A 144,179-nucleotide genomic window follows, 5' to 3' on the forward strand; every position below is an offset into this window, starting at 1 on the left:
ATGGCAGCTGGACACCTTTTCCTCTCAATTCCACAAGATCTGAAGGTAGAGGTGGACTGGTTAGGGAAAGATACACAAACAAAGAAAATACCATTTCCAGATCAATGTGATATAGTGTTTTGGCCAATGTTTTATGCACAACCCAACAACAACGACTGACCCTCCATTGTCAATTCTGAGCTCTGCCTCAGGACAAATCATACCTAGGCAAAGTGTACAGATAGGAAAATGTCTTCATTTTGCAGAGGAAGTTTTAAATCTGAGCTCCTTCCTTGCTCCTTTGAAATCAAACCTTCAGCTTTGCCTTACTTCTGGACAGATTCATTGAAGGGTTTATCTACACTGCAGAGGTGAAGATCTAAATTGCTTCAACAATCATTCCTTCTCCCCAGAGGACTCTGTGAATTGTAGTTCTGCGAGAAAGGCTACGGATCTCCGGCAGAGAATAATCAGCACCCTCACTGAGTGATGATTTCCCAGGATTCTTGAAATGAATCCAAAAAGGCTGATCTGATATAGGCTTGTAATGTAGATATACTTAAGGCAGGGTATTACAACTCCCTTCATTTTCAGTCACAATGACCTTTGGCCATTGTGGTCTGGGACGATGAGAGCTGTAGTCCAATAACATCTAGGAATCCAAGTTTGAGAACCCCTGCCTTATGTATTAACAAAATTTGTTATTTCTTCATTGGGCCACTTCAGACTGAAATGGAATTGTCTTATACAGCTCATCAATGATCAATAAGTGTAAGAAAGGTTGATACAAGCTTTTAGCAAAAGGCTTCTAATGGAGAGTGTCAGGCACGCCAGTATGCAGTTGTTGTTCAAGCCAAGAATGTGAGATGTCCAGCCCAGAGACAGTGAATACAAAAGGATGCCTATAAGAACCAGACAGTACCTCAGTGAGTTGGCACCTTAAGAATACACTGTTTATTCACCCTGACCAATAAGAAGTAAGCCAAAGAAAAAAACAACAGTATGTGCCAAGGTTGGCTGGTAATGTGTGAATGCATCTGTTTTTATTACAAAGATATGTATGTAGAGCCTGTCTGATTTATTTTTGATTTGCCTGCTTGCTTATTTTTAACCTATATAAACTAAGGAGCAAGAAAACTTGGCCACACAGTGTGCACCAGATTCTTATTTTATTATTATTATTTATTTAACATATTTTTATACCGCCCCAAACTTACATCTCTGTGTGGTTTACAACAAAAACGAAAAGTTAAAACATTTTAAGAATTTAAAACCTTAAAACAATATTTTAAAATGAAATTAAAACTATTAAACGGTATTTAATTAAAAGCCTGGGTGAACAAATGTGCTGTTAAAGATTTTTTAAAAAATTGTCAGAGATGGGGAAGCTCTCAGGAAACACGTTCCAAAGCATCGGGGCAGCAACTGAGAAGGCCCATCCCCGAGTAGTCACCAGATGAGCTGGTGGCAGATGCAGATGGACCTCGATGGTCTCAATAGGTGGTGGGGTTCATGACGAAGAAGACATTCTCTTAAATACCGAGGGCCGAAGCTGTTTAGCATCTTGTACCAGCCTGGAAACGTATCGGCAGCCAGTGTAGCTCTTTCAATATAGGAGTAATATGGTCTCTCTGAGATGACCCGGAGACCAACCTGGCTGCTGCTTTCTGAACCAGCTGTAGTTTCCGGACTACATAAAAAGGCAGCCCCACATAGAGTGCATTGCAGCAGTATAGTCTGGAGGTTACCAGCATATGTACCACTGTCCTGAGGTCGTTCATCTCAAGAAATGGACATAGCTAGTGTATCAGCCGAAGCTGATAAAAGGCACCTCTGGCTACTGCCTCAACCTGGGAAACCAGGGAGAGGCCTGGATCCAGAAGCCTGGATCCAGACTGCGTACCTGTTCCTTCTGGGGAAGTGTGACCCCTATCCAGAACAGGCAGATCAAACTCATCTCCTGAGTTTCGACCACACACAATAAGTACTTCCGTCTTATCTTGATTCAATATCAGTTTGTTATCCCTCATCCAGCCCATTACTGCCTCCAGGCAGGCATTTAGGGAGGTTATGCCTTCTCCAGATGAGGTTCACTTGGAGAAACAGATTTGGGTGTCATCTGCATACTGATAGCACCCTGCACCAAACCTCCTCATGATCTCTCCTGATTCTTTACTGTGACTTCATGGTCCATGAATAAAGACTTATGTTAAACACACACACCCTTGTTGTTTAACTTAAGCTTTGTTGGACAGCAAGCCTTTTTGCGGGAACCTGTCCAATCCTTTTGGGTCAGTACTGGATCAGGAAGGGAGGACAAAGTTCCAGAGGAATTCCCGCTACAGTTGATACTTTCAGCATGTGATTAGATTCCTCTACCTATGTACAGGTCTATCAATGGCTACAAGTCTGGTGGCTATAGGCCACTCCCAGCCTCAGAGGCAATATGCCTCTCAATACCAGTTGTAGGGGAGCAACAGCTGCTACTGGTAAAGTGTATCCTTCCAATCATGTGTTTAGAATCCTACTGTACCTTCCTGTCACAGATGCATGCCTATCACTCCCTTCCCTCTATGGTCACCAGTCTTTCTTTGTTGTATTTCCTGCTTCAAACACAGCATCTTCCCATAGATATAAATACATAAAATGATAGAGTCATGCACAGTGATCAGATGTTGAGATGCAATTCTTTCCCAAGGTAGAACTGAGAGCTTTAGCTTCTTTGTTTTCTATGAAAACATGCTGACATGGTATTAAATAAATGTGAAAAGCTGTTTTTGTGTGCCTGTGTGTTTGAGTTTAAAACATGGTTGTTATTTTTTACCCACCAAGTCTTAAGGGTCACCCATGATCCCTTGTCTTCACCTCATACCTTCCAGAACCCCTCTTACAGTCTCTTCTGTCACTTACCTCCTCTCGCTTTTCTCCCTGCTGGGATCTGACAGAACATTTTGCCCAGGAAGATCTCAGCCAGGTTGTGGGTGAAGGATTGACACAGAGAAGTTGCAAGAGGAGAGAGCCTAAGGTCGGGTGAGGGAAGCCAGACCACCAGGCAGGTCCCTTAAGGCATAGGGGTCACCTTTGGTCCCTTGCCTTCTCTTCCTCACCTTCCAGAACCCCACTTACAGCTGTAAAACTGTGTCTCTTGTTCTTTCTGCAGCAGAAATCCTGGGTTGTGGGCTTGAAAACTGTGAGGATTCTTCCCTATAAAAGGAATTTTCCCAGTCTGGCATTCACTATATTGCTCGCTATTGTATATAGACAGACTATTGTCTATCTGTCTGTCTAAAGCTGCCTGGGCTTCACTCTTCTGCTCTACTCCTGGTTCTACTCTGTCCCCTTCTGGTTTATCTGAAACGTTTGCATCCTCGTGCCTTAGAGGATTTTGCTTGCAGAACCAGATACCACCCAGTTCCTGGGTGGAACCTCTCAGGCGTCATTTTAAAAGCTGTTCTGCAATCTTTTTTATTTTAAGCACCAGCCGTCTGATTCCATCTTGGTTTAAGTGGAGCCTGTCCCTTTTGTACAGGCTTTGCTTGCCCCAAAATGTATCCCAATCCCTAACAAATCTAAATCCTTCCTCCCAGCACCATCATCTCATCCACTCATTGAGACCCCTCAGCTCTGCCTGTCTCTCTGGCTCTGTGCATGGAACACGTAGCACTTCAGAGAACACTACCTTGGGGGTCCAGGATTTCAATATGCTACCTAGCAGCCTAATTTGGGCTTCCAGGACCTCTCAACTGCATTTCCCAAAATTGTTGAAGCTGATGTTCACCACAACAGCTGACTTCTGCCCAGCATTCTCTAACAGTCTATCTGGATGTTTTGTGACATCCTCAACCTCTGCACCAGGCAGGCAAGTGCAGCCATGTGGTCTGCACGCAGGTCACAAACCCATCTCTCTATGTCCCTTACGACAGAATCACCCACTACTAGGAGGCCCCCAACCCCCAGAGGAGTGTACTCTGTGCGAGAGGATATGGGTGCATTACCCCAAAGGGGTCCCTTCTAAGGGAACATGCCCCTCTTCCTCAGACTGATGTCCTCCTTTCCTGAGACCTTCATTCTCCATGACAGCAGAGGAGCTGTCAGCCTGAGAGTGGGATCCCTCTATCACATCCCTTAGGGTCTCACCCACATACCTCTCTGCCTCCCTGAGCTCTCCATGTCAGCTGCTTTGGCTTTGAGGGAACAAAGTTATTCCCTGAGAGCCAGGAGCTCTTTGCACTCAGCGCACATCAACAACTTCTTCCCCTCAGGCAGATAGTCATACATGCGACACTTTGTGCAATGCACTGGGAAGCACTCCCTCTCCTGCTGGAATTCTACCTTCGCAACTGGTTTTATTGACTATTTATAAATGGATAAAGCTTGTTTACTTGAAAGCTAGGTCTTAGCTGCAGTTGTCAACTAAGTAAAGGTTTTAAACTCTGTCTTCCAAGAAATTTACAAAAGTGGGATAGGACTCAACTTCTCCTTTTGCTGAGTATTTCCTTTGTGATAAACGGGGTGTGGGGACCATTTCTGTGGTCCCCACACACTTCCTTGCTAATCTCTATACAAAACCCCTTCAATATCTTTTTGAAAACTCCTGTTCGCAAAGCTCCAGGAAGCAAACGTCCTCTGGTCTAAGCCTTGTCTCTTCTAAAGCTTCTCTAAACCGAGCCATCTCAAGAATGTGGCCCCTCACACAAGCTGTTTGACTCACCTGGAGCTAATTCCCCCACCCAAACAAAAAGCCCTGTCAAAATGACAAATTAGATTGTAGCTCTAATTTAGAATTGACTAGCAAAGTAAAATAACACAGTGTTGGGTTTGAGTGTAATATTGCTTAATGCATTTGCTTTTGGCAAACATTTAGGAATATAATATGAAAAATGACACATTAGAAGACAAATTAGAATTCTGAAAATTCTTTTTGCTAGCATTCTCCTATGACACTTGTAATTGCTGACCCAATTAAGCTGAGTGGTGTTTACCCAACACTAATTAAGATGTTTACCCTGCTTTTCTTGTCTTTTCTTAACTTTCATCACAGGTCACTTCACTGGGAAAGGAAGTGGAGGCTTCAAGGTTAAGAGAGAGGAGGCTACATTCCCTCCTGCAGATTCTCCAAAGACAGCATGTATAAACACATACTCAGTATTACTATGACCTGAGATGCTGTCTGATGTAGTCTGTCACCCTTGACTCCAATCAATCATCCACTGGAGCCTGTGATGGGTATGCAAAAGAGCTTGCCAATATGCAAATTACAAGTAAGAAAAATGTTGTTCTTATCCAAAGCAAAGCAACTTGATGCAAATATCAGAGAAGCTTAAAAATACTGATAACACAATTTGCACAGGATCAGATGGAGCTCCCCATCCTAGGCAATCCTCAGTGGAGAAATAAAATATGACTAGCTGAACCTGCACAGAGCATCTGTGGGGCAGTACACTCCCCCCACCTTCTGCCCACCTCCCCTGGCCCCTTCTACCCCAGTCTCCTCTCTCCCCCACCCCCTTCTGTGTCTTCTGTGCTTTCTCGCCAATGCTGCCATTATTTATCTCCTGCTCGCGCCACTCCCAAAGCAGCTGTACTTCCCATCAGGCAGCTTGAGAGCAGATGCCCGGTGTCTTGCTGCCTTTGATGCCGTTCCCTCCCAAGGAAATGTGTCCGGTTTCCTCCTTTCTTCCTCCTCCTTTCCCCTGACTCTGCTGATTTCCGTTCAATTCTGCTTCTTTCTCCTCTCTCCCGCCTGCCTCCCTGGCTGCAGTTTCCTCCCAAGGCAATGGTTGGAACTTGTCGAGTTCCAGCAGGCATCCAAATGTATCCCCACATCCCGACACAGTTCCCTACTCAGTCGGCCGTAAGATAATTAAATATTTTATTCAGTATATTTTATGGTTCAGAAGTTTGCCCCAGTGGGGATCCTATAGAGAGTGTGGGGGGGTAGATTCAGAAAGAAAAAGGGAGGGAAAGGAGAAGGAGAAAATTGAGTTCTTTCTGAATAAATACTTAATTAAATCTATATAAGATTACCTTGTATTTGTAGAGAAGCAGCTTTGGCCATGACATTTTGAAGCAGCTAAGCATGTGAGCCTGCAAAGTATATGAATGATCCTGTAACTTCATTTCATTGCATTACTGGGCCTACGTTCCTGAATTGCTCTCTACTATTGCTGCTGCTGCTTGTTTCTCCAGCTTCTTGACTTGCATAACCCCTGAAAGTACTTTTTCTTTACCAATCCTAGACTCTGTTGTTCACTGCAGCATGGCTGCATCTTTTTTCTTGTCTACTCCAGGAGAAACTACTCTACTCAGAGAGGAGAGCTGGTCTCGAGGTAGCAAAAATGACTTGTCCCCTTAGCTAAGCAGGGTCTACCCTGGTTGCATTTGAATGCGAGGCCACATGTGAACACTGTAAGATATACCCCTCAGGGGATGGAGCCGCTCTGGGAAGAGCGGAAGGTTGCAAGTTCCCTCTCTGGCTTCTCCAAGATAGGGCTGAGAGAGATTCCTGCCTGGAACCTTGGAGAAACCGCTGCCAGTCTGTGTAGACAATACTGAGCTATATAGACCAATGTTCTGAATATAGCTTCCTATGTTCCTATGTTCTCTGGAAACAATGGAAGTCCTGTTTCTGCAATTACCTCCCCATTATACAGTACCCTGATTTTACTCCAGGGAAGCAGAAGACTATGGAGCTATTCCCACAATCAGGCAAAATCGGGCTAGGGGAGCCTAGCCCTATTTTGCCTGATCGTGGGAGCCACAGGGCTTGCAGGCGAGCCCAGTGGCTCCCAGGCGGTTAACCCACCTAAGTATCCCTCCCCTAAAACCGGGTTTGCAGAGCAAGTGCTCCGCAAACCCGGTTTTCAAGATCGTGAGTAGCCGTAGCGCTGCTCTGCAGCGCGGCTAATCACGAGGAGACCCCTGGAGGGGAAGTGAAAAGCTGCCTCCTGGCTCTGGGGGTCTCGCCAGTGTGCCCTGCGCACTCACCCTAGAGCTTCTGGGGACTGATCCCCCTGGAGCTTCTGGGGGCTGATTGGCCCCCACTTCCCCCAGCCCCCGGCCGGCTCCATCACTGAGCCAGCAATCGTGTGGGCGGCCACTCAGGCTGCCCAGGGCTCCCTCCCTGATCGTCTGCGGGGAGAGCGGGCTTAACCCGCTTTCCCCACTCTGCTGCACAAACCGGGTCTCACTGATTGTGAGACCTGGCTCTATATTTCTTCACTGCCTGGGCCCTGAAGGCCAGAGAATATCTAATAAGTTACTCTTTCCTGCCATCTTCGAAGTAGATGACAATTCTTATGAAGCTGCTCTTCAAGCCTTAGATGCTCATTTCAGCCCAACTTTGAATGTGATTGCTGAATATTACAAGTTCTATTCTAGATCCCAACTGCTTGGTGAATCTATTGATCAGTATATCACAGCACTGCATGCCTTACATTGCATTGTAACCTATGAGTTTGCTAACTTTATTGATCAACTGATCAGGGAGCAGATTGTAGTGAAAACAAACTGCTCCAAATGGCATGAAAAACTGCTATTGGAGTGGAATCTTACCTTGGATAAAATTATAGAGATGGCTAGGAGTGTGGCAAATGCTCTTCACTGTGCTAAATCACTCTCTTTTGGTACCCCAAAATCAACTACCTCAAATCCAGGCTGTTAAGTCCAAATCCTTCCAAACCCAATCTTCTCATAGGGCACTGCCCCAGAAAGTGCCGGCACAAAAAAGGAGGAGAGACCACTCCTACCTATGTGGAGGCTCTGCCCACAAAGCCAATTTTGCTCACTATCCTGCACACAAGTTCACTTGCAACAGCTTCAAGAAAAGAGGACATTTTGCTAACATTTGCAAGTCTCCTGACAATTCCATTGCTGATTCACTATATGATAAGCATGAGGCAGATGAAAGACGTTCTGACAGTGTTTGGGGTGTGGCAGAATCAGAGCCTGCTTTTCCACATTGTCAAGTAAAACTTAATGGCCAAGACGTGCATATGATGGCTGATTCTGGTTCTCCGTACACTATCATTTCCCATCTACTTTACAAGAAACTCCTTACTACATCAGATCTGCACCTGCTGCCCTCAGACATCAACCCATGGGGATATGGAGGCTCCTCTATTGCCATAAATTGATACTTCACTGCTATTCTGGAATACAAAGGTTGTACTGCAGAAGGAAAAGTGCATGAGTCACAAAGAGGAGTCTCAATATTGGTCTAGAAACATCAGAAGGATCAATGGATAGTGTTAGTCCCAAATAGCACAGAACCAATATTACAAATGATGGAGCATCCATATGCTGATATGTTTGCTGATTTCTTGGATGTTTTTACTGATACTTTGCCATACATTTCAAACATAAATGCAATACCTGTACAATACAAAGTAAGGAATGCAATGTATGCACAGAATTGCACCAAACACATAAAGAGGAGTTCTTAAGACTGCAGCATGCTGGCATCATAGAGTCTATTGATTCATCAGAATGGGTCTCTCCCATTGTTCTTATGAGGAAATCAAATGGTACACTTCAAATGTGCAAAGATTTAAGAGATGTTAACTCCAACATGGTATTGGATTGACATCCATTACCCAATATCAATAAAATTCTGCTTACCCTGAAAAAGGCCTCAGTGTTCACAGATTTAGACTTGTCTTCAGACTATCATCATACACTAGGAAGTAGCTAGGGATAAGAGAGTGCTCACTCCCTTAACCTTGGCTAACAGCTGGGGTGAAGAGTGGGGCTAGGTGGCACTGCCCAGCAGGGATTAGGTCAGATCCCAACAGTTTTAATGTGCAGCCTAACCAGGGCTGGGCATCCCTCACCTGAGTTAGGCTGCACATGAAAACTGTTGGAGATGAACTTCCAGTGCATTGACCTTTTGCACCAACTGTCCTAATGACCACTAGGGGCACTGGGAGTAGAGACAGCAAGTCAGGGTCTCCCTATCTGTCCCTACCCTATGACCCCTGGACTGACTCTGCAGCACTTCCTGTGCTGAGTCACAATCCTTCCTTTCCTCCTAGAGAGCAGATGGAAACATCTCTCTCTCTCTCTCCTTACCTATCCATTATGTAGTCCTTTAGATTAGATATAGGTCTTTCCTATCTAAGTGTATTTAACCAATAAATATTTAGTGTTTAGTCATACAAGGATCTCCATGTTTTTTTCTCTAAATAGCTGCAGTATCCAAACCATCCTCTGCTACCTACTCTGTAACTGGAGTATGTGCTCATTCCTTAGTGCTCTGCTTTTTTACCTATTGTGGGTAAAAATCAACAACCTCTAACAAAAACAGCCTCTGTGAGTAATACACTAAATTTGTCAGACAGTTTGCCTCAAATGTTGCTCAACTGCATCTTATTTTTTAAAAGAATGTAGCATTTAACTGGAATGCATCCTGCTAGGCTAGTTTTCAGACTATCAAATCGGCCATTGCTGAAAGCCCTTCTCTCACTTCTTTTGACACCACAGGCACACTGTTGTAACTATTGATGCTTCTGAATATGATTTGGCTGCTTTCTTGACTTAGCAAAAAGCGAGCAGGGAAGTTACAGTTGCCTTTGCTTCCAGAGTGCTTACTACATCAGATAAGTATTCTGTCTTTGAATAAGAAGGTCTTGTATGTTTCTGGGCAGTGAGGCACTTCAGGACTTACTTGTGGGGCAGAAAATTCATATTACAGTCAGGCCATACAATTCATTGTATGGTCAGACCATTATTTGCTTTATATACTACTCAGGAATCAAATCGAGCCACCCCAAGAACAGGCAAATGTATCACCAGACTTCATTTCCAGGTAGAATATCACCCAGTCCTTCAGTATACAACTGCAGATTGTTTATCTTGATTTCCAGGCCAAGAGGAGATCCCAAAAGATGAGACTGAAGGAGTAATAATTGCACAAATAGCTTCATCCACTCATGGAGTGATTGCATCTTCTGTATGGAAAGTGGCCCTTAGTGCTGATGAAGTGCTTAATGAACTTAAACCTTACATAACCAATGGATCACCACATACAAACAAGGCACCTGAACATCTTCAACCGTACATGCATGTAGCAAATGTGCTATCTCTTCTCAATGATCTGGTGCTGAGGACTGATTGTTCGGCAGTGCCAACTTCCTTACAAGCAAAAGTGACCAAAATTGCCAACGAAGATCACCTGGGCATGGGTTTGACTAAAAGACATACCAGAGACAGTTTTTGGTAGCCAGGTATGGACAAATTGAAGATGTGATCAGGCACTGTATAGCTTGTGCTGTATGTGACAAGTCACAGAGGACTTTTGCCACCCCATTGACTCCAGTAGAGTATCCCAATGGTCCCTAGGAAAAGGTTGCTCTGGATATAATGAGGCCTTTTGATAACTAGCCCACAAACTAAAGATTTGTTGTAGTGATAGTGGATTACTAATCCAAGTGGCCAGAAGTTTCATTTGCTGACAACATTTCTACAGACAAGGTGATCTAATTCAAAGCTGCCGAAGGTCTTCCTTAAGAACTAATGACTGACAATGGGACACAGTTTACCTCATTTGAAATGGAGCACTATTTGCATAACCATGGGATAAAACACAAGACTATTTCCTTGTACCATCCTTGAAAGAATGACTTAGTGGAAGGAATGAATGGATTGGTGAAATAAAGTTCACAACTGGCTACTACACAAAAACAATCCTGGAAAGAGGCAAGCCATTAAACCCTATTTGCTCATAAAACTACTCCTCATTCCACTACAGGAATATCACCTTTTGAACTGCTGAGAGAATGCAAAGCTACCACCAAACTTACACAATGGAAACAACTGATAGGGCTTTCCATGCCATCTCACTCTGTGGATGCAAGTCTGAGGGTCCAAGTACAGATGCCCCAGGGATCTGAACTTGGACCAGGGCTTTTTAATTCATTCATACATGATCTAGAAGTTGGGGTAAGCAGCGAAGTGCTTATTCCCTACTACCAACCCAATTTGGTCTCCCTAGGAGTACCCATGGAGAACAATGGGGTTTTTCAAGTTCCTCATTCTTCCCTATAGCTGAAAAACTCAAAATGTTTCAAGTTGTACCATTGAAACAGCCGGCTCAAACACAGTTTTGACAGAATGTTACAGCTATTTTGCATTTCGAGCACGAAACAGAATGCAAAATCCATTCCATGCACATCCCTAATGCAAGAACAATGATTGCTGGGGGCTTCGCCACCTCATTTACAAAACCAACACTGAACTACCATCAGTAGTATAGTCAATCCAGGCTAACTCCACACAGAATGAATGGGTTTTGCAGGGAGGAAGACAGGCTTGCTGGGATAGGCCTTTTATCCTTAAAAGAGAGAGTGAGAGCACTCCATTACTGGGAACAGGCCTTCAAAAGTAAAGAAAGAAAACCAAGGATTCACAAAAAACAATTTATTAACACAAAATGAAATGAAACTAACATTTGGAAAAGGTCACAAAGTGGTATGGGAAAGGGACTTGTCTTGGGGGTGGAGCTGTAAAAGCAGAACATCGCCTTTGCATGCAGAAGGTCCTAGGTTAGTCATGACAAGTTAGTTATGACCAACTTGTCCTATTCATTTCAATGGGATTTCTGTCAAGTGATTTAGTCCGGATGTCAGCCATTGTATTTGAGTGCTGGAAAAATGTGACATCCACTGTCAGGGGAGATGGTTGCATTTATTTATTTTATTTTATTTTATTTATTTTTACATTTATATCCCCTTCCTTCCACCGCCCAGAGCGGTGTACTACATACTTGATTTTCTCCTCACAACAACTCTGTGAAGTAGGTTAGGCTGAGAGAGAAGTGACTGGCCCAGAGTCACCCAGCTAGTCTCATGGCTGAATAAGGATTTGAACTCTGGTCTCCCCGGTCCTAGTCCAGCACTCTAACCACTACACCACGCTGGCTCTCTGTTGGCATCCCCTGCAATAAATTAGCAACGAAGGAACAAGTATTGCAAGAACATATGGTGAGGTCCTTGATCAATTTAGTCTCATGGAGATGAACCTTGATTTTAGCCCTAGGCAACCTAGGCAACTAATATGAAAAAGACTACATTAAATTAAATTTGGAGCTGATATTTCTTGAAACTGGGGTGAAATTGTTCACTTTGGCCACACAGTGGTGCTAGTGATACAGATTAGAACAAATTGAAGACAGCATTCCTAGCAGGTATTTCTGTGTGCATGTATGTGTGTCTTCATTTTTAATTACAAAGAAGCCATTTTCAATGAAGGTTTTAAATTAAAGATTAGAATTGGTTCCATTTGTTACTATGGAAACATCCTATAGAACAAGAAAGCCGACTTAGTATTATTGATATTGATGAAGTTTCCTCAAGGACCTCCCCTGCACTGGATTCCTATCATTACTATAGATAAGGAGAAGGTGCAATCAGTGTGAAGAAAATGTGAGGTTCAATTCATACTTTGGTTGTACAGTTAGGCTTTTGTTGGGTCTTTTAGGTAAGTCTTACTGGTGGGCCTTGCAGCTTTTGCGGCATGGTAAACCATCTTATCAACACAGTGGCTGACCTCCACAGCAGCCTACCAGTAGCTCTCCTGGAATTTGTACCTGCATGGCAGAGAGCTTCTCCACTGTGTCTGCCTCAGGTGCTCAGCAGGGAGGAGAGACAATTCACTCTAGAAGTGGCCTGTGTCACCTGAAAATATGTCCCTAAGAGCCAGTGGCAGGCCCGCCATCACAGGCAGCATTCCTATATAAGCTCAGAGTTGGGTAGTCTGGGCAGTGGTACCCCATAGCACACTGTGGTATATTCTGCCTGGTAGATTCTGTATGGGCTTTTGCAGGCATGAATTCATGAGTTGCTTTTTAAAGGTCCCACAGTAGTTAGTTATGGGCCCTCATGCACAGGCCAGACACTTACACAGATGTTTGTAGATCCTCATGCTCTCTCCTGGTGATTTTTGGCACTCTGACCACACACTGAGCACAGCCCTCCAGTATTTTTACAGTGCTACCTGCTGGCCAGCACTCACAAACACTACTTTTAAGTAGGAATGAAAAGGAATGAATTAGCAAGCATTGTCCAGCAGGTGGTGCTGTTAAAATAGTGCAAGGGCTGTACTCAGCATGTGGGCAGGGCAACTTGCTAGGAGGGAGCACAAGAATCTACAAAATTCTACACAAGTGTCTGGCCTGTGTGCGAAGACCACAGTAACTACTGTGGAAGCGTTAAAAAGCTCACAATAAAGACACATCTGCAAAAGCCTTATGTATGTGTAAGCAAATATATGTGTGGATAGGGGGCACTGGCAGGAGGAGCGGGCTCATTCAGTGCTAAAATAGGATATAGGAGTGACTCCCAATTTCAGGAAGTCTCAATTTTTATTTATTGTTAGATTTTTATACCACCTTTCATTAAAACAATCTCACAGCGGTTAAACAATCTCAAAATCTACTACTACAACTACTAATTTTATTTATTTATTTATTTATTTATTTATTTATTTATTTATTTATTTATTTATTGTTACATTTCTATACCGCCTTTCGTTAAAAACAGCCCCAAGGCAGTTTACAAAAATTAAAACATACAATTAAAAAGCAGTAAAAACATCAAGCTAAAAACATATAAAAACAGGCATAAAATTGGACCCGGAAACGAACCGGCAGCCAGTGCAGCTCTTTCAAAATGGGGGTGATATGTTCCCAATGGGCAGCTCCGGAGAAAACCCTCGCTGCCACGTTTTGCACTAGCTGCAGTTTCCGGATATTCTTCAAGGGCAGCCCCACGTAGAGCGCGTTACAGTAATCCAGCCGCAACGTGACTAAGGAGTGGGTAACCGTGGCCAGATCTGCCTTCTCGAGAAAGGGACGCAGCTGGCGCACTAGCCGAAGCCGTGCAAAGGCACCCCTGGCCACCGCCTCCACCTGAGCTTCCAAAAGCAGAGCCGGGTCCAGTAGTACCCCCAAGCTGCGTACTTGCTCCTTCAAGGGGAGTGCAACCCCATCCAGAACCGGTAAAATCTCCTCATCCCGATTGGCTCTCCTACTGACCAACAGCACCTCCGTCTTATCCAGATTCAATTTCAGTTTGTTAGCCTACATCCAACCCATCCAGGCCTCCAGCCCCCAATTCAGGACATCCACCGCCTCCCTAGGATCAGATGACAAGGAGAGATAGAGCTGAGTGCCATCCGCATATTGCTGACAACTCAGTCCAAATCCCCAGATGACCTCTCCCAGCGGCTTCATGTAGATGTTAAACAGCATGGGGGACAAGACTGATCCCTGCGGGACCCAACAGGCCAACAGCCACGGGGCCGAGAAGTAGTCCCCCAGCACCACCTTCTGGACCCTCCCCACAAGAAAGGACCGGAACCACCGCAACGCAGTGCCTCCAATTCCCATACTCGAGAGGCGGCCCAGAAGGATACCATGGTCGATGGTATCGAACGCCGCCGAGAGGTCCAGCAGAACCAAAAGGGACGCACTCCCCCTGTCTAGTTCCTGGCATAGGTCATCCACTAGAGCGACCAAGGCAGTCTCAGTCCCATACCCGGGGCGGAAGCCAGATTGAAAAGGGTCCAGATAATCCGTATCATCCAAGACCCTCTGCAGCTGGGATGCCACCACACGCTCCATCACCTTGCCCAGAAAGAGAAGGTTAGACACAGGTATATAGTTGTCCAGGTTGGAGGGATCAAGGGAGGGCTTTTTAAATAGTGGTCTTACCACCGCCTCCTTGAGGCACGATGGCATCCTGCCCTCCCTTAATGAAGCATTAATGATCACCTCCAGCCATCTGCCTGTCCCCTCCCTGGCAGCTTTTATTAGCCATGAAGGGCAAGGGTCAAGAGCGCACGAAGTCGCCCGCACACTGCCCAGGATCTTGTCCACATCCTCAGGCCGCACCAATCGAAAAGAATCCAACACAACGGGACCAGATGGTACCAGAGGCACGTCTGCCGGAACTGCCAAAACTCTGGAGTCCAGGTCAGCTCGGATGCAAGTGACTTTATCTGCAAAGCGACAGGCAAACCGATCACAAAGAGCTGTAGATTCACTTACATAACTCCTTCCAATGAAAAGTTCTCAAACAAGTTTATTACCACTAATAATATGCAACCAAGGAAAGCACTAGATGATGATGATAAAAGTACTAGACTATGAGCAAGAAAGCACCATGAAGAATTCTAAAATGACAATGGAATCCATAGATTTGCAGCAGCAACAACAAAGAAGTGAAAGAACTGAAAGAGTTCACAAATCACTGAAAGAACTGAAAGAACTGACAAATCACAAGCTGCAGCCAGAGATGCAGCAGTGAAGAAAGGCAAGATGATTGTTTTTCTTCGTCACTGTATTAGGATTCCCCAACTCAGGCACAGCATGAAGCCTATCGGTGGATCTGTTAGGAAAGCAGAGGTCATGACTGCAGCCCTTGAAACTTCATTGCCTGGGCCTGAGGACATTGTTCACACTGTAATGAAAGAAAACAAGCAAATTGCCTTCTCAATTGGATAAGCAGGATACCAGACAGCATACACAGAATCTGTGGTTACACAGAATCCCAGAGGGAGTGGGAAGAGGGGACAGGAAGCTTTTCTTTGCTGCTGCTCTGATTATTAAATGCTGCTTTCAAGGGAATCTTCTGTGGAGAAAATGCTCCTCATTTGCTTTGGCCTCCCCTGCAATCATTATGGAAATGAGCCTCTTGTGTCACATCCTGGTTTTTGTTCTGATTTTGAAGGAATGCTTGCGGGGGTGGGGGTGGAGGGGATATTCAAAGTGGCTAAAAGTAAGAGGGGTTTTGGATGAGGGAGTAGAAAGCAGGCGCGTAACAACGATCGGGCAAGGGGAGACAGTTGTCTGGGGGCCCCACTGCCTGGAGGGGCCCCCCAGAGGCACCTCACATGACTCCCCATTGCCCCCTGCCCAGCCCCAAGGCCCCTCAGCCACTTGCCCTGTTCGCCGTCTCTCCAGCTTGTTCTCTTGGCCGGCAATCCAGCAGCAGACAGGCTGCAAAGAGCTCCTTTTCTCCCGCCTCTCAGCTGATCGGCGGGTGGGCGGGGCTTCCACGGAGTCCTCTGTGTAGGCCACAGTGAAGCCTGAACTCCAGTAGGGCCCAAGCAAGCCAGGAAGGAGGAGGCAGCCAGAGTGGCCACCACTGTTCTCTGCAGCAGAAGACCCCCTGCTGCCAGGTAGAGTGTGAACTCCTTTTTGTGGTTACCTTCCCCACCCACCCCACCCGGATATATAGGGATCTGCTTGCCATAGGGCCTTGATATGGGGGGGGGAGGGACTGAGAAGTCTCTGAATATTTATTTTTAAACAGCTTGGAAAATTTGCTGGCTTAAAAAAAACTATGTAAAAAGTCCTAGAAGTAGCTTGTTTCATGGCAGAAAATTACAAAAACTTCTGGAAGAAACAGTATTATATTTATTTTATTCATTCATTTATAAATGCACTTATGTTCAAGTTGTTTTGCAACCCAGAAGGTCTGAGTGAGAACTGTGAAGCATGTCTTCTGCTTTTATTTTATTTTATTTTTCTTGTGTGTGAACTGCTCCCCAATAACTTGCAGGGACTTCAGGGTAAATCTGGCCAACATGTGAATGCAGCACCTCTATTCCAGAGGAGATGTGTGTTAAAGGGCTTTAAAAGCCTCCTGTGAAAAATCTCCTGGAATCAAACTTGACTGAATTTGTTCAGAATTCTGAGAAAACAAACATAGGCTCACCCTGCATGGTTGAAAGTCTCCTTGGCTAATCTGCAGCGAGGGGCCCATTTTAATCATTCATCTTTCTAGTGTGTTCTAGGCATTAAAAGTAAAACAAATGTATAGTACTCAATGTATATCACTATATATTGTGACGTGTGCGTGTGTGTATTCAGTGAAATGTATTTCCAGGCAGCATACTTATTTTGGAATATCAGACTTAAATCCTTGGGGGCCTGGGGTGTGCGGAGGCCCTGGACTTTGAGTGGGGGGGCCCCATTTTAAAATCTCGTCTCTGGGCCCACTCCAACCTTGCTACGCCCCTGGTAGAAAGATATGTTTTTAATTTACCTCAACAAATTGCAATTTGGTATTGTGTTAGCTGGTTAAACCCCACCTCTGGTGCCTTATTTTTCTGAGACAGAATCAAAGGTTTTCCAGAATCTCTGCATGGATTTCACACACAAATTATGAAACTGAGTCATTCATTGAATTAATTTCTCTGTAACATGTTTTGGCTTTCTATACTTCATCTGAAAATAGAACTGAATACAAAGGAGAATAATGTCAAACCCCGTGAGCATGTCCTCACAGTCACAACAATTTGAGGAACTTCTAAGTGTTTTTGTTTCAAAATAAACCAATTGCAACAGAGGTGATATTAAGCACTGGGTAATGCCCCTAGAGCAGGGCTGCTCAACCTTGGCCCTGCTGCAGAGGTTGACCTACAGAAACCATAATTCCTGACTATTGGCCACTGTGGGCCCGAGGATTATGGGAGTTGGCGTCCAAAAACAGCTGGAGGGCCAAAGTTGAGCACTCCTGCCCTAGAGCTTAATTAAAATGAAGACAATATTTTGGTGGGGCCTGTGTCTGATGGGAGACCATGACAGGAAGATTCCCAGAAGCCCTGCTACTTGTGTGGGAACATGCTGGGGGGAAAGCACTCTGCTCTTTCCAAGGGGTGCTTTTCTGTATTATTACTTAACATGTAGCTCTGATATTGAAAGCAGCTTCTGGGTCTGAGTCCCCAGTGAGTCCTGGCTCAGATTATGTCTTGGTTTCTTGCTTCTCAGATGAGGAAGAAATAAGGTCAGGGTGGCTTTGGGTGTTACATAAAAGTGACCAATTTACCTCAAATTTACCTCAATTTACCAAAAATGAGAAAGGCCTCTTGCTCTTCTTTTTGCACTTCCTGTGTAAAATATGAAGCAAAATCTTTTGCTTCTCCCCCCACAATATGTCAGATGTGCATGGAGCTTTCACTGTAAGCAAAGTTTTGTAAGTCCTTGCTTTGCACATTACATCCTGTGTTGCCTTTTTATGAAGTCCAGAGCTGCCCATAGAGGCTACACCCAAACTGAACTGAACAAGTAGTTCTGGTAAGAACTAACCAGGCTACTTTCTTTCACTATCCCTATAACTGGACTAAATTTGGTCCAGATTGATTAGGCAGTTCACAAGTTAGCCCACTTGTGCCTCAAATGTTCATGTGTCCACCATCTTGAATTTGGGTGGATGACATCATCACAAACTGGTAACCCTATGTGTCCTGTTGCCAGTCAGCTTGATTTTGGGGTAGCATGGAGAGCACCCCCTGTGTGATTTTGGATTGCTCTGTAGGGCTACAGAATCATAGTCCCCATTCTGAACTTTTCACTCTCCTCAGGGTTAGCAAAGATTCACAGCTGGTTGGTTGCATGAATGAGTGTTGGGCAATGTGCCTCGGATCAATCCATCATAGACCAAGTTAGGATATTCCTGACCCTTTCTTTACAGAGAGGCACTAGCCTGCAAGCAGACCTCCCTTTTCAAAGGGAAACCATTCAGGGAAGTGATCCTCCCTTTAGATAAACAACTCAAAGCACTCTTCAGGAGTGGCATAGATAACGGTGCATTTCCCATCTCATTATTAAGTAATAAATGGCTGACAAGGACCCAGGGCAGAGACCAGCTCATTAGAAACTATGGGTGTATATCTTTTGCACTGGAAGACATCTCAGCTCTAAGATAAGCACTCAAGTGCAGCTATTCAGCACACACACACACATCTGCATAGCTTACTCTTGCCCCTTTGTTCAGCAAGTTACACCCAAAGGTGACTAAGTCCTCACAGCAATTAAGTCCTTTATTTTGCACAGGTTTCTCCGCCTCCAGGGAGGGAGAATGGCTTAGAAATTGCTTCCAGGCATGTTGTGGGGTATATTTACCCCCAACCAAAGGACATGGCCTCAGAGTCCTGTACCCATAATCTCGGAATTGGCTTGGATCCTAACATCATACAGGTTCTCAGACACTAGTTGTAGCCCATCGCTCTTGCTCTTCTTCATCCCTGTTTTCCCTGCTTGCTATTCATGAGGAGGCCCAGCTATCTGGAGTACAATGAACACACCAACATACTGGGAAGGATAGGTGAACTAACATCTTTTCCTTCTAAGTCTCCTTGCTGCTTTTCTCCCTTCTCTGCCTCCCTCCTCAGTTTCCCGGCACCTTTTAAAGGAAACCTCTAGCCAGGCCCTGATTTAGAACCTTAGCCAAAGTTATTGCAACTAAGACTACTGTTCAAAATATTAGATAAGATTTATTGCATCCGCCTAACCAACCCTATTCTTCCTTCTGTATCCCCGATTGTACCCTTAATAAAGCTTCTAAACTATATTCTTGCTTCCTCGTTCTTTCCAGTACAGCAAAACCTGCTCAAATTGATACTGGAACTGAATTGCTCTCCAAGCCAAGTTAACTCCCCCAATTCAAACCAAAAGCATAGCTGAGGTGTCTAGCCAACACCTTGAGGCAGTTCTGGTAACAACTGTACCAAATTTGGTCCAAATTTGTTTCCACTTGCACCTCAAATGTATATGCATCTGTCATATTGAATTGGGGTGGATTACATCAACACAGTCTACACTGTTGAGGTGTCCCTATATATCCCTACAGCTGTAGCAATTTTGGTTCAAATTGGTTAGGTGGTTCACATGTTAGCCCTCTTACACTACAAATGTTTACGTATCTGCCATCTTGAATCGGGGTGGATGACAGCATTACAAACTACACCATTTTGGTGTCCCTTTGTGTCACTCACTACAACTGTACCCAGTTTGGTTCATATTGGGTACAGGCATTGTGAAGTTGATGGGACACTCTCACACACACAATGCCAGGTGATCTCATAAGCTTACTTTCCTTAAGGAAAAGTAGGCTAAAAATGTAATTTTCCACTACCCTCTTTTCAAAACATAAGTCCGAGCAGGTGCAGAAGTTCTTTCTTTAATGGAAGCTCTCAGTGGAACACTTTTTGAAACCCACTGAGCACTGTGAAATAATATAGCCAGACCACTTGCCCCAGCAGCCTTTTGGTCAATGGCTGATGTCTAAACTAGCACTGTATTGCCACAATATTTCCCAAAACGGGGGTGGGTGGGGTTTGATGTTCAGCAATCTCCCCCTTTCTCTTGCAGTCACCCATATAACCTGAAAATAAGTCTCTGGGGGTTCAGCAATCCTCAGGGATATTTTGAGGTGGCTCAGAGGGCTGCAAAGGGAAGGGAGCCCACCAAATATTGCCCCCTTCCTTGTGCAATGGAATGTGCTGTTGGCCAGTATCTTCTCTATTTCGTTTGGTTCTCTCTGATGTTTCTTGCTATCCCTAATCCATCCCTAAAACTCATTCTTGTTCATATATATGTTGCTTTCGGAGGCCTTTTGTGTTGAATGCTACAGTCCCCAGAGAGTAATATGATAAGGCACATGGGTGTGGCTCCATCAGCATTCACGTACCAACATTATGAAATGGAAGGAAACTCTTGGGAAAATACGATATTCCTCCTCTCCCCCCTGCCCAAAGTTCAACATATGAGTTCCCCACCCCCAAGAAATATCATAGAAAGTTCATAATAATCAAGCTGATGTTGAACTGAGCCAAGCGGGGTTCACCCATTACTAAAAGGCCCAGTTCATCCATAACGCCAGATTGGAGGTAGACAAACCCGCAGTTTTAATTTGAAATCCCAAATCGTGCCACAGACGTCCATCTGCCAGTGTGGGGAATCGTGGGGTGTGTGTGTGCATTTTAGAGCAAACTCAGGACAACAGGGTCACTATTTCAGGAACTGGGCAAGGGTGTACCGTCACTCCCATGAGGAGTGATTGGTGGGAGAAGGGGATGAATTTGCTGTCAGGCATCATGACTGAATTTGCTCAGCAGCTCTCTCTCCTACCCTCTGATGGTTCTTCTAATGAGATGAAAGGGGGTGTCCCCATGGCTTTTCACACTCATTATCACTCTCAAAACAGTGGTGCATCAGCTGATAACCTCCAGGCTTGACTATTGCAATGCACTCTACATGGGGTTTCCTTTGTACATAGTTTGGAAACCAGATAATTCATAATGTGGCGGCCAGGCTGGTCTCTGGGGGTAACCCAGAGAGATCGTATTATGCCTGTTTTAAAACATTTGCATTGTTGGCCTTCAAGAGAACCCTGGAAATGTATTTGTTTGAGCTGGCCTTGCAAGGTTTTTAAATTGTTCTTAAATATATTTTAACTGGTTTTACACCGTTTTTAAATTTGATTTTATATTGTTTCAAGCTGATTGGTTTAAATGGTTGTTTGTTTTTGTGATTGGTTGCGGTACACCACCCAGAGCCTTTGGATGGATAGGGTGGTATAGAAATGCAATAAATAAATAAATAAATTATTGAGCAGTGTCCCCCTGGTTGGGTGGCCCTATCATCTCAGCAGTAGTGCACTTCCCAATTATGGGAGCACTACTAACCCTGGCGACCAGCCCTGCACGAATAAGCCTAGGGAGCACAAACCCCAAAAGGGAAAGGGAAAGGGCCCCCCTTCCCTAACCTTTTGATGTTCAAGTATACCTTGAACCAACCTTTACACTTGGCCATGAGCACCCACCCCCAAAGTAGTTGCACTGACAGGGGAGACACTGGGTTCAGGGACAGACCTTTAAGTCCATCCAAAATCCCTGGGTTCAGTCCACATAGCATTGTAAGCAGATCTGTGGGTACATGGATTTGTGGGAGATGGGAGTCCTAGTTTCCAGCTGCCCTAGGACAGCTGGGTCATCTTTTGGGGGCTCGGGCAAGCATGCACATGTCCACATGGGTTGGCTGGCTGGCAGGAGCTGCCAAAACAAGGAAAGCAGTCTTTGGGGTACCCCACCCCGTGACTTCCCTCCACACAGCAACCTGGCTCTATTTAGAGCCCCAGTGGCCTGACAGTCTCATGAGGGAGCTGTCTGTGGAAGAAGGGGATGTTTTGTCATTACATGTAATTATAGATTTTGCTGAGCAATTCTTTCCCCTCCCCTCTGATGGTCTTTCTCGTGAGTTGTGTGTGGGTGTCCCCATGGCCTGGCACTCTCTTGAGGAGCACAGTCCACCCTAGGTTGGCATCTGTCCTCATAACATAGGAGGAATCACTCCTTTCACTGGAGTAATGCAGATCCTGCTGCCTGGCCCTGATCATGAGTAAGCCTAGGGACCAAACATCCCCCCACAGGGGGAAGGAGCTGAGGGCCCCCTTCCCCAACATTTATATGAAAAAATTAGAACTTGGCAGCTCCACAATCTCTACTTCTGGCAGCCTCTGGAACCCGGTCAGGAGTGCCCCCCCAAAAAAAAAACACTCCCCATTTGCTCCACACTGCCCTGCTCCTATTGGCAATTGCTGTCATGAGGGGGCCATGTGTCAAGGCGTGCCCATGTAGGTGGACAGTGGAGACACCTGGTTCCTTGATGTTCCTTTACACCCATTCAAAATTCCAGATCTCCCAGTGTGGAGATTAGCAAGAGCCAGTGTTCTCTCTAATTTTCTGATTTCTCTCTAATCTGTGTGCGGAATGAGTTTTGTTCTGGGTGGCAGTATCAAGGCAGTGTGTGTGTGTGTGTGCGTGCATGTGCATTCAGAGTGGGACCTTCCTGCTTCAACCTGAGCAGGACCTAAAATTAACTGAGTGGACATCAAAAAATGTGTGAGCATGCATGCATGCACACACCTTAGAAGGAACACTTGTGGGAGCCCTGGCTGCCAGTGGCCCCAGTACAGTGGGGTCACCGTTTAGGGCCAAGGGCAAGGATGAGAATCTCAGTGTGGGTGCATGGGGTGGCAGGGCTCACACAGTTTGACAGCTACTTGGTGGCAGTCACCAAGACGTCACAGCAGTTGCCCAAGTACCCCTTCCCATGGCTTTCCTGCATAGAGCATCCAGGCTCCATGTCGAGTCCCCGAGGCCTGCCACTCTCATGAGAGAGTGGTCCATGGGAGTAGGGTACTTCAGAGTAACTTTTCCTTTTTCTTCCCAGATGTCTCTTCTCATGAGTGAGCCTATGGACCAATAACCCCCAAGGGGAAGGGGCTGGGGCCCCTTCCACAACCTTACTGTAAATTTATTTATTTATTTGAATAAAATAGAACTTGGTTGCTCAAGAATCCCTTCCAGCTTCTGCCTTTTGGAGCTGGCCCCAGACATCCCTCCTGCCCTATGCTTCCCTCCCAGTGCTGAGATGGGGTGCCCTGCTTATTTTACCACCTGGAGTGGTTGTGCTTATATACATATACCACTGTCACTTCCTTATTGGGAGCAAAGAACCTAGTACCCATCTTGTCATCCCATCCCTTTTCCCTTCTGCTTGTCAGCTGGGGAGAGCAAGGGATGGAGTTGGTACAGGGAATGCCCACTGAGAGGATGGCAAGGCTGCAGCTGGGCATCACAGTATCCCTACTGCGTGGCAACTCCATAGCTGCATAGCTGAAAGAAGAGGTGGGACTGGTTCTCCGAAAGGTGTGCAGCACAGTCATGGCGGCATCTGGAGTTGGACATAATGCCTCTGCAGCCAAACCTCAGGACTTGGTGATGAACCTTTGTGCAAACCAAAAGTTCAAATTGGAGTTTGGTGAGGCAAATTGGAGGTCGCTTTCGGCCCAAAACCACAGGTTCACGCATTCGGACATACCTCAGTTCCAACCTCTGCCCCATTTAACTCTGGTTTGGTATTATGTATGAACCCGGCCATAATCAAATCTTATACCATGAGGATACTTTTAAGATAAATATTGACCACACAAATGTCCCATGGTAAAATCACTTGGTGGTGGCCATTACATAAAAAGTATTGGCTCTGTGACTCAGCTCATGGAGTATAGTATCAAACCTCGCTGATTTTCAGCATATGACAGTCTAATGTATTTTTGTACAAAGATGACTGACAATCATTTATCCTCAGCAAATCCTATCTTGTAGCTGAAAGTGAAACATAGCAAAGAAATACAGAACAACAAATCCTTTAAAAGAGATAGCTTGCTTTAATTGTTTTTAATCCAAATTGCTCTTGTAGCCTAAAGAGCCAGCAGTTTTGCCTGACTTCATTTCAACTGTTGCTGCTGTTGTTTTTAATTTGGGATGATTTTCTAGTTTTTGAATAGATGAGCAATGCAAAATAGGTCAGCAGGGGACAATAGAGTTTTTTCGTTGTTGCAACCTGTTCCAATACAATTCCTTTGCCTCTCCTTTAAAGACCATGTAATTGGTTTGAATTCTCCAGGTTTTTGCGTCCTTAAATGATTGCAGTTTGAGTTTTAAATATGAATTTTCTCACATAGCTTCCTCTCGTTTAGAATTATTTTAGTGTGAAGTGGGTCTGATCTTGTTAAATTCCAAGCAGAGCTGCAACTTATGAGTGGGAAATGATACAAACAATCCAAAAGACAGCAGCATGGCTTACCTCTCTCAACAAATACATTACCTTTTGCTTTCTAATCTTTGCCCTGTTCAGTCTACACCCACCCCATGTCTGTAGTCAATTTGTCCACATGAACAGGTCTAATAACCACTGGTCAAGGCTGACAACATTGGTTTAGCGAGATCTTCGGTCTGGCTCAGTGGGCAGCTTCACACAATCCACCACAATTCCGGTTCCCGGGAACCTCTGGAAACCTCTCAAGGGTCGTGTGCTCCCAGTGGGCATGTCATCTGAACTTGCCAACATTTGGCTCCTGAGCTGAGCTGCTGACATTCTCTGTCCAGCATCAAATAGAAGCTAAAAATGTTGGGTGAACATTGGCAGCCTATCTCAGGAGTTGAACTTCGGGACATTCAAACAATGCATCCACTGGGAACTCATTATCCTGGAGCTGGACTTATGGTGGATCATGTGAAGCCACCCAGTAGAAGACTGCTCTTTATAATCTTCATCCCACAAAGGGTTTTTTTGTAAGGGATTGATGCACTCATTGGCAGGGATACTTGGAATATTAACTTGATCCCCTGTAGAAAAAGCGAAGATGTACCCAGTTTCTTCTATTTGTGGGTAGAAGTATACTGTTTAGATTTTTACCATGTCTCTTGAAAGCCTACAACAAAATAAGCAAACGTTGGCTTCTGTCTCCAGACATCCATGTGGGGCACAACATACAAATAGGTTATATGCACATGAAATTCAGTGTACATCTAAAATATAGAATAAAGACAGAGCTGAGAGTCAAACCACCAGACCACAGTCCACAGTGCTATGAGGACAAACACATGGAGCTAACCCCACAGCCAAAAATAAAAATATTAGACAGAAACTTCGCCAAAAGAGCACCATCTTGCAGATCGACAAGTCTCAGGAAGCAAGGGCAGGCAAGAGAACCAAGTTCTTCTGCATTTGTCCATCTGAGATCCAGCAAAAGCAAGAATATTGAATTGTGTGTGTGCGCGCACACACAGAGATTGAAAAAAGAAAACCACGTACTTGGTGAGAAGTCTTCTTTCTTCTCTTTGTGTCTGCAGTAAGATGATCTCAGTTTGAGCTGTGCGCTAGCTGACATCCTGCAGACAGACACATGTCAAGGAACCAGTCTGTACTCATCATTGACCAATGTGTGTGTGTGCATGCGCACACACACACACACACACACACACACATGTGCATGCATGCACATATCTGGCTCTGCTGAAGCAAACAAAGCAACCAACAACAGGGTGAGATGGTGTTATATGGGTGACCATGAGTTACTCACCCTCCACATCCAGCTCAGGATAGCCCAGCAGTGGGAGTTTGGCCTTCAGGAAGATGAGTGGTTTCTCCAAGCAAGCATCCAAGCATGAGCAATGGGGTATCATCACGTCCCCAGCCATGGATAATTCTCTCTCGCTCTGGACACTGGTCAGGGGGCAAGAGAGGAGCTATCAGCAACTGTTGCCAAGTCTGGTCAGACTTGGCGATGCTTTGCCCAAAATGAGATCCATCTCAGGGTCTGCCACCACTGGCTCCTGCAGGTCCTGCATAACACTCTGCTTGCCACCTCCCGTACCCCTGGCAAGGCAACAAGGCACCCCCATTTGATCTTCAGGGTAGAATAAATAGGTGGAAGTGCCAGCTGCACTGGTGCTGCCAAGGACACAACGCTGCTGGACTGGGAAGCATTGGTGCTGGTGCTGGTGCTGCTTGGCATGGACAGTGCACTAGAAGTAGGCGCCCCAGCACTTTGCCAGGAGTGATGGCTTTTCACTTCGTGGTTGGGTCACAGAGGCCGGCCAAAACATACTCTGCCAATTGAACCAACCTGGTACTGAGCTGATCCACAACTCCGGTCCTCAACTGACCTGCCAGGCCCTGTGCCTCTCCAGTGGTTGAAGTGGTCTGAAGCTCATGCATGATCTTCTCCAGGAAAAGAGTGGTGGGCAAAGCCTGCCTCAAAGCTGCTGATTTGCACACATGCTGGCTCAGAGTTTCTGCTTTGGCACACAAGGAGGAATGGCTTGAGTGACAGGGACAGCTCCCATTGGACAGATTGCACACTCCCAAGCCACAGTTCCTTGCCAGGGTGTGAATGGCTATCTATTGCTCTTGCAGGTACTGAAACAAGACAAAGGTGGAGTTCCACTGCACCCCAACATCCCTAGGGATGGTGTTTCCAGGTAGGCCGAGCTCATGCTGCCTCTCCCAGAGTATTCACCTACCCTTCTCACTGTGGTGGAAATAGGCTGCTATCTTATGAGACTTCTCCACAAGAGTGTCCATGGAAGCAGCAACCCCTGAAGGGGGGAGTGCCCTATGTCCCCTCACTCTAACCTCTTGGATGCCAGGTGCATCTGTCACAACCAGCTGCAGTGTGTTAAACTGCAGCTGGTGTGCTGCCATCAGATGGTTGGCACCATCGTCTCTGACCATGAAGCCCCTGCAAAGATTTGGCAGCCCAGACAAACAACAGCTCATCTGCTGTGCAGCTCAACATGCAGCAGAGTCCACCTGGGCTTTGCTGCCTGGTATGTGCTGGTCATGCCAACAGCAACAGATGTCATCCCCTCTCTCTTCTGCTCCCACCAGTGTGCAGCAAGGGACAGGAAAGGAGCCTGCACTCCACTAAAGCTGGTCTACACATCTGTAGTGAAGTGCAAACTAGTGTTGGGCCATGCTGACTCCAGCAGCCCCGGCACAACCTCCCTGCATGCCCAATAGGATGGCACTACCCTCCTACTGAATGTGGTGAGTGAGGGGATCTGGTACTAGGGGGCAAACTGCTGGAGCAGCTGGTGGTAGCCAGCATTCACCATCTGAAACGTCTGGTCATCAAGATCCATAGTATCTCCAATGGCCGGGGTTATGAGATGTGCCTCTGGGTGACCAGACCACTTGCCCATTGGACACTGCATGACAGGTAAAGTGCCCTGCTTGAGACAGGAGCATGTCCCTTGCCACCACTAATCGAGGGCACAGCAGGCAGCCTAGGACTACCAGCAGGAGTGAGGATGCCCAGATTATGCTGTTCGATGTGCCTCCTCATCAATGACGTCCCAAGATGCTTGGCGTTCTTTCCCCTGCTGACCTGTGCCCTGCAGTGGGTGCTGACAGCACATGTAGGCTCACTTGGGGAGCGCTCAAAGTGGTCCCACACAGTGCTGGACTGATTGGGTGTTGGCGGCACTACTGGACCCACTGGTTGGCCACCACAAGCAGCAGCACAGCCAGAGCTCTTCCTCAGAAGGCTGTGGAAGAGTAAAGCAAGACAGGCACTGCCTGGCTTTAAATACATTTTGAAACTCCTTCCTTTTTGCTCCCTCATCCCTTCCCCCACCACTGGCCAATGGGGGCAGAGTTGCCCAGACAACAGAAAGATCTGATAACAAGAAACCAGCCATGAGAAAGGAGATAGCTAGCCAATCAGGATGCAGTGGCCAAAACCCAATGAGGAGCTTTCCCACACGTAGTTTCCAGGTCTCAGGGTAAATGTTGAGCGAAGCCACTTCGAATTATACTTGTGGCATGAGGGAAGCAGCCCCTCCACTCTGCTCTCGGGTTTTCTTTTGGTGCAGGGTCATATTGCATGCATCCATGTTTTTGTTCTAGCCAATGTTGGGGGGGAGAGAGAGAGAGCTCTTTGGGTAGGAACACAACGTTGCTTTCAAAACCTCATGGCCTAGACTGGGAACATTTGTATACACAAACATATTTCTTCCTTTCCCCCACAACACATGCATGGTGTTTTAACCAGTGAAAACCTTAAGCAAGAAGACTAATATTGTTCAAAAATGTCAGCTTGAGCAAACACAGAGGTTTTACTTTTGAAACAAGAACTTAAACAGTTGGCTTCCTGAAAACTGGTTTTTCCACTCTTAGCAGCTAGGCAAGCCAGTTCAATTTGCATTTCTAAAGAGCGATATCTGCATTCCTAAAGAGTGTTTCCTTCTTATCATGTTAATGATTCTACATCAGTGCCTCTCCCTATTTGCTCCAACATTTTCAGAAAAAATCACTTAAAACCAGCATTTTTAAAAGCTGGAAATACATTGGGACCAGCTAGAAATAGGAAGAGAAAGCCTGATTTGTGTGGGGATCTCGAATGGGCTTCAGGGTAAGTATGGCCGTTGTGTGAACACACACACACTCTTCTGGAGGAGATTTGTGGTAAAAGCCCTGTCTGTAAAGGCTCCAGGAGGTGAGAAAGTTTGTCAACAAACCTCTGTAATGGAAGCCACCATGTCTGAACCGTCAAACTGGTTCGAACCAGTTCGGCTACCTCTTTTCAGAAGCCAATCTGGTTCAGTCTTGAACTGGTCAAACTGCACTGGTTTGAGTCAAACTCTGTTTGAACCACATGTGTTCTACACATGTTGTCCAGTCCAGTCTAGTTGTCCAGTCCTAGGCTGGACAACTTCGTCCCACCAGCTTTTGCTGGGCTACAATCAGTGTTCGCTCTATTTCTTTTTTCATCTGTGCGCAGAATGGATTTTGTTCTGGGCAGCAATATCAAGGCAGTGTTGTGCACATGTATTCAGAATGGTGTGTGCACATGTATTCCTGATTTAACCTGAGCAGGATCTAAAATTATATGAGAGGACATCACCCCCAGCCATAGAGGCCAATAGTCAGGCATGATAAGTCATAGTCCCACAATAGCTGGATGGCCAAAGTTGTGCAACTCTGTTTTAGACTATACCTTTTCCCCATCTTCCATGCTCCTTATCTTCTTATCAATGTGCACTGCCTAACAACCATTGTTCTTTTCAAGTATCCTTGCAAATCCACTCCCCCCCACCCCAGGTTGAGGGGTTTGGAGGAAAAGTAGGATTCCTCCACACACACAAAACCAAGACCTTCCTGTCCCTTTTGTCTGCAGGGATCTGCTCCTGTTTCCATCTCTTTCTCCACCTACCACATTCACATGCCGCATAGCCACTTTACTGCTATCATGTATATTGAAAATATAACCACCCCTTTTATCCTTTGATTCAAATCTGGCCTAGAATCAGATGGCATTCTTACCTTTTTAAGTGGAAAACTCATGTCTGTGTTTTTCAGGATATTTGTCTGATACAGTAGGTATCTAAGCTGTTCTCTGATCTTCATATTACAAGAATATGGATTAGTGACGGGATTTATATATACATGGATATAAAGGATTAGTGAAAGGATCTACAGGAAAGAGGTTGATTATATATCAGAGTTGGAGTATCAATCGATCAAAAAGGAGGAACAAGTTAGAACTGCCAGCTAGTATTGTATTGGGAGAGATTGGAATGCTAACATATTTGTCTTATTTTCTGTACAAGCATGAAAATTTGCAGAATAAAAAGGGTAAATTCAGATAAATATCAGGTTGCTTTCCAGGACCTCACCTGATTCTTTACAGCTTGAGCACAGATGTAGTAAGATACTGAATTAAGAACTAAGCTTATTGAAATTAACTTTCTATGATTTGTTTAGGTATGAGGAAATTGCCAGCTCAAAATTTCTCAGCTGAAGAAGAAGAAAATGTAATATCTCTTTGGTAAAATCTTAGGAGGCAGTTTATTTTATGAAGAGAGGGACAGTTTTATAATCTCATGTGCCTCAAATCTCCAATAAGAAAGGCAAATTGAAATAAAGGAGTTGAAGGCAGTAATCAGGCCAGCTTCTTAACCACACAAGCTCCAGAACCAATTATTTGATGCTATGGCCTCTCACACAACACTAAAACCAGGGGTCACTCCATGAAATTGATTGCCAGGAGGTCTGGGACCAACAAACGGAAGTACTTTTTCACACAACGTGTGATCCACTTGTGTAACTCTCTGGCACAGGATGTGGTGACAGCCAACAACCTGGATGGCTTTAAGAGGGGTTTGGATTACTTCATGGAGGAGAGGTCTATCAATGGCTACTAGTCGGAGGGCTGTGGGCCACCTCCAGCCTCAAAGAGAGGATGCCTCTGAGTATCAGTTGCAGGGGTGTAATGGCAGGTGAGAGGGCACGCCCTCAGCTCCTGTCTGTGGCTTCCTGCGGCATCTGGTGGGCCACTGTGTGAAACAGTATGATGGACTACATGGGCCTTGGGCCTGATCCAGCAGGGCTGTTCTTATCCTCTCTAATAAAACGCTTGGTGTCCGTCCGTGGACGGACACCAAGCGTGTGTCCGTGCCTCCATGCCCTGTTCTGCGCCTGCGCGAAGCGCAGGCGCAGAACAGGGCAAGGGAGACACGCTCGCCGCCACCCAGCAGCCATCTTGGGCGGCCAGAAGCGGCCGCCCCGAAGAAGCTGGAGAGGAGGCGGCGGGAAAGTGACGCCGCCGCCTCGGCCAAAATAGATGGAGGCCGGGGGCGGAGCGGAGGCCATGTAACCTTAAAAAAAAATTTACTCCCGCGGCCGCCGCCGCCGACCGGCCACCCTCCCTCCCAGCTGCTGAGTCCCCCTTACCCTGGCCGACTGCTGTCGGCCGAAGACAGCCCTTAATTTAAGAGGCAGAGAGGAGCTCACAAGCAGAGCTCCTCTCTGTGCAAAGCCTCTTGCCGAACTGCCGCTTTGGGCTCTTGCGTCCCTTGCGCCCAAAGCGGCAGTTCGGCAAGAGGCTTTGCACAGAGAGGAGCTCTGCTTGCGAGCTCCTCTCTGCCTCTTAAATTATGGGCTGTCTTCGGCCGACAGCAGTCGGCCAGGGTAAGGGGGACTCGGCAGCTGGGAGGGAGGGTGGGCGGTCGGCGGCGGCGGCGGCCGCGGGAGTAAATTTTTTTTTAAAAGTTACATGGCCTCCGCTCCGCCCCCGGTCTCCGTCTCCCCGGCCTGGCGGGGGCAAGTGCCTGGGCCGATTTGGCCCTTAAAGGTAGGGGGGGAACGGCGGAGGGAGGGGGAATGGCAGCGGGGGGCCAGGAGCGCCGTTACTAGCGCCCGTTATTCAACGGGCCAAAATTCACTTGTGTTCTTATAATCCTCTAGTTCCTGGCCCCAGGCACTGACTCAATACCAGGACTGAGATTTAAGTGAAAAGTAGAGATGGAGTGACAACCAAATTACACCACACCCTTGATCTCCAGATCTTCCCCAAGGGCTTCACACAGATTTTAAAGCAGGTTCACAAGGTCCACTGCAAGTAAAAAAGGTGGTGAAGTGTTGGGAACTGACAGCATGTACTGCCAGCGGGCATGTTGTACAAACCCATCCAAGTCCAGTTACTGAGTTCTCTGCCTGATATTCTCCTGATTTCTGCCCAACTTCCATGACCAAGATATGAAGTCAGGCAGAGAATCTTGGCAAAATGTTGGGTGGGGGACTCAGGAACTGGACTTATGACACTCCCAACAGGAGTGCACGCTGCAGGTTCCAGACATTTCACTAACATTTCCCTGCCTTCCTTACTTGTGGCGGATTGTGTGAATCCACCCGGAGTCATGGGTAGGCAACAGGTCTACCCATGACTTAGGCTGATTTCTGTACTCTCAGAGGCTGCTCTGTTTTTTATACCATGGTCTAGAGGCAAGTAGCATATTTGCTACACAATCTTACTTCTTTGTGGGTGATCAGTCCCCATAAAATAGGTACTGTCTATCTGTCAGGTCTTAACAATTATGGAGCACATATACTAGTTATAGTGATGGGAGCATTATCTGTACAAAATCAGTGTGGAATGTTTTTCTCACAAATTTTGAAAGCAATGTTTGTTCTATACAGATAAAATAGTATGCAAAATCTGTTGCCATATCCTGATAAACATTAGTGTTATCGAGGGCCAGAGCCGGGAGTTCATTATTTAGCCTTGGATGCCAGTAGATCATCTTATGTTAAACAAAACTGGAGATAAGTTGGGTTAGTGTGGCACTAAGTTCTCATGAAACCGAAGGAAAAAGAAATCACACATCCTATAAAGGAGTGTTTGCAAGGTTGGGATAGGATAAATTCATGGGGATGTGGAGCCTATTCATGGGAATATCAGCATGAAGGATGAGGATTCAACAGCTGAAAGTTTTCCTTTTTGTAGATTGTAATACGTCATAATAAGTATTTAGAGGCCTGTTTAAGAACTATTAAAACCATTTAAGAACTATTCCCTCTTAACGTTTTGTAGGTATTAGTAAATTTGGAACTACATTTTGTTAGTGGCTGACAGGAAAAGCAAGGATTCACCAGTGCAGTCAGAAAGCAATCTAACAGAACATCCCAACTAGCTGTACCAATGCAGCGAGAAAGCGGCTGTATTTGATGCCCTCCCCTTCCCCAGGCAGCCCTTTGTGCCACTCAGAAAATATGTTCCCAAGGGTTGCACAGCTCTTTGAGACATACTTTTGCAAGGCACTGCACGCTTCCTGGGGAATGGGAAGATGCCCAAACTTGCTGCTTCCCTGCTGCACTGGTGCTGTTTGGACATTTTACTGGGCTGCTTTCTCGCTGCACAAGTCCTTCTTTGCTCTGTATGTCCATTAAGTAATGATAATTAAAATGGTAATTATATGTGTTCTGTTGTGATAGTTGTGTATAATTAAGAAAATGATTTTTTAAATGACATGACCCCACTTTCTATGACAGGCTGAAGAGGAAGTATCTTGGAACCACCTAAGCCAGCACTCTTGTATCCCATTGAATCTGAAAGCTGGTTTAAGAGTATCTGGTAGCCAGTGGTGCCAAAAGGCTAAAAGAACAAACTGAGTTGTAAAGAGTTGTACTTGTCGTCTCACACACCATCCAGAAGGGCTGCCAAATCAGCCTCAATCTTAAAACTATGCCTACAGCCTGGCTGAAATGGGAAGTAAGGGAGAAACTATAGTTCCTATTGGAGAAACCAGCAACATGAAGAATTAAGGAAGCAATATGATGTTTTTACGGGGTGTGTGTGTGTGTGTGTGTGTGTGTGAAGTCTGTTGAAAATTTCATGTTTAAAATAGATGATTAACAAACACACATGTGCTGCTGCTGCTGCTGCTGCTGCTGCTGCTGCTGCTTTAAGATGCTCCTGTAACAAACTAATAACTAATAACAAACTCAAAACTAAAGCACAGTTATGTTTGCTGGATAAAATTTCATCATTTCCTCTACCAACCCAATTTGCATCCACTACTAAAAATGGGCTTCTCCATAGCATGAAAAATACAGGAGGATTCTGTTGTGAATATGTAAATTTCTTTTAAAAGACAATGCTAATGCCTATCAGCAACAATAAACATAATAACAAAGTCTTCATAGTAATGGTTATTACTTACGTTTGTGCTCCAATGTGCTACTTCCCTCTGTAACAAATTTAACCCAGGCTTTGTCTCAAAGCAAGCCTACGTGGGGGAAAGAAAAATGCTGCATCATTCCCTCCATGTTCGCTCAACAAAGGCTGTTCCTTTAAACTTAAACTGTTTCCTCAGTAGCACTGCCACCACACCCTAATTTGTACAGAGTTCCCCCTGCCCCCCCCCCCAGATTTGGGTGAATGTCCAAGGAGACTCCTTCTTGACAATTGGAAAAGTACACGAAAACCTCCATGTGCAAGCCTACATGTGATGAGAACACTAGGTAGTGTTACTGAGCAATTAAATTTGAGACGTGTTGCACCAGAATAAAACCCCTTTTCCTGAGTTGAAAATCCACTCAGAGGCAGGTAAAATACAAAGAACAAAAAGATAAAAGCTTTATTCAAAATACTGTAGACTGCTTCCGTCTGAGGCTTTCTCAGCTTTTAGTTACAGGTAAAAGAAATATTCAGTAGTTGCAAGAATACTTCAAAAAGCACCCCAGTTGCATGAAATGGGGATATAGGAACCTTTAAAAGCCCCTTTAGGTTACAGAGACTTTTGCATCACATTGGATGGACTTGGGCACAGGTTTAGCATTTCTTATGTTACAGATAAACAAACAAAGAACAATTGTAAGGATTTGCAAAGCACACAAAAAGCAAGTAATCTAACACAAGCTAACTAACAAACTGTTTCCTGGCTAAACCTTTCCAAAGCCAAAAGCCCTGGCTTCTCCCTTTGAACTCACCCCAAACTCCAGGAGAGAATTCAAGCTTCCTACAATCCTGTCTCTCAAGGATCTGCAGATGTCCTCCCATGAGAGAATTCTCCAGGCTAGTTGTTGACCACGAGGCAGCAAGATTCCATCGCTCCTCACTAAGCCTTCCACTCATCCTCTCTCATCTTTTGCCTAGCTCCTTCTGAACAAAGACATGCTTCTCTTTCTGCCTCATAGCCCTCAAGGTCCCACCCACTGTGTGCTGAGTGGCTGACCCGAAGAAGTCATGGCCTGTCAGTCAAGACATGGTTCACTTCCATTTCACTCTTTACAGGAAAGAGAAGTCTGTTACTGCCTGATCATTACACTTTCTGACACATTTGCATTTTTTATGCAGATAGGAACCAATTCGCTCATTTGGTAGATTTTTCAACCCTCAGACTTTAACACCTGACTCTAGAACATTCCTTGTATACCACTTCCATTTTTATAGAACTATTTTGGTATGGTTGGTGTGGTGTTTTTGGTGAATCCATTCCTTGATCCAGGCCAGCTGTAGAATGGGGGCTTTATTTACTTTTATTCCACACCTACAGTAGAGGCGGGGCTAACAAACAGCCAGCAGCAAGAGCACTAAAGGCAGATTGCACTTGCCTCTCTGTACCTATCTATTTCATTAAACTGTTAATAGTCCTGATTCCACTCCACTGCCTTGTCCTTGTATACCACAACTCTTTCCCTTGGATTCTACAGTAGGGACTAAAGGTGTTGGAAGGACTAGGGATGTGCACAAAACTGGTTTGCCCAGTTCAGTTCGAATCTGAACCGGGTTCGAACCAGGAGGGGGTGGTTCGGTTTTGGTTTTGCTCTGAAAACACCACCCCCCCCCCCCCGTTCAGTTCAAATTTGAACTGTTTTGAACCGGTTCAAACCAGTTTGAACCAGTTTGAAGCTCCAAAAGTTCACCACACTCTGCTCTAGGCCACCCCTTTGCCTCCAACATGAAGCTATACATTTGCTAACACCTCCATGCTTCTTTATGGAGAAAAACCTTAAAGACGCGTAAACTTCAAAAATCACTTAAAAAGCAGCCCTTTGCCCAATTCCTTTCAAATAATTCTGACAGTTTCCTTGTCCCCCTCGGGCACTACCACCCACCACACTCCACTCTAGGACATCCCTTTCCCCCCAATGTGAAGCTATACATTTGCTGCCATCCTCATTATTCCCTATGAGGAATTCAAAAATAATTTTAAAATTCACCAATAATCGAAGGAGTGTTCGATTGCCTTGGAGTTTTGTGGGTGGTAGTCACTCCTGGATGCCTACCAGCCACCCCACTTTTGTTCCCCTAGGTGCTCCACAATAGGGGATAATGGGCTGGTTCAGGTCCCATTATACCCTATGATAAAAATAATTAAAAATATTTCAAATATTCATATAAAATCGTTGGGGTGTCCAATTGCTTTGGGGTTTGGGTGGTTGTTGGCACCCATGGGTGCTCCACAATAGGGAATAATGGCCTGGTTTGAATCCCATTATACCCTATGAGAGAAAAATAAAAATAAATTTTAAAAATTCACAAAAATTTTTACGAGTGTCCGATTGCTTTGGGGTTTGGGTGGTAGGTACCCATGGGTGTCAGATACCACCCCACCCACTTTTGGAGGTTTGAACCAGTTCAAATCAAACCACCTCCAGTTTGGTTCAAATTCAAACCTGCAGCTTGAACCTGATGGCTGGTTTGGTTCAAATTTGAACCATTGAACCACCCCAGTTTAAATTTGAACTGGTTCAAGTTCAAACCAGTTTGCACATCCCTAGGAAGGGCCCAGTCATTCTGCATTAGGAACAGAATGCTCTATGTATGCACAAACAGGACAGAACGGGGTGCTGGAAATAAGAGGAACCTTGCCCATGGGTGGCACCTATCTTTGCCTGTGGGTGTTCACCTGTTTATCTGTGTCTGTCCATATTTTATGGGGGCATCACTGAGTGTGAGCAAATGGGAAGCAATTCGTGAGGGATCAAAGTCTGTGGAGCGTGGTTCATCACAAGGTTCTTTCCACCTTTTAATCTAACCCTGGCTTCAATTCACCATGGTTCTTTTCTATCTCTCCTCCCACCTCTCCATCTTTGAGTGGGTACGTAATGGTAGTTTACAACTGAGAAAGAAAAAACACAGGGGACAATGAGGGAGAGACCATTTTTGCTAATTTATCCCTTCTTCTGCTGCCCCCTGTGCCTTCTAAAAATATGTCCTTGAGCCCCACACTCCTACAGGAGATATTTTTAGGAGGAACAATGGGCTTCATGCAACATCCAACATTAGTCTGTATGTCAGCCACTGTTTGGGACTTAGATAAATTTTATATTAATTATTAGTCTGCAGTCTGGACATTTGAGGAACATTTAGACAAAAGTATCAAGGGGAATAACAAAAACTTCTTTAAAATTCTCTCATCAGAAGCAGGAAACCTGCCAGGGAGGCGGTTGGGCCATTAGACAATGAGGGAGTGAAAGGGATTATTAAGGAGGATATGGAGGTTGCAAAGAAGCTGAATGAGTTATTTGCGTCTGTCTTCACGGCAGAGGATACCGAGCATATGCCTGTTCCTGAACCAGGCTTTTTAGGGATGGAGGCTAGAGAGCTGAGTCTGATAGAAGTGACAAGGGGTGATGTTCTAAACTGTCTGGAAAAACTGAAAGCTAACAAATCACCAGGGCCGGATGGCATCCATCCAAGAGTCCTTAAAGAACTCAAATGTGAAATTGCCGACCTCCTTGCTAAAATATTTAACTTATCCCTGAAATCGGGCTCTGTACCAGAGGACTGGAGAGTAGCAAATGTAACACCGATTTTCAAAAAGCGATCCAGGGGTGATCCGGGAAATTACAGGCCGGTTAGCCTAACGTCCGTTCCGGGCAAATTGATGGAAAGCATCCTCAAGGATAAAATTGTAAAGCACCTAGAAGAGCAAGCCCCGCTGGGAGTGAGCCAGCTTGGCTTCCGCAAAGGTAAATCTTGCCTCACCAACCTTTTGGAATTCTTTGAGAGTGTCAACGAGTGTGTGGATCAAGGTGATCCAGTTGACATAGTCTACCTGGACTTCCAAAATCTTTTGACAAAGTTCCTCATCAAAGACTCCTGAGGAAAATTAGCGGTCATGGGATAAGGGGACAAGTACATGTGTGGATTGCTAACTGGTTGAAAGACAGGAAACAGAGGGTAGGTATAAATGGAGAGTTTTCACAATGGAGGGAAGTAAGAAGTGGGGTCCCCCAGGGATCTTTACTGGGACTGGTGCTTTTTAATTTATTCATAAATGATCTAGAAGCAGGGGTAAGCAGCAATGTGGCCAAATTTGCAGATGATACCAAACTCTTCCGGGTAGTGAAATCCAAAATGGATTGTGAGCAGCTCCAAAAGGATCTCTCCAAACTGGGGGAGTGGGCGACAAAATGGCAAATGCGGTTCAATATTAGCAAGTGTAAAGTGATGCACATTGGGACAAAAAAACCCAACTTCAAGTATACACTGATGGGATCCGAGCTGTCGGTGACGGACCCGGAGAGGGATCTTGGGGTCGTGGTGGACAGCTCGTTGAAAGTGTCGACTCAATGTGCGGCAGCTGTGAAAAAGGCAAATTCCATGCTAGGGATGGTTAGAAAGGGGATTGAAAATAAAACGGCTAACATCATAATGCCCTTATACAAAACTATGGTGCGACCACACTTGGAGTACTGGGTACAATTCTGGTCACCACATCTTAAAAAGGACATTGTTGAACTGGAGAAGGTACAGAAGAGGGCAACCAAGATGATCAGGGGCATAGAGCACCTTTCTTATAAGGCAAGACTACAACACCTGGGGCTTTTTAGTTTAGAAAAAAGACGTCTGCGGGGAGACATAATAGAGGTCTATAAAATCATGCATGGCATGGAGAAAGTGGAGAGAGAGAGATTCTTTTCCCTCTCTCACTAGAACCAGGGGTCACTCCATGAAATTGATTGCCAGGAGGTCTAGGACCAACAAACGGAAGTACTTTTTCACACAATGCGTGATCCACTTGTGGAACTCTCTGACACAGGATGTGGTGACAGCCAACAACCTGAATGGCTTTAAGAGGGGTTTGGATTACTTCATGGAGGAGAGGTCTATCAATGGCTACTAGTCAGAGGGCTGTGGGCCACCTCCAGCATCAAGGGCAGGGTGCCTCTGAGTACCAGTTGCAGGGGAGTAATGGCAGGAGAGAGGGCACGCCCTCAACTCCTGTCTGTGGCTTCCTGCGGCATCTGGTGGGCCACTGTGTGAAACAGGATGCTGGACTAGATGGGCCGTGGGCCTGATCCAGCAGGGCTGTTCTTATGTTCTTATGTTCAAATGTCAGTATGCAGACTTTCAAAGACACTGTGAAGTCTGCAGATTTCGGGTATACTGAATTAACACCACTTGCCCTGGGGTGGGAAACTCTTCAATCTGAAAGCATCCTAAGGGTTGCCTCTTCAATCTAGCAAGCTTTATTGAGATAAGCAGTCTTATAGACAATGAGTACTGTGTGAGATTATTCCTGAATCACTGAAGCACGAAGAGCTTGCCTGAGGAGACTACATCTTAAAGCACACTGTGTGATGCCGACTGATGAACACAGTATCTGCTTGATCCTGTCCATAGATTTACAGTCTTAGAAAGGAATGTGAGAGTTATGGGATGCTATCAACTCTACACATCAAAACTAACCTTTTTCAGAGCCTGGCTAGAAGATGTGTGAAAATGAACATCCAGAAGGTTGGAGCAGCCTGTTCGAGTAATACCAAGAGCAAGCTAGGAAAGCATTCCCTTTGACTACCAGAGGGGGCAATAGAGAGCATTCTGCACTGTTTTTTAAAAAAAGAACAACCAGAAAATGGTGCCATCCTGATTGAGAGAGAGAAGGGACATAACAACGAGGAACTTAAGGTTTGTTGCTTACAAGCACAAAGGAACAAGAATAGTTTAAAAGCTGCCAGTTTCCCATACTACCAGAAACACAGTAGACAAATTTAATTAATTTATTTTTATAACTATATCCGTCATTTCCAGGGGTATAGCAAGGTTGGAGTGGGCCCCGGGACAGGAAGTGAAGATTGGCCCCTGCTTCTTCAGACTGGTGCAAGGGAGAGAGTAAAGAGCAAGCTGTCACCCAGCCAGTATTCTCCCCTCTGGGCCCTGGGGACATTTGTCCCAGCTTGCTCAATTGCAACTATGCCCCTGCTTCTTTCCGTCAAAATGGAAGGCTCAAGATGGCATCTATCAATTCAATATTTTTTGCCTTAAAAGCATTGTGTATGCCTGTGAGGGCATGGCCTTTGCTGGCCCTCAGTCCAAACATCTGCTGATACCAGTGTAAGATTTTTAGCTTGTTTGAAAAGTTTCACTTCCAGTCACTGAACCCTCAAAAATTTATATCAAAAACTCAGTAGTGTAGTAAATAAAGTGGGCAAGTAGGCATGAGGTGGGAACAAAAGAACAGAGAGAGACACCAGTAAAAAAAAACCCCTGAAAAACAAGAAGAGGTTTACTATGATAAAGTGTTCATAAATCCAACAAAAACAGTACAGGAATAAACAGGGAAATTTAGTTAGCGAAGAGTCCTGCTAACTTGGTACCCCTGCTAACTTGGCAAAGAGGCACCTTTTAGCGTGGTGATTCTCTTTATTGAGCAGGGGGAGCGTAACTGGCCCTTTCCACCCCCAGCACAGTACCTCCAGTGACTGTTGCTGGTGTCTATCTTATGTTTCATTTTATATTGTGAGCCCTTTGGGGACAGGGATCCATCTTATTTATGTATTTATTATTCCTCTGTGTAAACTGCTCTGAGCCATTCTTGGAAGGGTGATATAGAAATTGAATGAATGAATGAATGAATACAATTTTAAAGTATAAAATAAACAGGCTTGCTAGCCTTCTCCTCTAAGACCTGGCAAAGTCAGGTAGGCTCAGCTCCTGCACTGCCCTTCCCCCAGCAGTTTCAGCCCAACCCTACTTTGCTAGTCTCCTGGCTCACACACAACACTCTGCTGCCCAACAGCTCTCTCCTGCTTGCTGTTCAGTTCTCCCTTTCATCCAGTTCCAGAGGTATACATACACCAATCAGGGGGATTCTTCCCTCAGGCAGTCAGAACCTTCTGTCTCTGCTTGGAGACATCCAATCAGAACACTTTGTAACCTTCCCTCCAAAACTCTACAGGGCGCTTTCCAGATTGCAAGACTTACACCTCAATGTTTTGTGGTGCTGAATTCAAACCGCATTAGCGATCCATTGTAAGGGGGCAGACCTCCTACAATAGCAAATGCAGCTTTTTTTCCTTTTCTTTTTTTCTTTTTTGCAATGCAGATGTAACTTTATAGGGCTGCAACGCAGCAATAAAATCTAAAAAAAGGCATCGGAAATATGAATGGCACCTTCCTTACAATGCAGAGGCTGCAATGTTAAAACACAAACAATACAGAAGCACACTTAAGGGACCCATTGCGACACACACCGTGCAATCTGGAAAGCGCCCTGCACATAACTTTTTACCTCAGACTTTGCTGTCAATCAGTGGTTGCAGCCTTTTAACCCCTGCAGAGCTTAGAGGGAACACAGAACAAACCAAAGAAAACAACCCCCAAAACATAAAGGGAAGGAGTCATTCCTTCACAATGAGCTTCAGGTTCCCATGAATGGATAGAAGGAAGGGGAGAGGTGAGTGGGAATCCTGGAGGCACATCCAGACCTCTCATTTTGCAGACTCCCAAACAGGGGCATAGCTAGGAAAGAGCAGAGGCGTAACTAGGGAAAACGGCGCCCGGGGCAAGCACTGAAATTGCGCCCCCCCCCGCCCCCGTCTGGGCAATGGGGCAATGGGGCGGCAGGGAGGTATGCTGCCGCCCTAATGGGCTTGTTAAAAAATGGACACCAGTGGGAAGAAAGCAGCAGGAGGAATATATGCACCCTCCCCCACTCTTAAAGCTAGACACCCCTGCCACAGTTCCATGCACATCCCTATTGCCCACTGGCACACTCAATCCAGGATGGGGTCATATCAAAGCACAGCCATCGAGGATGTCCTGACACATCTCAATAACATCCCTTAATTGTGTGAGGGGCCTGTTCATCTGAATCCCCCCTCTCAATGCACTCCTAATACCAACAGCTATTAAGAGCACACGTAGAAAGGGAGTTCAGATGAACAGCTCTCTCATGTGACCAGGGTATATATACACAGTGCACTTTTAAAAAAAGAAAAGAGTCTACAAGCAGCAGAGGGCATGAAAGTTTCACCAGCAGAGAATTGCCCTTATTAAATATGAAGCTGTAAAAAATTGGAATTGAAGTTTTATCAGGTTTGTCCACCTCTTGGGGTCAACCAGCCAGGATGGTGTAGTCTGTGGCATGAGTGCTGGACTAGGAGTAGAGAGACCCCAGTTCAAATCCCCATTCAGCCATTAAACTCACTGGGTGATTCTTGGCCTGTCACTTATCTCTCAGTCTAACCTACCTCACAGAGTTGTTGTGAGGATAAACACAACACCACTCAGGGCTCCTTGGAGGAAGAGTGGGATAGAAGTGTAAAAACAAATAAAGTAAGAACACACAAATCTGACAGGAAACAACAGCTAGTAACAGGAGTAAGTACTGTATTCTTTGATGCAGTTGCACTTCAGATGTAACACTACTTGCAAAAAAAAAGGCCACCACAGACACCAGTACACTAATTGAATATAGAGGAAAGCCAGCTTCAGCAACAGAACAGACTCTTTAAAAACACACAAATTAAATACAGTAGTCAAGTCAGCAATAGAACTATCAGAGCAACTTCTCTGGGGTACTGGTACTGGTGGGAGTGGACCAAGTTTTAAGTCTAGACCAAGCACTTCTCTGTAGAGTAGAAGTTAACCGGAGACCAATACAGCCATCATGTCACACACACACACACACACACACACACACACACACACACCACTTCCCTTCATATAATAAGTCCAGCGCAAGTGTCAAATCAGATCTAGTCCCCAGGAAGGGGAAAGAGAAGCAGCGTTCTGGCTCAAGCCTCAGTACTTCTCAGAGGAAACATTCAACTAGTTTTGTTTTATTTTCGCTGCTCTATGCGAGTCGATTTTAATGGTTACTTCTTAATTAACTGCGATTTTCACAGGTCTTCCTTGTTAGCCGCCTTGGAAAAATGCTTCCACATGGAGGAGGATCGGAGTTCATTTTTCGACATACATTTTCATATATGCACTCACTCGCACTACGCACCCGCCCATCTCCTTTCTTTACAGGCATGATACCAACACATGGTCTCACGTCAGAGGAGAGAAGAGAGACCCAGCCCATGTCCCGGGTGGGGGAGATTTAATCGGAGTCACTGCACGGACTGGGGGGCAAGACGATAAGATCACCTCTGTCCCCGCTATAGCCGCAATCCAAATTGCCTTCCCATGCCGCAGCTTACATTTTGTGATGCAGGGGGCGGAACACGTTAGCTTAGCTCTAGGGAAGAGACTCGAGAGGAGGACGGCAGCAGCAGCTCGCCTCGAAGCAGGCAATAGAGGGGCGATACAATCCTACACAGAAGGAACAGCCAGGCCAACCCCAGATCAGCACCCAACCCACAAGAGAACGCTGCTGCTGCTGCTGCTGCTGCTGTACCACTACCACCGCCTCCCTACATCGCCCTCTCACCTTTCCCTAAGCTCCTAACGGGAATGGATTGATAAGCAAAACACACACCTTGATCACCACTCTTCTTTAATTAGTACGCGCGAGAGCCGAGCGCAACTCTCGAGGTCCACCCGCGCCACCTGCCGAATCCTGTGCTGGCCGGGTGTCCGTGTCCTCTCCTGCCTGCTGCAGCCGGCCCCAGCCCCAGCAACGACGCGACGGCGCGGCTGTCCTCCGCTCCGCGACCGGTCTGCGCCACCACATGCACTCGTGCAGCCTGCGAAGTTACCGAGCTGGGAGGATGCCAGGATGGAGACGCACGCATGCGCAGCACAACTTGGCACGCCAGCCGAGTTGCACGTGCGTGCGTGACTACTCTGTCCCTCACCCAGAAAGGTGCCCGCCGCGGCGCCTGCCACCAAGCCATCCTGATCCAGGCCAGCAAAGCAATAGGGGGGCGTGGCTGGGGAAGGGACCAGAGCCGGACTGCTCGTGGGGGAGGGGGCACCGACGCGCCAACTGTTGCTGCAGCTGAGCCAGAAATGTGAATTTAAAAAAAAAAAATTTAAAAATTGGGGGATTGGCGGGGGTCATGGCGGCGCCCCCCACGTGACCCGCAACTATGGTGCCTGGGGCACGTGCCCCCCCTGCCCCCTTATCATTACGCCTTTGGGAAAGAGGGGCCCCGCTTGTGTTCACCCCTTTCCTCAGTGGCCCCTCAGAGTGAGGAAGATAATGAAGAAAAAAAGGAGGGGTGGTGCTGGGGGCCCCTCAGGAGCTGGGGAGCCTGGGTTCTTTGAATCCATCTGCACAATTATAGCTACACCCCTGTCCCGAACATGTGCTGAAGGTGGCAGAAAGGAGAATCAGGACTCTCCTGAACTCTATGGGAATCCCTCCATTCATGGCTGCTGTGCCATGTGTGTATCTGTTGTCTGGAAAGGCCCCATTCAAGCCCTTTGCTTTTCTCGCCATTTAAGCCCTTTGCTTGGATTTTTCTCAATTTCTCAAGGAGCATTTGTATTGGCATTGAAATGTCTGGGGTTAAGTGGGTCATGAGCAGCCTTGCAAGTCTGCTGAAGCAAAAGTAATTCATGACAGGACATGGGCTTTCCAAAAACAAAGCCTATTTACTATTTCTAGAAGCTAAATGCCTGTGTCACTGGGCTAAAGACAAAGGCAGTTTTAGCACATTTACAGCCATGGGGCATTAGAAGGACCTTCACTGATTTCAGTCCAATTATAGCTCTATTCAGACATTATGTTGTATGAGTGTACAGATGTCTGTACACTCAAATGTTTTTGTGTGAATGACTGTACCTGCATTCATTTTAAAAGTGATCCTTTTAAAAAGGCCCTTCATATGCATGGTACAGATAGCAAGAGTACTTCAGAACCTGTGTTCAACATAACATGTGAATAACTGTACCTGTGTGTGCTTGTTGTACGAGTGTTGACCATAATGTGTGAATAGAGCCCTCTTCAGTAGTTAGGAGTGCTGCAGGCGCTCACGCTTACAAGGGCAAACGCCTTGCTGTCAATGACAAACATACTTACAGTACTATTTGTCTGAAAGGGGAAGTGCCGTAAGCCTGTTCAATGGCGATTCCGTGAGCTGCAACCTCGATTGATCGAGGCTGGCTCCCAAGATGTCACTAAGAATCCCCCCTACTATCTCTTAGCAGTGTGGTACTTACCGCATTTGGTTTCTTTGAAATAAATGGATACTAATATCTGTGGCACTTCAATTTTTAAAAAGAACCAGTGTTCAGCTTGCCTGAAATATGTGGAGAGGATCAAGAGTGACAAAAGAGTCTATGTTCAATTTCCTGGCATTGGGGTGATTTTATAACATTACAGATTGATATCTTATAAGCAGGGTCATCCCTGCTAACTGGGAAAAGGGGCACCTTCTAAAGTGATGGCTTTCTTATATTGAACAGGAGAAGAGCAACTGTCACTGTGCAATCCATAGTAGCATTTCTCCATTGGGTGTTGCTGGTGTCTCCCTGATTACTCTCTTACACACATGAAGAGCAAGTGTTACCAGCAAGACTGAGGGGTGGGGTGGGGGGCACTGCTGTGTCAATTTTTATCTCTCCTACCTCATCGTGGCTGCCTTCACTTCTTACCATGACTTTAACTTCAGCTGAATAGGCCGGTCATCTAATGGGTGAACAAACCTGGCAAATAGCCAGCACACATGGCTCAAGTTAAAGCCACAGTGAGGAGAGACAGAGGAAGAGGCAGTCATGGCAGGGCGGGGTGGGTGTAGATAGATAGATAGATAGATAGATAGATAGATAGATAGATAGATAGATAGGGGGGTGCAGCTGCAGCCAGTTCTGCCCCCCAGCCCCAACTTCTGCCCCCTCATCCCAACTTCCCTGGATGTACAGGGAAGAGACACAGGCAATATTGGACTCTTTAATCTCTTTTCCAGTGGAACAGCAATGTAGGCTTTGGCAGAATTCTTCATTTTGGCATCCCAGTAGGGATGTGCAAACAGGTTAGACGTTGAACGTCTTCGATCTCAAACCTTTTTGGTTTGATGGTTTGGGGTCGAACTGAACCATCCCATTTGGTCCAACCCCAGACTGAACATCCACTGACTGTTCAGGGGGTTAGAGGACTTTTTCTTTCCTTCTTTCTTTCTTTTGAATTTTTTTTTAAAAAGCATTTGTTACTTAATGCCTTTGGGGGAGTTGCTGGAGGAAGTGGGGGAAAGGAGGTCCACAGAGGTTCCCCCTCCCCCCACCAGCCTCCCTTACAGCCCAAACCGGCCCATTTAGCCTTCCCCTCTGGCACAGTGGCCATTTTGGAGGCTGCCAAACCTGCTCAATTGGCCTCTGCGTGGCCTGGGTCACGTTGCAGAGACCAATTGCAAGAATTGCAAGAAAATGTTCACTTTGCACTCAGACTGGAAAGTGAGAGTTAAGGATTCCTGTATCACAACATTGGGAAAAGTAACTAAGCTTCATAATAATGGTATGGGGGAGGTGAGGGAGAGGCAGGTTTTGGGATCAGGGTCTCTGATGGGGCCTGGATGTGTAAGGCTGCCAGATTGGATGGATGCCCTTCCCAAAGCTTTCTTTACCAACTCCCCTCCACACACTGTTCAGATGTGACCATTGTAGAATTCTAGCGCTGGAAGGGACCTCAGAGGTCTTCTAGTCCAATCCACTGCTCAGGGCAGGAAATTGCTCTACACAACACCCCTAACAGAAGGTGGTCCAACCTCTGCCTGAGAAGCTGCAGTGAAGGGGAACCTACCACTGGGCAGGGCAGGCCATTAAAAGAACACATTAGACACTGCCTAACTTGTCCTTTTAATTTCATTGGGACTGCTTTGAGTAACTTCCCCCATCATGCAGGTCAGTAGTCTTCAACCTTTTCAACCCCAACCTGCAATATGGGACCCACTTGTAATTTTTTTAAACGGAATATTCCTGGCTTTCTTACTGTCAGGGGTATAACTATAATTGAGCAAAAGGTTAAAAGACATTCCTCTAAAGCAGAGACAGCTGTAACTGGAGACAGAAGGTGGATGCTTGGAGTCTCACTAATTGGTGCAAGGAAGCTCATGCTTTGCTTTCCTCTGTGTTAGACTGCTTGTGACTTTCTAAAGGTTCATTGCCTTGGCACCTTTCTGTTTGCTTGATCTACCTGGGGAGTGAAACAGTTTAGTAGCAACTGATATGTTATTGAAACATGCCCTAGATTACTGTAATGCTTCTATTTTTGTCAGAAAGTTAAATAATGCAGACTCTCTTGATAGCAAGGAACATGCCCCTGAAAGCTGTGGTTACTGACATTTATACTCTGCCAGAATGCATTCATTCCTGCTTCGGCTCTGATTAGGATTTTGAAGAAAAACCTGGCTGTTTCTTTCTAAAAGGTTTGACAGGCATCGAGGGATGTGTGAGAGACACCACAGGAACCTGTGGTTTGCGGAGTGCTTTCTAATATTCCACGAGGGACCATAACTACTGCTGTGCAAGAGGGTCATATATCTGGATTTAAGGTGGCTTGCCGGCTGCACAACAACACCCTTTTCTTTTTGCTGTTGCATATTATTTGAAAGAGAAGGAGGAAAACAGAAGAGAGAGGAGGGAAGATGGAGAAAGACAGAAGAAGAGAATGGGAAGAACAACAAGTAAGGGCGTAGCTAGGGGAGAAGGGGCCCATGAGCAACCCTTCTCTCTGGCGGCCCCTTAAGTGAGGGAAATAATACAGAAAATAGGGAGGGGTGGATCTGGGGGGCCCTCAGGAGCTGGGGGGCCTGGGTTCTTTTAACCTTTTGCTCAATTATAGTTATACCCCTGACAGTAAGAAAGCCAGGAATATTCCGTTTAAAAAAATTACAAGTGGGTCCCATATTGCAGGTTGGGGTTGAAAAGGTTGAAGACTACTGACCTGCATGATGGGGGAAGTTACTCAAAGCAGTCCCACTGAAATTAAAAGGACAAGTTAGGCAGTGTCTAATGTGTTCTTTTAATTCCAATGGGACTACTATGAGTAATTCCCCCCATCATGTCAGCCTCTATCGTAAAATTGGAGTAAGAGATACTGGCCTGTATGATGAGGAAAATTACTCAAAGCAGTCCCCTTGCAGTCAGAAGGACAAGTTAGGTCGTGCCTAAATTCTTCTTTTAATTGTAATTCTAATTATTGCCTCCTTCAAGCATGGAAGCACCTTACCCTCCCTCAGTGATGCATTTATGATATTCACCAGGCCTCCTCAAATAATCTCCCTGCTAGATCAAAGCAGCCAAGTCGGGTAAGGGTCCAGAGAACAAGTGGTGGACCACAACACTTCAAGCAGCTTGTCCACATCCTCAGGAATCACAGATTGAAACTGATCCAACCTAGCATGGCAAGAAGGATTGCTGGACACCTCCTCCTGCAGAAAAAGTTGAATCCAAGTCAGCCCAAATACAGGAGATTTTATCCACAAAGAACCCACTGAGGGCACCACAGCAAAGCACAGTGGATGCATAAACAGTTTGAGGTATAACTGTTCTAACTTGTAAACCACCGAACCAGCTGTAGGGACACATAGGGAGTGCTCAAGGGCATAGTTTGTAATGATGTCATCCACCCCAATTCAAGATGGGGGTGGACACATGAATGTTTGAGGCACAAGTGGGAACCAAATTTGTCCAGATTTGGGAAAGTTGTAGAAATACATATAGGGATACCAGTGTAGTTTGTGACGATGTCATCCACTCCAGTTCAAGATGGGTGATGAGCAAACGTTTGAGGCACAAGTGGGCTAACCTGGGAACCACCTAACTGATTTGAACCAAATTTGGTACAGTTGTAGTGGGTGACACATAAGGACACCTCAACTAGAATAGAGCCAGTGTGGTGTAGAGGTTAGAGTGCTGGACTAGGACCAGGGAGACCCGAGTTCAAATCCCCATTCAGCCATGATACTTGCTGGGTGACTCTGGGCCAGTCACTTCTCTCAGCCTAACCTACTTCACAGGGTTGTTGTGAGGAAACACTTAAGTATGTAGCACACCGCTTTGGGCTCCTTGGAGGAAGAGTGGGATATAAAATGTAAAATAAATAAAATGAAATAAACAGCATAGTTTGTGATGATGTCATGCACCCCAATTCAAGATGGTGGACATGTGAACTTTTAAGGCTGAAGTGGGCTAACTTGTGAGGATGGTAATTATCAGTTAAATTATACTGAAAGAAAAGTAGGCAGATTAGTTCTTAACAGAACAACTTGTCTTTAGATGTACCCCTAGATCTGGGAAGGTCCATCTGCAGTTGTTACCTGGTCATCTGTAGCGAATTGGAGTTGGGCCTTCTCAATTTCTGCCCATGAGCTTTGGAGCACACTCCATGCAGATGAAGAGTTTAACCTCTCTTCCTATTTTAAAAAAAGAACCCTTAAGACATACTTTTTAAATCAGGCATTTGATGTTCACTTGTTTTGATTATATTCTTTAATTGTTGGTTTTATTTTATTTTATTGTTATGTGAAGGCAGAAATAGAACAAAGGAAGGAAAGAATTGCAACCTTCTCTTTACTAATGTAATGGGTTTCCCAGTTTCTGCCTCATGCAGAGGCCCCCAAAGGCAGAAGGTTAGTCTTGTTAACTGTTGATTCAAACCTAGGCCTACCTGTGTATTGTTTAACATATTAGCCAATGGGTTCTACCAATTACCCTCCCAGAAAGGCTCCTCGAACAGACGGTCATTCAGAGAAAAGTAAACAATAATAGTTAGGCAACCCCACATCTCTCTTACACTGGCTGAAAATCCAGGGAGTTTCATTAATGAATCTAAGCCTCTTAAACTCTGGCCTTAATCTACTTGTCTGTGTCCCATGAACATAAGCTTAGCCGTAGTTATTCCTGTCTTTCTGTTATATTGCTTTTCACACAGGAACGAGCTGTGACTTTTACCTTAATAAGCTCATCAACTGGGGGACAACATGAAATGAAGATCTCAGAGACTGTCAGAGAGGTTGCTGCTCCACTTCACTTAGATCCATCTGTCAGCTTCCATCATACGCAAGGGGCCCTTGCTCAAGCGGCAGCCCCCAACTTCTCCCCCGCCCCACTAGCTTCCCTTTCTTGAGTATAAATGAAAAGAGACATCTAATTTGTGAGTGAAAAGGTTTGTCATTTCTTAGGGGGATCCAGGCATGCAAAATACAATTAACACCTCCCAAGATCGTTTTGCAGAGGTGTAGCAGTGGCTGACGGGGAAAATGAAATGAAAATAAATAAAAATCGGTTGTTCTAATGCCATAGCTCGAGTGGCAAGTGTAATCGTCTCCTTTATCTGGGGTTGGAATTGCTTTCCCGCAAGAGCTTTCATTATGAAAATGTGGCACTTCTCAACACCAGGATATTAAGGGAACAGATGCCCTCAGGGGCCTGGATCCTCTTAACAAGGAACAAACAATGCCAAAAGCGGCTTTTATGTGCTTTATCCCCCAAGTTAACACCTGCTTTTACAGCAAACAAACCATTGTAATGTAAAGTATCACATGCTCCCGCCTATTGGAGCTGGGAAGCAGTTTCCTGGCATCTTTCTTCTCTTGGAGAAGGAGCCACAACTTACCCATGGTGCCTTTCAGAAGCCAGAAAAATAGTCATATGGTTTCCCCACTTGCCTAAAGCTGGATGTTTCAGGGGCAGACAACTAGAGACAGTACTGGAGATGGATGGTACTTTTGTAATATGGGTTTATCTGCAAATATACAAGCTGAGCAGGCAAAGATGCAGAAAGGCAGTAACGCTTGTTGTGCAGCAGCAACAATTCCCCCAAACAAGCAACATGTCCTTGGAGCACCACAGCGAATTGCAGAACTCAGATTTCTGTTTCCTTCATTAGAGCTATGCTCACATTCATTGCATGCATATACAATCTGTACACAGTCTTTCACACATTAAGTTCAATGCATATACACCAATGCACAAAATCTGTTCCCAATGTTTGAGGACAGGGATGACTCCAAGGGGTAGTGAGTACTGTTGTGGAAAAACTGACTCCATCATGGTATTTTTTCTTGGGTGGTGGTGGGGATGCTACAGTTACTGATGGCACACAATAGCATTATTGTGTTGGGGGGTTAGGCATGCACAAAAGGGAAGAAGAATGTATCTTTTTGTGGGTCTGTGATTGGTTGCTGGAGGGGTGTTGGAGCATTGCGATTAGTGCATTTTTGGATCCCATTATTTGCATGATTGATAAGACTTCTGCTTTTATACTATGTATCTGCCCATAATTGGGGCTCTCTCTCATCATGGTTGATAGCCTGGCATGCCATGGTTAATAAAGCTTTTAATTAGACAGAACGATGTGACCCCTGCTTACTAAAGAACACTTGGGAGCAAGTTTTTGTTGGAGCTAGGACCCTGGCAGTATCAGCACTCAGCTGCAGTGTCTCATAGTGACCACTGGGGGGTTTTAGGTCATGGATAAAAGTGCTGGACTCCTCCCCTCTCTGTTCTTCCAGTGTTAAGTCCAGTGTTAAGTCTTCATTTTGTCTCTCCAGAGACAGCTATTGGTTTTGTCTCTCTCCCCTTTCAATCCTAAGCTCAGATTTCATTTCCTTTTGTAACTTCTAAATAAATCCTTGTAGTTCTTCAATACTAAGAACTGTCTCCAGACCTCTTGCTTGGCTGAATTCTCACTAAAATGGTTTTGCTCAGCTGTTTGGGGACTGAACTGCCATTCTTCCCCTATAAAGGGTTATGGGCCAGTAAATAAAAGAGAAAAGACTAGAGAGTTAAATAGGAAGCAAAGGAAAGAGAAAAGCTTTGAAAATGGAGACAGCACAAGGATTCCAGATGATTGAAAAGTTGCAAGGTCCTGAGTATGAGCTCTGGTCTTTCAAGATGGAGATGATCCTCTCATGGACTTGGCAGTGTTCTGCACACCCAGCATCCTGCAGATGCAGGAAAGGAGCAGAAAGAATGGGACAGAGCAGATGGAAAGGCATCAGGAATGATTTGCTTGGCAGTGAGTGACCCAATCTTAGTGCATCTAAGAAACAAAGAGCATGCAAAGAATATGTGGGAAACTCATATTATATAAAGGAAGGAATTATATAAAAAGAAATCTGTGGTTTCCAAAGCACATCTAGTAAGAAAACTGAATAATAAAAGATATAGAGAAGGAGAAATTCTGTCCAAGCACATAGATGAAATGTTAGAAATATCTAGGTAACGGGAACCTCAAGGGGTGGTCATGCCAGATGCAGTTTTGATAGAATTGCTGTTGAATAGTTTGCCACATTACTTTGATAGTGTGAATAGTGCCTTGGAAGTCAAGGAAGATGCAGATTTACAGTTCTTAATTAACTGTATAGAAGACTTGTGCAGAAGGGATGATAAGCAACCAAAGGAAAGTGAAGAAAATGAATTTATAACCTTGCAAAGAAATAAGAATGGACAGATGGAAAACTGATGTATGTAGAAGGGAAAGGATCTGCACAGTTGCTCTGAAAACTGGAGAAAGGAGAAACCACTGGATTAACAATTGAAGAAGCTTTGTGTGTGCCTATTCTAGAAACATTCTGATGTCTGTAAAATATGCTACGGAAAGGGGCTATGAAGTAAAATTTAAAGGAAGGCATTGTTTTATTGTTTTATTACTCATAAACAGGAATTGCTTACGAAGGCAGTTTTACAAGAGTATGGATTGTTTGAAGTAGAATGTGCGACTGAAAAGACCAAAACTGTGAAAGAATGCACACACAAAGGATGTCTGAATTTGTGGCACAGATGGTTAGGCCACAGAGATGCCAAAATGATATGTCAGGCTGAAAAGTTGGATTTGGTAAAGGGTCTAAATATAGCCCCTTGCAGCACTGAATCAAAGTGTGCATGCTGTATAAGAGCAAAGGCAAGACACCCTGCATTTCTTCCACACAAAGAAAGAGAAAGACAGCATTCTTTGGATCTGATTCATAGTGATGTTTGTGGACCTATGAAAGTTAATACATCCATAGGGAATAAATATGTTCTTACCTTCATTTCTGACTATTCTAGATACAAGTGCTAGAAAGACTAAAAGAATATGTTGCTAGAGTGAGCAACAAGTTTGGAGAAAGCCACAGATCCTCTGCACTGGCAATGGCGAGTACACTGGGAATGATGTCATAAGATTCCTAAAGGAGGAGGGCACTGAACACCAAAAAACTGTTCCTTATACTCCAGAGTAAAACGGAGTGGTAAAATGGAAAGAAAGAACCATTCTCTTATGGAAATGACCAGATGCATCCTTGTAGATGCTGGCTTGGCTACTAAATTTTAGGGAGAGGCAGTGATGACTGCTACTTACCTGCAAAACAGATTGCCAACAAAGGCCATGGGAACAACGTTATGGCATGACAACATTCCCACTTTGAGTCATATAAGGATGTTTGGATCTAGAGCATACACTTATATACCAATGGTCAAAAGGATCAAACTCAACTGTAGATCTGAGGAAGGAATACTTGTTGGCTATTCCATAGGATGTAAAGGTTATAGGATTTTAGATCTTGCCACAGAACAATTAAAATATGCAATGTGGCATACTTCAGTGAAAATGAAAAACCAACCACTAGTGAACTGCCAAACTTAGAGCCCAATTTTCAGTTGCAGAAAGTATCAAGACAATATGACCAAAAGGAAGGATCCACAGTGAGTTTTACACCCGGCAGCTATTCAGCAAAAGAGGATGGTGATGACAAACAAAGGGTGTGGCATTCAACAGGACAAAATAAAGGAGTTCCACCTAAGAAATTTTCCTACATTGCAAAGGGAGAAAGGTTTCAAGAACCAAGCATGTGGAAAGAAATTGATAACTTAATTGCAACTTAAGCACAAAACTGGAAGGAAGCTGCAAAAGAAGAAACGGAATCATTGCACAAAAATAACACATGGACACTCACAGAGCTACCTGAGGGAAGAAAGACTGTGGGGTGCAAGTGGATTTTTAAAATTAAGCAAAATGCAGAAGGAGATGTCCAGCATTTCAAAGCAAAACCGGTGGCAAAGGGATTTTTGCAAATATATGAGGATGATTATGATGAGACATTTGCTCCCATTGTAAAACACACCCCAGTAAGGACATTCCTAAGCACTGCAGCAGCAAAGAAAATGCAAGTGGATCACATAGATGTGAAAACTGCATTTCTTCATGGAGACATTGATGAAGATATTTATATGGAGCAGCCTCCAGGATTTGTGGAACTTGGTAAAGAAAAACTTGTAAGCTGCAGAAAAGTATTTATGGGCTGCATCTGTGGGAATCTTCAGTAGGAAATAAGCATACCCAGCAAAAATGACTGGACTGCGGTAAAGAGAGAAGGCAGGTACCTAAAAGGGACAATCCATCTAAAGTTAAGTTTGCCCAAATTAGTAGGTTATATGGATGCAGAATGGGCTGAGGATGAAACAGACTGGAAGTCAACCAGTGTTTATGTATTCTTTTATGGTGGTGGAGCAGTCAGTGGGCATAGCTGTAAGCAATCAATAGTTGCTCTCTCATCTTCAAGCATGTCAAGAAGTGGAGTGGCTGCACAAGCTAATGTCAGAGATCAACATAGACCAGGCCTACACAACATAAGGCCCAGGGGCCGGATTCGACCCGCAGGGACTATTTTACTGGCCCCCAGGTATCTTGCAGCAAGACAGGAGCTGGAAAATGCCTTCAAGCACCATCCTGTGCATGCTTTCTCAGAAATATGCTCTATTTGAGATAAGTAACTATTTGAGTAAACCCAGTGAGGCTTACTCCCATGTAAGCATGCCTAGCATTGCAGCCTGAAAGCAACAATTTAGGGAGAGAAGAGGACTTGGCATTTGTTTGGGGCTGGCATGTGCTCTGATTGAGCAGGGGCAGGACCTATTCTCTCGTGACTTTCCTTCGTTAAAACTACAGGTCCATTGACAGGGGGAGTAGATCCACAAGTAACTAATAATATTTTTAATTTGAACATAATAATGTGCTAAAAATTTGACCTTGGCCCCTGCACACTAAGTTGTAGTTGGTTCTAGTCCTCCAGGGCATTTGTGTTGTGCAGCCCTGACATAGACGAACAAAAACCCACTGAGATGTTTGAGGATAATCAAAGCTGCATCCAGATATTACAAATGGAGAAAATTAAAGTTAGAACAAAACACATTGAAACAAAATATCATTATGTGCACAATATCATTATGTGCACAAGAAAAAGGACTTGTAAAATTGTCCAAGTGAACAAATGGTATCAGACGTGCTAACTAAGCTGTTGCCCGGGAATCATTTCAAAACATTGAGGAAGAAATTGGGACTTATAGACAGTAGCATGAGCCGGTGAGAAGGAGTGCTGGAGCTGGGACCCTGGCAGCATCAGCTGCAATGTCTCATAGTGACCATTGGGGTTTTTATAAGGTCATGGATAAAAGTGCTGGACTCCTCCCCTCTTTGTTCTTCCAATGTTAATTAATTGTAAACCGCCCTGAGCCATTTCGGAAGGGCGGTATATAAATCAAATAAATAAATAAATAAATAAATAATGTTGGTCTCCATTTAGTCTTTCCTGAGATGGCTCTTTGTTTAGTCTCTCTCCCCTTTCAGCCTTAAACTCAGCTTTCCTATCCTTTTGTAACTTCTAAATAAATCCTTTTTGTTCTTCAAACTTAACGAACTGTCTCCAGAACTCTTGCTTGCAGGGATGTATCTATGGTAGGGCAGGCAGGGCACATGCCCCAGGCACCACTTGAAGGGGGGCCATTTTTTTAAAATGAATTTTTTTAAAATGGCCACCAAAAACAAAATGGCCACCGTGCATGTTCAAATTGCCTCTGCAAGGCCCTAGGCCATGCCAGGCCTCGCAGAGGCCAATTGAGCATGCATGGTGGCCATTTTGTTTAGGGCAGCCATTTAAAAAAAATGATTTTAAAAATTGGACACCACACATGCTCAAATGGTTCCTACAAGGCCCTCAGCCCAGGATGGGCTGAAGCGGTGAATTAAGAGGCCAGCGGGGGGGAAGGGGAACCTTTGCAGAACCCCCCCAAGGCCTTTAGGAAGCCCCCTGAAGGGGCTACAGGTTAAAAAAAATCAGAATTTAATATAATATAAGTCACTGTACACACATTAAGTTTGGCACTATGTACAGAGAATCAGGGCTTGTGAATACTGAACTGAAGCTTATGAGCTAGGATTGTATTCATTTGCTCTTTTGCTTCTTGTGATAAGTGAGTTAAATGTGATGTCTTAATAATATGGCTATTAATGGTGAGTTTGTCTTTGAATCATATGGCTATTAATGGTGAGTTGTCTTTGAAATCCTTAGTATCAAGGCCCACTGGGAGTTTCTTCTTCTTTTGCTCTCAAAATGAGCAAGAGCAAGTTAAAATGTCTTGCTGAAATACTAGAATATATTCCAAGCAGTGACACAGTTTACTCTGCATATCCTTTAATTATTTTCAGAGTATCTGGGAAAAGTAAAATTCTCAATTCATTTTTAAAATTTATGTAATAGTGATGCTACAATGCATAGCAGAGAATTAGACAGGCACTTCTGTCTGTTTAGCTTTCCAAGTACACCTCCACATAGTATTTGGGTATTTCATGAGCCCCAGCATATTGAAATTTGTAGTTTTCCAGCATTTTTTGGTCTGGCTATGTCCACTGCTAACTAGTTTTTGAAAGATTAAAAGATTAACGAGCTTGACTTGTATTTTTCAGCTGATATTATGGTAAAGTTATCTGAAAGATGGGTGTCAGATGTTTGGATGGGGGTGCAATTTCAGTGCTTGCCCTTGGCGCTATTTTCCCTAGATAAGGCTCTGCTTGCTTGGCTGAATTCTCACCAAACTGGTTTTCCTCTGCTATTTGGGGACTGAACTGCCATTCTTCCCTTACAGTTTTCTCCAACACTACTCCCCTGAAAATATGTCCCACTTCTCCATCCAGCAGACTGGAACTTCACAGCAAAGTGTCAGACAATACTGAGTATATTCTGTTCCTATAGCTTGAATTCATTATTTCCAAAGGCACTTATTTAATGAAGTCTCATTTACTCTCTCTTCTACCCCAGAATAAGCAGCAAAAACCAGTGCAATCAAATAGGCAGGTGACTCCTCCAGCCACCCAGGAGCTAGGTGAAGTCCTTAGCTTCCTTCCTAGCCAGGAACTGGGCTGAATGAGGCCATGTGTGTAGGAGGATGCAGGATCATCTCCCCTGCAGATTTCAGATGGCCTGTTATTAATCTGTCTCCCCACCCCAGTCTTTCTGGACACACATTCTTGGATAAGAAGAGAAAACTATCCTGGAAAGCAGACAAGAGGGTTTGTCCTAATCCCAAAAACAGTGTTTTCTAAGAAGAATCTGGCCCATTTTCTGAATAAGTTTGGAAATGTCAAGCAAGCAAGCATTGACAATGTCACTGCTTTTTATGAAACAAAATGCACAAACTAAGGCACATACTCCACCAGCATTCAACAAAACTTGCGGTGCATTGGCTACCGTGGCTATTTAAGAAAAGTTGTCAAAGTCTCCTGATCTGAAGAAAATCTTGGATATATTTGCTTCGTGTCACAAAAGGCATATTCAGTATTTTATAGCTGTTTCAGAAACACAAAGTAATCTTATATAGATTTGACTAAGATTTATTCAGAAAGAATTCAATTTTCTCCTTCTCCTTTCCCTCCCTTTTCCTTTCTGACTTCACCCACCACACTCTCTACAGGATACCCACTAGGACAAACTTCTCAACAACAAGACAAAGAAGATATTAGATAGAATACAATACATCTCTCCCCTTTATAACAAACAGGATTGAATTGATTCAAAAATAAGTCTTGAAGTCTTTTAGATGTTCTCCTGTCACACACACTTCTCTTAATTCTTGGGTTCTCTGGCACAGGAGCTGTTAGTGATGTTCTTTCTGGTGAAGATGATTGTCCATCACTTTCCTCAGCCTCCTCTGTGAAGTCCAAACTGGAGGCAAGATCAAAGTCCTCTCCAGTTCCTCTCTTGAGACCAGACTCCCTTCCCTCTTTTCTCATAGTATGCGTGCTGGAAAGTCTCGAACTGTTCCATTTCTTTCCTTCATCCAATATGACAGAATCTCCTTGGATTTCAATTATTTGTTTTTGTCCAGAATATCAGGAACAACCCCTTTTCACTTTATAAGGCAGCTGTGCTCGAACAAAGTCCCCCACTTGAAATGTTTGCTGCTTCGCAATCTGTTTCTGATCCACATACAATTTACCCCTTACCCAATCACAAATCTCTCCATTCAAAGGATGAAATGGCATGGAAATCCCTATCAGTTGTTGCCATTGTGTAAGTTTGGTGGTAGCTTAGGATCCTCTCCTAAGTTCCAAAGGTTATTTTCCTGTAGTGGAATGAAGAGAAATTCAATAAGCAAATAGAGTTTCACAAATTGCCTCTTTGCAGGATTATTGTTGTGTAGTTCCCAGTTATAAACTTCTTTCACCAATCCAGTCATTCTTTCCACTAAGCCATTCCCTCGAGGATGGTACAAGGAAATAGTCTTGTGTTTTATCCCGTGGTTTTGCAAATACTGCTCCATTTCAAATGAGGTAAGCTGAGTCCCATGGTCAGACACTAGATCTTTAGGAAGACATTGAGGCTATTCATACACATGTGCAAAACTGGGATAAGGGAGCCCAGCCCAGTTTTGCATGCGCATGTGAACCGCTGAGATCGGTGGCAAACCCGCCTAACTAGTCACCCTTCAAAACGAGGTTAAGGGAGCAAGTGCTCCTTAACTCATTTTCTTTTTTAATCATCTGGCAGCTACGGCTGCTTGCAGCTGTGGCTGCCAGACTGCGGGGAGCCTGGGGAGGGGAGGGGGGATCCCCATGATGTACCACATAACTCTGTTGCATTCATTGCTTTCAAATTGGCTTTTGATTCTATTTCCAAAGAAATTCTTTGTGTAAAATTGAAGATTTCCCCTATTGATTGTAGATTTCTCACTCCGATTTGCATCTTCATCAAAACAACTATCTGAGGGTGATCGGGCACAACTGCATCAAGGGTGGAGGGCAAGGAGAAGGCCCCCCTTTTACATAAAAAAAAACGCCACTGAGTGGCAGCGGCAGTACTTGCAGGGAGGGTGCAGGGAGAGTTTCCCTTTACCTAAACATTTTCCTTGACCCAGGGAGGGTAGGATGGGGTGTGCCAGTGATGGCAGCTGCAGGGATGGTGGGGGATGATGAGGTGAGAGCCCCCTTTTACAGGGATGGGGGGGGTGAGCTACTTCCAGCTCCCCTCCCTCCTTTCAAGTGACTGCATGGGCCTTTCGCCTATCTGCTTCCTCCACGTGGAGGAAGGCCTGAAACAGGCTGCACAGCATGGAGGCTTGTGCAGTCACTTGAAGGAGGAAGGGGAGCTGGAAGGAGCTCGCTGCCCCACACACAAAGGGGGAGCTCTCGAGTCATAGCCCTCCACCCTCCCTGCAGCTACCACCCCCGCACCCCATCCCAAGCTTTCTGGGTCAAGGAAAATATTTAGGTAAAGGGAGACTCTCCCCTCTTCGCCCCCTGCAAGTACTGCCACTGACACACAGCAGTGGGGTTTTTTTTTTAACATAAAGGGAGGAACTTTCTCCTTGCCCCACGCCCTCGTTGTAACCATGCCCCATCCTGCTGCCAGCAGCAGTGGGGCTCTGGGGAACACTCCCCCCCCCCCGTGAACAGGATGAGATAGAGGTGAAGTAAACATATATTATAGTCTACAATCCAGAGAAGATTAGTTGTGTCTTAATCTTGTTGAAACCAATGGGAAAAATTAGTGGTAATAAGTCTCATTGATTTCAACAGGTATGACTAACTTTTTTTGGAGACCATTATCTAACATCTATGCTCAAAGGACTTACAGTAAATGAGGAACATAGGAACATACGATGCTGCCATATACTGAGTCAGACCATTGGTCTATCTAGCTCAATACCCTGCTAACTGGGCAAAGAGGCACCTTTTACCATGGTGATTCTCTTTATTTAGCGGGGAGAGAGTAACTGGCACTATCCACCCCCAGCACAGTACCTCCAGTGACTGTTGCTGGTGTCTTTCTTGTGTTTCTTTTTAGAATGTGAGCCCTTTGGGGACAGGGAGCCATCTTATTTATTTATTATTTCTCTGTGTAAACCGCCCTGAGCCATTTTTCGAAGGGCAGTATAGAAATCAAATTAATAATAATAATAATAATAATAATAATAATAATAATAATAATAATAATATTGTCTTCACAGAATGGCAGCGGCTTCTCAGAGGTTGCAGGCAAGAATATCTCTCAGCCCCATGGCCTTTCTATAAGATTTACGCAGACCAGCTACTACCAATTTTAGTAAAATTATTTAATTTTGTCCTAGACAATGGGCATTTAAATAGGTCCTTTGGGGATGAACTCTTAATTTTTCCCCCCAAGAAAGGTGACACCACTTTACCACAAAACTGGAGACCGATAACCCTCACAAATATCGATTACAGAATCTTTGCCAAAATCCTAAATAATAGATTGGCGAAAGTGGCCCCTAAATTGGTCCACAGCTTGCAGAGAAGCGCTATCTCGGGGAGAAAGATGACAGACTCATTTTGTCTACTGAGAGAACTTTTTTACTCTATACAGAATGAAAGTTGGAAAGGTCACCTCCTCTTATTGGATCAAGTTAAGGCCTTTGAGAAAGTGAACCACAATTATCTGTGGACATTGTTGAAAGCTAAAGGTATACCACCCCTATTCGTTACTGGGATACAGCTGCTCTATACGAATGCAAAGGTAACACCACAGATTAATGGATGGCGGGGCGACCCGATCATTTTGCATTCGGGTGTCTTCCAAAGATGCCCACTGAGCCCATTACTTTATGTTTTTGCCCTGGATCCAATCCTGATCAGGATTCAGAGAGAACCCCATCTGCAAGGACTCTCGGTCTCTATCCCTCCGCCCTGCAAGATCTTCCTGGGAGGGAGGTGGAGGGAGAGTGAGGGGATAGCCGAACCACCCGTCCACTCAGAACCGCATACTGAGTTTAGGGTAAAATTTGTAGCTCATGCCGATGATGTTACATTACTGTTATTGAATGAAAATGAAATCTCTGTAATACTAGACCTCTTCTGGGAATATGGCAAGATCTCGGGCTCAGAATTAAATGCTGACAAAAGTGTATTTGTTAAAATGGACCCCGGACGCCAGCAACTCTCATGCCTACCCATCTCCGAATATAAAAGCGAAGGGGCCCCAGAGTCCAAACGGAAGTGGGTAGATACAGTAAACATTTTGGGGATTGAATATGGGATTAAGGAAGAAGTCTGGTGGCGGGGGGAGAATTGGACAGATTGGGAAGAAAAAGTAATGCTTAAAATCACCATGTGGAAAAAAATGGAGCCTTGTCGTGTAACAGAAAGCGGTTTACATCCGGACTTACCTGATACCCCCGGTGCATAACCTGACGGTTGTCTATCCTTTCGAGGTCCCAGAAAGAAATCTTCAAGGAAACGGGACGGAACGGGTGCCCTCATACTAGGGAACTGGAACGTTCCCCTTCTCGTAATCAGGTTAGTAAACCTGTATGTCATTTATGCAATGCTCCTGCATAGGAATACGGAGGGAAGACGCGACCAAGAAGTTCACGCAGATGAGACAGTAAATCTCTTCTGGAAAAGTTTGTATGGTTATGTGCAAAAAGACAAGAGTATCTCTTCTAAACAGCAATGGGACAAATTGTGGAAATGGACATCGGACATAACCCCCCCGATTACCTGATGTGCCTTGAAATCTCCCACCCCCGAGTTACAGTTCTACCTGCATATACTTCATAACTTGTGGGTTTCCAAATCCTTGTGTGTAAATCTTTGTAGATATATCATGTACAAACAACCACTTTGTATATAATTGTGCTTTGGCAATGTACTGCATGCTTTGGTAGTTTGTTGGTTCAATAAAAAAATCTTGTCCTATTAAAAATAAACAAAAATCTTGTCCTATCTTGGAGTAGCCAGGGAGGGAACTTGAAACTTTCTGCTCTTCCCAGAGTGGCTCCATCCCCTGAGGGGAATATCTTACAGTGCTCACACATCAAGTCTCCCATTCATATGCAACCAGGGCAGATCCTTCTTAGTTAAGGGGACAAGTCATGCTTGCTACCACAAGACCAGCTCTCCCCTCTCTTAGAGTTTGTTATCGGGAGTTTATCATCATTAGAGTTCATCATCTTACAGTGCCTTTTGCCTGAGTTCCTGTGTCCAGTTAGACTAGTCTGCATTAAGAATTCTCACTTTCTGTTCCATGTGATAGAATATGGAGCATTACCTCAAATTCAGAACCACCCCTTCAAATAAAGCACATGATGTTCAGGAGCAAGGATGCCAGTTTAGATTCCAGTAAGGTGGTTGGCCATATTCAGTTACTCTATGTGGATCATAAGACAGAGATATAAGCCCTATTCAGAAATTGTATGAGTGTAAAGATGCCAGAAATTATGTTGTATGAGTGCAGAGTGTACACAGATTGTCCATGTTGATGTCTGTACACCCATATGTGTTTTTGTGAAAATGACTGTCCGTGCGTTCATTTTAAAAGTAAGTCTACGTACAGGCCCATCAAATGTATGGTACAGATAGGAAGTCAACTACTGTACCTGTGTGAGCATAGTGTGTGAATAACTGTACCTGTGTACACTGTACACTAGTCATATGAGTGAGGAACATAATATGTGGAATGGGCTATAGGCTTCTCTGAAATCTGGTCATGAGTTCTAGAACACAATAGTCCCAATCTATCTACAATTGTGGGCGAGTCAACTGGTGCCCCCAGATGTGGATATATTCACATTTGCATCAAAAGATGCATCCAACCAGTTCACTAAGGCCTGGAATGAGCATCATGATGTACATCTGCATCGGCACTGAAGGCTGCTTATATGCATGGCGGACTGCATATGCATGCAGGTCTTTCTGCTGTGCTGGCAGCAACTCTAGACTTATTCATATGTTACGTTGTATGTGCATACAAGTGTCTGTACACATATGCACATTTGTGTGAATGCCTTGAACATATGTGTACAGATCTGTATGTGCATAAACTGTAGATGGATTGTCTGGGTTGAACATGACATGTGAACAAGACTTGTGCATACATGTGCGTATGAGATCTACCAAAATGTAGCTCAGCTCATGAGAACATATAAAACAAAAAACTGGAGGCAGATAGGGAGACTATCTGAATGTGCAATACACAGAAAATGGGCAAACTAATATGTTCTATTGCTTGTTTGTGGACTAAATGCATATGTGTACAGCAATTTTAGGCATACACTGTGGGTCCCTATTTAATTTCTTCTTCTCTATTCCTGCATTACCCCATAAAGTTTCTGAAGCATAAATTCTGGCTATATTGCTACAGAAGACAGGAATATCTCAGAATCTTGTGCGACTTCTGCACAGATCACACAATTCTGTTGTGTTGGTGCAGCCTGGACTGAAAAAGCAGATGGCAACTGCTTCTTCCCACAGGACAACATTCTTTTTAAATATTTTAAGTTGTGGTGCATTTTTAAAAAGCTACCTAATGGTGCAGCAGGGAAATGACTTGATGATAATCAAAGTCAGAGGCTGCCGGTTCGAATCCCCACTGGTATGTTTCCCAGACTATGGGAATCACCTATATTGGGCAGCAGTGATATAGGAAGATGCTGAAAGGCATCATCTCATACTGTATGGGAGGAGACAATGGTAAACCCCTCCCCTCCTGTATTCTACCAAAGACAACCACAGGGCTCTGTGGTCGCTAGGAGTTGAAACCAACTCGACAGCACACTCTATCTTTTACCTTTACATTTAAAAAAAAAAAAAACATAATGGCACTCCTTTTTAGTTACATAACTCTTCACACCAGAATCTTCAACTTCTAGGCCATCTAATTCAATACCTTTAACCAGCATTTGAGTTTATTTTGAAGATTTAAAGAAAGGAGAAAAAATCAATTTTCCTCTGTGACTATAACTTCTTTTCTGTAGATGAAGTTTGAGCCTAACACTGAAGTTTCTATTGTTGGCTGTATCTGGAGGGGATGGGAGGAGGGAAAAATTGTGAGGTTTCCAATTACAAATGTAATGACCTCCATAGAACAGAAAGCAATATCTGTCTGTAATGCAGACAGATTGAAGTAGAAGACGTAGAAGAGGAATAACAGAAAGGAGAGGATGACACACATAGACACAGAAGCATCTGGCATTTATCCTCCAAAGATGTTCTGTCATTATTTGCTGAAAAACTCAATTTATGTGTCTGGAAGAAAAAAATAAAATAACATAATGGAGAAAAATCCCTTGAGGGAGGGTGGGGAAAATACTGTACCTCAATACCTATTCATGAGTGCTGTTAACTTTAGACAACAGGGCATCTTGTTTAGGATGCTTTTAAAAAAAACAAACAAACCCAAAAAGCTACCTATCAGGAGTATCTCCAAAGAGATACTGTACTGAATTCCATTTTCAGCCATATGGCAGGAACATAAAAGTGAATGGTTCTTAAAATCACAAGAGCTTACTGTAATTACAATTATAAATTTCACCAGAATCAGAGATCTGAATTGTCCTTATATTTTCATCTGTATACCAAAAGCCCGAGCGCTTACTTTCAGACTACAGATTAGATTAAACCTGTGCTTAATACTACTGTGCTTATTGATTCTTAACTACAGTAAATAGCAGCCTGATCTGATCTCTGACTATCAGGGCTCTGCTTCTGGAAAGCTCAGAAGCAAGCCATTTGTGGGACTAACCATTTCCAGTTGCTTATTCACAGCAACTGGTATTAGACACACCCTTTCACTGAACTTGGAGATTGCATATAGATATCAAGACTAGTATGGAATCACATCACAGATCATATACTCCCCTTTTTTCTCAGGGACAGCCATTATTTTCTAGTACCTGTCCTTGGGAAATCGCTGTCCTTTCATCCCTCTTCATTCAGTGTGATGTAGGGATGTGTGAAACGTTTCGAGTACCGAATGATCTGTACCCGAAACTGATCATTTTGGGTGATTCGTTGATGAAACGAATCACCCTCTTGCCCTCCCGAAATGTTTTGGAGCTGAAACAAATCACCTTCATTTTGGCTCCGAATAATTTGTGGTTCCAGCCCTCCATTTTGTGGCCTATAAAGTGCTTCTTCCTCCTCCTCCATTTTGAGTTCTTGCTTGAATTTCCCGCCTTTTAGCTTCCATTGACTTCAATGGAAAAGGTCCTATCTGCAGAGGAATGCCCATATTTGGTGTTCAGGAGCCAAATTAACCCCCCATTGGCCAGGGGGAGGTGGAGGAAGGGGCAAGGGTGGGGGCAGGTTTTGGAGGGTTTTGCAGGAGGGTATTTAAAGGGCCAGCATAGCTATTTTCTCCCTTTCTGCTGCTGCCTCGTGTGGGAGAAGAGAGAGCTCTATTGCCTGATTGCCTTAGCCTTGTTGCCCCTATCGTCCACCATTGCCTCCATTTTGCCCAGCATAGCGCTGCTATTATTATAGTATTGCCAGCTGGCACCCAGCCTGCCTTCCTGCATTGATTTTTCCAGCTTTTTTTTTTTTTTTTTTTTAGGAAGAAACCACCAGATTGGGAGAGAAGGAGGAGAATCCCCCCCCCTTTTAAAACCTTTTCTGCCTTGCAGGGCAGGCTTGCCTTGCACACTGCCAGCCTCTGCGTCTTGCTGCCAGCCCATGTCATTCTCCCCTGCATTTTATTTTTATTTATTTTTTAGAAAGAGAGTTGGCAGAAAAGATATTTTTATTAGTTTTTCTTATTATTATTATTTTTTAAACTTCTTCCTACTACTGAGAGGATCATCACTGCTGCCTGCCTGCCTGAAGCAGCTTCCAGCCCCAGATGTGACCAGCCAGCCTAGTGGCCACCAATTTTCCAGAGAGGCTGTCCCATCTGAAGAGTAAGGAAGACTGACTGAGACCAGATCCTCAGAAGTGGACTACAGAGACCCAGCATTTGGATAAGCCTTCAACCGAGTGAGAGTGGCCCAGCCATTTATATTTTAGCACACATACACCACACCATTACACACACACACGTCTCTAGTCTCTCTTGAATTGTGTATTTGGGATTTATTTTTTCCCTGTTTGGAGGGAGGTTAAGGTTTGGGGGTTTAACTGAATTTTAAAAGTTTTGTGATATTTAGAATAGGTTTTAAATAGGGGTTCTTCAGTGTGTAGCTTTAGAGTTTAAAGAGGCCGGATCCCCTTTAGCTAGGTAGTAGGTGGTTCAACTTTAGACAGGTAGCGTAGCCTAGTAGTGGTTTAAATAATTAATTCTTTTTTCCCCTTCCAAATAATTTTTTTAAAGAGGAAATGAGCCTGTTCCAGTGCTACTAGCATTAATAAAAAATTAATTCAGCTAGGCTGTCTCAGCACTCTTCCTGTCCTGAGTCCTGCAGACACGTTTGTGTTGTTGCTTTTTAAAAAATATTATAAGCCCCTAGCCTGCCCACCCAGTTATTTCTCTGCCCATAATTTGTGAATTGAAACACACATTGCTTGACTTGTGTGTATAGGCCCAGCAGTTTGTTTAGTTATATATAGAATGTATATACCGCCTAGTATAAAAATCTCTAGGCAGTTTACAAATTAAAACATACAATAGAACACATTTAAAATTCATTACAAGATAAAAATTATAGATAAAAACACGTTAAAAACACATCATTATTTTTAAAAATTCAATCTCAGTTGAAGGCTTGGGAAAACAGGTGTGTCTTCAGGGTCCTCCTAAAAGCAAACAGAGAAGGAGATGCTCTTATTTCAGCAGGGAGCATGTTCCAAAGCCCTGGGGCAGCCACAGAAAAGGCCCGATTCCAAGTTGCCACCAAACGAGATTGTGGCACTCGTAGTCGGACCTCTCCAGATGATCTTAATAGGCAACAGGGTTCACGACAGAAAAGGCGCTCTCTTAAATACCCTGGACCTAAACCATTAAGGGCTTTATAGGTAATAACTAGCACTTTGTATTTTGTTCAGAACCCTATCAGCAGCCAGCGCAGTTCTTTTAGAATTGGTGTTATATGGTCCCTTCGGGTAAACCCAGAGACCAGTCTGGCTGCCGCATTCTGTACCAATTGTAGTTTCCAAACTAGATACAAAGGCAGCCCCCAGGGGCGTAACTATGATCGGGCAAGGGGAGGCAGCTGTCTAGGGGCCCTGGCCTCTGAGGGGGCCCTCCAGAGACATGTCACGTGCCTCCCCCCACCCAGCGCCTGCCGCAGCTCCTTAGATTTGAATGATTTGATTTAAAAAAAAAAATTCCTCCATGTTCATTTGAGCGTACCGTATTTCCTTGCCCCCCTCCCCTCCCTCCTCCCCATCTCCACCTTTTTCCCTTGTCAGCTCCTCTTCCTTCCCCATCCATTGGCTGGCGGCACCCCACATGATAAAGAAAGGAAAGGCAGGCACATGATTGGGTGGTTCGGCTCTGTTTCCTGGACACCGACGAGAGCAAGGAAGAGAGGAGGTCAATTGTAGCCTCTCCAGCCACCAGGCTAGCCAGCCACTTCTAAGAAATTCAGTTCTTCTGTTATGGAGATGGAGGAGCTATGGCAGCTTTAGAGTACTGCTCACACCGTTGCTCATGTTGGCATTTATTCATTTGGGGGCATTATGGCCCAATCCCCCCCCCGCCCGCTGCATGTCTGGCAGTGGGAGTGGGCATATTAATTCATTATTTGGGGCATTATGGCTGCCCACCCGCCCAGGCTTCGCTTCTGTTTCCCTAAAGGGGGGAGAGAGGAAAGGGAAGCAGAGCGTCGCAAAGGGCCTTTATTCATTTTTAATTGCAACGCTACACTCCCCCTTCCTCCTCCCATTAGGAAAACAAAAGTGGGGAGGCACACACAAGAGAAGAGTGAAAAGTGTGTGCTTTTCACAGTTCCTTTGCTCCGTTTATCAACCCCCTTTTAACATCCAAGGCTGTTCTTTGACTCTTAATCACTTAACATGCAAAGTTAGGTAAGAGAGTGGAGAAATCACTCAAACATTACAGACCTGTCCTTGGCACATGAGATCCTACGGGTCTTTTAAAAGTATACATGATGAAGGAGAAGAAGCCTCTCTTACCAGTTCTCCCAAATTGGAGAAAGGTCAGTAGTTGTGCAAGGTTCCACTCATGGCCATTTCATTTCCTGCATGATTATAATCTGCTTTCTGCCCGTTCTGTATCCCATCCCATCCAGCCTCACATTTATTTGAGATACCTTGCCTCCTAAGATTCCTAATGCCCCTCCCTTCTGTCCTTTAAGAAACTTCTGAAAATTTATCTATTCTGCCAGACTTTTAGGGGTATGTGTGTGTGTTTCCCCCCACCCCACCCCGCTGTTGTTGTTTTAATTATGTAAACTGCCTCAAGTCTAAGGGAGTCAGGCAGTCAATAAATTTGGTTCTGCTGTGCTGTAATTTACACCTTTTAACTAGTTGGGATAGTTAGCAGAGTCTACATTGGGCCAGGAGAAGGAGAGGAAGGCGGTGACAGATGACGGGTGGTGGTCCATTTTAAAAACTTGTCTCTGGGCCCAAGCCAACCTTGTTACGCCCCTGGCAGCCCCACGTAGAGTGCATTACAGTAGTCAAGCCTAGAGGTTACCAGCATATGTACTACTGTTTTAAGATCACTAATGGACGTATCAGGCGTATCAGCTGAAGCTGATAAAAAGCACTCCTGGCCACAGCTGCAACCTGAGAGACCAGGGAGAGTTTGGGATCAAGGAGCACTCCCAGACTACGAACCTGGTCTTTTAGGGGGAGAGTAACCCCATCCAGAACAGGCAGATCTAAACCATCTCTCGGATTCTGACCCCCTACATACAGTACCTCCATCTTGTTTGGATTTAACTTCAGTCTGTTATCCCTCATCCAGGCCAATATCGCCTCCAGGCAGGCACTTAGTGCGGCCATGTCATTTCCTGATGAAGTTGGTATGGAGAAATAGATCTGGGTGTCATCAGCATATTGAGAACATCCCAGACCAAACTTCCTGATGATCTCTCCCAGCGGTTTCATGTAGATGTTAAAAAGCATTGGAGACAGTATGGAGCCTTGTGGAACCCCACACTTCAGCTCTCGCTTTTCAGAGCAATAGTCTCCAAGCGACACCATCTGGAATCTGCTGAGAGGTAGGAGCGGAACCACTGTAGAACAGTGCCACCCAATCCCACCTCCCTCAAGCGACCCAGCAGGATACCATGGTCAATGGTCTCGAAAGCCACCAAGAGATCCAAAAGGATCAGAAGAGTCACACTCCCTCTGTCGATCGCCATTTGGAGATCATCCATCAGGCCGACCAAGGCAGTCTCAACCCCATAGCCCACCCAAAAGCCAGTCTGGAAAGGATCTAAATAATCTGTGTCATCCAAAACTGCCCGGAGCTGAGAAGCTACCACTCACTCAGTCACCTTGCCCAGCCAAGGAAGATTAGAGGCAGGTGTGTAATTTGCTAACTCTGAGGGATCCAATGCAGGTTTCTTCAAATAAGGTCTAATAATAGCCTCCTTGAGACAAGGAGGCATCCTGCCCTCCCTCATAGAAGCATTTATGATATTTACCAGACCCTCTCTGATAATATGACTATCAGATGAAATAAGCCAAGTTTGGCAAGGGTCAAGAGAACAGGTGGTAGGCCATACAGTCTGAAGTAGTTTGTCCACATCATCAGAAGTAACAAACTGAAAATGATCCAGTTCAGTCCTACAAGATGAGTTGCTGGGCACCTCTACGATAAACTCTGCAGTAACCATGGAGTCTAGTTCAGCGCAAATACAAGATATTTTATCTGCAAAAAAGTTGTTAAATGGTCACAGTGAGTGACAGATGGTTCCAGATTCAAATTCAAAGCAGAGGGGGCATAAACTAGCCCTCTCACAACCCTAGACAACTCAGCTGGACGTGCATTTGCAGAAGCAATGTGGGCAAAGAAGAACTGCTTCTTTGCCGTCTGCACTGCCAGAGCATAGATCCTCAAATGAGCTCTGTGTTGCCATCTATCAGATTCATGCCAAGACTTCCTCCACTTGCGCTCTAGTTGTCTGCCTCACCGCTTCAGCTTGCGCAGTTCATCTGAAAACCATGGGGGAGACTTTAAAGCAGGTCGGAGAGGAAGCTTAGGTGTGATTACGTCTACTGCTCTAGTAAGTTCATTATTCCATTTTTGCACCAGAGCATCGACAGAATCACTCGCAGAGCCAACTGGAAACCCTTCCAAGGCTTCTTGGAATCCTATTGGATCCAATACCCTTCTCGGGTGGACCAACCTAATGGGTCCTTCACCCCTACAGAGGTGGGTTGTAGCTGCAACTAATGTAATTTCATTACATTATATCATCTTCTGTGCCTGCTGTCTGTGCTATTGACATTGACAACATCATTGTTGTTTCAGCAATCCAAATCTGTAACTAAACTTTACTTTGATACATTGTAACTTCAATAACCACAGATAGAGAATATAACTTTCCCTGTTGTTCTTGTTGAGTGCCAGCCTTAAAGAACTCCTCCACAGTCAATGCAGCAGTGTCACAGGTTAAATAACATTATTTCTTGTTCTGTGGCAGCCTGCTTCTTTGCTGCTGTATCATTCTAACTCCCAAACCAGGCCCTCTAACTAAACTCTGTGTGATTATAGCTTCTGAGTTAGCCAGCCACAGAATCTGTGCCAGCAAGCCTTAAGCAAGGAGGCACTGCATCAGAAGTTATCACAGCAGCCCCTGTTTTTGGCCCTTTGAGTGTCATCTCCCTGCCCCTGAGACAACCCCATCCACTCTGCCCTTCATCCCACATTCCATCCTTTCCCAAAAAAGGTCTTTTTTTTAAAAAAGGTGGTTTTTTTTTTTTTTTTTTTAAAAGCCCCCAAACCATGGCTGGTAGAGCAGCAGAAAGAGGGAGGGTTCAAGGAAGGGGGAGGCTTTTTTTACCCCTGCTGGTTGTGGCAGGGGGCGGCCAGAGGGGCTTACTCCCTGAGTCAACTCCGGCCCTGCTTTGGCGTGCAGGCTGGACTTCTTAAGTCAACCTGGCCCTATGTCAGGGCCTGCAGCCAGGCAGAATTTAGCAGGGAGGGCCTCCCTGCTTGCCAGGGAAGAAGATCTTCCTGTGGCTGTGGAGGAGGTGGTGCTGGTGGAGGCAGCTTGCAGTCCAGCCAGGTCCACCTTGCCGCCCTCCCCACCGGTCCCTGTGGAGGGTGTGGGCCCCAGGGTTGTGTCTGAGGAGGCTCAAGAGGGAAGCCCTCCTGTCCCGGGGCCTTCCCAGGCCAGCTCTGAGAGCAGTGGTGGTGGCATGCCCCAGAAGGAACCAGCAAAGGCACCGCCACTCAATCAACCTTGTGTCATAGGAGAGTCCAGCAGTGTTGTCTGGGATCACTTTGAGCTTTGCCCTGGTGATCCCGGCCACACTTAGTGCACCCACTGCAAGGCGCTGGTCGGATCCGAATCGAAACACCGAATATCTGAATTGCACACGCCTAGTGTTATGGTCTTTGTAGAGCAGGGGTGGGGAACCTTGGCCTTCCAGCTGTTTTTGAACTACAGCTCCCATCATCCCCAACCACAATGTGGCTGGGGATGATGGGAGTTGTAGTTCAAAAACAGCTGGAGGGCCAAGGTTCCCCACCCCTGTTGTAGAGAATTATCTCCAAATATCAGAGTTTTCAGACTCTCCCTAAAGGAAAACTGAAATTATCTCTGAATTTCAGGGGTTACTCGAAAGGAGAACTTTCAAAGCATATTCTCAGACTATATTGTCATATTCCAAGGCCTGAATAGGCTTTGTGTCTTTTGGGGAAACCTTCTTACAATGTTATTAGTGGGTATGGCTAGAGTTGTAACTAATCAGGGTTCAGCTCTTTTCCTGAGGGCAGGGCTGCTAACTGATAGCAAGTGAAAACAGAACCTCGTACTGGGCCTGGATGTATCAGGACATCCCGGATGTGTCAGGACATCAGGATGTATCAGGATGTATCAGTAAGGCAGGCATCACCCTATCTGATTGTGCCTATCTGCCTGCATATTTGCCATTCCTCCTCACTGTCACTAATGAACACTCTACTTATTATTTATCATTATTATTATTATTTACATTTTATATCCCGCTCTTCCTCCAAGGAGCCCAGAGCAGTGTACTTCATACTTAGGTTTCTTCTCACAACAACCCTGTGAAGAAGGTTAGGCTGAGAGAGAAGTGACTGGCCCAGAGTAACCCAGCAAGTCTCATGGCTGAATGGGGATTTGAACTCGGGTCTCCCCGGTCCTAGTCCAGCACTCTAACCACTACATCATGCTGGCTTTCTTTGCCAGTGTACTTGCCCCAATACACTTCCTTGAGGCCAGCACTCTTCTGGTGTATTCTGGTTTGAATACACTTCCACTCCGATCAAAAGCAATGACTGGGTGGTGCTACAAGGAGCATGACTGTAAATGCTCTAAGATGCAAATGTAGATCATTTCCTTTGAAGAATTGCTTCTGTTTATGATGTCTCCTCTTTGGTCCAGAGTAATGGGACATCTAGGGACTCAAGGATCTGTGTTCTACCAGACACCATGTTTACAGGAGGGATGTGAATTGTTTAGTATTCATTGGGGCAGTTCACACAATCAGTATTTGGGTAGGAGACATATCCTGTCCAAGTTTGGGAGCTGTATGTGCTCCCATTTTGTGATCATGTATGAGTGTAAAAAAAGGTAGGGGGTGGGGAGCTTGGTTGTTTTCTATGCCCCATCTGGGTACGATGGTTCTTTCTTCTATCTCATTCCAAAGGTGGAAAAGGAAACTGGGTAGAACATGTATGTCTTACCCAGTTGGGGCTTAGCAAATGATCAAGTTCCTTGCCTCCTACCTTGTTTTACAACGACACATGATCACACACACAAAAAGAGTGCACACAGCTCCTGAAGCTGGGTGGGACGTTTGTCCTACCCAATTACTGATTGTGTGAACAAGCTGAATGAAAACATTTAACTAAAACTCAATTATTATGATGTTAATAATAAACAACACTAGGGTGGATGGTGGGGGAATGTGATACCAGTATAGTGATATCTTCTATTCCCAGAGTGACCAACCAGTGGTACCCCAGATGTTGCTGAACTACATCTCTCATCATCCCGAGCCACAATAAATTGTAGCTCGGGATGATGGGAGTTACATAGGAAGCTGCCATATACCGAGTCAGACCATAGGTCCATCTAGCTCAGTACTGTCCACACAGACTGGTAGTGGCTTCTCCAGGCTTCTCCAATTTCTGCAGGCAGGAATCTCTCTCATCTCTATCTTGGAGATGCCAGGGAGGGAACTTGAAACCTTCTGCTCTTCCTAGAGTGGCTCCATCCTTTATGGGGGAATATCTTACAGTGTTCACACACCAAGTCTCCCGTTCATATACAAGCAGGGTGGGCCTTGCTTAGCTAAGGGGACGTCATGCTTGTTCCCCAAAAACCAGCTCTCCTCTCTTTGTGCTATAGCAACATCTGGAGTGCCTCGAGTTGGGAACCCCTGTTCTGTCTGATCAACATCTGACCTGAGAACTCAAATAGACTGGGCTTCTACAGAACTTAGAGGAATATACCATGAGCACAGACCTACAATTGACCTGTGTTTGTGCCATAGAACTCTGTACCAGTACCTCGCAGAAGAGTAATATGTCATAAAGAGGAATCCAGAGGTGGCGAGGAAAAATGTAGCATTTACCTTAAAAAACGAGACATTGGCTGCAGTGGGGATGGGATGGCGGTGATGGCCGGGGACAAGGAACAATGCAGTATGTTCCTTTAAAATCAAGTGGATGGCAACAGAGATGGCATGGCAGGGATGGTGTAGCCATGGAGGAGGAGGTGGGGGCTCCTCCAACACCACTGCCAGTCTCCCAAATCCAAGGCCTGGTCATGCTGTGGCCTGTTTAGGGCCTCTGTGCAGGTGCACCTGCCATTATACTGACATCTGCACGTATGCAGAAGCTCTAAATTGGCAGCAGCATGACTGGGCCTGAGATTTGGGAGACCAGCGGCGGGGTTGGAGGAGCCCCTTCCACACCCACCACTGCCACCACACCATCCTCGCTATATCCACCACACCACCCCGTTGCCACCTGCTTGATTTTAAAGGAACATACTGCATTTTTCCTCAAACCGCCCCCCCCCCACCAGCTGCCAACACTATCCCATTCCCTCCACTGCCATTGGATTGTTTTAAAGGTAAATACTACATTTTTCCTTACCACCCTCTGGACTCCTCTTTATGACAACCCATCCCCCCACCATCACCACCATTCTTTTTTTAAAGGTAAAAACTACACCACCACCCCACAATTACTCTCGGCAAAGCCCTTTATTTGTTACGATCACTCTTGTTAGGCAAACCCTTTATCCCCCTTAAAGGGAAATCTGGCTTTGCTTGATTCCCCATTACAATAGCCCTTGAGCCATTCTGCAAGGCAGCTCAGGGGGCTCAATGGCCAGACCAGATTGGGCTCCAGTTCAATTAAATCTGAGCCCAAACCTGAGCCACCCAATTCTGTATGAATTCAGCTCGAATTCAAAACAAACTGGGAAATCCAGTTCGGTTCACATCCCAACTGGGGTTTAGCAATTGATCAAGCTCCTCGCCTCCTACCTTGTTTTACACTCACACACAATCACAAAACAAGCGTGAGCACAGGTCCTGAAACTGGGTAGGACATTTGTCCTACCCAATTATTGATTGTGTGACTAAGCCTAATAAAAACATTTAAGTGAAACTCAGATATCATGGTGCTGGCCCTAGGAAAAGAATGATATACCAGTATGGTGATACCTTCTATTTCAGAAGTTCCCAACGAACAGTACCCCAGATGTGGCTGAACTACAACTCCCATCATCTTGAGCTACAACAAACAGTAGCTGGAAATGATGGGAGTTGTTGTTTAGCAACATCTGGAATACCACCAGTTGGGAACCCCTGTCCTATCTGGTCAGCATCTGGCCCAGGAACCCAAATAGTCTGAGCTTCTACAGAAAGTGGAGGAATATTCTATGAGCACAGACCTACAATTGACCCATCAGCGGATGATTAATAAGGGAATTTTATTGTTTTAATTTATAATAGCCATTTTATTGATATTGATACATTGTATCAATAACTAATTTTTAAAATTTTATTTGTTGACTTTTTGCTCTGGTCAGTGACCGTAACAATAAAGACTGACTGACTGACTGACCCTGTGTTTGTGCCATAGAACTCTGTACAAATAATTCAAGCAGAAGAGTAATATGTCATAAAAAGGAATCCAAAGGTGAGTTCCGTGAGATACCAGGAAAGAATGCTGCATGCAAATGACATGGGTTTATGACATGTACTGCCCCAGTTCAGAGTGTGGAGCTAGTGAGTGGCCAGAGAGAGTTAGCAGGCAGAGGTGTTTCCTTTGTGTAGTTCTCAATGGATATTGATATAGTGAAGGGCTTGGGTGCCTTCCACAGAGGAAGGGCTAACTCTACAGGGTCAGTATTGGCACTGCTGAAGGTACTCTTGCTGTTGCTGCTGCCCTCCCCATTGTCAGCCAATGTTTGGAATAATAAGGAAAACCATACCAATACAGTAATCATAGGCATGAGATTGGAGGGCACGAGCAAACCGCTGGCCAATGACATGAAATATGGCATCATACAAGTGGTGGAGGGAAGCAACATCCAGCTCAAGCTCTTTGGGCAAAACTTCAATAGGTTAACCTGGGAAACAGTGCACTTTGTTGAGGTTCTTGATGTCCATAATGTCAGCTGTGATATAGCGAGCAGTGACTTGCTGGTGAAGTCATTCGTTAATGTCATACAGGAGACTTCTGTGGTGCTGAGTGTGCAAGTTGCGACCCTGAGGAAGGAAGACAACCTCAAAACCTATATGATGTGTCTTCATCACCATGAGCCAAAGCCACAGAAGTTCAATAACAAGGATTTATTCATCCAAGTGATTGAGGAAGAGAAACCACTCCTACCTCATTGGTTTCTAATCAGCTCAATCTTCATCCTCTTGGGGCTTTCGGGCATGTTCAGTGGTCTCAACCTAGGCTTGATGTCCCTGAATCTCATGGAGCTGCGCATCGTTCAAAAGTGTGGCACAGCCAAGGAGAGGAAATATGCCTCCAGGATTGAGCCCATCCGCAAGACGGGCAATTACTTGCTGTGCTCTTTGCTGCTCAGCAACATTTTAGTCAACAACTGCCTCGCCGTGCTGTTTGACACCATTCTTGGCAAAAACCTCCTGGCTGTCCTAACCTCTACCTTTTGCATTGTCATCTTTGGGGAGATTCTCCCCCAGGCCATCTGCTCTCGTCATGGCTTGGCCGTGGGGGCCAACACTGTGTTTGTCACCAGGTTTGTCATGTTTGTGATGTTCCCACTCTCTTACCCTATCAGCAGGTTCCTGAACTTTTTGCTTGGCAAAGAAATCGGTACCATCTACAATCGAGAAAAGCTGATGGAGATGCTGAAGCTGACACAGCCATTTAACGACTTGATGAAAGATGAGTTGAACATTATTGAGGGGGCACTGGAGCTGAGGAACAAAACAGTGGAGCATGTCATGACTCCATTACAGGACTGCTTCATGATCAACAGCAATGCCGTCCTGGATTTCAACACAATGACTGAGATCATGGAGAGCGGCTACACTCGCATCCCCATTTATGATCAGGAAAGGTCCAATATTGTGGATATGTTATATGTCAAGGATCTCACTTTTGTAGACCCTGATATCAGAACCCCTCTCAAGACTATCACAAAGTTTTATAACCACCCAGTCCATTATGTCTCCCACACTACCAAACTGGATGAAATGCTTGGAGAGTTCAAAAAAGGTAAAGATGTGACCAACATCAAGCACTTTGATGAAGTTCTGTTTTCAAGATAGCTTTTTTAGCAGACCAACTTTAAAAATAGACCAACTTGTGATTTTTAGGATAGTTAAAAGGAATTGGCCATCAACCAGAGCACGTGAGGTGAAGACAGATAACATTTTAAGGATGTAAGATAATGCCATTGCTTCCCCCAGTCCACACATGTATGTTCTGACCAGCGGGGGTGGAGGGGGAAAGGTTCTGCAGGTTGTTGGTGTGGTACAGATTGATGTGGAGAAAAGCCAGCTGTGCCAGGTGCCTATTATTGGCTAGCACATGTTTCATCATAACGTGCTGCCCCTTCCCAAGATGTTTAGCAAATAGTTTTAAATTGCATTCAATTTATATTTTTATAAGGTGAAAGATGACTCCATATATACATCAATACATACAGAGGCTATTCTCACAACCACACTAAACCGGGCTAAAGCAGCCCAGCCTGGTTTAGTGTGGTGATGTATATATGGGAGCCACACAGCACCCAACAGCAAGCTGCCCTAAATGCCCCTCCCCTTAAACAAGGTTAGCAGAGTGAGCGCTCTGCTAACCCCATTTTTGGCATCGTGAGTTGCTATGGCATGGCTCCGCACCTTGGTGACCATAGCCTACCAGGAGGCTCCAACAAGCCCTGCACACTCGCATGGAGCATCCTGGAACTTTTGCGGGCTGGGCGGCCCCTGATCCCCGCCACCCCACCGGCTCCATGACAGAGCTGGTAATCGTGTGGGCAGCCTATCCAGCCGCCCAGGGCTAGGCACCAGATCATCTTCGGGGGAAGTGAGTCAAGCCCACTCTCCCTGCAAAATCCTCCTTGGCTCTCTGCATTGCTCGTGTTGAGAGCTTCATAGTGTAATTGCAGCTATTGCTGTTCAAGGAGGTGCCACCAATTACTGAACGAAGGGTTCACATACGTTTTCACACAAGGATGTTTGTTGTTGAATATTTCTGTTGTCTGAATATTCATCTTAGGTCCTTTTTGCTTGAGTTACTTATCCAGTGAGGTTGCCTTTCTCTCTCATCAGGGTTTAATTTAGAATCTAATCATGTTTTGAATAAGAGTTGTGCAAACCTACAGACCATCCTAGGGGGTTCACAAATCTTTTCTCAGAACTGGTATGCATAGGCAAAATTAGGGGGGGCAGCTAGGCGCCGCTGCGGGGGGACGCCAGTGCCATGCTGTCCCCCACCCCTCCCCAATTTGCAGATTTTTTATATTTAAAAAAATTACCTGTACCCCCTTCGGGGGGCTTCCTGAGGGCCCCGGTGGGCGGGGGGGTCTGCAAAGATTCCCCCTCCCCCCACTGGCCTCTTAGATCACTGCTGCAGCCTGTCTCAGGCTAATTTTCAGGGCTGTTTGGGCCTATAAAGATCAGTGCAGCAGCCATTTTGGAGGTCGCTGCACATGCTCAGAAGGCCTCTGTGAGGTCTGGCAAGGCATAAGACCTCGCAGGGACCATTTGAGCATGTGCGGTGGCCATTTTAAAAATGTTTTTTTTAAGGCTGCTGAAAACAAAAATGGCCACCGCACATGCTCAAATGGCCTCTGCAGGACCCAAGTCTAGATTTTTCCCTGATCTAGGGAGTCAGAAGAATGCAAAGTTGTTCGCAAGGGACTCGAGCATTTAAAAACCAGATATAAATGACACAAAAGTAAGTGGACAAAACATCCCTTAAAAAGACAATGTTGGATTAATACCTTGTAAGCTGGCAAAACTGAAGGGTGGAGGGGAGAGGCAAGGAATAAAATGAAATATTTACTCGCATGCTGTTTAATTCTCTATACAGAGCTCTATCTTTATCTGCATATTTTTCAAGCAATCTGATTATAAGGTTTGTGGGATTTTGAACTTGGAAAGTGCCTGCCTTTAACTTGTGTGGTGCTTAAAAAAACCCCCAAAAAACCATGAATATCACACTGTTTTGCTGTTCTGTGGCTAGTTACAACTTCCACCTTCTTCCTGATCAGGCTGCTGGATCCAAGCCTATTGTAAGCTGCTGGATAATTTCAGATTGTTTGGGGCCCCTAGGATTTCCCATTGCAACCATCTCCCTTTAAGGCAAAAGCTGTTTGGACAGAAAAAAACCCATCCCTGAATTTCTTGGAGGCAGCAACCTGTAGTGAGGTGTGCTGAGGTGGCAGAGCATTAGCTAAAGAGAGCTTTCACTGCTTAGTTCTCTGGAGGCATGCCCAGCACATGGATGTGCTGCATTTCCTTGGGAAGGTGACTGGCACATATGTGCCACATGCGTGGTCGTATGTGTGTGTGTGTATGCATGTGTGTGTTGCTTACGACCTGTTTCTCCTGAAAGTGTCTGAACTTGTATTTCTGAGCTGATATTATGGTAAAGTTATCTGAAAGATGGGCGTTAGATGTCTGGACAGGGGGGCAATTTCAGTGCTTGCCCTAGGCGCTATTTTCCCTAGATATGCCTCTGCTGGTATGTGTCCTGAAAAGAAAATGAAAGACATAGCTGGACAGTCTAATGATGCACAAAAGGAGTGGCAACATCTGCTGGATACATCTCCTTGGATTAGGAAACAACTTCCCCATCTTTGCTGCTCTATATGTTTGCCAAACCAGTGGCAAAGATGGGCTCATACTGAAGGTGAAGGATCTACTATGACTGCTTTTAAAATGTGATGTGAGTCTTCTCTCTGAATTGTTTTAGTTAAAGGAGAATGGAAATAAGAGGGAATTGTGGGATCAACAGGATGAAAGGGAAATAACGGGTTGGATTGAACAAGGGGGTCAACCAGTTATTGACAATCAGTAGGGCTGTTCTCACAATCAGTATTAGGGTAGGAGAAGCCTCCTACTTTAATTTGGGAGCCATGCAAGCTCCCGACTGGCCATCATGAGAATTCTTTAAGCAAGGGAGGAGGAGGAGGAGGAAATGCTAGTCTGTGAGCAAGGTATGGAGACAGATGGCAAGGTGAGCCCAGAACCTGTAAGCAGCTCCCGAGTGAGGGTGGAGGGAAAGCACTACCCATGCCTCTCTCCTCTGTAGCCAGCAAATAGGCAACCATTTCCCCCTCCCCCTACCAAGTTTGTAGAATTCTCACGATGGCCAATCAGGAGCATGCCTAGTAGGGGTGTGCATTTTGTTTCAGATACAAAACGTTTTGTGCCCAAAACAGGACATTTCGGCTGTTTTGTAGCTGAAACAAAACACCCAATGCTCAAAACAGAAAATTTTGTAGCTGAAACAAAACGTCCCTGTTTCAGATACAAAATGTTTTGTTGTTTTGGCTGTTTTGGAACTCCATTTTGCAATCGTAAAAAGTATTTCTCCTTCAGTCTCCATTTTGAGTTTTGACATCTGTTTGAACTTCTGGCCCTTCCAGCCTGCATATTGGCCAGTGAAAGAATGGGCTGCTCTGCTGGCAATTGCCTCCTTATTCCTTTGAAGGAAATTTAAGGGTAAAATTTACCCTAAGTGGTCAGTGGGGCAGTGTGCACACTGCGTGGGGCAGTGTGCATTTCATTGTTGCTGTTTTGCACTGTTGTGTGTAGATCAATTGTATTTTGGGGTGGGGGATATGGATGTGTATGACCTTTTGAAATCTGCCTGGTTCTTTGCAAAGCTCTGCTGCTGTTGTTGATGTGTGATGTTGATGTTATTCGGGGTGGATTTGGGGCAGAAAGGGGACTTTGAGGGCAGAAGAGTGGGTCAGGTGGTAGTGCCCTAATGGGTACCTGCTGTCACCCAGATGCCAAAGAAATTGGGGAAAGGGCTGATTCTGAAGTTTATATGTCTTTGGGGCAGATTTGGGCCAGAAAGGGGGCCTGAAGGGCAAAACAGTGGGTTGGGTGGCAGTGCCCCAAGGAGTGCCTGCCACAACCCAGATTCCAAATGAATAGGACAAAGGGCTGATTTCTTAGGAATTGTTGAAGTTTACCCATCTTTAAGGTCCCCCCCCAGAGGATAATGGAGGTTTCAACAGACCCATAACTCCACCTGGGGGGCACTGGGGTGGCCGGGAGCAAGTGGTGGTGTAGTGCACATAGGGTGCCAACCACCCCCATGCAATTTTCAATGACAAACCATGAATCCACTCTCATTTGCTACCAGAGAATCGACACTCAAAACATCTCAGGAACAACAGAACCCAGTACCCTCATGGATTAGCAACTCATGGGGGTGGTCGGCACCCTATGTGCTCAACACCACTACTCACTCTGGACCACCCCGGTGCTCCCCAAGTGCCTTTTTAGGGCTGCTGAAACCTCCATCATTATCTGTGGGGAAGAAATTAAAAAATGAGTAGACTCCATTAAATCTTTAAAAATCAGCCCGCTGCCCAATTCCTTTGAAACAATTCTGGCAGCTTCCTTGCCCCCAGTGGGCACTACCACCCACCCTACTCTGCTCTCGGCCACCTACTAGTTTTACCCCGGGGCCATTTTTAAAAATCCAAAACGTTTCAGATTTGGATTTTGCAATTTCGAACAAAGAACGAAATTGGGGTGTTTTGGATTGGCTGATTTTGAACAAAGAACAAAATGGAGGTGTTTTGGATTCGGGCCAAAAACAAAACAGGGGGAAAACACACACACACACACACCCCTAGTGCCCAGCTCCCAAATTAAGGCTGGAAGCTTCTCCCAGCATAATGCTCATCGTGACAATTGCCCTAATAGATGGTAGAGTTGGCTTCACTCAAACAAGTGAGGCACTTCACTAGGGTGCTTTTGCATGAGTTTGTTTAGATAACAAAAAATGTGCATGGAGATCAATGCTACAGTGACTGAGTGATGATGTGTGTGGTTTAGAAGGCTTTTAGAAAAGGAAACCGGGTATTCCCATTAGGAGAAACTTGCTAACTTTAAGACCTGTTCAAAAGTAGAATTTTTCTGCTTCAAGAACTATATGCCTCATGCAGTGTTAAATTTTTTTTTTTTTTTGGCTTGCCTATCCTCCAAATATTTCAACACTACCCCTTTCCTTGGAAGCCCTCTGTGCCATCTGAAAACATGTTCCCAAGGGTTGTGCAATCCTTGGACATATTTTTGGGAGGCACAGAAAAAGCCTGACACATCCACGAGGCAGACCTAGGTGGTCACCTAGGCCACCAACCCTCGGAGCAGGGAGGCACTACGTCCCTCCCCTCTCCAAGCAACCATTGACATGTGTGACTTGCTGGGAGTGCTTATTTGCTCTCCTCCCCAGAGGGGGAGTGGGGGCATGCTGTGTGGTGTGTGTGTGTCGGGGGGGGGAGGGGACAGTGGGCAAAGCCAACTATGCCTTGCCTTGCTCTATCTCCCACCCCAAGTCTCTCCCATTCTGGCGAATGAGCAACCTATGCAGCTCAAGTTAAAGCCAGGACTCTGCACTTCTTGCATACCTGCCAATCTGTCTCTATTTTCCCATGCAGGTGAATGTTGGCAGGTATGTTCTTGGCTATTGAGTGGGGTAGGGGGGCATGGCCAGGCACCAAAGTAAAACTCCACTTAGGGTGCCAGAAACCCTACGGCCATCCCTGGGCACACAGTCTTTCTGGAAGAAGGGCAAGTTGTCCAATTAGCCCCTTCCCTTGCCTGCATAAGTGCCAGTGTTGCATTGGTCTAACCCAGCAGAAGCATCAGTGCATCTCACATAGAGTGAAAGGCACAGTAGAAGGTAGGCAGGCAGGCAGGCAGTCCAAGTTCATGCCATTGAGCAGGGCAGGACAAATTCCGGCAGTCCAAGGTCAAGCCAGTAAGCAATGAGTACAGAGGGCTGAGCAGGCAAAGCCAGGCAGGCCAAAGTGAATCTGGTAAGCAGCAGGTGCGGAGGGCAAGGCAAAGGCAGAGTCAGACAGGCGGAGGTCAAAAGCAGTCAGGGCTGGGGACCAGAGGACTGGCTGACAGCAGCCAATCCAAGAAGAGCTCCCCTGTTGCTCCAATAGAGGCCTAGAGCAGACTGCAGACTTGTATACAGTGTCGCCCAGGTCCATAGGGTAACTCCACCCCCAAGAGCAAGACTTGGATGATTTAAAGGGGCTTCACCTGATGCCTCGTCTCTGGCCCTGGCAGGACTAAGATGCCTTGGTTTCACTTGCAGATTTCTCCCTTTCCGAGCTGAATGGCAGTGCAGTGTCTTCTGGCCTTACAAAGGAGGGCTGGAGCTTGGGGTCCTGCACCCCATCTCCTTCCTTGTCCGTGATCCCCTCCAGCGTGGATGAGGGGCCATAGCTATGGGCTGTGACACATATTCCCTGTCTCTCCTGTCTCCTTAGCATAAAGCTGAGGTGAGACAGGAATCCTCCTTTGAGAAGCAGGAGTTAGGGGAATATGAGGCTGACCGTGGACCTTGGACAGGCTGCCACCACCTTCTCCCTTTGTGGCAGCCCCCCTTCGCTGCACACCTGCCACACCCCTTGCACCAGTGTTACAAGCACGTCAATGCAGGGGGCATGGCCAGCACTGGGGAAGGGACGTGTGACCCCTCACCCTTTCCCAGCCCGCCTGCCAACACTTTGTTCATCGGCTGGGTGCTTCTCTTCTCTTCCTTGCTCAGAGTGAGGGAGAGAAAGGAAGAACCCAGCCAGCAAGCAAAGCACTGGCTGGTTGTCTGAGAAAGGGTGAGGGGCCGTGAGCCTCTTGCTCCATGCCTGCAAGCACGTCATTCGCAGCCCAGGGGTTTGTTCCCCATCTCATCCCAATGGTAGGTGTGCCACTGGCAGGAATTGCAGTCCAACTGTTGGAATTGCAGTAATAGCTGGATTCTTCCTAGCCAGAAATCATCCCCTTTCACTCCTAAAGGGAGGCAAGGAGGAATTAATAAATAAGAAGATATAATGGCGATGAAATACACATACTCCTTCAGATGAAAATCATAGACCACTTCAATGCATCCAATAAAAATAAATAAAAGAGCTTACAAATGGAGCAAACACATTCCAATGTCCAAACTTCATTGTCAATGTTTTATTTCAAGCAGCTGGGAGCCCTTGAGAATAAATACTGTAAGGAAAACTAGATAACCAATCCAAGTACAGGCGAAAAGAGGGTGCAAGGAGATGAGTAGCTTTTCAAAAAGTAACCCTTTTATTGACCAATACATTTCATTGCCTCTCTCATTTCTTCCTTAACATTAATAGAGGGTTGTAATTGTTCAGTATCTTACACTGCCATATATTTCCTTCAATATCCAGAATAAGCACCAGGTGATGTTCTCTGAGAGAAAAGCTGAAGAATTAGTTAGAGGGAATGGTAACAAACTTTCAGTGGATCAGTCTAAGAAAATAAGATTAGAGAAAGGGTTACCTGTACTTAAAGTTCCTTATGAGATGGACAATTTTATCTGGCAAACACAAAAGATTCTGAGAAAACATTGATTGGGCCCATAACCTTAAAACAGCATTTGGTCAAGTCTAGACTTAATGATAGTGAATGTGAGATGAGGGATTGTTTGATTTGTGAGAAGGAGGAGGGTTCGCACCAAGTTAAGGGGACAGTGTATACGAACATAAGAACATAAGAACAGCCCTGCTGGATCAGGCCCAAGGCCCATATAGTCCTGCATCCTGTTTCCTGCTGCAGGAAGCCTACAGGCAGAAGTTGAGGGCATGCCCTCCCTCCTGCTGTTACTCCCCTGCAACTGGTATTCAGAAGCATCCTGCCAATGATGCCAATGATAGACCTCTCCTCCATGAAGTTATCCAAACTCCTCTTAAAGCTATTCAGGTTGTTGGTTGTCACCACATCTTGTAGCAGAAAACTCTACAAGTTGATTATGTGTTCAGTGAAAAATTACTTCTGTTGGTTGGTCCTATATTTCCTGGCAGTCAATTTCATGGGATGACCCGTGGAATAAATTAAAAAGTACTGGTCCCAGTACAGAACCCTGGGGGAATCAACTTCTTTCTTCCTTCCATTGTGAAAACTCTCAATTTATACCTACCCTCTGTTTCCTGACTTTCAACCAGTAAGCACATATACTTGTCCCCTTATCCCATGACTGCTAAGTTTTCTCAGGAGTCTTTGATGAGGAACTTTGTTGAAAGCTTTTTCAAAGTCTAGGTATACTATGCCAACTAGATCTCCTTTATCCACACACTTGTTGACACTCTCAAAGAACTCCAAAAGGTTGGTCAGGCAAGACTGACCTTTGCAGAAGCCATGCTGGTTCTCTCCCAGCAGGGCATGTTGTTCTATGTGCTTTACAATTTTTTCCTTGAGGATGCTTTCCATCAATTTGCCTGGAATGGATGTTAAGTTAATTGGCCTGTAATTTCCCGGATCGCCCCTGGATCACTTTTTGAAGATCGGTGTTACATTTGCTACTTTCTAGTCCTCTGGTACAGAGCCCTATGGCAGGGATAAGTTATATATTTTAGCAAGGAGGTCGGTAATTTACATTTGAGTTCTTTGAGGACTCTTGGATGGATGCCATCCGGCCCTGGAGATTTGCTAGTTTTTAATTTTTCCAGACAGTTTAGAACATCATCTCTTGTCACTTCTATCTGACTCAGTTCTTTAGCCTCCATCCCCAAAAAGCCTGGTTCAGGAACAGGTATATGCTCAGTATCCTCCGCTGTGAAGATGGACACAAGGAAGTCATTACGTTTCTCTGCAACCGCCATATCATCCTTAATAATCTCTTTCACTCCCTCTTTGTCTAATGGTCCAACTGCCTCCCTGGCAGGTTTCCTGCTTCTGATGTATTTAAAGAAGTTTTTGTTATTCCCCTTGATGCTTTTAGCTTAATGTTCCTCAAACTCTCTTTTCACCTCCCTTATTGTCGCCTTGCATTTCTTTTGCCAGAGTCTGTGTTCCTTTCTGTTCTCCTCATTTCAGCAGGCCTTCCAGTTTTGGAAGGAAGTCTTCTTCCCTTTTATGGCTTCCTTGATGGTACCTATTAGCCATGCTGGCATCCTCCTGGACTCCGTGGTACCTTTCCTCTTTTTGGGTATACAATCTAACTGGGCTTATAGTATTGGGGTTTTGAGTAAACTCCATGCATTCTGGAGCAAAATGACTTTCCTGATTTTCCCTTTCAGCTTTCCTTTCACCATACTCCTTTTTTTGGAGATGTTTCCTCTTCTGAAATTCAAAGTATCTGTGTTAGACTTCCTTGGTGATTCTCTCCCCACATGTATGCTGAATCTGATGGCACTATGGTCACTGTTCCCTAAAGGGTCAATGACACTGACATCACACACCAGGTCCTAGGTGCCACTCAGGATTAAGTCCAAGGTTTCCTTCTTTCTGGTTGGTCCCAAGACCAACTGTTCTAGGGCACAGTCATTCAGCGTATCTAGAAATGTGACCTCTTTGTCATTCCCTGACTGTCAGTTTACCCAGTCTATGTGTGGGTAATTGAAGTCACCCATTATTACTGCCCTTCCTCTCCTTGACTCCTCCCTGATTTCCTCCTGCAACTCCCAGTCAGTTGTTAGCACTTTGATATGGAGGGCGATGGCATGTCCCCAGTAGCACATTTCCTTTCTGGCCTTGTATTGTCACCCACAGAGTTTCTGTGAAGGACGCCAGTCCATCTTGGTTTTCTACCTTGTTCGATTCTATCCCTTCTTTAACATGCAGTGCTGCTCCACCTCCAAGGCACCCCTCCCTGTCCTTTCTATTGAGTTTATATCCAGGGATAACAGTGTCTCACTGGTTTTCACTGTTCCACCATGTTTCTGTTATGCCCACAATATCTATTTCTTTGTTGGCAACCAAGCACTCCAGCTCACCCATCTTGGCTGGGAGGCTTCTGGCATATATGCTGAATCTCTTAGCTGGTGTCTGCTATCTTTCTTTGGACCCTTTGCACCCTCGCACTTTAAAGGATAGCATTTGCCAAACTGGATACTGTCCTGTTCCTGTCGACTATTCCTCAGGTGTCATTTTAAAAGCTGCTCTGCAACCTTTTTGATTTTAAGCACCAGCAGTCTGGTTCCATCTTGGTTCAAGTGCAGCCCGTACCTTTTGTACAGGCCTTGCTTGCCCCCAAAATGTATCCCAGTGCCTTCCTCCCAGCACCAGCATCTCATCCACGCATTAAAACCCCTCAGCTCTGCCTGAGTCACTGTACCTGCACATGAAACAAGTAGCATTTCTGAGAATGCTTCCTTGGGGGTCCTGGATTGTAGTGTATTGAAGTCCAGGACCCCCAAGGTAGCATTCTCAGAAATGCTACCTGTTCCACGTGCAGGTAGAGTAAGACAGGCAGAGCTGAGGAGTTTCAATGCATGGATGAGATGTTGGTGCCGGGAGGAGGGGTTTAGATTTGTTAGGCACTGGGATACATTTTGGGGCAAGCAAGGGCTGTACAAAAGGGATGGGCTCCACTTAAACCAAGATGGAACCAGACCACAAATGACGCCTGGGAAATAGCTGACAGGAGCTGGACAGTATCCGTTTCAGCAAATGCCATTCTTTAAAGTGTATACAGTATATTGTATATTGTATACCATGTATAGTGTATACAGTGTATTCAACTGTATGTATGGAATGTGAGGAATTTTATTATATATTCATTCATTCATTAAAAGGTTTAATATACCACCCAATCCACAGACTCAGGGCAGTGTACAAAACAAGAATAGCATCTGAGATTTTTTTAAAAAAATCAAAGGGCAAACACCTGGCAGAAAAGAAATGTCTTCAATAAGGTTTTAAAGGCTGAAAGGGAGGAGGCAGACCAAATCTGGGGGCGGGGGGAGAGTTCCAGAGTGAAGGGGCAGCAATAGAAAAAGCCCTTCCATGGGCCCTAGTTCTATGGACATCTCTGAGACCAAGGACCTAAAGAAGGGCAACCTGAGAAGATGTCACAGGGTGGGACAGGATTGGCCAGTAGAGGCAGTCCTGACAGGTGCTAAGCCCTGAAGGGTTTTAAAGGTAAGAACCAACACTTTGAATTGGACCCAGAAGCAAATAGGAAACCAGTGCAGCAACTGCAGGAGAGGTGTAACACTTACCCTTCTAGTGTTCATAAGCAGGTGGGCCACTAGAAGATATTGGGGAGACAGGGAGTCCCCTGTTAAAAAGGTATAATGAGCATTAAGCTGATGTGCACTATAATAAAGATTGATTGAAACCTTGTGCAAAGCTTATGAAAGAAAAACATGAAGGAAGAGTTGCACAAACCAAGATGCTTATTCTAGCTAGTGAAGGAAATATAGTGAAGCGTATGATTAAAAAGCCTATGGATGCATTCACGCATAACGTCATGGCTTAAAGGGATGGATTTAAAGAGATTTAAATGCCCTTTCTCTACTGAGTATGGGTGGACCATTCCAAAAAGGCACAATAGTGCTCAGTACACCCCCTTGAAGATGGTGGCCAATGGCTGCCACCCTCAAAATGTGCTGACACCTTATCCATAGTCTGGCAACATGAGTGTTATGGAGCTTGCTGGGATGCTGCCTCAGTGGACCAGAAAGATGGAGGGACTCTCCTGATTTCAATAAGGAGGTTGCCAGACTGCGGTTAGATGAACGTCTGCAACGCAATTCACGGTTAGAAAAATTAACTTTGGGTTCAGCAACCTCCAATTTCACGTTACGTGCAAATGCAGCCCATGTATATTGAACAGTTACAACCCTATATTAATGTTAAGGAGGAAATGAGAGAGGCAATGAGATTTATTAGTCAATAAAAAGATTGATTTTTGAAAAACTACTCATCTCCTCACCACCACCACCACTTTTCTCCTGTCCTTGGATTGGTTATCTAGTTTCCATTACTGTATTTAATCTCAAGTGCTCCCAGCTGCTTGAACTAGAACATTGACAATGATATTTGGACACTGAAACACATTTGCTCAATTTGTAAGATCTTTTATTTGGATTTTATTGAAGGCATTAAAGTGGTCTAAGATTTTCATCTGAATTAATACATAGATTTTCATTCCTACATGTAGCATACTGACTTCTCTCTCTTCATTCAAGTCATGTAATCCACCTATCTCATCCAGTATGATAAGGGTTTACTGGCTTCTTATTTTATGCAAGCTCAAAGTAAAGTTTCTTACAGTTATGAATCATGATTCCATGTGGTTTCTTCACAGCAGCATCTGGAAACACAAGATTGAGAACCCCTGCTGTAATTATATTCTACCGTGGATGCTCTTTCTTTTTTAAAAAAAGAACATCCACTTTATTATGCATTTACAGTTAATTTTTTTCTGTGGAACAGAAAGGATTGGGGATGGGTGATGAAATCTGGTCTGGGAATTCCATCCATTTTCCACATGAAAGTAAAGCGCTTTATACAAAGTATAATAAAATAATCTGCATACTATATTAACAAGTCAGAACAGCTGTATACTGAAACCAAGGGGATAGTGAATGCATTATACATTGGATATAACGCTTTAAGAGTTTTACAAAAATAAAGTTTAATAAAAATGCACCCCTTGCAACAGTTCTATAACCAATGTCTGTCCTACAGGTAAATCTCAACTGGCCATTGTCCAGATGCAGGAGGAAGATGACGATGAGTCCAGGCATCTTGTGATTGGTGTGGTGACCCTGCAGGATGTGATTGAGCAAATAATCAAATCAGAGATCATGGATGAATCCGATATCTACAGTTAGGTTCATTCCCTCCTCTTCATTTTTCTAAGAAGCAGTAGGGTGTGTTCACGTCTCTGTTCATGTGTGAGAGAGACAGAGGTGGGGGGGGAGGAAATTTTTACATTATGCTTTCACATATCTTATAATGTGGGTTTACATAAGCCCTATTCATACATTACATTGTATGTGCGTACAGGGTCTGTTCACAAACATGTAAATGTTTTTTGTGTACATGTGTTCATTTAAAAAGTGAACTAGTACAGCCCTTCACAAATGAAGGGTATAAATAGGACATTTACCACTGCATGTGCATTGAACATAATGTGTGAATAACTTCACCTCTGTACAGATCTGCAGGTTCAAAAACAGCACACACTTGTATACACACTGAACAGAACATGTGAGTAGGGCTACTCTCTGTGCTGAATGTGATGGGCAGCTGTATCATACAACCCATTGCTGTGTTCCATAGCCAGGACTGGCTTTTGACACATTGGGACCCCACAGAATTACAGGTCTTTCTCTGTCTCTATCTCTGTCTCTGTCTCTCATTCTATGAAAAAAACCTTTTATTTTTACACATATACTTGGCAAAGATGCAATGAAAAACTAATAATCTAACAAAAAGAGTTATCTTGCAAGTAATCTTGACTTATTTCTTGCATTAGAAATACCTTTAAATTAGTGCTCTTATATAGCATTCATGAAAACTTTTAATGTACAGAAATCGGAGGTTGTTGAACCCATGGTTAATACAGAAGAACAAGAGCAGTTGAACAGACGGAGCAAAACAACCTCCACCATGTCTGTTTGCATATTACATAGAATTTAAAGTATTTTCATTGTCCTCCATTTTTCAAACAATTATCTAGAATTTGAAACTTCATCTTCTATTTTTTCTTATAAACTCAGAGGCCCCCCATAACGTGAAGCCCTAAGCTGTAGCTTATTTCGCTTGCGACTAAATCCACTGCTGTTCATAGTCACCCTAGAAATAGTTGTATTGAAAGATGGAGTTTAAATCTGCTACAGAAATGGCAGTCGCCATCTCTGAGACAGGCTGTGTGAGCTATCATTGCTAGCGATACATATGTGTTCATTGGTTGTTTACAGTATATATCAACTTATACATATTCCTAGCAATGGACGCTCATCCAGCTTGTTTCAGAGATTAATACCCCTTTTTGCCAGAAATTATCTCAGGCAGGTGGTAGAAACAAAGGGTCATGCAGGGGGTAAAACAATTGCCCCTGTCTGCCACATGATCAGTTCAAGAATATTGCATAATCTGTGATAAAGTGTTGCCTTTTACGAGTTAGAATGAGTATTGAAAAGGCATGGCTTTTTCATGGAGTGTCAGCAGTTGGTGCTAAGAACTTACGCAACATTCTTGAACATCATGGGGATGGCTCATTGCATCTCCCATAACAATTTTCTCTGAAGCCAGAATTAATCACCATCTGGAAGGGCCCAAGAACTAGAAAGGTGTACATTCTTTCAGATGGAATCTGAAAAGTTAACATTCTTTCAACTCTAGATGATGTACTGTACATGTGTGTGCACATACAGACACAGGCAGTCCTTCCTATAACCATATCCAGAATATTGCATGATGACCATTTCCAAAATGCATCACCTTCCTTCTTTGCAGCTGACAATCGCACCAAAAAACGAATTGTCTATGGAAGGAAATGGGATTTCTCTTCCTTTAAGGACAGTGACAGTGAAGCCAAAGTGAAGATCAGCCCTCAGCAACTTTTGGCTGCAGTCCGCCTTCTCTCCACAGGTAGAAGCTCTCAGGGATCACCTAAGCCATTGAGGAGGGGCCACTTAGCATGATGGAAACATCAGCTGTGCCTGATGCTTCTGGTGAAACAGCGGCATGAATTAGGCTCTCAATTTAGCATGGGCTGGTGGGAAATGTTCTGGAAGCTTCATGAATCACAGGAGGTCAATAAGAGAAAGGGGTGTTTGGCCAGCTGGGAGGCCATGATTCATTGTGGGGAAGGACTCTGAACAACCCCAGTCATTTGCTCACAAATGCTATGGGTCTGGGTCTTGTAACTGTAGCCTATATACTAGGTTTGTTCATACAACTACGCGCAAGGTGGAAGAAGAGGTCTGGGTAGTCTATCCAGATTCTGTCCCCAGTTTTTACCGAGGTAGAAGGACAAACCATCCTATCCATCTGCTGGCTCGCACATGATCATTCTCTCACATTCTAACTTAATATTTACAAGCACATGACCACAAATCAGGAGCAAGCCCAGCTCTCCTACCCAAGCTGGCGCTTCTCCTACCCCGTTGGCAGTCATGTGAAAACGCCTACTGATTTCACACCACACCCTTCCATCTGTGGCTGCATCCCCTTCTTCAGAGATGCAGATATGAAGAAGTATAATACAGAAAAGTAACTCTGGCAAGGGATGTGCAAAGAGGTTCGACATTTGATGTCTTTGACGTGGAACCTGTTCGGTTTGAAGGTTCAGGATCGAACCGAACCATCCTCTGTTTGGTCCAACCCCAGATTGATCACCCCCTGATGGTTCAGGGGTTCGCGGACCTTTCTAAAAATGAAATAATTTTTTTAAAAAATTTACCGTACCTCCTTCAGAGTAGTTGTTGAAGGCAGTGGGGTGTGTGTGTTTCCACAGAGGTTCCCCCTCCCCCTGCTGGCCTCTCTTACAGCCCAAACTGGCCCGATTGGCTGGCTCTTCAGCCCGGGTGGCCATTTTGGAGGCCGCTCTGCCTGCACAATTGGCCTCTGTGTGGCCTGGGTCATGCAGAGGCCAATTGCTGGCGTGGCAGCCTCCAAAATGGCTGCCGTGCGGGAGGGGGGAGGCCCGAATGGGCCAAAGAGCCGGCCAAATGGGACGGTTTTGTCTGCAAGGGAGGGCGATGGAGGGAGGGGCAACCTCTGTGAACCGCCACCACCACCTTCAACAACTCCCCCAAATGGGGTAAGGTGTGTGTGTGTGTGTATGTATACACACACACACACACACACACATAGATAGATAGATAGATAGATAGATAGATAGATAGATAGATAGATAGATAGTCCACGAACCACCCCAGACCGGCCTGGACCAAGGGGGGGGGGTTGAAGGGGTGCCGGACCGAACTGGTCCAGTCTGCTTCTGCGCAAACCGCTAACTCTGGCTATATACAGAGCTATACATGCTCCCCTTCCCTCTGAGCTGTGTTCTTGCAGCGCTGCCATTAAGTTATGTGGGGTTGCATAGGGAGACATCTTAGGTGGATCATGCCCATCATGGGTCACAGCTGCCCACTTTAACCATTCCTGCAAACAGCTCCCTTGGCTGGTCACCTGACTTTGCCGCATGGTTGGCTGGCTCTGAGAAAGAGTCAGTGAAAGATGCTCACCCTTCCTGGAGTCCCCCTTTAGCGATTCTTGTTGACTGCTGTGTTCTCTCCTTGTCATGCAGAGGTGGTACAATTCTCCCCAGTCCTCATTTCCGAGAAGTATCTGCTGCGTCTCCTTAAGCACCGTGATGTCATCTGCGAGCTGAAGCTCAGCGAAGAGAACAAGAACGTCCCTCCCCGTCTCTATTTGTACCAAAAGAATAAGCCGGCCAGTTACTTCATTCTCATCTTGCAGGTACCTTGCTGAGGTGCTCTATTCCTCCAGCAAGCAAAGCAACCAGGAAAATGGAAGCTGTTCCTCCCACCAAGCAGATGCCTGGTGCTGGAGTCATCTCATATGGCCCATGACTGGTGGCCAATTTAAATGTTATGGCTTCCTCATGGGGGCTGCCCTAGAACGCTTCCCGTCAGAGGCACTGCTAGTACTTAAAATGGGTGGACAACATTGGCCCTCCAGCTGTTGTTGAACTGCATTCTCATCATTTCCTGCCACAGTTCATTGTCGCTGGGATTGAAGGGAGTTGTAGTTCAGCAACAGCTGGAGGGTCATGTTTGCCCACCCCAACTTAAAAGATCCAGGACCTGGGCCCACAGTCCCCTTTTGATCATTAAACTCAATCATACCCCCCTCACCACCAATAAGTGTGTGTGTGTGTGTGTGTGTGTGTGTGTTTAAAGTTTCTAATTGTACAATACCTATGAAAGTGTATGCAGCAGAGAGCTAAGTGAGGCTTGGAGCTCTCTCCCATGATCTGTGCAGGTGCCTCCACTGCTGTACTTCCTTTCTGGAAGAGGTCATGGAGTGGGGAGGTGGCTGATGAGATTCAGGGCTATGAGCAATTCAGGGGGCCCATGCCCCAAGGGCCTTCCCCTAATGCTTCCCAGTGGTGGGGCACCATCTGGCAGACTGATCCTTGCTGTATTTCTCTGTGACAGGATGCCCTTTAAAAACAAAACAAAACAAAACACCCTTTCCCCCAAAAGATCTCCCTTCAATTATTTAACCTGCTGCAACCATCTATCCATTTTCAGACAGAAAGAAAAATGATCCCTTTTAAAACCCCTTTAAAATAAACCCTGGAAATGAGGTTTATGTGATCATGGGGTGGGAGCAGTAGGAATAGACAACCAGAGACAAAATATAAAAGAACCAAAACAAAATTACTTCAATGTAGGGAACAAAATATGATGGCGCTTTATGTTAATATAGGATATACTAGTGTTGCTTGCTTGCTACAGTTACAGAGAAGTGAAGGAATGAAACAGGGGCGGAGCCACCATTGAGCGAGCGGGTTCAAAGATCTCAGGCCTCCAGTGAAAAGGGCCGCTGGAGGCCCCATTGCTCGTGGCATCACATGCAAAGGCAGCGTGGCCTCCAGCAAGGGAGAGGAAATGCTGTTACGCAAAGGGGGTGTGGCCCGGGCTTTGGGTAAGCCTGAACAAGCTGTCCCCCTTTCATGTCAGCCCTGGGGGGTGATGTTGTCTGCCCCCTCCCCTCGCTCACCCCTCCAATGGCCCCCTCCCGGCCCTCCAGCAGTGGCATGCCTGCCTTTGCTAGGAAAGCATGCGGCAGTACAATGGCAGGATGGGGAGAGTTTGCAGCCTTTAACCCTTTGTGCTTGAGGTCAACTCTGGGCCCGAGTGACCAGCGTGTGACCCGTGACAAGCACACGTGGGTCGGGGTGGCCTGTGGCCCACCCAAGCATTGGTGGCACATGTGCAACTGCCTTACCTGCCCATATTGTAGCTATGCGCCTGGAGCTACCTCCTGCTTCTGAAGCATAGTTTGGATCAATTGCTGAGAAAGCCCCGATGCAGTATAGGTGCTTCCGGGTCGATCCCTCTGATCAAGCAGGGTTTAAGATTCTAACACTGCCTCTTTGTTACAGGGGAAGGTGGAGATAGTAGCTGGCAAAGAAAACATTAAGTCTGAGGATGGGCCCTTCTCTTACTTTGGGGCAATGGCCCTGAGCTCATCTCTTGTGGCAGGTAAGGTGCAATTCTCCTCCCTCTGAGCCATCCATGCACGGACTGTCCATACACTGGATACATGCATCTCATATGGTCTTTAACCAACCCCAGTTACCAGGATAAAAATGACACCAAGGAAAGAACATGGCATTATTGCCTGGAATTTTGGGAAGTACTATCCAGGGGTGTCCAGCCTTGGTTCCCCAGAGGTTATCGGACAACAACTCCCTTCCTCCCCTGCCTCAATGGCTGAAGGCCATTGCAGCTGGCGATGATGGCAGTTGTCATCCAACATCTGGGAACCCAAGGTTGGCAACCCTTGGGCTAGCCCTTTTTGTGGGCAGCATGAGGAGAACCCTGATTATTCTGAAGGTTAGTTGCCAGGGGAGGAAATGATCCAGGAGTGTTCCCCCCACCCCTTCCTTCTGGGCCAATTGACTGATTTTAAAAAAAAATGCCGGAGTTGTTTTGAGTTAAAAGTCAGCTGCAGCATTTTCAGTTAGTGTGCATGCCTGAAATATGTGGCTCATAGACTGTGCCCCATAGTACCATTTTGCACATTACTACATGTGAGACAACTAGGGATGTACAAACAGGTTCGACATCTAACCTGTTCGGTCCAATAGTCCGATATCAAACTGAAACACACACACACACTTCAGTTTGCTATCGGACCAGACCTTGGTGGCTGTTTGGGGGACAGGGTTCATGAGTTGCTGTTTTTTAATTTAACATTAAAAAATTAAGTTTTACTTACTGCCACCCGGTCTGGGGGCTTAGATTCAGCCGCAGGGGGATCTCCAGAAGTTCCCCCCCAACATACCCCTTTTATGTACATATCGCCCAGTTTGGGTGGTCTTTGGCCTGTTCTGGGCCTGCCCTCACTGCAGCGGCTATTTTGGAGGCTGCCACGTATGCCCAATGGGCCTCTGCATGGCTGGGTCATAGCTACTCCCCACAGGATGTGTTTAGCCAAGACAGGCAAGCTGACTGGGGACTAGATGACAAAAGAGGCAGCTGTGGCACTGAGACATTTGGTGATGAGGCAGCAGTCATTGTGTTGAATGATAGGAGCGTAGGAAGCTGCCATCTATCCAGTCAGACTATTGGTCCATCAAGCTCAGTACTGTCTACACTGAGTGGCAGCAGCTCTCCAAGGTTTCAAGCAGGAGCCTTTCCCAGCCCAACCTGGAGATTGCAAATCAAATGCTCTACCATTGAACTACAGCCCCATCTCCTAAAATAATCAGTTAATATAGGAAGCTGCCCCATACAGAGTCAAACTAGGGATGTCAGAACAGGCTCAAGGTTGAGCCAGCTCAACATTGAACTGGGCAGGTTTGGAGGCTTGCCTTCGAGCTGAACTGGCTCCCGGAAAAATGGGGATGGTTTGACTTAGAGCTGAACCACCCCTAATTTGAAGCCCCTACTCGTGAGCCAGCTGAAGGGCTTGAGGGGCAGACTTGTAAAGGGGAATCCGGCAGTGGTTCCCATTTTCAAGTACAGGGATTTGGCAACAGTAATTTCAGTGGGGCGGAGGGGATGAAAAATACTTCTGTCTAACTTGAAAAGGAACTGTAAGCCAATGGCAGTGGCTGCCCTTCGTGACGGGGGAATGGTGATGGGGGGGGGATGGCGGTGGCAGGAGTTCCTCCAGACTTGCTGCTGGCCTCCCAAATGGAAGCCCGGTCCTGCCTGTGGCTGGCTTTGGGCCTCTGCACAGGCTCAAGTGCCATTACAGTGCAGAAGCTATTTGGCCTGCATTTGGGAGGCCAGCAGTGGGGCTAGAGAAGCCCCTGCTGTGGTCGCCATCCCATCCCCCACAGCAATCAGCAGCGGATCACCAGGTGCAAGCCCCGTCATCCCTGCCACCCGGGTCGCCACTGCCATCAGCTTACAGTTCCTTTTCAAGGTAAATAAAAACATTTTTAATTCTCCTCTGCCCCTGCCCCCCAGAATTATTGGTGCCAAATCCCTCTTCTTGTAAAGGGAATCTGGAAAGGATTCCCCTTTACAAGTATGCCCCTTGAGCCAGTTTGCAAGCAGACTTGGCAGGGGGGACCTCTATGGTCGGACCAGACAGGAGGAAGCTCGATCAAGCCCTAGCCTGAGCCTCCTGGTTCCATTCGAATTAAAACCAAACCAGGATTTCCGGTTTTGTGCACATGCCTAAGTCAGACCACTGTTCCATCTAGCTCAGTATTGTCTACACTGCGACCTTACCTGGACAGAGTTAGCTTGGCTAGACATTTACACATGCTCTGGTAACCTCTCGCTTAGATTACTGCAATGCATTTTATGTGGGGCTGCCTTTGAAAATGGTCCATAAACTGCAGCTGGTACAAAATAGGGCTGCAAGATTAGTAACTAGTATCTACTTACCTGAGACAGCGCCTTGACTCATATGTCCCAATGTAGCCCTTAAAATGTTCTTCAGATGACCTCCTCAGAGTACCCCTGCCAAACAAGACGAGGCAGGTGGCTACTAGGGAGAGGGAACCTTTGGTGGTTGCACCCCATTTATGGAATAGCCTCCCCAGTGAGGTTCGCCTGGCTTCATATTTTGATTTTCAAATTTGATTTTTAACAGATTTTAAATGTTTTTAAATTGCTTTGTAGTGTGTGTGTGTGTGTGTGTGTGTGTGTGTGTGTGTGTGTGTGTTTGATATTTTCTTTTCCCCTCTTTTGGTCTGTTATGATTTAATGTGTTACGTGTTTTTATTTCATGTTTTAATGCTGTGTTGTGAGCCATCCAGAGAACAATTTGTTAAAGGATGGCTAACAAATAAAGTGTATTACTATCATTAGAGTATTATTACACTCACTGGCAGCAGCTCTCCAAGGTTTTAGGCAGGAGTCTTTCCTTGCTCTAGCTGGGGATGCCAAGGATTGAACCTGGGACCTTCTGCATGCAAAGCAGAGGCTCTACCACTGAGCTATGACTTCATTCCCTAAAGGGGAATATCTTACAGTAGATGGTGCTTCTTTCTTTTCCCTTGTGAAGCTTGCAAGGGTCCAATTGGTCCTGAAAAGGCCTCACCCCCTAAGAGGAATATCATACAGTGCTCACATGTAGTCCTCCACCCAAATCCAAACCCAGACAGGCACTGCTTAGCATGCAAGACGATTCATGCTCACTACCGCAAGACCAGCTCTCCTCCCCAAAGAGGTTCAAGCAAAGCAAGTTGGAGAGTGTGCAGGTGGGCTGAGGGAAGGTGCGAAGAGGGGAAGTGAGCAGGGTGGAGTGTAAAATTCCTGACTCATTGTGCCTTCTTCTCTGTCTTTAGAATCCGGCTCCTTCGGTTTCCTGAGCAGCGCCAGTCACCGGACTTCAGTTAGCCACCCGGAACGTCAGGCGACCTTTGGCAGTAGTATAAGCAACATAGTCCTCCCCAGCCCCAGCAACTTCCAGTACATACCGGACTTCAGTGTCTGTGCCCTCACTGACCTACTCTATGTGAAGGTAGGCCCAGATTCATTGGTCTGAAACCCAAGAAGGAGATTCTGAGAGAAGTGAAGGGTGATTATACCCCAGTAGACACCTGTATATTCATTCATCCAGTGGCTCTAGAGCAAGGATTCTCAGCGTTGGGTCCCCAGATGTTATTGGACTTCAATTCCCATAATCCCCAGCACCAGTGGCCTTTGGTTGTGGATTAAGGGAGTTGAAGTCCAATAACATCTGGGGACCCAAAACTGAGAATCCCTGTTCTAGAGCAGCGGTTCCCAACCATGGGTCTTCAGATGTTGTTGGACTATAATTCCCATCATCCTCACCCACAATGGCCAGGGGGTGATGGGAGTTGTAGTCCAACATCTGGGGACCCAAGGTTTAGAACCTTTGCTCTAGAGAGCTGCAAGGTTGCCTTCAGTGGAGGCTTAAAAGGCATTGTTAGACCTCAGCTGCAATCCTCAATACACACACTTACTTGGAGTTTGCACACAGAGACATGATTTCTGGGTAAACATTGTCAGGACTGCAGCCATAAACTGGTTGACACTGCAGTTCTATCTCCAATTACCTGAGAGTAAGCCTTATAGAATATAGCAAGGCTTACTTCTGAGCAGACATGAGTAGGATCACACTGTTAATTGTCATTTCCTTCATTAGGGCCAAATTAAATTTAGTGGCAGCAGATCTGTGGACAGAATTGGGTCTCCTCGGAATGGGAGAGGATACAAAGCATGGAATGGGTGGGGCAGAAGGGGGCGGAAACTCCCCCACACACACACAATTCTTCCCATCACATGTTTTCACAGTGGCATTCCTATACTGGAAGTAATTCCCTACCAGGAGAACAGCAACAACAGCCGTTTAGATAGGCAAGTGCAGCTATGGGGAGGGTTCAGGTGCTTCTCCTACCTACCCATGCTCCACTCTTATACTGCCTCTTCTATACAGGGAATTGGAAGGATTTGTGTTGGGTATTGCCAGAATCACACCTACCCAGAATGCCCTCCTGCGAAGTGATGCTAAGGCAGTGACCTTCACTGTTTTTCAAGAGGGGGGCCCCTTTGGCAAAAAACAACAACCCTTCAATGTGAGAAGCATTGCCCACGACACCGATCTCTGCACAGTGCTTTGCTTCCCCCAGTGCGGGGGGTGGTGCAGAGAAACAGAGCACTATCAGGCCCCGGTATCATCTTGGAAGATGCACATGGGGCCCTGGGAAGTGTAGTCCTTCCCAGCATGTGCCTACAGAGCTCTAGGGAGAAATGCCTTCCAAGATGGCGCTGGGGCTCAAAAGGGCTCTGTTTCCCTTCAAGGAGTCCTACCAGCACTGGGCAAAGTCCAGCACCTCTGCATGGTGCCAGGGGGGCTGTGAAGAGTATTTGGCTTAAGCTTCACACAGGCTTAATAAACGATTAGTCAGGAAGTCACACTTAGGGCCAATGGGAGCTGGCAAGGGCTCCTGGGCTTTGCAAGGAAAAACACTGCACTAAGGGATCTATGAATGCTAATTCCCAGCACCTCACCAAACTACAGGTCCCAGGATTCCTTTGGATCAGCTGTGGCAGTTAAACTGGTGTGGATTCAATAGGCTACTGTATTTACCTGATTAGAAGGTAACTCTGAATGTACAGTAAGAAGATTCCTTAAAAGATAGAGACTAAATACAGGTTATACCTCTATGTTACTCAAAGGAATCCAGGGGAATCTAGATCTAAGATGACTCTTTCCCTCCAATATTTAAGAGGAGAAAACTGGGGCAGGTGGGACCTCATCTTAGATATGGGTAAATGCGATCATTGTGCAAGCATCTTATCCAAGTTCAGGAGCTGGGCCTACTTCCATTTTGTGATTGTGTGAGACTAAATAGCAAGGGAGGAGACATGGGGAAGGGCTCACCTGCGAGGCTCCTGCTGGGTAGGAGGGCTTTTCCTCCCACCTCATTCAACAGCTGAATACAGCTGCTGAGTAGGACAGAGCTCTCCTACCCAGTGGGCACCTTACAGATGATCCTTCCCCCACCTCTTACCTTGCTTTTTACTCACACACGATTGCAAAATGGCAGCACGCACAGCTCCCAAACCTGGATAGGACCCTTCTCCTACCCTTTTGCAGGTCGTGAGAACCAGCCTTCTATAAATTTGTAGTGTTGTTATGTCCAAAGACATGGAACCTCTTAGTCAGGATCAGGTGTGTTCCAAACATATTCTGTTAAGCTAGCAAGCATACGTTTTGTTGTGTCCTAAAGTATATATGCAGGCCTTCTATTTTTGTTGTTGTTGTTGATAAAAAGCAGTATACTATTATTTAATAATGGGCGACATATTTTTTTATTTATTTATCTATTTATTTATTTATTTATTTATTTATTTATTACATTTATATCCCGCTCTTCCTCCAAGGAGCCCAGAGCGGTGTACTACATACTTGATATTGTTCGTGTGCAACAAACCAAGTTGTGCATGCTCAACAAGCAAAGTTTGCTAGATCACAGATCTGTGTGAAGGCACAGATTTTCTCATAACTGTGCTCTTGCTTTTTTGCACCAATGTTACCCTTAAAGCATAAAGTCTGCCACAGGCTGTGCACCTGTTGTCCATGTGCAAACATGCTTGCACTAGTGCAACACCCAGGTTCAATCCTTGGCACCTCCACATAGGGCAGGGAACAACTCTTGTCTGAAAATTTGAAGAGCTGTTGCCAGTCAGTATAGATCAGGGCTGCTGCATCAATTTGGCCCTCCAGCAGTTGTTGGTCTACAACCTCCATCTTCTCCAGCCACAGTCAGGAATGATGGGAGTTGTAGTCAAACAACAGCTGGAGGGCCAGAGTGGTGCAGCCGTGGTGGAGACAACACTGAGCTAGATGGATCAATGGCCTGACTCAGTATATGGCAGCCTCATATATTGCTATTCTTAAAGTTCATGTACCACTTTTCAACAATAAAGATCTCAAAGTGGTTTACATAGCAGAAGAAAAACAGAGACTGTTCCTTATGCCCAAAATGTTCCCAATCTAAAAAGAAACATAAGGGAAACAACATTTATAGCCACTGGAAGGGTTCCAGTGCTGGACTGAAAAGGAATTGTTGCTCCTGTAGATCATACCTGCGCATAAAGCCACTGATGTTTTAAATATATCTTTTAATATATCTTTTCAATATAAAGCCGCCCAGAGACGTAAGTTTGGGCAGGGTATAAGTTTGATTAATAATAATAATAATAATAATAATAATAATAATAATAATAATAATAATAATATAGCCAAAAATAATTGGTGGGACCATAAAATTGAAAAAGTTGTAGAAAATGAAGACGCAAAAATATTATGGGACTTCCAACTACAAACAGACAAACATCTGCCACACAATACACCAGATATAACTGTAGTCAAGAAGAAAGAAAAATAAATTAAAATAATTGACACAGCAATACCAGGTGAAAGCAGAATAGAAGAAAAAGAAACAGAAAAAATCACAAAATACAAAGATCTACAAACTGAAATTGAACGGCTGTGGCAGAAGAAGACCAAAATAATCCCAGTGCTAATTGGCGCCCTAGGTGTAATTCCAAAACAACTTAAAGAGCACCTCAACACCATAGGGACCACAGAAATCACTATCAGCCTATTACAAAGGGCAACATTACTGGAAATAGCCTATATTCTGCAACGATATCTATAATAATAGCAGCAACAACACTGAGAATAAAATTCAGCCATCCCAGGTCCTTGGGAAGGACTCGATGTCTGGATAAAATAAACCAGTCAATAACACCTGTCTGACTGTGTAAACAACAACAATAATAATAAAGGATAAGGGCAACAGAGGATTGTGTATGCTGGACACTGGACACACATTTCATCTCCACCCCTCTCTGTTATGCAGATCACTCGGGAGCAATACCAGAATTGTTTGGTGGCCTCACTTTTGGAGAGCAACTCCGTAGCAGAGAGCCGATTCCGAGATCAAGTTGAGATCACCTCTGACCATGAGCCTCTCTAAACCCAGCCTCTTCGGTGGCCTGTCCTAGTCTGTCCCAGGGCTCAGCTAGCTCCTCCCCCGGACAAGAATCAAGAAGGGAAATTTGTGTCAAAGTGAGAATAGCTCCGTGATTTGAGCAGACCATGTGATCCAGATTCCGAAGCATATGCCTGCTTCTCCCAGTAGTGTGAGCATTAACAGGTGTTACTTTGCTGTCCTTTAGTTATTTAAGATGATCAATAGTCAGCACCATGATAACAAATAGAAGACTAAGATTGTTTGGCTTCCTCTTCATCCCCACTACATTTCTCTTTTTGGGTCTTCCCAGATAGCAATCAATTGCACAGTGTTCAAAGCTTTCACACAAATGCAATCTTACTCCCTATACACATGCAGCAGCAAACCTCTGCACAATTTTCTACACATTATTATATTTTGTAAATATAAACTACAGATGACCTCTTCAATGTGTAAGAGATATTATTAAAATAATGTGTAGAAAGCTGTGTAAGCTACAACAGAATCGAGCAAACATTTCAGTGTAACATATTACACCAAATTTTCAGTATAAAAAGAATAGAAAATATTTTACACATTAAAGAGGTCATTTGAAATTTGTCTTTGGAGAAGTGTAATCTGTATTTCATAGTGGTGTGCATGGACCAATGTTAGTGGCTTGGTTCTAATTTGGATCAAATTTTAATCAAACCGCTGGTCCGTGAACTGACTTGCCTCTGCTCATTGATTGAACTGGATCCACCGGATTGAACCATTCTGCTGCAGACAGGGCTCGGTTCGGTTCTGTCTCAGACTGGCCCAGCAATCCTGGAGGCTGTTCCATTACACAATCAAACCATTGAACTGGCCTGGTTAATGGTGCACCTGGTCATGATCAAACATTTCATGCACACCCCAAGTATTTCATCACTGGTATATCATCTTTGTAATCATGCCAAGCAAGGACCTTGCACAATTTTTGCAGCTCCACTTGCAGAACAGTTCTTGCATTCAGAGAAGAACCCACCCCTTTTAGTTACTACTTTTGTAGTGATGGATTCTTGTTGGAATGTAAGATCTTTCCAATGGGGGGCACTGCACAAATCACACAAAATGCCTGCTTGGCATGTATAGAGGATAAGATTAAATTAGTCACGCTGAAGCATGCAGCGGCATGTGTACAGAGTATATAAGATCATGTGCTTGGTACTTGGCTTGCACAAAAACTTTGAATATCTTGCAACTTATCACTATCTGGAAAGACCCTTTGTTGTTACTGGCTCATGGTAGAGTCAACCAGGAAGTTCTGCTCCACTGAAATGAATGGGAGCTAAAAGCCCAATGGCCATCCATTTACTGCACAAGCAGACCTAGTAATTTCAGTGGAGATCACACAGGAGAACATTCCAAAAAACTAGTCCCTCCCACAGGAAAGAGTAAAAACATCCACCTGCTGTTTTAAAATGCTACAAATTTTACTCATGGTTCATAAGTATGTTCACTGGATTTCTTGTGCTTTGTTTCCTTTTTCTTTTTTTCTACAAAATGCAAATGAAATATAAAAATTATAGAAAGATAATCAAATGTTTAAAAAAATATTTTGAATAAATGCATTATTTTTGAAACAATTCAGCTTTACCCTTTATATTATGCCTCTTCATTTTCTGATCATATATCCCACCCCCATATTTATTTGCTCCACCATTTTGTCAGTTTGGTGGAAATGCGGATGGGTTTGCATGTTCCTTTTCATTTCTGGGACTTTCTTTTTCTATGAAGTTATGATATTTGCTCAGTAACAGCCCCATCCCCCAACTGAATTCTTGTGACTTTCAGTTCAGCCCCCAAGCCAAGGTTCTGTCATTACAAAGCCCTAAGCAGTGTCAACTTTACATATCGTTGGGACTGCTTCCTTGCCCACATCCCATCATTTCCCCTAAGACTGCCTGACAAGACTCCCTTGATGCACCAGAGATTAAAGGTCTGGAGGCTTGCTTGACCTTGAGCATTTCACAGAGTTCTGTTGGCTGCCATTGAGCAGGCATTGAGCTATTTCCAATAAGGGTATGCTGCATTTCATATAGTAACCTGTCTTTAAGACACTGTTATCTGCTTGAGATAAGGAGGCCTATACACAGTAAATAGCTGCATAGCTAAACAGCTACATTTACTGCACTAGCAATGATGGTTTCTTCAGATGTATTGAAAAGTATGAAAACTTAAATTAAGTAAAATATTAAACACTGATCATGCATGATATGCCAAGACAAATTGCAGTCCACTTTCCTAAAATATCCCTTAATATCAGACACTTAGATCTTGTTAGACCAACTCAGCATCCAATGAAGTGGGCTGGCACCCATGAAAGTTTATGCAGTCTTAAACTAGCCTGGAAATGTTTCAGTTAGTTGTGGAGTGCTACCTATTTCTTTACTTTATCAAATATTTGCTGTTTTTTAAAAAATGTGGCTAGACACTCATAATCTTTTAAACTAAATTGTCCCATCAAGGACCATTTCTTACATTATCTAGAGCAGGGCTTGGCAATCTTTCAGCAGCGATGTGCCAAGTCTTCAGGGGCGGCTGAAGGAGAGGTGCCTCTTGAAGCGACGTTGGCATCCTGACCTCGCTGCCCCTGCTCCACCTCTTGTGCCAGGCAGGCCACAGATACTGCCCCAACCCCCCACGTCACTGACCACACCCCAGCCAGTGGATTCATCACTGGGCTGGAAGCCCCTCACTGATCGCCACCTCTCTTTTCATTGGCAGTATTCTGCACTGTTCTCCAGCGAGCATTAAGCATTGCCAGCTAGTCTGTCTCTCTAAAGAGAGGAGTATGACTTTGATTTCATTGTTGCTTTGATTTTTTAGTAATGTTCCATGACATTTCACTGTTGATATATTTGATTCCACATAAGGAAATAGACACTGCTGCTCTAAGCAACACCACTGAGGAAGACCCTTTTGGAGCTGAAACACATCTGGCTACCTATGACTTTTGAGATTGTCTCATTTTAGAAGTTGACAGCAGTTTGATTTGGATTTTTAAAGACTTTGGCAGCATTTTGGGGACTTACTTTATTCTCCTTGTTTAAAATTTTGGATATGAAGATTATCCCTATGACTGTCCCTGTGATTATGAGGGATGTGCGAATCGATATGGTTATGAAATTATTTGTACCTGAATCTAGTTGATTCGGGTGATACGTAGACAGAACAAATCGCCCCTTTGCTCAATAGCCCATATTCAAGTACAAAACAAATCACCCAGATTCAGATCCCCCAAAATTCAGAAATTCAGACCTCCATTTTGTGGCCACAGTGGGTTGGGTGGTAGTGCCCAATGGGTAGACGCTATCACCCAAACTTCAAAGAAATTGGGCAAAGGGGTGATTATTTTTATTTATTTATTTATTTATTCCCATAAGGAATAATGGGGATTTCAGCAGCTACATAACTCCATGTGGGGGGCACCAGAGTGGCCCAAAGAGGGCTGTGGTATAGTGCACATGGGGTGCCAATCACCCCCCAAACCACAAACCCAAGTACTGGGTTTTGTTGTTACAAAATCCACTATTTTGTTGATAGTGGATTCCCTGGTCATTCATCATTTTGCACCACAGATGATGAATGCACAAAAATGAATAAAGATGTTCATTCATCATCTTTGTTGCAAAATGATGAATTAACTAAAAATCCACTATCATTGTTCATCTTTGGGAAACAGCAATAATACGCCACGTTTGGACTAAATACAGGGACTACTAAACAGAATGTCCAGATGGCAAAACTCACTACAAACTGAAGGTATGGATCAGAGTCTGGGGAGGGAAACCATGGGTCCATTTTTTGTCAGAACTGCAGTTGCCTACATTCACACATACACAAACTGAAACCAGAGGCCCCTTCACCTCTTCAAGTGGGTGGGCATGTTGCAGCTTGCCGGGTGGGCAAGTGTGTGAAAGGCATTATTTTACTTAACATTTTAAAATATCATGCCTTTCATGTAGAATATATGCACCATGACTTTCTTGTTAAAAAAGAAAACAAACAACCATGCAAGATAGTCTACAACAATACAAAATGGCAAAAATGAAAATCACAAAAAATAAAAGCAAAACCACAGGGGCACCAAAATACAATATGTTGACTTATCCAGGAACCCTCCCATATGCTGTGAATTTGATTTGTATCCAAAATCAGCACAGGGGTTACAAAAGGGTGTTGTCTATACTTTGAGTGTCCACCATTTTGAACCAACATGGTGAGTCTGCCCAAAATACCCCTCTAGGTCCTCAAGGCCCCCTCTCATGTCCTGTGAATTTGGTTTGTACAAGAATGCCAGCATATCAGCTACAGGTAGCACATGAGCTACCTGAGTGTCAGCATATGAGCTACAAAGGGGCATTGCTTATACTTTGAGTGACCATCATCAGCAATAGGATGGCAGGCTTGCAAACAAATGCCTCTGTTGAGGTTCTCTAGACCTCTTCCCATGTGATGTGAATTTGGTTTGGATTGGACTATATATAGAAAAATTATGAGAGGGGGTGGATCTGAATGTAGGAGGGATATACTCAAGTTCCCTGATCATCCATGAAAAGTGCTGGTTGGGCCTGCGAAAGTCACAATCTGTACCCCACCTTGCAGAGTTGTATGTAAATGCTCTAAGATGCAAATGTTAATAAATTTCCTTTAAAGAATTGCTTCTGTTCATCTCATGATGTCTCCTCCTTGGTTCTGAGAACTGGGACCTCTAGGGAGTAAAGGATCTGTGTTTGAGGAAACACCTTGTTTACAGGAAGGATGTGAATTGTTTAGTACAGTGTTTCTCAAACTTTTTGGAGTCAAGGACCGCTAAATTCTTCGTGCAGAGTTTCAAGGACCGCTACATTCTTCATGCGCAGTTTCCCGGACCAGCAGTTAGTAAAGGGGTTTCAAGTCTGTCTATCTATCTATCTGACTTCTATACTGCCCAAAACTTGCATCTCTGGGCTGTTTAGAATGAAAATAATATAAGCATTAAAATAATTAAATTTGGAATCTTTTGCAAACATGGAATATTAGGGGTTCTTAACCTTGGGTCCCTCAGTTAAAACTCCCATGACCCCCAACAACAATGGCATTTGGCCATTATGGCTGGGGATTATGGGAGTAGAAGTCCACCAACGTCTGGGTACCCAAGGTTGAGAACCCCTGAATCTAAAAGCCTGGGTGAACAAATTTGTCTCCAGTATGTCTTCAGTATGTGCGGGGTGGTGGTGGAGGTGCTTCTGCTTACTCAGTGGAGAGGGGATGTTGGGCCATTAGAAAAATTCAAAAGCTACATGGGTCCAATGAAAACAACATACAAGCAAGCCCCACTGATGCAAGAGGGAAACAGCGTTCCCTCTCAAGGCGCCTCGACCACAACAGGCAGCTGGGTTTCAATCAACCAACCTTTGGCTGCAAACAATGAGCATGCAAGAACCAGCAGCCCTTCAAGTGGCGCCCACTGCCATACCTTTTCCTCCATGCCCCCGCACCGCATACAGTTTGAAGCTGTAAAGATAGGGAATAAGATAGCTGTAGGAAGATCTCAGCAGCACGTGGAGGCAAGGCACAAGAAGGGTCCCATGCCTCTGTGATACTATTCCTCTTCCGTGCCATGTGCAAAATTGAGGAAGTGAGTGCCTTGATTTCAGTTGTGGGGGGGGTGGGTTTGACTCCCAGTCAGGGACCGGCACTCAACCCTTCGGGGACCGGCAGCGGTCCAGGGACCGGTGGTTGAGAAACACTGGTTTAGTATTCACTAGGGCAGTTGGCACAATCAGTATCTGGGTAGGAGACAGTCATATCCAAGTTCAGGATATGTGTGCTCCCATTTTGTGATCATGTGCAAGTGTATAACAAGGTGGTGGGTGGAGAGCTTGATTCTTTGCTAAGCCCCAGCTGTGTAGGATGGTTTTTCATTCTACCTCTTTCCAAAGATGGGGAAGGCATGTTTGTCCTACCCAGCTGGGGTTTAGATAATGACCAAGCTCCTTGCCTCCTACCTTGTTTTACACTCACACACGATAACAAAAAAGAGTGTGCACAGCTCCTGAAGCTGGGTAGGATGTTTGTCTTACCCAATTATTGATTGTGTGAACAAGCCTAATGAAAACATTTAAGTAAAACTCAATTATTATGGTGTTGGGCCTAGAAAATAAATGATATACCAGTATGATAATATCTTCTATTCCCAGGGTGCCCAACTAGTGGTATCTCAGATGCTGCTGAACTACAACTCCTATTATCCTGAGCCACAATAAACAGTAGCTGGGGATGATGGGAGTTGTAGACAAGCAATATCTGGAGTACCACCATTTTGGAACCTCTGTTCTATCTGATCAACATCTGACCCAGTAGTCTGGGTTTCTATGGAACTTGGAGGAATATTCCATGAACACAGACCTACAATTGATCCTGTGTTTGTGCAATAGAACTCTGTGTCAATAACCGCAAAGCAGAAGAGAACATGTCAGAAGAAGAGTAACATGTCATAAAGAAGAGTCCAGAGGTAGAGTTCCATGAGATACCAGGAAAGAATGCTGCATGCAAATGAGGTGGGTTTATGACATGTGCTGCCCCAGTTCAGAGTTTGAAGCTAGTGAGTAGCCAGAGAGAGTTAGCAGGTGGAGGAGTTTTCTTAGTGTAGTTCTCAATGGATACTGATACAGTGAAGGGCTTGGATGGCCTCCACAGAGGAAGAGCTAAGACAACAGGGTCAGTATTGGCACTGCTGAAGGTACTCTTGCTGCTGCTGCCCTCCCCATTGCCAGCCAGTGCTGGGAATAAAGAGCAAAACCATACCAATACAGTAGTCATAGGCATGAGATTGGAGAGCACGGACAAACCACTGGCCAATGACATGAAATATGGCATCATACAAGTGGTGGAGGGAAGCAACATCCAGCTCAAGCTCTTTGGGCAAAACTTCAATAGGTACACCTGGGAAATAGTCTTCTTTGCTGAGGTGCCTGGCATCTATAATGCCACCTGTGATATAGTGAGCAGCGACTTTCTGGTGAAGTCATTTGTTGATGTCATACAGGAGGCTTCTGTGGTGCTGAATGTGGCAGTTGAGACCCCGAGGAAGGAAGCCAGCCTCAAAACCTATATGATGTGTCTTGATCTCCCTGAGCCACAGCCATGGAAGTTCACTAACAAGGATTTATTCATCCAAGTGATTGAGGAAGAGAAACTACTCCTACCTCGGTGGTTGCTAATCTGCATAATCTTCATCCTCTTGGGGCTTTCGGGCATGTTCAGTGGTCTCAACCTGGGCCTGATGTCATTGAATCCCATGGAGCTGCGCATCATGCAAAAGTGTGGCACAGCCAAGGAGAGGAAATATGCCTCCAGGATTGAACCCATCTGCAGGAAGGGCAATTACTTGCTGTGCTCTTTGCTGCTCAGCAACATTTTAATCAACAACTGTCTCACCATGCTTTTTGACACCATTCTTGGCAAGAACATCCTCACCATCCTAGCCTCTACCTCTGGCATTGTCCTCCTTGGAGAGATTCTCCCCCAGGCCATCTGCTCTCGTCATGGCTTGGCTGTGGGTGCCAACACCGTCGGGATCACCAGGTTCATTATGTTGGTGACATTCCCACTCTCTTACCCTGTCAGCAGGTTCCTGGACTTTCTGCTTAGCCAACAAATGGGCACCATCAAAAACCAAGAAAAGCTGATGGACATGATCAAGCTGACAGAGCCCTATAATAACCTGATGAAAGAGGAGTTGGATACTATCCAGGGGGCACTGGAGCTGAGGAACAAAACAGTGGAGCATGTCATGACACCATTACAGGACTGTTTTGTGATCAACAGCAATGCTTGCCTGCATTTCAACACAATTACCAAGATCATGTTGAGGTCCTCTAGACCTTCTCCCATGTGATGTGAATTTGGTTTTTATTGGACTGAAAATAGAAAAGTTATGAGAGGGTGTGGATCTAAATCTAGGAGTCCTGCACTCAAGTTTATTACTGATCATCCATGAAACTCGCTGGATGGACCTGTGTTAGTCACAATCTCTACCCCAAATCACAGAGTTGGTGTGCAAGAATAAAATGAATACAACCCCATATATAATGTTCTGAGCATTTTGGAGAAAGATTGGAATAATTTCCCCCCAAAAAATATTGTTTGCTCTAGCTTTTCACCCTTCTGCACTGACAACTGGTCAGGCAGAAGAGATTGGGGTTGTGTTATTAAAATTCAGGCAGGTTGGCAACCCTGTTATGGATCAATACAGCTATCTGCAATTTTTGCCTAAAATGAAAGTAGTAAATGAGAGTGTGAACTACTCCTTTTGGCCTGGACTCCTGCACAGGGCTTCTGGCAATGTCACAATCTACTACTGGAGGAAGCACCACTTTTTCTTCTGGTTACTGCAGCACCCCTTGAAGAAATCAAAGCCCTGGAGTGATGGTGAAAGGTCTAATTCTCATTGATATGGTCTTGAGGTAACAGTTGTTATTCCAATCAGCTTTGACACAGGATAAAACAGCATTTATTCTCCAAGCAATCCAAGAACCTTTTCAGAATTCATGAGGTTTAAGGCCAAATAATTACATGTATTGATCTTTATGGCGTGGAAAAAATTTCCAATCAAATACAGACTTGTTTGGTGTTAGTGCTCAAATTAGGCAATGTCAAGGCTTGCTCTTCATCTCTTGTTGCTCTTCATCCTAATTTGACATGGGTTTAGTTTACCCTCTATTAAAAATAATCAGACCTTGTCAGCTCTGCTGTAGGTTCTGTGACATAACCAGGAAGTTATCTAGACATGGCTTCATGTCATGGAAAATCTGCTTCGCAGCAAATTTGCAGCTGTTTAATTTGGGGGATTAAATGGCCCATTCACCTAGGGTCAGCTCCTCTCCGCATTCCCTGCGGATCTTTTTTCTGTGTGCATTCCCACAGCTTGCTCCAGGTTTTTTCTCCAACAAATCACATCCCAGAGGAGGAGGTGAGAGACAACTCCCTTCATTTTGTTGTTTTTGTTAATTTGACAGTCGGCATTCCACAAGATTGACTAGTAAAAACAAAAGAACACTTAACTCAAATCTGCTGAACCTGACCCAAATCTTTCCTGATGTGTCATGGTTAGTCTGGGGAGATGCCGATGGGCAGTGGAGATGTGGAGATGGTAGGAATGTAGGAATGGTCGGAGGGCAGAGATGTCAAAAGTTGTGGGCAGAGGGAGCTAAGGTGGGAGTTAGAGGAGGCAACGGTCCAGGCAACTGAGGTTTGTTCCTTCCTGAAACTGCTGATCTGAAAAAAGCAAAGCAAGGTTGAGGTACCTGAGTGAGTTACAATCTTTAGCCGAGACCATGAACGTAACGAGCAGATGAAAGCATACATTGGTTGTGTGGGCTTTTGCAGGGAGGGAAGAGAAAGAAAAATTGCTCCCCCTCCTTGCAAGCAACATAAATAAAGCGATGTCCCTTTATTAATTTATTCTGCCCTGCTAAACTCCACTCCAACCCAGCATACCCCACAACACACACACACTCCAAAACACATCAGCATCTACATTCTCAAGCACACAGACACATGCAAATCATTAGAAGGCTAGATTGACAGGGCTCAAGGGACTGCAAGACAATGGAGGGACAATGCAAGAAAGTGCCCAGATCCATCCTGCAGCTCCCCTCTCTTTTATTTTGTCTTGTTTGACCCTACACCACCCCACACACATTCCTCCAAGGAACCCAGAGCAGTGTTCGTTGCCGTGTTAAAGGCCACACAAATGCTCATAACAACCCTGCAAGGCAGGCCATGCCAAGGAAGCACAGAGGGGATATTTGAAGCTTTTTCAAATGCAGCCACAGCACATGAAGCAGTATGTGTCCTCAAAGGGCCACATCACACACTACATGCTACATACAATCTCGATTTGTTGCCCTGAAATCAAGGACTGTACAAAATGCAAGTGTAGCTAGCGCCCAAAACAGCAGCCCATCCGTACCAGCAGGCATTTGTCATCAACCACCCATCTTGAACAGGTCTTTTTACAGCAGTGAAGTGCCCATCTAACACACACCCATCTAACATCCCCCTTGCACCACTCCTAATACACAATAGCTCTTGCATTCGGGGGTCTGGGAGTAAAAGAGGCCGGTGGGGAGTACCTGAAATCCCCTGTGTGAGAGAGGAAAAAAGAATTAATAAAAATCCACAGAATTTTACCAATGTGTCACGACACCCACCTGCAAGTGCTCACAATTGCAAATTATTCAAAAGAGTACACAATAAGGAACACAACTCCCCTTCATTAAGCCTTGTGGAAGATCAGCGATACAAGTTATCAAGTAGTGCCCACTACTTACACTTGGCATTCTACACCCAGCAAATAATTTAAAAACAAAACAAAACCATGGAAGTGAAAGTTTTTGAAAAAAGCCATATTATTGGCGATGGCCCCTCTACACATCACGGAGAAGCATCGGGGCATACCAGAAACCTCGGGGAGGGGGGTTTAAGCCTCCACAAATAGAGGATTTTTTTAACCCCAGACAGAATTCGGGCTAAGCTAGAATGTGTAGCCCTAATTCGGGGAAACTAGAATTGTGGGGAGACTAGAATTGTGAAACTAGAAAAATTCAAATTCAATTCTAAAATTTCAATTTCAATTCTAAAAATTCAGTTCCTTCAGTTTCTTCAAAATTCAGTTCAATTCAATCCTTCAATTGAATTCAATTCAATTATTTCAATTTCCTTCAAATTCAATCCTTTCAATTTCAAGTTCAGTTCTTTCAATTTCTTGAATTCTTTCAATTCTAAAAATTCAAATCTTTCAGTTTCAATTCTAAAAATTGAATTTCAATTCTAAATTGAAACTAGAACTGTGGGGAAACTAGAATTTGAGGGAAACTAGAATTGTGTATGAACTGGTCCCTGATAGCCCACTGCAGCTTCAGGGTAAATCTGGCTGATATGTGAACTCAGACCCTCCATTCTGGAGGAGAAGCGAGCTAAAAGCCATGTGTGGAAAGGTTCTAGGGCAACTTCAGGATTTAACCAGCGGGGATCTGAGTATTTCAAACTTCCATCAGTTTGTTCTCAGCTCTTCAGTGTGTCTGTCATCTGCTATATATTTTGTCATCCTCAGAATAGGCTTACAGCCTGATCCGAAGCATGTTTACTAAGAAGAAAAGGCCACTGATTTCAGTGGGGGTTTATTTCCATGGCTGAACTATTGTAGCTAGTCTATTTCTATTTTTATAGAAATATTTTTGCTAAATAGTTTACATAGCAAAAGCAATGAGAATGGTTCCCTGTCTCAAAAGAGCTCAGAGTAAAGAAACCCATAGCAGACACTAGCAACAGCCCCTGGAAGAATGGACCCTATGCTGAGATTGCTCACTGTGCAGCAGGCAATGCTTTAAAGGTGCCTCTTTGCTCAGTTAGCAGGGCTTAACAGAGAACACCTATTACCCCTTTGGCAACACAGGGAACCCAAATTGGCCAACTGCTTATCACAGACCCTGTATATTTGTAGACAACAATGGTGATGAGAAAGATTTATCTATATGCCACGCATCCTGATGATCCTTGATGAAAGAAGACGCATATCTTCACTCTAGTCCGTGATTTGTATCAAGCGGGAGGTTTGTGTGGCATCCTGACATCTGCTTTTCTTTTGACTGGTAGCCAGCATGTTGGGAATGTCTCAGATTTGCCCATTACACAGGCAGCTGTGCAAGGTACACACAGCACCTCAGGCTAAGGAAAGTGCGGCGGACATGTTTCAATGTTCCCTATAACAGCCCGTGACAGCTGTATCAGCTATACGTGTCTGCCTTTACCTGCCGCGCTCTGCTCAACAGTCAGCTGCTGTCTTGACAAGCTGTTCTGCATCTCTGCCCAAGCTGAACAAATGGAAGGGGGGGGGGGAACAACCAACACAGGACTGCTCAAATCATATTTCTCTTGAGTTTCTGTCCCTGAATACTAGGCTTGGTGTCATCTGCATTTGGGATGCATTATGCATTTTGCTTGAGATATTCTGATTGCAAGACGTGGGCTTCAGAAGACTTCAAGGAGCAAAATGGCACAGGCTGGACTTAATTTGTACACAGACTTTGCTATGGAAATAGAAGTGTAAAGGATTTTAATGTCCCCATAGCTCACAGAGGAGCAGTGTTAAGGTTTCCAGCTTTGGGGGACTCAAAATACCAGTATTCTGGGCATTTGAAAACCAAATGGACACACTTATTAGGCTTTGGCAAGTTTCAGATAAGGAACAAGATGAAAAAAGGATGTGTGTGAGTGTGTGTGTGGCAGGGATAGTTCTCAATGGGGCTCCCAGCTTTCTAGTAGGATTGCCATCAATTTTCTAGCAGGGTTCTAGTGCCTTCAAGAGCTGCTTGGCAAGAGAAATCCCACAAAGCTTTCCTATTAGCACAACTCTGTGCAGGAGAAAGCTGCACCAGATGAGCTTTTGCTTGCCAATCAGCTGTTAAAGGCACAGGAACACGGTTAGATATATAGAGAATGAGAGTACGGCACTGGGGGGTCAGGAAGAGAAGAGCACAGATTGTCTTCAGTCTGAATGATGGTATTTCAGGAAAGTTACAAAATTACTTCTAGCTAGGAGGACAGGCGGAAGGTTCTTAATGGGGGGGGGGAAATCTCTAAATACCCATATCATTAAAAATTTGCTGCTTTTCATAAGTAGGGATAGAGGATGGGGCCAAGGAGTAGGGGGCCAGCAGCAAATTCCTTCCCATTTTGTGGATCCAACATAGATGGGTAGATCCTTGGGCAGAGAATGAGAGTTCCTGACAAATATGTCCACAGCTCACTCCTTCACATAGCATTCTTAGGAAGGAGGCAACCTTCACCAAATCCTTCTTTTCTTCCTACTCTTTGCTGAAAGAGAGATGTTGGCACTGGAAGAAAGGTCTTGGGTGAACCTTCTGAATAAGCTAGGACCTCTGCAGAATCTTCATGTGGCCTCCTATCCAGTTCTGTGGGCTAAAAATCAAATTTGTAAAACTTGTCTTGACCCACCAGATTGCCTCCAGTTGGCAGTGTGCAGAAAACAAGATCTGCCATCTTCAGTGAGTGCTCAGTAATGTTCCCTGTGTGTACCCAAGTGCACAATAATCTTTACTTCCAATAAACAAACAAACCAAACCCCAACCAAAGCCTGAGAACCACAGTTAAGTAGAGCAGAACTCTCTCCATCTCCCTCATGCAGTCATGGGACAGAATCTTAAGCAGAGCAGAAGGAAAGCCTCATGTTGCCAGGAGGAAGAGAGACAGAATGATAAGGCCAGTGCACTCTACAGAGCAATCCACTATGCTTGGTGTAATCTGTATCCACTAATTCTATTGCACGTTGAAAAAGGTAGCGGTTTTGGTGGAGGAGAGAGAAGAAATGGAATGGAGAAGGTGGTTTTGCCCTCCCAAATGAGAACGAAAGTGGTTGTGAGAAGCCTGGTTGGGGTCAATTTTGTTAAAGTGTTAACCATTCACATGCTCTGCTCAACACTTATAAAATGAGCATACAGTGTACACAGGTACAGTTTTGTATACGGGTAAAATTATTCACACGTTATGTTGAGTGCAGCCACCGCAGTATAATTTCTATCTGCACCATGGCTTTGAGGGACCTGTACCAAAGTTCACTTTTAAAATGAATGCCGGTACAGCTACTCACACAAAAACACAGGCGAGTGTACAGAAATCTGTTCACCCATATGACATGCTGAGGCAATTCTCATGAGCGGCCAAAATCAGGCTAAGGGAGCCTTGCCCGTTTGCGGCTGAGCGTGAGAACCACCAGGCTCGCAGCCCAGTTTCTCCAAAGTGGGTGACCCGCTTGAATACCCCTTCCCTTAGACAAGCTTAGCAGAGCACTCGTTAGCAGAGTGAGCACTCCACTAACCCTGTCTATTTGATTGTGTATTGCTGCGGCGTGGCTCCACACCACGGCAACACATGAGGAAACCCCCACTAGGAGGCTGAAACAAGCCTCCCAGCCCTGGGGATCGCTCCAGGATGGCCTGCGCACTTACGCGGGGCATCTTGGACTTTCCGTGGTCCACGTGGCCCCCGATCCCCACAACCCCTGCCAGCTCTGTGACAGAGCCGGCAGTCATGTGGGCAGCCAATCCAGCCACCCAGGGCTGCCTGAATTATCGTTTGCGGGAAGAGCAGGCTAAGCCCGCTCTCCACGCTAACCCTTCTCGGCGAGTCTCCCTGATCTTGAGACTCACCTCAATGTCTGAAGAAAGTTTTAGTCATTCATAGTAGTCTGGGTTGAAGGCATGCTGCTGCTTACTCCCAGCTTCAGTTTTGTTAGTTTATTTGTCCTACAGTCGCTGCAAATAGAGCATTTGCTTATGTCCTGTTGAAGGCACCACTGGGGAGATAATAGTCTGTTTGTGAAAGCCTCTTCATTGATAAATTTGCAAAATTGAAGAGAGTGGTGTAGCCAACTCTTACCGAAGGCATTCCTGGAGATCCCTCCCACTCCACGCACACGTTTCCCCCACGTTTTTCATAATATCAAGCCATTAAATCTAGGGTTGCCAACATCATGTTGGCTGAAATCGTAACAGGGACTCTGAGGGGGCTTGTCTGGTTGAGCTACTCAACCAGGGGCAGGGGCAGGCTTGCTGGGAGGGGCAGGCATGCCCCCACTGAAGAAGACTGAAAGCAAAGCACTCACCTCACCAGTGAGTGACTGGCTGACCAGGGGAGGGAGGGAGGGAGTTGGGGAGAAGGAGGCAAAATCCTCCAAATGAGGCAGATGGGCTGATTTCAGGCTTCCACTCCAAAATTGCCTGGGTGCACCACTGAATTTAAAGATGAATTTAAAGACAGCACACTGAATTTAAAGACAGCACACACATACCAGAGTACACCACTTCAAGGTATTTCAAATGTCTTAGATGGGTAAATAAAAATTAAGCAATAAAGTAAGAGGGTTATTTCCAACCGTCTTATTTGGAAATATTGTTCTTAGTTCTGTTGAAAAGCAATCACAGTTTTGTCTAGAAAAATGAGAGGTGGGGAAGATGGAAGACAGAGAGAAATGAAAAATGAGGCATTCTGGGATCCTAACTCAATGGATCAAAACCCTATCTGAAGTCAGGAAGAGGTAAAAAGGCCCTGATGATTTCACCAACTAATTTTCCCATTTCTTACAAAAGCTAATCTTGGGATCTGAGGTTAGTCCAGATATAATCTTCTTACCCATGAACCCTGTTTAATGCCTCTGAGAGGTATCAGGCCTGAGGTCTCATCTCTGCTTAACTGCCAGTGGGAGACTTCAGCATTCTTCTAGTTTGAAAATTAAACATCCGGACACTGGTGGCTACTCCTCTGACACTTCCTGTTAATGATGAAGAATTACCTATTACACTGGAAATGGGCTGGTTTGACAATTCCATTGCATATTACTAATAGCACTATTAATGTCTGGTAGCTTATCATTACAATAAGATGCGTGCATGTGTCCAAGTGCTTTGGGTCTGAGGAAAGCAGGATATGAATAGAAAGTACACATCTGTGTTTTCTGAAAACCACAGCTCTGGTTTCAATATTTCTTACCACTTGACAGCAAAACTGAATTGACATGGGATACTGCTGGGTGGAGTTAGGCTCTGGGCTATTGATTCTCCCGGGTGCTGCAGCAGTAGATTAGTAAGAAGGAAGCAGATTGAGGACAGAGAGGTTGATCATGTTGTTATTTATGAAGTGTCTTTTTAGGGGAGTGCTCAGAAGAGGTCACCAAGAGTGCAAAGTGTTAGGAGACGAGGAAAATTGATTATCATCATCCCTGCAACACAATGCATCATGCCTGTCCTTCTCCTCTCCCTTTCATCTTGGTCCTTGGCTAGAAGAAATCCTTAAATGTAGGTTTATCCACATGAGTTCAGTGAAGCCTGAACTTACCAATGGACTTGCTGCTGCTTCTACACCGTAAAATAAAACAAACAGCCCATTTTCAACTTGTGATGTGATGGGCTTACAAGACATCACCTATTTTATTATTTTTATACTCACCAAGCAATGAGTGACCATAGCTGCCAGCGAAGTGGAGATCCAGGCTTTGGGAAACCTAAAGCAATGAATTGTCCATGATGGGAGTATGAGTATTGATTGCATTGGTAGAGGATGAAAAAGGAAGGTGCTCAGACAGATCCATGCATGGATGACATGATAAAAGCACAGGTAGCAAATGAGAGTGGATTCATGGTGTCTCATTGAAAATTTCATTTGCTATCATAGAATCCACACTCAGAACACCTCAGAAACAACAGAACCCTGTACCCCATGTGTTAGAAATCCATGGGGGTGGTTGGCACCCTATGTGCACTACACCACCACTCACTCTGGGCAACCCCAGCACCCCCCAAGTGCACTTATGGGGCTGCTGAAACCTCCATTATACCTTATGAGGAAAAACCTTAAAGATGCATAAACTTCAACAATTCACCAAAAATCAGCCCTCTGCCCAAATCCTTTGAAAAAATTCTGGTAGCTTCATTGCCCCTACCTTGAACTACCACCAATGCCACACCACTCTAGGCCACATCTTTCCCCCTGACATGGAGCAATACACCCTCCATTATACCTTATGAGGAAAAACCATAAAGACGCCTAAACTTCAACAATTAACCAAAAATCAGCCCTCTACCCTATCCCTCTGCAATTGGGGTGGTAGCCTCCACCCATTAGTCACTACTACACCACACCACTCTTCTGTCCCAGATCCCACTTTATGCCCCAAATTTGCACCAAAGACACTAAAACTTCAAAAATTCACCAAAAATCAGCCTTCTGCCCAATCCCTCTGCAATTGGGGTAGTAGCCTCAACCCATTAGGCACTATCACCCCACCCCACTCTTTTGGCCCTGGGACCCGAAATTAAAGTAGATGTCAGAGCAGACCTTTTTGCATTGAAGTCAATGGGAAGCAAAATGGTGGGGGATTCAAATAGACGTCATTCTTCAAAATGGAGGGGGAAGAAGAAGGCACTTATCAGCCACAAAATGGAGAGCCAAAACAACAGATAATTCAAGTTGAAATAGGGGTGATTCATTTTGGCTCCAAAACATTTCGGGGGGCTAGGAGGGTGATTTGTTTCAGGGCCAAATCACCCGAAATCGGCTGTTTCGGGTACAGATCATTCTGTACCCAAAATGTTTCGCACATCCCTAATAAGCATGGTTCTTTCCTCAAGTGGTAAGTCCATCGAGGATATATACAGAACTCCACTGGGCATATTAGGTGTCTTCACACTTTATAAGTTTTCACTGGACAAGTGCAGAATTTTCATGCTATTTACAATGGTACACCTTACTTTTGCCTTTACTCAGGACTGTAAGTGTCATGTCCAAGGTCCCAGCATCCTCTCAACCATGGGATGAGGTGGACAGCTCCAGTGAAGCCTCGATGCTTGTGGAACCCCCAGGGGGACCCAGTCACTCCACCATGGCCAGAGGATACACCCTTACTCTCATCCTTGGATTCAGAGGAATTCTTGGAGGAGGAGCCCACCACAGTGGAGGCCCCCTGATGCAGTCAGAGTCAGTGTCTGCAGAACTGGACACTGGCCCTTAAAGCTGACAGGTTCTGCTGGACAGGAGAGTAGTGCCTAAGCTAGCAAGCAGCAAGCAGACCTACTTAAGGCCTTGGTCAACTATGGCATCCCCTGCTGAAGCAACTTATGGTAGTTACCTTGCACACAGTTCTTCAATGTCCTGGTCCTGGTCCTGTATGCTATCCAGCAGAGGTCCTTTGTGGATCCTCTGCTTGCCTCTGTGCCTGGTTTGAACCCTTTCCTCCTTAGCAAGATTGTGATATGGCAGACATTGACCTGGAACAGGAAAGTAAGCACAGATGTTTCTGGGACTGAACCCATTGATAGCATGGAATCTCCTGATTTCTGAGGCTAAACGGATATTCCCCTAAGAATCCCACAGCGTATAATGGACTTTTTACCAAGGGCCATGAATAGATGTATCTTATTTTGAATGGTATGTGAAACCTATGCAAAATTAAACAAATGAACATTTCAATATCCTGTTCCTGGAAAGTCAAGTAAATGGTGATTTAAGCAAAAACGAGTAAGGGAGCTAAAAGTTGCATTGTTTTTTCTATTTACTCTGAAATTTATTTTTAACCTTCTAATTATGAGTACCTTCTGATGTAGTCAGTCACAGGAGTTAGTGCAACAATATCGGTTGAATATTGTAGAAGTTAGTTTAGGTGTAGTGTACAAATAATGTGCATATAGGGCCAAAGCTTAGCCCCAATGCTGAAGTGGTCAGCCTTTGTCTGGACTGAACCACATGAGACTGCAGGTGGGGGATCACGTGTCTCACAGCTCTTCCATAAAGAAATGCTGCACATTGACAAGTAACATTTCCGGGGTGAGGCTTGACTAAAACCCTTTCCCTTGACATCTAATGTTCTGTGTGAAGGCCAAGTATCTTGGCTGGGGTGTGCTTATTCTCCTCCTTTGAGGGTCTCCTCTGGGTGGCATTGACAGAAGGGTGGGGTTGGTGCAGTGTGTCCCACACACACAAGGAAGGCTCTGAGGCCTGAATATACAACATCCATGGTAGCTCACTAGATCAGGTCCAAGCAACAGATTCTGAGCTTTCTTGTTGAAGCTCTGGCATTCAAGCACAGGGACTGGGTCACACTGGATCAATGGATTGCACGTTGTCAATAAACATGTTGTCAATAAACACCTTGAGATGCATTTCCTTTTGTGCCCATCACCTCAATTTTGTCACCTCCGGAATTATCAACAGAAAAAATATAGTAGGAAATAGTCTGACCAAAGCAAAATGGGGTGGGCTTTGTCCTGAAAAATGTAACAAAGCTTTTGGCCTGAATATAGGCTGCCATAGCATTGCCAACTTGTGCTCCTCACTTCCAATCAACTTGTACTTTAGAGATCCACTTGGTGCCATCCTCTGAAAGATGACTCACTTTTCTCCCTCAACATCATTTATATCTGTCCCTTGGTAAGGCTGCTGACAACCACTGCTCTCTGCCTCTTCTACCCACATCCTCGCTCCCTCCAAAAGCAATCCATTTAGCAGAGGAAATGATGAAGCTGTTCTATGGATGGCACTCCTTTAAAATGAACCTCCCATGGTGAGGAATATAAAAACCTCTATGTATAGAGCAAAAAGCCAAGAGTCAAGGCAATCAAGGTTTGTGCTTGTAATCAGAAAGTGCAATTCCCTCTTTGTGAATCTATTTATAAAACTCCTCCAGTGTTACTGAGGGAGAAACAAAATTAATAATAATCGAAGCAGTTTCCCAAGTGACAGTTGGCCATGAGAATGAATTGGAAGGACAATTTATCTCCTCAGCCACTTTGAAGCCTTTTAGCCTGGGGAGATCCCTTGTCTAATGAAATTAATTGAATGTATCTATACCCTGGATACTACAGCTGAAGTCCAGTTTTTCCTCTTATTTAGAAGTAGCAATGAATCCACTGATCATCCAGACCAGCAAATGCCAATGAATGACAATACTTCCCCAAACAGCATATACCCCTGTTGGACAGACTCACAAGCCATCTCCAAGCATTATCGTAGGAGACCAATTCATTCCGCCAGTGAGTGCACAAATTCTTGCCCCTTTTATACCTACTGCCCCACATTTTTGTAGAGGATGTGGGATAGCTTCCCAGGCTTCAGATATCAGGATAAACTTAGGATGAATCACTCCTGCAAGCTTGCATCAACACCCAATACTACAATTTTATTTATTTATTTATTCATTTATTTATTTATTTATATTAAAATATCTGCCTTTGGATAGCGTGATTTGTCCCACCTTTCCTCTTGGTACCTTGGAAGTGGCATCTGAACCTCAGGTCTCCCAAACACTGCCTGGGCGAAATGTAGCACGGAGGGTGTGAAAGAAGCACTCCCATGGGCTCACGGAGCAGGCAGGGTGGCTGAATGGATTCTGGACATGCTTCAAACTCATTGGTTTTTTGTATAGATGTCTGTCTTTGGCTATGAACAATGGATTGGACCTGGCCCAAGTATTTGCCAATGGTTTTTTTCCCCATAAAGAAGGTGTCCCATATGCACAGTGAACTGGGCAGGGAATGTGGGTGTGAAGGGATTAGTTTGTGGGGAGCTCAATAAAGCATCCCTCTCAGTGGAGGAGTGGTGTAGTATGCCTGTTCCTCTGTCTAATTCCCTCTTTTTTTCTCTTTCCCCCTCTTTGGCTTAGGGCTCCAGGAAATAGCTGGAACCTCATGACCCCAGGCAATTGCGGGTGGGTGGGTGTTGGTTTGGTGTCTGGATTTACAGACATTGTAATCCTGCACCAGATGACAGAATTTCTTTGACTCCTGGCTAAGTTGTGCACCTGCTGTTGCTTGACCCTGCAAGACTTGCCTCCAAGGAAGATCGTTTGAGCCTCACTTTAGTGTGCCCTTTGGGGATCAGGCAATATGTTGCATGGCACCCCCAGTTTTGTGTGCACGCTGTTTTGCAACTGGTTGATTCTGGGGTCACAGTGAAGTGGGAAGTGTCTGCTGGCCTTGGTTCCTCAGGGCACAACTGGGGCTTGACTTTTGGGATGTCAACTGATGCCTGGCAGCAAACTCCCCCCACCTTTTCAGGGTCCTTCCATCTTGGGTGGCTGTTCCCAGGAGGCTGTTGACTCAGTTGTGGTGGGGCAGTATGGGGTGTGCTCACCCTGGTTGTACATAATTTCCTGCCTGTCCCATGAAGGGCATCAGGTATTAGAGCCTGGAGGCTTGGGCATACTTTTGTTCTTAGTTAGTCCAAGCATCAAAGCATGACTGGATTCAGCAACTTTCTTTGACCACTCGATTGAGGTGCAGGATCTTGGGCCCCAATTCCCATCCTTCTGCCAAGTGTCACTTTGGAAGTGTTCTTTCTCCTGCCGCTTTTGTTGCTTGCAACCACCTTCTGGAGTAGTTCGGCCACAAATACAGGCGGGCCAGCTTCCCTCTCCCCTGTGCAGTTCAAAGTTGATATGACTCTTAACAGACCTGGTGGTGTGGATGGATTACTGTCAAATATCAGCCTGCTTTTCTGCCCTGGATTTTTCTGCAGTTGCCTCATTCCCACTTCCTGCTTGGGCTGCTGCTCCTGCTTCATTCTTTCCCCCACGCCCAACTCATAGGTAAGTGGAGCCCACCTGTTTAGGTTCAGGGTGGATGGAACTACTGCCTTATGGCTAGCTGGGAGACCTGCCACATTCAGTAGACAGTTCTGGGTCATTGCTCATGCAATGGATCATGCCCCTCCCCCCCACTCTGGGACTAAATCATTTTCCCCTGGCTTTCTCTTATTCAGGGTAGAGCTGATCTCCCATTTGGGGATGGGTATGTACCAGTAGAACCAGATAATACGATGCCATTTTCCCTTTCCATAAGGGTCATGGGTAATTTTGGATCTCCCTTTTGGTTTTCCTTAGATCTCCCCCCTCTTTTCCCCATCTGTTGGGTTGGTTCTTCATTCCATAGATCTTTTCCTTCAAGTTATGATGCTTTGAACTCTGCTGTATACTCACCTTTTTACATTTCCTGATATACCTTTTAGGGCTGACTCTATGTCCATCTGGATCTTGGGACATGACATCTCCCTGAGTGAACCATGGCACTTCAAGGACCTCCATTTCAGTTTCTGGTCTGGAGTGGATATTTACTGGGCATGTCGTATTGGAATGCAGTGGGCGGATCTGCTGCCTGCCTTAGAGGCCCTGGTATCTTGGCAAATACCACTTGCCTGCTGGTGCTGTACCTCACGGAAAATGAGGGAGGAGAGGTAGTCTTGCGATAACACGCATGGATTGTCTCCTTTGCTAAACAGCGTCCACCCTGGTTTGCATTTGAATGGGAGACTACATGTGTGAGCACTGTAAGATATTCCCCTTAGGGAATGGGGCTGCTCTGGGAACAGCACCTGTATGCAGAGAGTTCCCAGTTCCCTCCCGGGCATCTCCAGAAAGGGCTGAAAGAGACTCCTGCCTACAACTTTGGAGAAGCCACTGCCAGTCTGTGTAGACAATACTGAGCTAGATGGATCAAGGTCTAAGTTGGTGTAAGACAGCTTCCTATGTTCCTACAATCTTGCCTTCACTCTCAGTCTTGAGTTCTTGTTGCATGTTGCTAGGGACCTGAACAAAATCCCATCCCTCTGCCCTAAGACCTACATCGGCTTTGTGGAACTCTTGCCTTGTCTGCAGTAGCCGGGGGAGAGTGACATGAGGGTCCTCTACAGGTCCAGGACGAAGATAAACACTGAAGTGACAAAGATCCTCTACGGGAGTGGGGGTGTCTTTATTAGGGCAATGGAATTCTGTACTGTTTGGCGAGTCTACTTTGGACTGAATGGCATTGGGCTGTCTCTGGTGAGTAGCAAAGCCCATCCTGGGGGCTTAAATAAAGTAGGTGCTGGTGCCCTTCTAGTCATCTGCGTGTTGGGTCAGGCGTCGTTTAGGTGCACATGACTTTGGTGAAGGAAGCTGGGAAGCAGACGGTGTTTAAGGTGGAGGGCAAATTGTTGAGCAAATGTTTCCTTATATTTTACTCGAATAGAAGACAACTCTAAATTTAAGATGACCCTCTTAAATAGCAGAAGTTAAATAAAGGTTATACCTGCATTTACTCCTAAGGAACAAGCCTCTGAATTGAAGATGATCTCCTTAATTTGAATATGAAAGAACTTTGGAAAAACCTAGTATTTAATTCAGGTAAATACAGTAATTAGAGAACGCTCTATGGATGGTGGCAATCTACGGTGAATCCCTTACAGAGAAGGATTCAACCCCAGTGAACTCCCTCATCCTCCTCTGGCTCTGGTAGGAGTCATGACAAGGCCCTTTAAATGCATGGTACAAATAGGAAGTGTACTTCTGTACCTGCGCTCAACATAACATGTGCATGATTGTACCTAAGGTATGTATAGATCTGCAACTGTGCACACTGTGAACTCCCTGTATGAGTGTTGAACATAAAGTGTGAATGGGCTTTCGGTGACATCTCATAGGATTTCTTTGGTTGCCACATATCCTGTATGCAAGAAAGTGGAGAGCACCAACTACCCCACAATAAAATGTAACTCATACTATTAAAGATATTGTCCACAGTGGGGCAAGGGGGGCAAATTGCCCCAAGGCTCCACAAGGCTAAAGGCTCCCGATTGTTAGATACTGACTGCATGAGGGCAGTGTAGGAGAAGGGCCCAAATATTATGGCCACCTTCGGACGTAACGTGAAACCCGAGGCAAACATGCCAGAGGTTAAAGATTTTGGTCATCTGAATGCATGAACCCACAGTTGAGTCACCAAACCATGGTTCATTTTTAGCCCTCATACCTGAATTTGAAGCTTCAGTTGCAATTAAGTTTCCCAATTGAAACCTCATGTCCAAAAGTGGCATTGTGTGGTTCGAATTCTGCCAGTGGCTCCAGCTGGAGTTGAGGATAGGAAGATCCTCCCTCCTGAATACTGGATTGGTTGCCGTGGCTTTTCTTCTCCTGTCTTGAAAGAAGCCCACGCAGCCAGTGCCATTCCCTATGCAGTCTCCCAGAGAAGAGAAGAGTAAGAACGAGCTGTACCTGCAACTTATTTTCTGCTCCCCCAATGCTGCCCATACCAGCTGCCATGAACATCAGAAAATATGCTGATGTATATTTTTCTCTTGCTGGTCTTGGAAATGCTCTCAGAACAGTAGTGTGTATGGTGTTTGTTTGTTTGGTTTCTGCAGGTGGTAATAATAGCTACTTTGCAGTAACAGGAGTCAATCTCACTAGTGGTGCAAACAACCACTGTCAACTGGGCCCTGGTGGCTCTGTGTCTATTGTGCCATTGAAAAGAAAGGTGTAGCATAAATACAATCCATTGTCACATCCAGAAGCTTGGCAAACAGTGTGGGTGAATTCAGTGCAAAGAAAAGAAGGCTGCTAGAGAGGAAGCAAATGGCTCTTACTGGATTTGCAGAGAACACCTTTTGCCGGGCTCTGTTGCCTGCAATGCTACAACACTGCAAAGACTGGGTTGGTGTCAGATTAAAGGGACTATTTTTGTGGCCCTCTAAATTGTTGCTTAATGTACCCCCCCCATTTTAGTCCTGATGGAATTCACACACACACACACACTGCAAAAAACAACAACCCTTGTTAGACAAACACTGCAGCTAGAATCAATTAAAACACAACTGCATTCCTGAGGGCTGGGCTTCTTAATCATACAGCAAATCAATACAGATTCCAGTTCAGCCTGCCCTGCTCTGTCGGGGTGAAAAGGCCATTGGCAGAGAAGGAGATTAAAGAGGCTTCTTCTGTCAGTAATATTTTTGCTAAGATTGAGTGAAAGCTTTGCAGGTCCTGGCAAAGAACTGCCAAAGTATTTTATTTTCCTTTCTCCTCTGAAGACAGAACCCCACAAAGCATGGAGAAACCCCCTGAACTATAATAGGGCACTCTACACAATCCACATTAGGGTCAGTGAAGCCTCCTTCTCTAATCCGGGAGCTCTGCGTGCTCCCGATTTTTGATCATGTGTCGGCTAAAAACAAGGCTGGAGGCGGGGTGCTTGATGGTGAGTGGAGCACCAGATGGGGAGGAGGCCTTTCTTCCTACCTCGTCCTGAGGCTGGGGTGGCATCTAGGCAGGCCATGCTCAACCTGCCCAGCTGGTATTTCACTTCCAGTCAGGCTGCCTGCCTCTAACCTTGCTTTTAACTGAACCAGGGTTGAAAATGAGGAGCAGGCAGAGCTCCCGAATTAGGGTAGGATGCTTCTCCGACCCTCATGCCGACCATGGGAGCTGTCCTCATGTTTCCTAGTATTTGATTACCTATTTAAGAGCAGCCTGGGAAATCATTGGCTCTTGGTTCTGAAGAGAGCCATTGGTTATAAGAAAGCAAGCTTATTCATGATTCATTATTAATTATTATTGTGGTAACGTTTCTTCAGCAGAGCAGCAGCAGAAGCAAATCTGAACTCTTAATCTACATACCCAGTTCTAGTGGCAATTAATGTTGTGCTAAAGAACAGGCAACGGGAGTCCTTGGTAAATGAGAGCTCATTCTGGAGCAGGGGCTATTTTCCTCTTGATACATCCTGAAAGGACCAATGTTAGGGCCGGCATCCCTCCAGAGATGCCAAGGTCCTTGGGCCTTCAGAAGAGTCCACTGCTGGTCCACAAGACCACCTCTGTGCTCACAGACCACCATGTGCTGGCCAGGGCCACTGTCTTGGTAGCAAGGAGGCCACAGCTGTTTGCTGAGGATCCCTTGAAACCTGGAGAAGTTTTTCAGCCTAGGATGGAGAAAGCTGCTGAAGTCTGTTGTAAAATAGCTGTTGGGGTTAATTACTGCTGCAAGCAGCTCTTGAGTGCAGGCGGGTTACACAAAAAGAAAACAGTTTAAATTTCTTCGTATGAGCCGACATCCATCCTTGAGGAAGCTAGACAACATACCTACTACAGCTCTGTTACAAGAATGATCACCTTTAACCAACTGAAGACCACTTCCAGCTGTTGCATAAACCCACTCTGTTGCAAATAGATTCTCTGAACCATTCATCATGCAAGCACTCATCAGCTCACGTTAAAAGGGGTTCCCTTGGTATTCAAAATGGCAAATTCTGTTTTGTGACATATGAATGTGAAGCTCTTCACACTGATATGGACTGCCTCTGCTTAGATGACCTCCCACACTCCAGTATTTAGATGAGCTGTAAGCTACATCAAGAAACTGTTGTGTGTGTGAGGTCCAGTTCAAGAATACACTGCACATGGATTCATATTCCTCACAAGGATGGTATTGTACTAACAATAATGGCAGTTAGGTACTCGAGAGAGAAAATTTCTATAAAAAGAAGGCACATTTGCTTCTATAGCTTCTAGTACACAATATATAGTCATTAACATTGACAACTCTTAGCATATCTGCATAGCTAACATTGACAACTCAGCATAACTGCATAGCATTGACTACAAAGGACATTTGATGAAATATAGTTCCAAGAAGCCGTGTACTTACTTATGAACTAGAAAGAAAGCATCAAGCGAGGAAGACTGAAGGCAACCTTAATCGCCCACCAAAATTTCCACCTCTTTTATCGTAAAAATTTCTCACTATACAAAATCATAACTTTGTGAAACGTGTTAGTGTTCCAATTTTCTCTTAGTACAAAACTTCTTGTCATTTAGAATCCTGTGTGTTGTTTATTTTTTGATATATTGTTATTATAATTCAAATTTATGAACAACCCCTTTCATACAGACTTAATTCCCTCCACTAATTTTTTATGGTTGAAGAATAGGGGGTGGGACTGGTTTAGATAGCTAACTTCCTAAAATATCTAATTCAGGGAAACATCTTTGAAAATTGGTTTTAGATAGAAACAGTAGAGGAGCTACCAGTGTTTGAGGCTGTTCCTGGAACATGGGCTGATTCCACCCCTGGGGGCTGCCTTCTCTGCACTCCCACGCTATTGTTGCTGCTGGTGCACACCCACCTCGCATCTGCTGCCAGTTCACCTCCTGTCCGCCACCTCTTGCCATCCCACACCTTTCATGTGTTTCGCCAGTCCGTCTCGCACTTCTCCTCCTGCATACCCAGGCCTGCCCGCCATCCTTTCCTGCTTCCTGTCTTGGAACTGGAAGAAGGGAGGGTTGACAAGGGCCTGTGTGCAATGGTACCACCAGCAAGGCACGCTCTGGGACCTCCCCAGGCACTAGCTATGGTCCTGGATACAAAGGTCATAGGCGAGAATGAAATCATTTTCTAGGTCTAGTGGAATCGAATGAAGTAAGTAAAGATGAGGTGATTTTATTTAAGTATTCGTGACGACACAACATAGGGGTTTGTCCCACCCTACCATATGTAACGTTTAATGTGACCTGGATGTTTGCACACACAAAAAGTATCTTTGCCCAGTTAGTGGGACTGCTGGTAAATAGCTGCTGGTTTTTCTTTTCTTCGCACTACATAATGCCAGGGGGGAAATTCTAGACCCACCCCCTCTACAGAAACTCTGCTTGCAGCAAACATGATCAAACACGTCATGTTCTCAGATTAAGTCTTGGTTTATAAATGCAGCAGAATACGATGGGAATTCAATGCTCGAGTTCTAAGCCAGTGGAATTCACCCAAGAGCCCCCCATAACCACAGTGGACATCTGGAGGGGAGCAGAGAGAGAATATATGTAAATTATATTTAGTGTGATCAAAAGCCACACGATTCGCTGTTTCCAGGAATGGTGCTCTGTGTCTTCATAAGCTTCTCACCACTCGTCCTTCACCATTTGGTCTTGCCACAAGCCCACTGCAACTGCTCATCGTTCCCTCACCGGCACACCTGCCCCAAAGCCCCCGTGTCATTATTTCTGCCACCCAGAATTCTGGCTTCTTCTCAACCTTCTGTAGCCTGGGAACCCAGAGACTCTTTTTCCTTGGGTCACAGCAGATAGATTATGCAGCTGCTTCTGTCAAGGTCCTCCTCCTGAGCTGCTCCCTCTGAATGCATGGTTGGAAAGGAAGGACGTGAAGGGAGGAATGCCAAATCTCTCGCCCACTGTAGGCAGGTCAAGGGATCCGCGGTAAGTCTCCTTCCTATTCCCTTCTTGAATTGCTCAAGAGGTGCTCTTGACCAGCGCCTCCTGGGCACCTCAGAAAAACCAATAGAGCCACATGACTTAGACTGTGGACACAAGCGGCAATTTGTCCACCTCTGGCTTAAGCTCCACTGCATAGTTCTTCAAGCTCCTTCAAACAGAGGAGGCAGCAATGGGGCTGGTAGCACTTAAACCAGCTGACGGGGTGCCTGAGGAGTGTTCCACTTGCAAGTTCAGAGACACTCTAAGGGGAATCCGGGCACTGTCTGGCGAAGGAAGCTTTTGCTGCAATGGTTTTAGCAAGAGCTGCCCATGCGGATATTTGACACACATGTCATATGCACCTGGAGGTTAACGGAGTCTAAAGAGGACAAGCGTTTTAAAGCCGCACCTCCTGCTGCTGGCAATTCCTGACACTTCCCTTGGTCTCACCAAACGCCTGGCTATTCAGGCAAGGGCAATCCCATTACAGCTGCCGCCACTGTCATCACAACGAGTGTGCCGGTAGTTGCAGAAGTGTGGCTGTCAAAGCAGTCAGGAGAGTCCCATCTCTCAGCAGTGCAGCAAGGAGGCACACAACCATTGGGGGCACACAGCGTTTCCACACTGTCCCTCGTTGCCACCCAGTTTCACTGCAGCTATGAAAACAAATTACTGCTGGGCATAGAAAAGGTCAGGGTTGCTATCAGCTACGCAAAAGAGCTCAGGCTGACATTTTCCACTGCCATATCAGCCGTCAGTACAAGGTGCTTTCATTAGCAGTGGGCTGGGATTGTGTGCAAACATTTTGTATTTCATTTGCGGGGAGCTCATCTCGAACCTGTCAGAGCAAAGCTGTTCCCAATGAGCTACTGCTCGCCCTGAAGGCAAGAGAGAGCAATAGGTCCTGCTTGGATGTGACTCAAGAGGGTTGTTCTCACAACCACAGATGGAGGGGATTAAACCAGGAATCTGTGGTTGTCTAGGCCACCGGGAGTCCTCCTAACCCAGCAGTTCCAAAGCTGGGTAGCCCAGATCCACTCCCCAGGTTAAAAGTGAGGTAGCCCAATTAACATGCGAGCCTACCTTTTTCTATTGGTTGTCTGTGCAGCCAGCATGATTTAAACTGTTTCCGGTCTGCCAGAGGTCATGCTTATCATAGAGACTTGTGGAAAGTGGGGCCAGAGAGAGGAGAGCGGTTGCTGTGCTGAAGGCTGCCTCTCTGTTCCTCCTACAATGCATTATGGGATATGTGGACGACCCAGCTCCCAGTTTCAGCCACGGGGAATGCCACTGTGATGTTCAAGTGGGCACATGAGTTGCAGGGCCCAAAGGAAGCTCTGCTTGTATGGAAGGCATGAGGTAAGTGTGTGCCTTCCCTCCAGCCCACCTCAATATGGTTGTGAAACTGGGCCAAAGGGCCTGCATGCATGGACAGTGTGGTATGGGCCAATGCATGTGGGGATTTCCATTGCTTTTTAATATCTTGAACCGCTCCTGTGAGTCCACACATAGCCCAAGCCTGATAAGAGTCTTGTGTATTAATTCCTCTTTGCATATTACCTGGTAGTATTTGACCATCTCAGGCAGTGGCTCCTCATGCATTCATTCATTCATTCATTCATTCGATTTCTATACCGCCCTTCCAAAAATGGCTCAGGGTGGGTTTACACAGAGAAATAGCAAACAAATAAGATGGATCCCTGTCCCCGAAGGGCTCACAATCTAAAAAGAAACATAAGATAGACACCAGCAACAGTCACTGGAGGTACTGTCCTGGGGGTGGATAGGGCCAGTTGCTCTCCCCCTGCTAAATAAGAAAATCACCACATTAAAAGGTGCCTCTTTGCCAAGTTAGCAGGGGTAGGGGTAGGGGATGCATTCTTGGGATATATTTGAATGGTGTGGGGGGCTGTTAATCTGAATAGCCCCTCTACACTATCTTGTTGTAAACCGCCCAGTGACGCGCGTTTTGGGCGGTATAAAACTATGTAAAATAAATAAATAAAATAAATAAATACACATGCTCCAAATACCTATTTAATTGTCCTCCATCCAGCACTGCTATATTATGCATGAGGCAGCGGGATTCCACCTTCACCGCTTCGTCTTTCTCTCACTATTGCTGTGCTTCTGCTCCAGCTCACACTTATCTCCGAGGCACACCATGGAAAAACCCTCCCCTGACACATATTCCTGATCCTTACTTTTTCATATTTTAGGCATCGTATGAAAAGCATGTTCTTTTCTCAAGCTTTTAATGGTATTAAACATTGAGCTGCTGGGTTAAGGCCATAATGCTGTCACTATGATTGCTTATTGAGTTCCAGCTTATTGTTTCCATAAGGCTTTTTATGGTAGGTTTTGATGCAATATTATTTCTTTGTTGTCTTGCTTGTATTGCACAGATGGAGGTCTAAGTCCACTTCTTTAGCCACTGGGGCACTGGTGAGTAGCTGGCACTCCGGTCCTGAAGGGATTTGAATGGCTTACTATTTAAGAGACTTCAGTGATGGGGAGGGCAGTTAAAACAACAACAAACCCTCGCTTCAGCCACCATCGTGGGGATAGCTTTACAAGGAGTACTTAGCAGTCCTGTCATATGCTCTGAGATGTGCTTTACCCCTCCCTTCCACTTTAACAAAATAGAGCTGTCCCATTACAGCTAAGCTTCCTAAGCGTGTAGCTCCCTTAATGAAAGGCGTACATTCATTGCCCTCTCCTTGGAGCTGATGAGAAGTGTGTGTGCGTTTTGCATCTCATTTGAAGCAATCACCGTGTCCTGGAATCCTCATTTGCATTTCTCTCTGTACACATCCTGGTCTCTTGCTCCCATGGCCTCCTCCCCATACGTGCCTTGCCTGCAACACTCCCCTTTCAAGGCAGGCAAGGCTTCTGATGTCTCCACCAGCTAATTAAGAAAACAACTGCAAGAGATGCCATCAGCTTGCACTACAGCTGTGTAAATTTATCTTGACATTCAGACGGCCTTGATCGCTCCCTGATCTGGTGAGCGGGCGAGCCCAGGGAGAAGGGATTATTTGTGTTATTCAGAAATAACAGTGATTGCGAAGAAGCTGGGGAGATGAAAACAGAGGTGGAGAAATGCCTTGTGAAGCAGACCCTCCAGAGGGAGCACGACATAATGAAGTAGGTCTGAAATATTTGCAAAGCACACTCCCATTTTAAAGAGGGCCATGGTTGCCAGGCATGTCATAGCCTTATAGGATGCTGCCTTATACCCAGTCAGACTATTGGTCCATGTGTCTCAGGGTTGTCTACACCAGGGGTTCCCAACCTGGGGCACTCCGGATGTTGCTCAACTACAACTCCCAGGATCCCCAGCTGCAATTTATTGTGCCTTGGGATGATGGGAGTTCAGCAGCATCTGGAGTACCACAGGTTGGGAACCCCTGGTCTACACTGACTGGCAGCAGCTCTCCAATGTTTCTGGCAGGAATCTTTCCAAGACCTACTTGGAGATGCCGCCAGTGACTGAACCCTGGATCCTGCATGCCAAGCAGAAGCTCTACTGCTGAGCTACATCATGGAGGAGAGGTCTATCGATGGCTACTATTTGGAGGGCTCTAGGCCACCTCCAGCCTTGGGGGCGGGGTGCCTCTGGGTACTAGTTGCAGGGGAGTAACAGCAGGAGAGAGGGCATGCCCTCAACTCCTGCCTGTGGCTTCCAGCAGCATCTGGTGGACCACTGTGTGAAACGGGATGCCGGACTAGATGGGCTTTGGGCCTGATCCAGCAGGGCTGTTCCTATGTTCTTATGTCCCCATCCTTATCATTATTCTTGTGTGCCGCACTATATGCTACATCTTATTTCTGGTAGAGCGGGATGTCTAGATGCAAAAGGAGGAGAGATTTCCTGTATCCTTTAACAGTTGTGTAGAAAATGGGAGTTTGGTAGATATGGGGCAATTGGGGGGATCTTATGTGTGGATTGTGTGTTCCCAAAAGTGGCTTCTTTTGTGGCGATGCCATCCTTCCATGCAAAAAAAAAAAGGCACACAGAGCAGCAAGGCAAGAGGTGATGTACCATGTTGGGGGAGATGCTCTCTTCATCTATCCCTTGTATGGATTCTGCCACCTTTCCTGGCTCCACTATTCTTGATGACTGCGGTTTGGTATAGGAAAATGTAAAGCAAGGCTAGCAAATAATTCTGTGATTGGCAGATCCTGGGTGCACTGAATGAGGGGAGCCAAGACACCAGCCCTTTCTGTCTGGGTCTGTTGTATGACCTTTTCTGCATTTCATACAGACCAGCACTTGCCCAGTACCTGTGCCACTCGAGGCGAGTCTCACATCCCGCTGGTCACACTGGGTGGGGCTCGTGCTAGCAAAGGAGGAAGGAGCCCCTTTCTCACCACCCTTGTTGCCAAATCTGCAACTTAAAATACAACCCGGCGGTAATGGGGGAGGGCGATGGGCAGCCATGTGAAGCAGTGATGCCTGGACAGTGGGAAGCGTGACAGGGTTTCTGCACTCACTGCCCCATTCTGATGGCACACAGATGTATAAGAAACCAACAGAACAAGACCTGCCATGACTGGGTTCAAACTCAACCAACAAAAGTACAAGAGAACTCAGAATTATAAAATTCCAAATTATATTATCAGAATAAAGTAATAATATTTTATCTCTTGACAGGATTGTGTTATTTTGATAATATAGCTTGAAGTTTTATCATTTGAGGGTGGCTTGTATTTGGGTTACACAGCCACGCAACCCAGCTGTCCAGTTCCTTGTTGGCTGGGGCCACTTGGGCAGATGCCCTGCCACCATCAGCTTGCCTCTTCAGTTCTGATCCTGGACCCTTGTATGAGGGCATTGCTCTCACTTGCAGATGGTACTTCAGTGTATGATATTCATGGTGGGGTCTGTGGCTAGTTCTTTCATGCCTCCAGCCCACATCACGCAGGTCATGGGGAAATGCTGCAGCAGAATGAGGGGAAAAATAAATACCCTCGAGCTTGGCTATGATCTCATCATCCCTCTGCCGCTGGCCTGTCTCATAAGGAAGGATGTGAGTCAGCTGTTTTACAAGTCTGAAAGGAAAGCACTCTTCATTTGTCTCTTCTTATTGTAGCCTTTAACATTGTCACAGGGACAGATAAAGGTGGTGTCATTTTCAGCTCTCGTTACTGTCTTTGCCAGCAAAATGAATTGTCACAGAATCTCCAGGCTTGGTCTCTTCCCATTAAGCACTCCTCTGAATCCAAAACATGGGCCTCGTCTAACGAGGGTAGAAGTGTTACTGGATGAACACATTTGTGCTGAGCACTTATCCCACAGGCTCTTTGAGTCTGTGCATGTGTTTCAGAAGCTTCAGTTGCTGGAAAACTTGCAGAACATTTTAACTACCACCATAGTATTATGTATCAGTCTGCCCTGGAGCGCTCTCCGCTTGGAATACTAGCTGTTCTAAATTGAACCTTCTGATGAATGGGGTAAATTCTAGTTTAACTGGCCAATTTTTTTGTGGCAAAGAATGCCTCCAAGCCTTCCACAGCCCCTGCTGCACAGAGAATTCAGGAAAACAAAACAAACACTATAGTCTCTGTTTCTACTGTTTCTTCAACATATACTGCCTCTTCCATATTAATCAGAGCGGCAGAGATGCTTAGAGATGAGAAATGGGGTGCAGAATAGGATTAGCAGATGCAGAGATTAACGTTCAGGTTCCTCCTCTGCATACAGGAACAAACAGACTGCTATTCTTCCTTCTAGAATCCCCCCATTACCTCCAGGCCTGTATAAATCCTGGGATGGACCTACCTGTGATTGATACAAGAGTTCCTGAAATTCTGACCTGGATTAAGGTATAGATTTGTCACATCTTCTTCCTTACTAGGCAGGTCCTTGCTAAAACATTCCAAATCCTACATACAAACAATATAATAAATTAACTTTTGTATCCAATCGTGCAAAGCACAATTTATTTTGAAGGCAGAAATATTATTTCCATGTGTTTACTTGGATTTTAGGGGGACTGTATGGAAATATGAATAAGAGCAGACCATACCCCATGTTTATGTGTAAGTACACCAAATGACCAGTGTGGTGCAGTTTACTTTACCTATAAAACCCATTTCATATGTTGGTATATAGCCCAATTGGGGTTGGGATAACTGTCGGACTGGATTTCCCCATATGAACCTTCCAGGGTCCTCCACTTGTCATCTCAGGCTCTACTCAGGGTCCCGCCACTAACAGACACCTGGTTGGCGGGGATGAGAGAAAGGGGCTTTTTTGGTTGTGGTCCCTCAGCTTTGGAATGCCCTCCCAGAAGAACTCCACCATGCTCCCTCCGTCAGTGTTTAGAAAAAACAATTAAAAACACATCTTTTAAACGAGGCTTTTTAATGTTGATCTGTGGCATATATAGGCAGGTTCTTTTGTTTTTGTAGTTCACTGTTTTTAGCTCTTATATAATTTTTAATTTGAAACAAAAAATATTGTATTTTCATACTATATTTTAGCATAATTTGTTGAACTTTATTTGTCTCATTTTACATTGTATCTGTTTTATTAACGTTGTGAGCCACCCCGAGCAGTAGTGTACTGGAGGGGTGGGGGTATAAATATGTCAAATTAATTAATTAATTAAATCCACAGAAAATATGTAAAGGCTGGGTTATGCTGCAGGTTTCTGACAGTGCCTCAGATGTGTAAGGTGAGCAAGAGGAAGCTCTGATCTCACATTGTTGGCTTTGGCCAACCACTTGACCCTGCATGTGAAGTCAACTGTTCTAATGACAACTAGCTGGGCTGGGCACAGAGCATCCGCACCTCCGGCCGGCCCACCCACTACCGCTGTTTCCCACCCACCATGGCAGCATGCCCGGCTTTCTGGCCAACAAGGCACTTCCCCCTGCCCGCTTCTGCCCTCCCCGTGCTTTCTGGCAGGGACTTCCTCTCCCCCCACCCCGGCACGGTTTCTGGCTTGCAGACCAGCCAGAAAGCTGGCTTGCCACCTGCTCCCGGCAACTCCCAGTAGCCAAAAAGCCGGCCTACCACCTCCTCCCGCCAACTCCCAGTAGCAACCACCTCGTCCTGGTGGCTGCTCTTGCGAGAGCTGCCACACATGGGATTAGCCAAGGGTACATTTAGGAGAATTATATATATAGATAGTCAGGAGAACAAGCCTTGCTCCCTAGGAAATCACCAACAAGCCCTATCCTTAGACAGCAAACCAGGAGGCTCTCCCTTGCTGTTGAAGGCCAGTGTTGTACATAATTTCAGCACAATCTGTCTGAACCTATGAAACTGCCTTGTGCTGCGTCAGACCCTTGATCCAGCTAGACTAATATTGTCTATTCTAACTGGCAGTAGTTCTCCAAGGAGTCAGCAAGTTCTCCTTCTGTCCCAGCCCTGTTACTGGAGAACCTTGCACCTGCAAATGCCCGAGACAGAACCTGGGACCTCCTGCATGCAAAACATGTGCTCTACTACTGAGGTACGCCCCTCCCTAAGAAATAAAACCCCAATTCCCATTAGTGGAAGAACAAAAGGAGCTCTCTTCAGCCCTATTAAATCAACTCACTCTTCTCTTTGTTCTCCAAAAAGGGCAGTGCCCATGGCAGTGTGCTCTCCTCGCTGAGGAAGGTGGAGCTGCTTCTTCACAATGCTCTGTGGGAACCAGTGTGGTGTAGTGGTTAGAGTGCTGGACTAGGTGCGGGGAGACCAGAGTTCAAATCCCCATTCAGCCATGATACTTGCTGGGTGACTCTGGGCCAGTCACTTCTCTTTCAGCCTAACCTACTTCACAGGGTTGTTGTGAAAGAGAAACTCAAGTATGTAGCACATCGCTCTGGGCTCCTTGGAGGAAAAGTGGGATATAAATGTAATAATAATAATAATAATAATAATAGGCTATGTCTTTTGGTGGGGGGATTGGAGAGCGGAACACTCTCTTTCCCTCCTTAGTTGCTACAGCTCCCCCTCAGAGATGTATCCTTCTTGCTGCTGCTACCACTGTCTTTTTGTACATATTGAAGAAAAGTTGTACTATCAGTTGCACAAATTTTGTACAAATATAAGAGTGGCCCTAATGACTCTAATAGATACATAATTAAGCCAGGAATAGAAGTTTCTCCCTAGACTCTTTTTGCTTATCTTATTTATCTATTCTTGACCTATCAGATATCACATTTGTTTCCTGAGTGTACTCAGAGCATATTCAGTGGTGTTGCTGACTGCAGATGAGGAGAACTGGGTCACAGCTGGTCAGTTCCAGGGGCCAGCTTCTGTGCTGACCAAGCTTGTGAGGTCTATAGAGGCTATTTCCCGAGTGCATGGGAAAAAGTGCCCTTGGCAAAGAACTGATTTATAGCTGGCTGATAAGGAAATGTTCCCATCCATCACACAGGCAACTTAAGCAGAACCTACCAAACCTATCAAGTTCCTTGGATTAGTGAGAAAATGAAGCAATGTGGGTTGTGCTGGTCGGGGACACAATATAGAAAGAACTGGAATGTTTCAGTTCCATGAAACATGCCATGAATGTTTCAATTTAAATATACAGGCGAAACTCGGAAAATTAGAATATCGTGCAAAAGTCCATTAACTTCAGTAATGCAAATTAAAAGGTGAAACTGATATATGAGACAGACGCATTACATGCAAAGCGAGATAAGTCAAGCCTTAATTTGTTATAATTGTGATGATCATGGCGTACAGCTCATGAAAACCCCAAATCCACAATCCCAGAAAATTTGAATATTACATGGAACCAAGAAGACAAGGATTGTAGAATAGAACAATATCGGACCTCTGAAAAGTATAAGCATGCATATATATTCAGTACTTGGTTTGGGCCCCTTTTGCAGCAATTACTGCCTCAATGCGGCGTGGCATGGATGCTATCAGCCTGTGGCACTGATGAGGTGTTATGGAAGACCAGGATGCTTCATTAGCGGCCTTCAGCTCTTCTGCATTGTTTGGTCTCATGTCTCTCATCCTTCTCTTGGCAATACCCCATAGATTCTCTATGGGGTCAGGTCAGGCGAGTTTGCTGGCCAGTCAAGCACAGTACACTGTATACTTTTCAGAGGTCCGATATTGTTCTATTCTTCAATCCTTGTCTTCTTGGTTCCATGTAATATTCTAATTTTCTGGGATTGTGGATTTGGGGTTTTCATGAGCTGTACGCCATGATCATCACAATTATAACAAATTAAGGCTTGACTTATCTCGCTTTGCATGTAATGCGTCTGTCTCATATATCAGTTTCACCTTTTAATTTGCATTACTGAAATTAATGGACTTTTGCACGATATTCTAATTTTCCGAGTTTCGCCTGTAGTAGAAATTGGAATGTTTTGCAATGGAACAGAGAAAGAACGTAGTGCTAACTTAGGCCTGCTCAACCTAGCCCCCCCCCCCCCCGCTGTTTTTGGACTACAACTCCCATAATCCCCAGACACAGTGGCCAATAGCCAGGGATTATGGGAGTTGTAGTCCAACATCTGCAGGAGGGCCAAAGTTGAGCAGTCCTGTGCTAAGGTGACTGAGCTCTGGTTAGAACAATACCGCAGTGCTAGTGAGGTGCCTAGCTTTATTGGATTAGGAGAAGCATTCACAATAGCATCAGCTGCTCTTTCAAGTCCTATGGATGGAACCATTGGAGTGGAAACTGTAGAGCATTTCATAATGGAGCAGAGAAAGATATGAAGTCTAGGGCAGTATTCAAACTAACTCTAAGGTTTTCAGACTATGTACTGGAGAACTCCAAGGTTTCTTGTAAGTTTTAAAGATGTTCTTCATTGAGAGAATGAGTCATGGTAGGCAAACTCCTCTGAAAGATAATAGGACCATAGAATTATATCATTGGAAGAAGGCTGCTTGGTTCTTCTTTCCACTGAGTGTAGGAAATTGCTACAGAAAAACTGCTGCCTATCATTACTGACCTTCCAGTTTGTAAGGTACCAGCACTTTAAGAGGCACATGTGACACTGCTGTACTATGTCCACCCTTGCCAAGAATGGACAGATGTGGTCAAAGTAATGGTGTGCTCATGGCAGTGTATGGCTACACAATGGCTGAACTCAGCCCTTACTAACTTACTTGCTTGCTTACTTACTTACTATTTGGAAAACTATGCCTTTCCCCACAGAATGTAGGCATCCAAGGCAGTTAACAAAAGTATAAAACAAAAATAACCACATTTTTTAAAAAACAACAAATCAAGATGCAATAATATAGCAGCCAAAACCATCCAATCAAATGAAAGCCAGGCAGGAACTTTAGAATAAAAGCTTTAAAGGTTTGGTGGAAGAGGCAGGCTGTTAAATGTTGCTGAAACACTAGTTGGTGATGCCATGAGGGTCCCCTCTGAGGCCTTTAAAGGGGACATGGGTTATGTGAGAAGGGGAGAAGGGGAAGCATTGGAGGAGGAGGAGGAGGAGGAGTAGAACTTCTCCCTTAGCAGCCATGTTGTGCAGAGTAGGGTGTTTAAATTCCCTACAAGCTTTGGGCTGGTTCAGATGATTGTGGCACAGCAGGGCTGCGTAGTACATGCTAGGGGTCATTTGGATGAATGACTCGCACACGCGATCAAGGAACATGCCAGGAGGGCATCAGAATGCCAGTGGTGGATGTCCCGATGATGGCCCACTCTCAACATGGCCCCTCTTTTTTCATGTGCACTGAACTGGTATGGTCTGAACCAGCCCTTTAACAGAGCAGCTTCGCTCCAGTAATGTCTATGGAAAATGAAAATGAATAGAAGCTACAACAACAAATGGAAACAAGAATAAAGAGTAACGAAAAAAATGTGAATTTCCTGAATGGCAAGCTAAACAAAGAATCATTTCATTTCATTCTTAATAATGAAAACAAATGGAATAGCTAAACCAACCAACCAACAAAAATCTTGCACGCTTCTATGATCCAATGGGCTATAGCTTCTTAAATGGAGTTACATATGCCATATTTACTAGCATATTTATTGCTAGTCCTAAGGAGAAGCAGAATGACCCAATGCCACATGCAAATCCAGCTGATTTATATTCTGACTGATGCGATCAACCACAATCACGAAATCCACTTAGTCGGGTGAGGACTCCAGCTACTTGGTTTCAATTACACAATTAGCATATTCCATTTAATCCACAAATCAATTCCTGTATTTAGAATTAAGACGCTATGGTAATTATACCCAGTTAGCTTTTATCAGCAAAGTAAATAAACACTGCAATATGCCAGTCAGGGCAATGTGATGGCAAATGAAGCAGAAGAAGCCCAACGTCTCCTGCTTTGGTGATGATCTGGTTATTTGGGCACAACAAATGAATCTGCATTGCTTTCGTGCAAAGGATAAATACAGGCCCAAAGTCATGACTTCTCACGCACGTCAATTCAGCATTGTTTCAGTGTGGTTACACTTGGTTTCTTATCTATGATTCTTATTTCTGATTATTGATCTTAATATTATTGGCCAGTTTTTGCATTGAACTGGTACTGTGCTAGCATGGTATGGGGACATCATTCTCTCTCTCCTTGGAGACCTTACATGGGTTTATGGTTGCTTAGATAAGGTGGTGAAAGATTTCCTGCACAAGTGGGTCTCACTATTTCCCCTGTTATTTGCCAACGACCATTGAAGACCCTATGATCAGTAATGTGCACAAACCCTCTTTCTCTTGACATATATATATATATATATATATATATATATATATATATATATATATCCCTTCATCTCAAACCCCTGGGACACTTAACAACAAGAAAAAACATCCATTAAAAATATGAAACGTAAACATGCGCAGAGGCATTGCTGTTACAAAGAATTAGAGGGGAAAGGAAGGACATATGAGCAGCCCTGCTGAATCAGCTTCAAGGACTACCTAGTCTAGCATCCTGTTTCCCACACTGGTTCATCAGAGCCTCTGGGAGGCCCCAAACCATGCAATGAAGGCATGCCCCCTATTGCTCTCCTGCAACTGGTGTTTAGAGGAATCCTGCCTCTGAGCACAGAGGTAGATTATTGACAGGCAAAACCCTAAGTTTTTTTTTTTTTTTTAAGGGAGTAAAGTCACAATAAGAATTTTGTCTCCTAGTTCAAACGAATGAGAAATTGTGCAAATCTTTCACTGATTCAGATATTCATGACTCACTTGAAAGACACCATAGCAGGTGGAAGAACTCTCCTCATGTTCTTTCTGAAGGGGAAAGTATGAGCAGTTTTGTATGTTATAAGATGGCGCTGCTCCAGGCACATGGAAGGAAAAGATGGCGGCTGTCTGGTTTAAAAAGCAAAGTGGGTGCATGGATGGGCAATGAAGAGCCCAGCTCCTTCTCACAACCTACCTCTCCACAGCCCCTCTCCCATGGTTGTTTTTTTTAATACATTAGTTGACCTTCTCCCTCACAGGATTTCTGTGAGGATAAGTTTGAATTGCTCCATGGAAATCACCAACCAGAATTCTTTAAAGGAAAGTTTAGTTAAATGTGGTGACCAATCAATAATAAAGGTGATTACAACAACTACTGCTAGTGCTACTACTATGAATAGTTACAGCCTGCTTTAAAAAGAAGAAGAAGAAGCTCTCTCAAAGTGGAAGAGACTGGAAGAGATGCTGCGGGTTAGGAGTTTTTTGTTTTTTTTTAATGTAAGCTGTCCTGGATGTTTCAATGGAAAGGAGGGTCAGAATTTTTTTGAATGAATGAATGACTATTTCAGACTGAAAATCTATCCACACACATCTGGGAGAAACCTCAGTTGCGTATACTGTGATTTTCACCTTAAGTGGCACAACAGGGAAATGCTTGACTAACAAACAGAAGGTTGCTGGTTCAAATTCCTGTTGGTACTATATCAGGCAGCAGCAATATAGGAAGATGCTGAAAGGCACCATCTCATACTGCATGGAAGGAGGCAATGATAAACCCCTCCTGTATCCTATCAAAGCAAACCACAGGGTTCAGGAGTTGAAATTGACTTGACGGCACACTTTACCTTTACCTTTAAACAGTCATAGGATTGGTTATCATGAGACATTTCTTTTTATGGGATACAAGACAAGAATATTAATGAAATGATGATTTGTGGACATGTCCTAAGGAGACATTAGGAGATTAGAGAAGAGGACGCTTTGGGACTCATTCAGAAAATGAAAGTTGCATTTCATGCCAGTCCTTATGCTTGCATGTATCCTATGGCCCCGGAACATAACATGTACTAGAGGAAAGGATATACCATATATGTTGATAACGTTTGAATATTTGAAAGGATTCTGGAAAGAATAGAAGATAAGTGGGGGGGGGAGCCGTTTTTAAACTTTTAAAAGTACAGCAACAGTTCAGCTGAAACAAGGGCTGTGGAATATGTCTCTTTGGTGGCTTTAAATGAAAGCATGGTCAAGCATTTGTTGTGTTTCCATTGTGGGAGGGAATAGAATCTGTCCTGCTGTAGGTTGGACTACATGCATAATTCATTGAGCTTCTTTCAGTAAAATGATTCCATGGGTCTTGTATTTTGGAGCTCAAACAATATTCTAAATTTTACAACCAAAAGGCTCAGTTTCAGTTTCAGATGAGAAATATATGTATTTTTTTCTGTCGTTGCTTTTATTGCTAATAGCCCTGTAAATTGTAATTATAAAATAATATTAATATAAATATTGTTATAAAAAAGGAAATATATTATTTACCTGCTACACTGGGAATGACAGAGTTATTAAAATCCAGCCCAAATGATCTTAATAGAAGTGCAAATGTTTCTGCTTAATTATGTTGTGCCATTAAAAAAACATCAATAACAGGCAGGATGGCATCTTCTGCACCAAGCAGCCATTGAGTGTTCACAAACTAATGAGTTCCATTTATATCACCATAGAATAATGTTTAGTGATGAGTTTGCAAAAAACAAGGAAGAGGCTATGTTTTATGGTAAGGCACTATATTGAAATTAATTGGAATTTGTGAGCCAGGACCTCTGCTTCTATTGTTAAATTATTATTTTTTTAACAGCCCTGTGGGTATGGTGAAGAAACAGGTCCTTGACCACATCATTAGTTCATCCATGGCAACTTGTGCTGTGGGGGCTTCAAATGTGCATCCATACATGTGTGGGAGAGAAATACTTGAAGAAAGGGGTATGCAGAGACTCAAGTGCCCATTCCCTCCTTGGCTCATTGACATTCTAATGTGATTAGAAATTGCTTTTAAGGGTTAGTTTCAACGATGAGAGAGCAATATAGAAAACTCTGGAATGCAGTTGGGTGGCAATCACATTGACTGACATCCTGACTAATGTTGGGCATGTGCAAAGACCTTTCACTAGATCAAAGCTGCTCTGTGAAATAGTTGTGCTAAGTTTGGCAATTGCATTCCAGGCTAGTGCAACTTTGTTCATTGTATAAGAGCACCATCAGTCAGGATGTTGGTCAGTTGTTGTTGTTGTTGTTGTTGTTATTATTATTTATTAATCAGAAAAAATATATGAAAAATGCCAAGAAGGAAATAATGATTCGCTATTACAAGTCTAGCCCAACTAGAAGAGGTTATTTAAAAAGAATGTACCAAATTTGGCAAGAAAAGCATCCAAATACAGAAATAACAGAACAAAGGCTAGCAGACCAGAGAAGATTCATAATCAGAAATAAAGTATTCACAGGAGTTGAGCTGGAAGAACTGCAAAGAGCAACACAGGCTCAAGATATGGAAGAAGAATTACCACTAACTGAAGAGGTTGCTCAGGCGCAGGTGGAGGAGGTGTTGGAAATAGAGGATGCCACTGTTGCTGATCTGTTTCAAAATCAAAACCAGGCAACCTCCCCTTTGCCTTCACCTCAAAAACCCAAATGCCATTTAACAGAAAAGCAACAAGAACTAAA

At 44.9% G+C, this 144,179-nt stretch overlaps 2 protein-coding genes and 3 long non-coding RNA genes across 9 annotated transcripts; 3 read left to right on the forward strand and 2 right to left on the reverse strand.

The window, feature by feature from the left end:
- Positions 1–16,039: 16,039 nt before the first annotated feature.
- Positions 16,040–33,591, forward strand: LOC128339678 (uncharacterized). Of its 2 annotated transcripts, none has more exons than XR_008313163.1 (3): positions 16,040–16,155; positions 29,879–29,942; positions 32,945–33,591. It is a non-coding gene; the product is annotated as an uncharacterized LOC128339678 (long non-coding RNA). The 2 variants fall into 2 exon arrangements; XR_008313164.1 differs by having other exon boundaries at positions 29,879–29,928.
- A 23,242-nt stretch (positions 33,592–56,833) lies between these two features.
- On the reverse strand, positions 56,834–77,811 carry LOC128349458 (uncharacterized). The gene is made up of 4 exons (XR_008318819.1): positions 77,649–77,811; positions 75,934–76,080; positions 60,957–66,297; positions 56,834–57,896 (listed from the first exon to the last, which is right to left on the reverse strand). It is a non-coding gene; the product is annotated as an uncharacterized LOC128349458 (long non-coding RNA).
- Positions 74,747–103,344, forward strand: LOC128349441 (metal transporter CNNM4-like). Of its 2 annotated transcripts, none has more exons than XM_053305736.1 (7): positions 74,747–76,381; positions 88,804–88,944; positions 90,580–90,714; positions 92,378–92,550; positions 94,205–94,304; positions 97,574–97,749; positions 103,288–103,344. In XM_053305736.1, exons 1-7 carry the CDS (start codon positions 74,968–74,970, stop codon positions 103,318–103,320), a joined length of 2,172 nt encoding a protein of 723 aa, XP_053161711.1. In that variant the 5' UTR covers positions 74,747–74,967; the 3' UTR covers positions 103,321–103,344. The 2 variants fall into 2 exon arrangements, with proteins under 2 accessions (XP_053161711.1, XP_053161702.1); XM_053305727.1 differs by having other exon boundaries at positions 74,751–76,381; positions 101,624–103,344.
- LOC128349453 (uncharacterized) lies at positions 88,196–99,296 on the reverse strand. 3 transcript variants are annotated; one of them, XR_008318817.1, is made up of 5 exons: positions 99,264–99,296; positions 96,669–96,743; positions 94,048–94,223; positions 92,316–92,498; positions 88,196–88,426 (listed from the first exon to the last, which is right to left on the reverse strand). It is a non-coding gene; the product is annotated as an uncharacterized LOC128349453 (long non-coding RNA). The 3 variants fall into 3 exon arrangements; XR_008318815.1 differs by having other exon boundaries at positions 88,196–88,883; XR_008318818.1 differs by having other exon boundaries at positions 88,196–89,002.
- Positions 103,345–108,322: 4,978 nt separating the features above from the next.
- On the forward strand, positions 108,323–110,814 carry LOC128349448 (metal transporter CNNM4-like). The gene has a single exon (XM_053305751.1). It carries the CDS (start codon positions 108,402–108,404, stop codon positions 109,641–109,643), a length of 1,242 nt encoding a protein of 413 aa, XP_053161726.1. The 5' UTR covers positions 108,323–108,401; the 3' UTR covers positions 109,644–110,814.
- Positions 110,815–144,179: the final 33,365 nt, after the last annotated feature.

Source organism: Hemicordylus capensis, chromosome 1 (genome assembly GCF_027244095.1).
Source record: "Hemicordylus capensis ecotype Gifberg chromosome 1, rHemCap1.1.pri, whole genome shotgun sequence".
NCBI classification, from domain to species: domain Eukaryota; kingdom Metazoa; phylum Chordata; class Lepidosauria; order Squamata; family Cordylidae; genus Hemicordylus; species Hemicordylus capensis.

Bases quoted from the DNA above. Each gene is read 5' to 3' on its own strand.
- LOC128349441 (XM_053305727.1), top strand. From the start codon at position 74,968: ATGGATATTGATATAGTGAAGGGCTTGGGTGCCTTCCACAGAGGAAGG. The intron at 90,715-92,377 runs GTAGAAGCTCTC...CTTGTCATGCAG, and splicing joins AGTCCGCCTTCTCTCCACAG to AGGTGGTACAATTCTCCCCA. The intron at 94,305-97,573 runs GTAAGGTGCAAT...CTCTGTCTTTAG, and splicing joins GAGCTCATCTCTTGTGGCAG to AATCCGGCTCCTTCGGTTTC.
- LOC128349448 (XM_053305751.1), top strand. From the start codon at position 108,402: ATGGATACTGATACAGTGAAGGGCTTGGATGGCCTCCACAGAGGAAGA.